Source organism: Dermacentor variabilis, chromosome 11 (genome assembly GCF_050947875.1).
Source record: "Dermacentor variabilis isolate Ectoservices chromosome 11, ASM5094787v1, whole genome shotgun sequence".
In the NCBI taxonomy this organism is placed as follows: domain Eukaryota; kingdom Metazoa; phylum Arthropoda; class Arachnida; order Ixodida; family Ixodidae; genus Dermacentor; species Dermacentor variabilis.
Window position 1 is genome coordinate 36,641,150 of NC_134578.1, and position 144,179 is coordinate 36,785,328.

At 48.1% G+C, this 144,179-nt stretch overlaps 1 protein-coding gene across 3 annotated transcripts; it reads right to left on the bottom strand.

Annotated features, from left to right (window-relative positions):
* Positions 1 to 7,551: 7,551 nt before the first annotated feature.
* On the bottom strand, positions 7,552 to 62,102 carry LOC142564970 (transcriptional enhancer factor TEF-1-like). 3 transcript variants are annotated; one of them, XM_075676198.1, is made up of 11 exons: positions 61,973 to 62,102; positions 38,210 to 38,337; positions 31,265 to 31,342; positions 28,545 to 28,585; positions 26,988 to 27,186; positions 25,196 to 25,234; positions 23,918 to 23,980; positions 20,488 to 20,654; positions 20,070 to 20,151; positions 16,937 to 17,089; positions 7,552 to 16,031 (listed from the first exon to the last, which is right to left on the bottom strand). In XM_075676198.1, the coding sequence occupies exons 1-11, from the start codon at positions 61,977 to 61,979 to the stop codon at positions 15,918 to 15,920; spliced, it is 1,071 nt and encodes a 356-aa protein (XP_075532313.1). In that variant the 5' UTR covers positions 61,980 to 62,102; the 3' UTR covers positions 7,552 to 15,917. The 3 variants fall into 3 exon arrangements, with proteins under 3 accessions (XP_075532313.1, XP_075532311.1, XP_075532312.1); XM_075676196.1 differs by having other exon boundaries at positions 31,265 to 31,399; XM_075676197.1 differs by lacking the exon at positions 25,196 to 25,234 and having other exon boundaries at positions 31,265 to 31,399.
* Between the last annotated feature and the right edge of the window lie 82,077 nt (positions 62,103 to 144,179).

The following is a 144,179-nucleotide window of genomic DNA, read 5'->3' on the forward strand; positions in this document are numbered from 1 at the left end:
GTGCTTTGGAGACGAGTTATTTTTACTTAGCTGAGAGGACATTTTCATGTGTTCACTGCGTGAGGTATCCGACTTCACTGGCCGCTGCCTGGCACGTTGGAAGTGTCGGTCTCGTCGACCAATCAGTCAACTATCGCCATCTTTTGTAAATGATGATAAGTAGCTGAGCTATGGTGCCTTTCTAGCCACCATAGCTGAGCGTTGGCACGGCCGGACTAGAGTGTTTCGGTGCTAAGCGTGCGTAAACTCACAATGAGACAGGCAACACTGTGGCCGTGATGATACGTGATAAAGCTTGGGCCATTTCGCTCTGGTGTCATTGCGTTCCTGCACGGCTTGCCGCCGCATCTACACCTTGGGCGCTGCGTCGGGTGCTCCTTCGTGACAAATACAGCATGCGGTTCCTGCTCGTTTGTGACGTTGTGTCAGAAAGGATTTGTCCTCTACATCGACGCCTCCGATGTAGAGACGCACGAAATGTCTTGAAGGTGAGGCACTACCGGAAACGAAGACAACTTAAGTTTGAACGTTACCTTTGGTTTTCATGCGCCATTGTGGCGTGTAGTACTTACAATCGCCCCGAGAAAGCGTTTGTCATGCAGGTGTTGATGGGCAAGTGGCTGTGCTGTTGAAGTGTTGCTTGGGCAGATTCGTCGACTGCAGTTGACGCGCGTTGGCTGGTTCACGTCGCACTTACCTTTTGCGCCGCGGTGCACGCTTTTAGTGAAAGCGGGGGACAGGGAAGATGTGTTCGGCCTTCCTCTATTCAGTGTTGTGTACTGTACAGTCATTGCTCGTGCTCGAGTACGTATTCGAGCATGCATTCTTGCAACGGCTCAAATCTCTAGCGCAACGGGTTAATCGCACGCCGAGATGCTCGTGAGGTTGCAAATGATGAGCAAGCAATGCGCCTGGCTGCCTAGGCGCAATATTCGCCATATCCGCATCTCCACTGCTTTGGCCGCCAGGTGCACCCGTCGTCTGCACAGGCGATATTTAATAGCTGGTAATAACATAATTAGGCGATCACCAGCACGCCGGCTTTGTCAAGGTTACTTCAGAGCATACGTTATTTAAAATCACAATTGAGACCTCTGGCGCATCCGCACGAGGGCGTGCATGCATGCACGTGGTACTTTTCGTACATCGGGCGCTACGAGTAAAGCGCGAGAATGAGAATTATCTAATACCTATAGCGCAGGGAATATAAATAAGTAGGACATTCCAGGGAAGCTGTAAATGCTTGCTCATCAATGTCACGCGCTTAATTGAAAACGTAAGTACGTGTTTAAATTATATTCGCTAGTTGGCCAGTTAATTACATCACAAAAGAAAACTCGGCACGATCCGTTTCGCGATGAATGCCGACAGTAATACGATAACATTGAAGGAAAGCAGCGGTACGTCGTATTGCCAACACCGAAACGTGTATGCAGGCATGCTCCACATTTCGCTTATATAGCTACCCAGTGACTGTACCTCCTGTTTAAAACCCCTTAAACTTCGTAAAGTAGCGGCACGCTTCGAAGAATGCCGGCTCCTCCTCGCGCGCTCTGGCCGAGGCCGACGCCGCGTCGCTATTGGCCTAATAGCATCACATGGGCCCTCGCGCCGTGCATCAGCGCCATTTTTTGCTCGAGAAGCGTCTACGGAGTGGCGAGAAGCGCATGTTGGCGCCTTTACTACGCTCGAGCAGTGTAGGCGGCGCCACGTTCGAGGGGGGAGCGTGAAAGAGAGGAGAAATGAGGAGGAGTGAATGCGGAGGAGGAGAGTGTCGCTACTTTACGAAGTTTAAAGGGGTTTATTCCTGCTAGACCCGCTGCGCCATCTTGCGGTGCCGTTGTGAAGTCCGCGAGTGGCGTGGGTTCAGTCCTGCCGAGCATCGGAGAAATTTAAAGCGTCATTTTTGTCACTCTAGAATGGCACATAACAAGTTCGCACAAGTTCCGGTTAGGTGTTCCTTGAAGGGCACCGCACTCGTTTGCTGGCACACGCCCAGTGACTAAAGTTGGGATCAAAGAGGTTAATTGAAAAGCAGCCACAGACCGAGTGGCACACTCTCAGCTCTACAAATCGGCGTCAGAAAGGTTCATTGAAAAGCGGGTCCATGCCCAGTGTCACATGGTTAGTGCCGCATCCTGTTGTGCCAGGTTGTTGTGCCAACAAAGGAGGCTTCACCGGCAGGAGAGCAGCTGGCGCGGATGCCACTCACGCTTCGTCGTTTACTCAGGGCGACCAAAATCAGCGTCACCCGAGTCTTACGGATAAGCAATTAGGTTCCGTACCATCAGCTTTTCGACCACCTAGATACGGCGATACAGGTGATACGAGTGCCCGCCCGGACCCCGACTGGACCTGGCACCGTTGGCGACGTTTAAACAATGACGGCTCACTTCAACACGACAACGCCGCCCTCCCGACTACCGCGAAGGCCAGTTTCCCGATTCTGACAGATTGCATATCGCATATCATATGGACCTCTAATAAAGAGGAGGACAGGGGAAGAGAACACAAAACGACCGACACGGGTAGTAACTTTCAGCTGATTTATTCACAGCAACACGTGATAATATATAGTCAAATACAACACGCGCATAACGCAGCAACGAGACCACTCATCCACCTAGTGGGGCAACCACTTAGCAAAAGCATCTCCGATTGAAACAGCCTAATGGAAGTATCACTAACACAGTCTTGGCCCTTCTTTCTTGTATGATATGCCTCCATCACTTTGCGTGCAATCTGGACGTGGCTTCACCACAGAATCTTAAACGTCTTGAAATGTGGTTTACAGGGACAGGCATTGCAGTGCGCAGGCAAGTTCGTCTGTAGTTAACTTTGTTCATGCTCCGCTGCTTGATCACTCAGGCACCGTCCCGTCTGCCCTATGTAAGGCTTGCCACACGCCAGGAGAATTTCATACACAACTCCTACATTGCATTTGGCATACGGCTTGACATGCTCCTTGCCACAGCCTTGCCTTCCTTTAGAATGACCAGAGGTGCGAGGGCAGAGCCGCACCAGCTGAAAAGGGTCTGAAAAGACAAGGGGGACTCCAAACCTGCCAGACACCTTCCTCAGGCTGTGAGTGACCCTCTGAACACACGAAGTGACTGTCACGAAGAAGCCACTAATTGTTGACAGTACCATTGTAGAGGACTGCCGGGGAACGGCGTCGAAGACAGATTCACAGTTTGCCACGTGGTTGCCTCTTACTGTGCAACGTCGGAGACAAGAGAACCGGCAAAAGAGTGGGAGTTCGGCAAAAAGGCCGGACGTTGATGCCGTTGGTGTGAACGGTTCGGCGTACGTGATTGGCCAGTGAATTCCCTCGACGAGAGAAAAAGGAAAATCAATGGCACAATAAGTGGATCTGGATTGCTGTGAAAAAAGGAGAGGCTCGGACATGCGAAGACTGGCACGTAGTGTGCTCCGAGAGATGGAGCCGTTTTTGTAAAACTCAATCATGTACCTTTGAATACGGACCTTTTCTGTATGAATGAAAGTACATGTAAGGCTTCAACATTACTTCACCAACGTGATTTTCTGAAAGTAAGGCTGAAAAAAACATCAAGGAGGAGTGCGACTAGATTCCTCGTAGCGTTGCTATAAACAAGCAAGTCCTGGCTGTCCGGCTTGCCCCCATGTCGCTCGGGAGCTTTCTTCCTCCCGGCACCTTTCTTGCAGCAGCGCATGAAGCGACATCTTTCAATGTGCCTTCGTGCGCAGCGGAGCAGTTTGAGCATTTAACAGGAGCAGCACCGTCGCAGTCGTCCATTTTGTGAGGTCCGCCATACCGCTGGCAAGTTATTCAACTTTTGCACACTGCGCTGACGGGCCTCAGCTTGCAGCACTTGTAACATTGCAAAAGCCGTGGCACGTAAGGACGCACAGGGTGTCTGACATGTAGAACCTTTACGTTAGCTGGCAGATTCTCAGAATCAATTACTAGCTTAGTACATTGAGACTGTCCGAAGCAGTGAGTGGTCACGATTCACACTGCTGACGTTAAAAGCTCCTCTAGGTCGGCGTCATTACATTACGAGGGTCCCGAATCCGGCAACACTGATGCCTTCAGGCAGCACGTGTGGGTGTATTGACCAGCTGCCGTCACCCAAATCGATCACGTTCTCGTCACATTTGCGGCAAAAAGGACGTTGCACATCCGTCCCCAATGCTTGTGAGTGGTGGCGCTGGCTAACACTCTCAGGGTTTGTTCTAGTAGTAAAACATAAATACCCCAGAAAGTGGAGGGTGAATCTGCGCCGCGGTAGCTCAATTGGTAAGAGCATCGCACGCGTAACGCGAAGACGTGGACTTGTATCCCACCTGCGGCCTGTTGTTTTTTCATCCACTTTCATTTCCATGGATTTATCATTTCTTTAATACAATTAGCGTGTACAAGTAATTTCCCCCATGTTGTCCTTGGCACCATTATCTGTTTGCTTTATATATATATATATATATATGCGCGCGCTATATGTGCGCCGAATGAAGAAACTGATTCGTGCCTCTAGTCTGCGTAGCGAAAGAAAAAAAAAACTTCCTACATTAAACCGGCACATATAATGCGGACTCTAAGGCATCTCTATAAAGCACGCCACTCTGTTAACAGAACGGCACATTATATGTAAGAGGTTCTTCGATTTACTGTATTTGCTTTGATTTTGCCACTCCGTGCGTGCCATTGAGTGTGCCCGTTCTAAGCCAATCCTCCAGAACGGGCATGTCCCACTGCTACACAAGAGGAACAGAATCCCTAAATGCTGCTTCTCACCATCATACCCTTGTGAGCGTACACCCGAGATTGCACGTTGCATATTAAAGTAAACAAAATAGTACGCATCGCCGTCAATTGTAAAGCATTAACCGCCTCACAAACATTAAAACATGTGTGTTGTATCTGCATATTCCTTGTGATATTCTGACATATGCCAATGTTGGCAAACTATTTATTCCATATCTTTAACTTAGTTAGCTTGTATAGTTTCTTTTACATAGGCGTATACCTGCATACATCTTCAATATATATCTCTTGCCTTTTTCGTGACTTCGTACCAGACACGCTACGTAACATGTTACGGAAAAGTAACCGATTACAAATACTTCACTCAAAAATGTAATTGATTACAATTGCCGATTACTTCTCCGCGAAAATGAGTGAGGAATTATTGATATGCAATCGAATAATCCTACAAAGGTTTCCTATAAAATTTTAATAACACAGATACGTTAAACCGACTAAGCTCGAGGTCGCGGCATGAAATTTCGGCCATGGCGACCGAATTTCGATAGGAGGTGAAATGAAGGACACTCTTGTACTTAGATTTAGGCGAGGTTGTCCAAATTAATCCGGAGTCACCTACTACGGCATGCCTTATAATCACATCGTTGTTTTGGCACGTAAAGCCCCATAATTGTCATTGAAACACCGAACGAGCTGTCCCGGCACATTCAGTACGTCATCTGCAGCGCTTCGTACATTGCTTATCTTTACAAACAACCACTTTTTAAAAAATTCCATGGCTATCTTCTCGTTTCTGTCGTGAAGTCACCAGCAGCGGCAATGAAGTTTTCTTAAGCTTGCTCTATACGCGGGCTGGGAAACGGGGCGGTGTTTTAACGTACAGACTACTTGTGCACACAATTGTCGTTACTCAGCATCTAGGGCCGAATTCTCAAAGCCTTTTGTTCGTAAGTGCTCTTTTCCATTGGCGCATCACCTTCGCTAATAATGTGGCCTACACCAGTACCGGTTGACACGAACGCTTTAAGCGCAAGGACGCTTTGTGAATACGCTTGGGACTTCAAGAAGACGCTCCCAATCGGGCCAATGAAAAGGTGCAAAAATCGTCCGTAGGTGACAGCCTGGCATTTACGTTCTAAGTGGCCTGCTCTATCGAGACATACAAGCACCTGTTTTGTTCGTCAACATGGCGAAACGAATATTAAGCTCCCGGTCTTACCCGTCTGAGCATGTGCATTGACAAGGTTGGCGCATATGGCACGATTTCGGGCGTTCTGCTGCAGTTCCGGTCAAATTCAGGTTCGCAAAGTTGCGTCACCTACCGTTTAATGGTCTGAACGATGAAGTGTAGTTACATGTAATTGGTTTCTGAAAAATGCAATTACAGTGAGCGTTAGCGAGTAAGAAATGTAATGGTTAAATTACACTCCCGAAAACTGTAATATATTACTAGAAATTATTTAAAATTCGTTACTTACATGTCTGATTTTTACACGTCTAAGTTTCATACAGTTGTACGTCGGAGGAAATGCTGTTCAAAAGCAACAAATTCTGCAGTGTAGTGGCGCGCGCGTGGCAGCATAATCTCACGTCAAGACTGTGAAGTTCATTCAGCCTTTTCGTTGCTCTCCAATTACACGTGAAGATACTTCCAAGTGTGAAAAAAAAGTTGCAGTTCTACCCGATAGGCGAAGCATCGATTGCGATAGCAAATTAGTAGAGAGCTATACCAATTCAGGATATAGTTTTATCGGCCGTATAAACGTTTAATTATTCACTGACGAACTAGCAAGCATATATAGTGTCACGCGCGCACAAGCGCTTCTTACTCGATGACCGCGCACACTCGCTGTCAAAACGGTAAAAGGAGAAAGCGCGGCAGGAGCAGCGAGCGAATTGACCTTCGTGCTGCCTCTAGCTTCAACGCGGGCTCAGCGGCGGGAAGAGCCAACGCGAAGGCTATTAGCCCTCGGTACAAGTAGGCTTTGCACTAGTCGCAGATCGCTTTCAAGATAGGGCCCGGGCGGCCGCGCGATACGCAGCGGCAGCAGGAAATCGCGCCCCCCCCTCCACTCCCCCCCCCCCCGTGTACCAAGCGCGCGACAGAAGACGGCGTTTCTTCAGCGCTTTCCTCCCTGGAGCGCGCGAGGTTGAGCCACCGTCGTCGGCTCTCCCCTACACGCTTTCACTGGAACAAACATCATACGTCGCGCGGTGACGATGTTATCGCCCTTGCACTTTATACGGTACACCACGGCGACAGCAAAAATGCCTGGAATGTCCATGTAATTGCTATCTCAATTAAAGAGAATTTGCTTACTAACCTGTTCTGCTGCAGGGTAAACATGTTGCGCTGAGAATTCATTTGGGCTATATTCTTCGGCGGCTGAGGACTAAGACTATTAAAGAATTTTGAATACTTGCACATCAGCAACGATTCAGGGAATGTTGCATGCCCGGGTGGTGTCTCGCCATTTTGCATCCCACATTGCTTACTGACACATACTTCTTTCTTTTATATGTGCAACTAATTTTTGGTCGCAAATGCAAGCTGCGAGAATTCTCCATAGTCCTTGTATCCTTACCTGCTATGTATGAAACGGTGTGTGAAACATCTCTGGCAACTTCACTGTCTTGTTTCCATTTTTAGCTTGGTACTCAATTCACTCCGAGGCTCTTAAGCATCTTACCAGAGCATATGCCATTCTACATAGTTGGTTCAGCAATAACCATCCCACTTCCTCTTGGAACCATGCTGCTACCACGGCCCAGTTCCAAGCAGGTAAACAGACAATGCCAAGACATGCAGGGTTCCTTTTATTCGCCCTACGCAGTCATACATATATATAAATCTATATACAACCGTATATATATTTATATATATGTACATATAAAACACAATTGGCAAATACTTTGCTTCATCACAAATGTGCCACATGTTCATCGCCTCTAATTAATATTAAATAAGCACTCCACGAAAAAATGCACGTCATATAATGAGGCAAACATATGCATAGAAATGCAACTCAGCAGGGAAAAAAAGAGGATTGGCAAGCATACATAATATGTTTCATTGACGCAAGACACGCGACACTTCTATCTACACACCAGCATTCGAAAGGTCTCATGTTCTGCCCTTTGCCTGTTCTATTTGGCATGAAACTTTAAAAAAAGAAAGCTCTTTGGGTGATGAAGTTTCAGCCTTGTAGAGGAGTTTATTGCTCGTCGAAAACCATGTGGCGATACCAGGCACCTCGCTCTAGTCTATGTCCAAGAAATGTTTGCAAAGTCAAATGGTTTGATTACATCGGACAAAGTCTTCAGCAACTGGCTCATAAAAAGGGCTTTGTGTCGTCCAAATACTGGCAGAAATGAACAGCATTTAAAGCAATAGCTAGCACACAGATAGACAAACACTGCCAAGTCAGTATTTCTCACTCTAATGCTAACGAGATACCTGGCACAAAAAGAAGCAAATAAAACTTTTCTGATTCCTTTGCACAATGCGCACAATGCCATCTTTTTTTTTCAAAATATGGTAATGAGAGACCACTGTGAAATATGAAGCGACTTTCAGGCATGCGTATAAAAAGGACTACAATAAAAAGTTTGGGAAGGATCACGATGAGCTGTGCCTAACTTGAATCAAGCATATGGCCGTACAATACCTGCCATGCACCAAACAAAACTTGAGCACTTGAGCAGCTAGCGTATGTAGGCAAGTGACAGCTTAATTTTTGAAACTTGGAACCCACTAACCACATACTGTCAAAGCACCATTACATAGCTCAAGCCACACCCTGCAGCTAATACAGCTAAGCACACCGAGTTGCAGCTACCATGAGAGCTGAAGCTTGATACAATCAAATTAGCTGCCTAATATACCTAAGTTAAATGCAACATTATGTGGTTCTTCAACAGGCTGTGAAGCTGATTGCCATGAGGACATCAGAAAAGAAGGATGACTGTCACTCAGAAGGATCGGAAGGGCTCCTATGCTTAAGAAAAAAACAACAGGATATGCTCCTTGGACGGTGTTTAGTATAGGGAGCTTATTAACATCAGTGAGGCCGAAGAAAACTGCTTTGCCAGTAGCATACCTGAAGTGCTATGAATTAGTTAAGCTCACTTACTACCATGTTTCGGATGCTCCCGAGGCAACTCAACACTGTACAATAACGTATATATACACAAAAAAAAGAAGAGGAAGGAAGTACAGCATTAAGTATAAGTACGCTTAAACTCACAACCTGATCCAACTATCCTCAGCAACTAAGGCTTCTCAATGTGAAATCGCATAGAAGACAATCTTTAGAATAATTAAATTTTGCCTGATGATTTCATGCTTGCACAAAGTCTTGTAGGCATGCAAATTTAGTAGTTCTTGTTGAAAGTCAATTGACAGTTTAAATTTCACACACCTAGAAGCTTTTTGTATGTGAAGCTGTTGCAGATGACAAGTGCTCAAGATCCAGGCAATGTTCTGTGCACGTTCTCTGCACTTGCACTGCTTTGCCAATGCAGCGAACACTTGGTCCTGAACACTGCCCATTTCAGCCCATCTGGGCTACTGCACAGAACTAGTTTCGTAAATTGTTCCGCGAACTGGCTATCACTAAGCCACAACTTTGCAATTTTGGTTGGACCGTTAGTGTCATACGCAGTACACCGCATGAGCTTAACGTACGACTTCGGGAAATTGTTCAACATGCACGAGTGCCCCACAGTGGTCAGAACACACAGAAACATGCGACAGGAGTTTGGAAAATATTGCCATAAGGAATTCCATTAACGGCTAACTAAATGAGTTGTTGGGGTTTTGCATGTGGTGCAGCGCTTTTCTTTTGGCATACTCAAAGCCCACACGTGTGAAATTAAAACTGCCCAGTGAAATGATGGCCTAGTTTCTGATTATCAAGAATTAACTGCTATCCTGGCTGTTCTGAGGTATCCTGTGGTCCACTGCTAAAGGGCACATTTCATTAGAACTGCAGCACCAACTTATCACTACGACAAGGTGGTATCCACTCTGTCGAATTTTCCATTGCTGTCTTTCTAATGCAACATACAAGCTGCGATATTCTTAGTACGAATATGTCTTCACGTTGCGTAAGATTGAATACTAAGCTGGTGCACTCTGTTCAGAGTATTGTGCCCTGGCAAGTGAATACTGCACGCACGCACAAGTGAAATGGAGTGCCGAGAAGTACAACGTTGGTGCATAACACACCACTAACTGATGGCTGGAACTTATTCCATTACTCAATAGTCAATGTACTGCTTCTTAGTCAAGGTGAGAAAGACGAAACCCTTAGACATATGTGGTTCCAATTGTGCAAACAAGGTTGGACAGGGACTGTTAAAATGCCAGGGATATTAGTCAATACTCCTCCAGTCTACCTCATACTCTATACGACCTCATTGCTGAGAGTCATTACAAAATTATTTGCTTTACTTGAGTGGTCACATACTGTGTGCAATATACACCTATGACTCTCGCATTCAGTTCATTCTTGGCCATAATTTTTAGGTGCAGTAAATTTCAATACGAAAATATGCATCTTTCAACCATGGGAAATTAGATGTCTCTTTGTTTCAAAAAAGTTTACACAGAAAGAACAAGGAGTATCTCCTATTGTGTCGCATTATGTGCCATGGCCAGACTTGTCCAGAATGTGCATAGCTTATACAAGCTTCCACTAGATAAAAAAACGTGTAAAATTTCTGCAAAGCATTTAATTAGGCTAGATTATTGGGAGCACACTGCAGTTATCCACAGTATTAGTTCATAGGTGCCGATGACGGCAGATAGAAAACAAAGATGTATCTATAAAATCCGGCAAGTACTATCATCTACATTTAAAACATGAATATAAGCTGCAAAGTTGTTTGTCGAAAAGCACCACACAGAAATCACAAGAGTTGGCTTCAGTTTTCTGTGCACGATGGAAAAATGTGCAGATCAATGGTCCAGAACAAGAGTAACGAGTTTGTGGTTTCTTTCTGCAGAAATGGCACTGAAGTACATTGCGCAACTTTAAGAAACAAAAGAAAGAAGTGATGGAAGCTACCTCTGGGAGCACCCCTTTGGCATATGGTGTGCGCGCCCCAAGAAAAAGACAAATGCGTTGAAACAACACACTCTCAAAGTGTTACTGATGATTGCGAGCGTTCCTTTACAAGGTGCCCGTGTCACCATAAATGGCGTTTATCACGAAGATGCACTGAGACAAGCCGGCAGTGGCGGACGCGGCAAGCCATCTGAGCTTTCGGGCACCCATTTGGCAACGTAACAAGCTATAACACCGAAAAAAAATGACTTGAGATCATACAATGTTACACATCAAAATCTGCTCCTCTATGTCAACTACATAAACACATCAAGCTGCTTCTCTACTTTCGGTAGTGCAGCATTATCATTATGATGCAGCAACTCACTGCAGTCATACCTTGATGGAATAAAGCCCTTATTTTTGGAGTTTCTTAGTACAATGAATGGAACTGTTGTGCAGCCTTCTCATTTCAGCGAAATTCATATTCGAGTCACGTTAAGTTGTGTAGTGAAGTAGCTGACTGCAGCAAAAGCCTTCCATCACATAGTGCCTCCCTGTCAAATCAAAGTAAGCATCTAAAGCTCATACATTCTGGTCGTAACATCACACAACTTAATAAGTACAAACACAGAGATTACTGTAATATTATAACAATAGTTCCTGTTGGTAAACCAACTTAGCAATTTATTGTTAACATTATGATGGATTTTCTGCTATATCAAGTGGGTATTCAGTTTAGCAGCAGAAGTGCGCATTTAGCAGATACTTCTTGTATTTTGTCTCAAATTAGCAAATTTGGAAAAATGCTTGGCAGATTTCAATGCACTGCAAATGTCTCAGTGAACTTTACATCAGAAAAAAAGAATGACAACGTCGATTGGGTGCCTCAATTTCTTAATTTAAAGGCTACAATGAAATGCATGTTTACACATTTCTTTCAGCACACTCTAACATTGTGGAAGAATCCCTGGAAAAGCAGTTAGCAATTGCTCTTAGCATCGAAAAATAGTTGCACACTATTAGATGTGCCTTTCTAGTATTAGTGGTATCATTCATTAGAAATTAATGCTAGTCCAATATTTTAATTTGTTTATTTAGTGTCACCTTGTTTGCTATGTAAAATGCTTATGGCAGGTTCGAGGCTAAAATCTTTGTCCATGGAGTACATGGGGATGTACCTAGGCCATTCGCATGATTACCTGCAGATTATGGCAGATCCCCCCAATGCTGGTTCAGCAAAATCTAATAGGCTGCCAATACTGCTTGCAGTTTTACCAGTGAGCTGCGAAAGTCCACCCAAGAAAAGTCTCATGTGCTGGCATTACCGGGTGATCATATTACCACAAGTCCTTATGTAATCTTGTCATGCATTATCTTGCAACGCAACAGCTTCATAGAACAAAATAGCAGCGAGTGACCTTGCTGCATCAAATAATGCTGCACTACACTAAGGACAAAGGGAACAACAAATATATAAACGATGAGCACAAATATCAACACGTTGCTTTAAAAAAATAATAAAATGCACTCGTAGTGAAAATGAATATACTGCAGAGAGAGTAGAGCCAGACCACGAAAAAAAATCCCAAGTGCAAAGTCTGCAAGGATGTATTGCCACTACAAATAAAAAGTAGTAATAAAAAGTGCCACTGCAAACACACATGTATATGTTGAACCACTCGCACACAAACTTCTATTCCACATTTCAGCATGGATTATGCTAGGAGTAACGCTTAGGCCATTTTTTACACGAAAAAGTATAAATAAAAATTGTTTCATTACAATGAAGTGAAGATATCTTTGAAAAAAGGACAACTGTAGGTGCCACGTATTGGAAGGAAATGGTTACAGCAGTCTTACATGCAAATGCAACCTTACATCACGACTGCTGTTCAGAAAGAAAATCTCCCATAAAAGATAAGACATATATTATTGCTTGTCTCCAGTATTTATTTTTTATTACTGACAACAGAAACCTGATAGAAAATAATGTTGCCACAAAGGTGCAACCACCTTATCTATTTTGTTTCCTCTCATTTGTAAAGCACAGCCTTATGTGAAAACTGACTACTGTCGTGTCCTTAGCTCGCAAATGCCAACGCGAAACTAGTGAAGCATTAGTACAACAAAAGTTTTCGCCATTCACTGCCAATTTAGTCGGTTCAGCATCAACTTTGCTGTCCCTATTACAGTGGTGGAACAGCCATTTCACCTTTGGAGCAGATCTTGGTGCAGCAAAAACTGTAAGGATGCGATAGTACACTTAGAATGTTAAGATTGTGACACCTTACAGCTGTGCGCTTGTGCATAACGGGGAACCACAGACTATTAGCTATTAAAGTGACGTTTTTATACCTCGTATCTCTTACAAACTTTTAATTTTGTGCCAATGTGATGCCCTCGCACACACTCAACACACCTCGAGTTTTTATTTTAGGTGGATCCAAAGCGGAGGAAGTCCACCTATAATGCTATGACCGATGGCGAGATCAAACCTGTCTTCCACTACAGCAGTCTAGTGTTCCAATTATAAGGCCATGACTGCGTGTGCGCTTCTTTCGTGCAAAAGCTGCTCTTTGAAATGTCTGGACTGTGCGCTTGAGCCAGTTACTCACATTCTTCCCTCATGACAGCTGGTACTTTGAGATGCTGTGTTAGACTGCAATGCCTTCATGATCGGCTCATATTTTTTCCCAATGGAATGTGACGTCTCCAACATGGCTGAAATCTGCCTTCAATGCTACTGCATTAAAACCTGATTTTGGTTCAGTGTCCAACGTCCACATATATATGAGGTACAGTCTCTAGTTTACTTAAAATAATACGCTATATAGTGAAGCCAGCTTCATGTGCATCAGTAGGTCATTCAGGATAAAAGTTACCCAATTAGTTTCACGAATGTTTAATAGAATGGCTTTCCTTGCCTGCATATCGCAGTATAAAGCTCCTTCTGACATTTAGACTTGGAAGATATGTTGCAAGTTCGGTGCATTTAGAAAGAGCAAGAAAAAAAAGTCCTTTACAGATGTGTGCCATTCTGATGACTGATACATCAATGACAGCGAAACTGCAGAATCGAGTTCACCTGCACTTTGGAAATACGAGGGGTCTGTTTGCCTTGCCCAAACACAGTAGCAGCTGCTTCATTTGAGTGCAACAGTGGTTGGCTATTTAGTGATGGCTTCCACGCAGGCTGTGTTGCAGCCCCAAAGTATCAGCAGTATCAAGTATCAAAGTATCACTGCAGCCATACAAACTCCTAGCTGACTTCTAAAGTGGAGCTGGCATAATGTGACATGAGAAGCAAGAAGTGCAGATTAACTATTTTTTTTAAAAATGCGCATTGAAGTTGTCTATTCAAATGAGATATGCACAAGGAAACTTTTATAATCACTGATCATCAGGCTGCAAGGCAAATTCAGGGTTCCAATACCCATTGCTTTACACTAACATTTGATATTTATTATGCAGTCGCACACCGGTCCTTGCACCATGAAAATTATTACAGAACTTGCCTTTACATCGTTTCTGTAAATAATGTGCACGCAACTAGAGCATTTCAAGAGGTACATTACTTAGGACGTACGTGACAACAATGAAGTTAGTGAAGTCATCCACAGGTTCTTTCTAACGTGCAGAATTTATCCAGCATAACTATGCAGGGTTTCAAGGAAGGTTCCTACTCATGTGTGACGTATATGTCAGTAGTTGAATAGATGACTTGGAACCCAAGCAGCGCTAAAACAGGACAAAACAAGAAGACGCAAGTCGGTGTACTGGGCACTGTCTTGGGTCTTGTTTTGTCCCATTTTGATGCTGATTGTTTTACAACTCAGTACTAGCTCGTCAACACATGTGGTTGAATAGTACATATATCAAGATATTATTTAAGTGGAACCACGAACAACTATGCTAGACAGTGTGCGACCAGATAGTATCTGAAGCTCGTTTTTTATCCAACATCTGCTCTGTACTGAACTGGTGCAAGGAATATCAAACTGCAGCGCAAACAGTGCGAACAAAAAGACCTCACAGTACCAGCACATCGGAACATCCACTTGTAATAAATGCAACAAATGCATGAAAGCAGTATACGAACCAACGACTTCGGCTATATTTGTGGCTATGGCAGCTTTCTTGACTTTCAGAATTTAAAAAAATCTAAATTATGGGGTTTTACGTGCCAAAACCACTTTCTGATTATGAGGCATGCCGTAGTGGAGGACTCCGGAAACTCTGACCACCTGGGGTTCTTTAACGTACACCTACATATAAATAAACGGGTATTTTCGCATTTCACACCCATCAAAATGCAGCCACCGTGGCAGGGATTTGATCCCGCGACCTCGTGCTCAGCAGCCCAACACCACGACTTTCAGAAGGATGACAGCGATGCGCTTTAGGTTTTGCTACAGAGCCAGCATAACCGGATGGAGCCCTTTGTTCTTGTGCTTCATTTTTTGCTCAGACTTGTTGCAATTTTATTGCTAAAACCTCACTTAGGAGCAGGATGGTGCAAAGAACTGCTCCTTGTGCAACTGACATGGCTGTTCCACCACTTATTGTATAGAGGTTGGCAATCTTTCTTGTACGTTTCATGTTTTCACTGGCTGCATGATCTCCGCATTCAAATGTTTCAAAAAGACACGGACTTTCCTGCACATTAACCATGGTACAAAAAACACACTTAGGAAAACATTCGCCCAGAAAGTTGTCATATTGTGTCACATCGTAATGCAATGCTATACAAAACTTAGCAAAAATGCGGAAGGATAAGAAAAACGATCGAGCAGCAGTTGTGCTCATAACTCAGAGTGGCAAGCAAAAGAAAAAGCAGTCGAAAGCCGAGGAACGGAAGGGTTGCAAAGGCCCGACACGAGCACAGAGATAAAGAAAGAGGTAAGAAGCACCAGCGGGGATTGCAGAAGGCAGAACCGAGGACGAATCATCACGGTGGCACTGCTATTTACAGATGATGCACTTTTTTTTCTTCTTCTTTCTTTTCTTCGTGTCCCGTCCGCACAGGCACCTTTCTTTCTCTTTTGCGGCATCTGTGTGTGGGAGGCTGTGGTGGATGAGAGGCACTGAGAAACTGGCGAAGTCGTGCGGTGAGGCACTCAGTCTTTGACGAGACGATAGATGTGATGCTGGGCTCCGTGAACACTCGTGGAGACTTCAAACACGTATGCAATGCAGAGAAGGGTCTCCTGGGTGTCTCGATTGGTCACGACCTGTACGCAGATTGCAGTAGCCAAACTTAAGTGCCAAGTCAAAGTGAAGGTTGTATTCAACGTCAACTCAGAGGTCTCTAGGTGCAAGCATGTTGCACACATCTTGGCAGTGCCTAGAGACCTCTACAGTCAGCACTGGCTCCTAGCTTGAATTTGTGCTTAGCTTGACATTTGAAAATAAATGCAAGGTAATACAATCCGACATACACAAAGGCAATAAAAATTAAATTATGATGCCGACATCGAAATGTGGCTGCCATGGCTGGGATTCAATCCCGTGACCTTGTGCTTAGCAGGCCAACACCACAGCCACTAAGCAGGAGTCGCAGGTAATACGAAGAAGGTATCAAAAACGTGAATGAAATACAATAAGTGAAGCAGCAAAAGAAATGAAAAGAAACATGATGAATATAAAGCTGCACAAAATGCATGTACAACAGTGTAGTTACAGAACATGTGCTTATAAATAAGCCCATTTAAAACATACGAGACTCACTGACAAATATTTATCTGCAAAAGCAAGACATTTGGCAGGCAAGAGCACCATAAACAATGACAGCACTGAAGCTGGGACAATATTTCAGAGGAAGGCAGCAGACTTTGGAATAAAATTGTGCTACACAGGATGCCCCAGTTGCTTCCCCAGTTGCCAGTCCAGGTATTGATGCAGCCACCAATGCCAATGTAGATCGATGCTGTCCACATTATCACTTTTCAGTGTCCAGTAATATGGCTATTGTAACAAGCTGTTAACTGTGTAAGGGTGCCCACAACGAACCTAAATGTAAAACTTGCCCTGAATATGCCATATCCAACTAATAAGTCACCGTTGTAAGAAAAAAAGTAATCATAAAGTTCTGCACAACGAAGGTAGTTTAGTCATGTGCAGTTTCGTCATTTCTCACCTGTAGGATTGTGAAGTTCTCGAGCACACTGTTCATCATGTACTTCTCAGGCAAATGCTTCAACTTGTGAATGAAGTTGATCATGTATTCACACATTGGTGATCGATGAATTCTATACACGAAACGGCCATTCTCAAACCTTGCATACTCAGTCTGAAAAAAAGGATGAAGGAAAATTGGAGACAGTTCCATGAAAATTGTTGCCTTCAACATTGAAATGTTCTTTTGCATGCAACTTTTATTTTACTTATGCGCAGAGTTGCGAAGGAACACAGAAATGAAATGTCACTGTTTGTGCCATAGTTCCTACATGACTTCAGCTAAGTGCTAATCTTTAGCGTTTTACTACTACAATCTGATACACTATATATTTGCACATTTACCTTGCGCCTGTACAGAGTCTGAATCACCAATTAAGGTGTGTCAAAACATAAGTGTGACCAACAGGGAATTCAATGCAACCATACTCATATTACTCAATTAAGCAGAAACAAATATACACAAGGAGTAACCTGCGGAACCATTTTTCTTTTTGTTTTCTTTTGTTCTAATCAGCCTGCCTTACAAAATGTGGTTTGGCTTTGCAGCAGTTCACAGTGCATTCATTATGCAATTGTTGCCCATGGAAGTGGCTTCACGGTAGAGTCAATGTATTGCCCTGGAGCCAAAATTGCTGATGAGCTTTATAAACATTTTTTACTCCAGCTTTGCAGCTCAATTTATCAAATTTGTGGTCTGGGCTATATGTGAGGAAAGGCTGCTTAAAAAACTAGATTTTTGTTGCAGCTTGATAAAACTGTCCACATTAAATACAAAGCAATCACATTATAGCGAATAAGAAAAACCATTGTACACTTGAAACTCGTTAGATCGAAGTTGAAGGGGGAGCTGAAATTACTTCATATCAGTGAAACCCCACTAATTCGACCTTTGTAATACGGAAAATTGGCTAATTCAGACTTGTCCTGCGGTCCCGGTAGGCATATGTAATATTTAATGCAATCAAGCTCTCATTAATTCGCTGCACATCGGTTAACTAGGACAACTCTTAGAGCTAGTCGAGTGCAGAACGCAGCAAATAAGCGACGCATATAATCATCATAAGCATAAGTTAACTCATACACGAAAGACCACAACACTGGAGCACTTCGTCCCTGTATGTGTCTTTAAAGACTTTATTCTTGTGTCTAACCCGCCCATAACACGGTGTCGACCACGTGCTTTCAGAACTGCGTAGTCACCATCCATGATCGCGTCCATGGTGATCGCGGTTTCATCCGCAGCGGGTGTGGCGAAAAGTAATTCCGTTTTAACTAGTGCAAAGCTGTCAAGGATGAAGAGCACCTGCTACATCGCGATAAACAGACAACTTATTGGCGACCACCTCACTGGCGAAAGTGATGGGAGGTGCGTATGGTAGTAAAAAACATGTCTCAGATGATGGCGTGCGCTGTGGTCATGCTGCAAAGGAAGTCGCGAGGCCTTCGACGTTGCGAGCGCTAATCAGACACGAGATGACGAGATCTGCAGCTTTCGCACTGCCTTTGTACAAAATAGAAGCAGTATTTGCTCATTGATTCAGTAAATAAAAGTGTGTTGACGTAGTAAGCATTTGTTCATTGTTTTCTTGATACTCTCGGTAATTCGACGTTTGGTTAATTCGGACATCTTTTTCAGTCCCCTGTAATCCGAATTAATGCAGTCTTACTACTACTTCGTTACATCGACTATTGAATTTTACTGAAGTTTATGCCCAATGGTGTGCACAAGCCTTAAACAGGCAAAAATGACCATGGCTCCATGACCCACTGAATCACTATGCATCCGCGTATGCGATGAAGTTATAAAACAACAGCAAAAGGCTCTCTTGCATGTACAACAAGTGACATTTTAGCAACTGACATGACGGGTTTCATGATAGCCTCCCCTGTTCCAACGTGATGATCTTTTGCTTCCGCTTTTCACTTGGCTCGCTCATATTGTCATGAAACCGGCGAAACAGTGAAGCGGTCGAAGGGCTAGCATGCTGCAACACGAGCGAAGTTTGTTTATATTCAAGCAGCTGGGGCAGTATTGGGTGAGTTTCACTTTTGTGAGATTACACGAACCCGTTGAAGCATATGGCTGACAGAGCATGGCATAGCGCCAGAGACACGTGCTCGCCCCGTGAAAGCGAAACGATCTGATCCGCTGCTCGTAGCCCTGCCACTGCCCTGCCATATGAGTGCACCGGCTTGGCTCGGCTGCCTTACGCCAGCTTCACGCAATCTTGGAGAACATGCCTAGCTGCGCCAGCCAGCACGGCACGCCGCAGTGAGAGAGAGAGAGAGAGAGAGAAATGGAGGCACTGCGTTTCAGCACACTGCTCATAAACATTGTCACCGATACGCGGCAGAGTGCAGCTAGACGTGGCCTCTGGGATTGCGATCTCGGAGGGTGCGCCTAGCTTCACCAGCTATATGCAGCATCGAGAGAGGTGCGATAAGAGAGAGTGCTGCTTTATGCAGCTATGCATGGCGGTGAGAAAGACGAGTGCTGATCAATGTGGGAATTTTGAACTGCCGCGCCAAACCACTGTGCAACCCGGCGGAAAACGCTATGCTCGGCGCACAAGAGTCAGTATTTTCAGTTTCGGAGATGAACCTAGTTAGTTAGATCCATTTGCAGAACAATTATGTTTTGTTTTAACAAAGATTTATATACATGGATTTCTCAGAGATTTCAAGGGGAATTGAATTTACTTCGTTATCTCCATTATTTCGCTATATAGTGTCTCATTATAACGGGGATCAATGTATTCACAATAGCCGCATGTTAATTTGGCCTGGTTGGAATATCTTGTCAAACAGCAGATTTCTTGCACAGCACGACACAGGACAAAGAAGGCACAGAACTGCGCTCTGTCCTCTGCCTCTTTTTTTCCTCCTGCATTGCACTCTTCAAAATATCAGCTGTTTGACTATACCTACAAGTTGTCAATCATTGGCCTAAAATGTCATTAATTAGAACACTAAAGATTCTAATAATCATGCTGTACAAGAGGAACTAATCAGATTTACCCCGCAATCACTTGCATGCCCAGACCCACTGAACGAATTAATAAAAGCGTAAGAGTTGCAATAACTATACATACCTCAACTTTCTCAACAACCTGTTTCCCAAAGGAGCAGACCTTTGTGGAGCAAGTTATTGTCATGTTGTCATTACTTTCATATCTGTGAAAAAAATGAAATAAATGTTATCAATATTGTTACATGGAAAGGTAAGACTACAAACAAGGCTAGATAAAACATATTTGTATATTTGTACTCAAATGTAATTGAGTCAACCTGCTGACAAAAACCCTCGAAGCATGACAGAACTGACGTATTTGCTATTTCATGCGCATATTGATGTACCATGATGAATACCTTGCTTCATTGCCCTTTCAGTGTTAATCAATTATAAACAAATACAGCAGATGAATGAAGGCATTCCTGGCAACACTCGCATCTTTCAGGTGATTCCATCCACGCAAATCCTGGCAAATCCAAGCAACGTGTGGTACTCACTGACTAGTGACGCCATAGAAGACGCCAGCTTCGTCCTGAATGCTTGTGTTGAGATCGGCCCAGAACTTGACCAAAAAGAAGGCATCCTGAGGACCCTTGTCATACAGTTCCTTAAGGCCCCCCTTCTTCTCGGGAAACTTGTCATAAATTTGCCGGATGTCCACCGCCTTTGGGAGTCAATGAAAGAACCATCAACAACAGAATAAATGACAGATAAAGGGAAAAAGATCAATGTCAATGGAGGGGCCTTCCTCCTGTATCTTTTATGTTACTTAGTTAAAGCTCGCCACAACAGTTGAAGGTATTTTTGTCTAGTGCAGAAATACCTTCATTATATCAAATGCAGTAGTACCTCATTGATACGTTTCCATTGTGTACATTTTCCCGGCACCAATGTTCGCAATTGAGAGCACAAAAAATGGCCCAGTAGAGTTACGCTCAATTTTTACTGGTTCGTAGGTTCCCGGAAAACATGATTTTTGACACCAACGTTCAGTATGTCGTCAAACTGCGATCGTGTGATACGCAAGATCATACGATCGCATGGAACGATGCAACAGGCAGGTGTATCAATGACAGGACAAGAGAGCATGCAGAATCTTTGGAAGGAATCTCCGCTGGGCATCTCGCTTTTCATTATCGCCAGCACCATTACACCGTTCAATTTCACAACAAAGTTTTAGGAAACAGTAAAGACAAGCTGACGCGCGAGATTTTAGAAGCCATGGCAATTGACAGAAGCGGGAAATCTTGCATCAGCACACCATCAATATTACTAACAGAAAAAGAAAGGGGCGCGAAGACGATATTTCAACCTAAGGAGTGGGATAATCGGCATAACACACACACACGCAAAAAGAGGCATTGGCTATCTTGTGCTATAAAAAGTGTAGGAAATCAATAATAAACATTGAGTTGATAGTCCAGCATGTGTCGTCGTCTCTTCCTGTCCATGTCAGAAGGCTGTGCTGGAAACAAATCGTGCTATGTAAAGCAACGAGTTTAGGCAAGATTATTCTGTAGAAAACCGGCTGCTATTGCGCAACAATTTTTCTTGGTAAAAAATTTGTGTGCGCCTTAGATTTCTACTTTGTTTAGGAGATTTAATGTCACTTCTATGTTAGCTTACTGCTTTAACACAGAAAATGGGCTAGTGTTTGATTTGAGCGCGTGTTGGAATTGGGCAAATACAGCCAAATGAACCAGCAGTGTTTTTTGACGTTTGTATGGCATCTTGCTTAATGCGACCCGCCGAATAATTTTATCAATTTAGTTGGCCCCGTCAAGGTCGAATTAACGAAAGTCGACCGTATATGACATTTTCGCTCCCAGAATACATATCTTGAGCTGCTGAATGAACAAATGTTCCCTTTACTGTAATCGATATTGCCTTGTACCTTGCATTTTGAGCTTTTTTATAGCTTCACAGTATTCATTTATATGAAGTGTGGCCAATCAAATTTTAGATTTAGTTCATATATTCATGTTTACAATAGTGAGGTTGAATATATGATACCAAGATAAAATATTATTGCTTAAAAAATTAAACTGTTGGGTTTAATGTCCAGTGGGCATGGTGGACTTTGAGGGATCACGTAGTGGAGTGCTCCCAATTATTTTGGATTAATTTGGCATTCTTTAACATAACTTTAACTTGACCCTGAGGCGAGTGAATGTTATAACTGATTTTAACGATTCTACATGGGCAACATTTGTCACTAGTGTCTAGATTTAATGTAAAATTCCACTTTCCGATTCAGAGCAATCAATGAACCTACAGGGGCCCATTAACATCTGGTACAGAGAAACTGCTCCAAATCAGAGATAGTAAAACAAGGCTTCACTTGATCAAAGGAAGCAAGAGAGCCCATATGCTAAACTAGTTTTAGTGTTACTGTGCTCCTCGAGTTCGTCCACATGACCAATTATAGAAGAGCAGTCAGTTTGAAGTGAATGACAGGTTTTTCTGATCTAACGTTGAAACAGGAAGCCAGCACATTTTCGTTGAGTCAGTATGGCTCTAAAAACAGATTTATACAGTGGAAGTGCTTGGAGTTGCTACTAGAATTTGCTATAACATAACTACGTTTCAAGAAGATGCAAGAATAAAAGTGAGAATTGCTCCTTAAAGATTTCCCGTAAACATCCCTCATTCTAGCACTAAAATTGAACCAACGAAATAGGCAAGACCGAGCACAACAGAAATTCGTAAACTTTGCGATATCTGCATCAGTATGGTGTCTGTTTCACCGTAAAAAAAGGGAATTTACATTCCTAAGTCTCTGTCATCTATGCTATAAAGTTCAATGCACCAATGGTGTCCTTTCATATACAGTGCCATGTCCTCTCTGATTATGGTCTACAGTATATCTTCTGGAGCATCAAACAATAAATACTTGGTAACAACAGCACCCTAATTTGTATATTCAGTTCGCCTGTCTTTGAGCTGGAAACAGCCTTATGTACAGCGTGGTCCATTGTTAAAGAGAACATATCAGTGTGATGCTCTCACTTTGCTGGCATTATTAGTGCTGAAGTTCCAGCTTCAACTGGTGAAACAGCCTGGTTAGGAGAGGAACTTTTTATTTTGCATCCAATCTTGGTGACATTATGCATACTTTTTTAGCTCTTTATGATTATTTCAAATACTTTGTATCTAGCCCTGGTCAATTATTTCATGCATTAAATAAACTTAATTACCAATCACATACTATTTTTCAGGCCTGTATTTTGACAAAATGGCAAAATAAGAATTTAATTTTAATGCATGGGTCTAAAGCTCAGAAGGTGACGAACGCAAAAGTGCAAGCGTTTTCAAGAAGTGATAAATACAGGTGCTATTAAAATGCATTGAATTCCACTTTTTGCAAAAAGGAAACAATGTTACAAAAAATAGAGCAAAATAATTTCATTTTGAAGGTAAGATCTGCTTGTATCCAAACACTTCTCTTAGATGCAACTTTCTACTGCAAAGGAAATCGATTTTACTTGCTCTGGGTGCTGGGATATCAATGCTGGCAGATTGCAAGGAGTAAAAAAATTATTTGCGAGAAAACTGAAAGAAATAACTCAAGATAGGAGAGTCATGGTTTTATTGAGTTATTTTTGCTATCCCCAGATGAAAATATTCACCCATTAAGCGAGATACTTCGCAGATTAATTCAGAGCGAGTTATAGACTTTGAAAATGTCAGTTTTAAAACGCAATTTTTCCATGATTTTCGGCCTTTTGGACCAGGCTGTTCCCAGCTGCATATGTAATGCAGTGCAAATGGGTGTAGAAAGTAGGCAATGAGACCAACAAGAAGTAATTTTCTGCAAGCCGGTACACTTCCACACTTTCCAAAGGAAAAAGTTTTGCGCACATTTTACACTCACTGTACAATTAATCTCCCAACTAAATTCTGGCAAGCAACTACCAAGTGACTTACCTCTAGAAGTGGATCTGTGTAGGTAGGTGGGCCACCAATGTGTACAAAAAGATGTTTGTTGCACTGCAAGAGAAAGAATGATTAACTCCCAAATGTGCACGCAGAAGCTGCACACGTTTCCCCTAAATACTAAAGAAAGAGTAAACAGAGACACTATATTCTGACTCTATTCAGATAGAAGTCTATTCAGTTATTCGACTGAAGATTATTGATTATTAGTATCGCAAACTAAGGTAGAGCTTCCTTCGCTTCTTTTTTAATTTTGGATACTAGCACCCGTGTCATCACTGTGATGCTGCTTGTCTGTTGCTTGCTCGAGCTGCGTTTCAAAATTTCTAAAATACTCGCCCAGAGTATCAGCTAACTCCGTTGGAATCGTTACCTCCCGTGTCCAGATATATAGTATAGTATAGTATAGTATAGTATAGTATAGTATAGTATATATAGTATAGTATAGTATATAGATATCCAGTATAGGGCACCCTGTCATGAATTTTGCAGTCTTTGTATCTTTGGCCCTTTCAGCGATTAAAAAGTTGGCCACATTTGCCTCACTGAATGCTTACTTGTCTTCAGAGGTGGCACAATCATTTTATAATTTTTAAAAATTAACTATCCCTGAGCAAATATGACTGAAATGTACAATGCTTCAGTCAGCACTTATGAAATCTTTCATTCTTGCGAGATTTCATTCTTGCACCCTATTTGGCATACCAATCCTCTGCACACTACAAGACTACTTGCAAACAGGTGTGCAAGCTACGGATTTACTTTGAAATTTCTTTTTTGTGCCTTTATAAATTAGTTCAAAGTTCTATTTACTATTTACCAAGGCTATTATTCTATTGGACAATGAGCCACAATATTCACATATCTTGAAAGGGCAAGATTATAGATGGCACAAAACATTCAATGGAACCATTTCATCATGCTCGCACATTAAATGAGATCTTCAGCCAGTGTGTCAATGTTTTCAGTGAAGACCATTGTGAATGGTCGCCACTATAAACAACAAACATTGGCTGTGTTATTTTGTAGCACAGCTAAGCCATTCAGCTAATACTTCCGCTCTTTGTAAAGCTTTTCCTAATGACGAACTCATGATAAGAAAGCACTTAATTTTCTCTTTATCCTTCATGTAGAATTAAAACAGAAGCTGATGTCAATGTGCCTTGATGACATGTTAAAGAATGGCAAAGTGTTACAAAATGAAAAGGCTTAAAAGGACCAACACCGAATTTTTGTGGTACGCATTTGTTAGTGAAGTAAGAAGCATACCGATAAGTGCCCAATCCTCCGGAGGTAATGTGGAAAACACTGAAAAATATTTTCATCAGAATTTTTCTCTCTGCAGTTGCGATTGTGAAGTCTTATGCTGGAAACAGTGATAGGTGAGGGTGATTAGTCTATAGCATCTTGCATTTCACAGGGATAGCATAGAACTTAGAGTAAGTGTAATGAAAGTAGAAGTAAGAACCCATCTGAAGCAAAGTCACTAAATTCACTCAACCGCTGCTGTCTGCAAGCCTTTTCATGCGATTATCTGGCAATGCAACCAGCCCAGGAGAATGGTGCTGTCTCCTTATATAGTCCACCAGTTTGGTGGCCCACAAGCCAGTATACAGCCCAGTGTTGATCAATCGACCTTAAAGGGTGAAGAGCCCATGTTCCAGATTTTCCAGTACTGTCTAAAGCGAAAGAGCACATATACATTTTCGTGTTCTTTGTGCATGACAGATGCTACCTTGTACCCCTGACTGATGTGCTGCAACTGCCTTGTGACATCATGCCCTTATCCCCCACCCCTGTCGATCACTCTAGGTTCATCAGGTTGAAAAGCATAAGATGTCATAAGCAAGACAACACGACATGGCAAGACGACAGCAGCAACCATGGTTAGGAAAGTGAGGGAGAGTTTGCTAAACAAGCTTTACTTTAACACAACATATGCGGCTGCCATGCCGAAGGACTATCTTTTCTTTTCAATCTGAGCCTTCTTTTCAATGCAAGGTGCTTACAAGTGCTAATGTGTGGGTCTGCAATTTCTAAAAAGTTCTGGTCAATGGGGAAGCCAAATGGTGCCCAATGTGTAAGCTATCCTGTGACCTGATCATCCATTCGCTATCACATTACATGCACACAAGTGCAACCTGACCGGCATGCATGCATCGGCACACTCCAGAAAACATATTGCAATCCCCGCAGGACTTTCTCTTTCTTTTATAACACAATATGGTACGCATTCCCAATACTGCAATGCTCATGCAAGGATGTAATGACATTGTGCCAAATGGTCTACTTCAAGCCCACGCTATGTTAAAGGGTGCCTCACTGAGCTCGGGACTTACAAATAGGCAAGTGCAGTGTGTAGACCACATGATGATAATCATGCCTGCTAAATACTATCACACGACATACACTACGAGAACCACTGAAAATGCAAAAACCCTGAGAGCACTCATTCTTGAAGTAGACTCTCTTCCCACTAGCGATATGACATCACACGCAGGTAAAGCCTACAATGTAAGAACAGCATGCATCAGCACAAACTGCTTCAAAATTCACATGAAATGCTGTGGGCAAAACTACATAAGGAAACATGTCTTGCAGCCATCAAAGAAGGTAGACACAAACAAAATGGAGCCAGAAGGTCGTCACATCACTGTCACATAGGCACTCTGCTTTGATGTGTGAAAAAGGCAAGAAAACTAAGTTTGTGAGCAGTGGTCAAGCCACTGAGAGAGGGCCTCGGCTATGTAGAGGGTACATCTACTCCTCGCACTGCGACCCCACAAAATTTCATTTGCATCTGTCTCAGATACTACAAAGCCATTCTTAATGTTCTTGCAGAACACTCCCCAGTGGGCACTTTACACATACTACCCTGTATAAACAAAATTGTTTACATGGCCTTTAGGAGACCTTTGAGTGCTACTAGTTTTCTATTTACTGTGTTGTCGATTGGAGCTCTGGGCCACGTTACACTGGGATGGACAACGCTATTTACTGTGAAACTGTGTATTCCTTGCGGTCTAGCAAAAAAAGAACACGAAAGGGGCACAGTGCTTACCGTATCCGTGTCCTGCTGCAGTTCCATGAAGGCGGAGAACTCGACCAGGCGCAATTTGTGGGTGGCGATGGAGCGGCCCTCCCATGAGGGCGTCATGCCGCCGTGCGGGGGAGGCAGCAGGTCAACACCCGCGCCGGCGCTGACGGGGGGAACCTTGGGGCTCTGCAGAGCATAGGGCTGCGACGCGAACGGCTTGACGCTGCGACGATGACAGAGAGAATGTGCATTAAGGACGCTGGTGTAAATGCACGGGGTTTATTTCAGTGTGTGCACTTGTTATTTATTTCTTAGTTGAACAGATTAATAAATATTGCTTAAAGCGTGGAGCTTTTCAGCATGTTCAAGCGAAATACTTGAAGAGGCACAGACAAATCGTGATGTACAGGTAGCTAAGCAGAAAGATTCACTCTTCAGCTTCCAAATTATTTATTTCTTGAAATTGTGAAATCAAAATTGAGCAATAGTGAAGTCATCTGCTTATAATTAACCATAAACATGGCACCACTTTAGAGATCTGGGTCTTTAATATGTACAATAATATGCAATGACCTTCCAGTTAACTGTTATTCAAAGGCTCCCTCTAGCAGATGTAAATTATTTTAACTGCAATAACAGTGCAGTCTTCACCAGATTTCGGAGGTTCATATCTTATACATGGCGTTAGCCAAAGGATTTCTGCTAAGCAGACACGGGTTCTCTGCTGCTTGGCATAATTTATACAATTCAACTGGATCCATAAATATCTAAGGAAAAAGTCAATTAGTGAACCTTTCTTGCCTAAGGGTACAATGTTACTCCTCATGCACATAAACTCCGATTCTTCTCCAAATCCACCTGAAAAGCAGGAATGCTGCTATGTTTCACAGGTGACTATCAAAAATCATTTCAAAGCAGAAAGAAGTTAAGTTTGCAAAGTGATAGCAGTGCATTGTATCATCTCAATCTGTTAGCACCTCGCATTGACATTAAATTGCTTATAATGCAATGGGAAGGTGTAGTGTCTCAATGCACCAGACAAGGATAAAAAAAGAGAGACGTCATCTTCGGCCAGTTTGCACAAAGTATTATTGTGTTGCATCAAGAAGAGAGAGTGAGAGGTCTGTTAGTTATTCACCGCCAATTTCAAGCGAGACGCACTCGCTAAATGGGAGCTGAAGGCTAGAGCTTGTTGGACACTGTCGCATGAGGTCAAAAAATATATGCGTTGTCCTTGAACATAGTGCTGCATGTAGTGCTGCTACTTCATGGGAAAGTGAGCTTCACTCGAATACAAAACTAACACATGCTTAACTGTTGTCTATGTAGAACTGTATAAGACCCCTTAAACAGCACCTAATTTAAAATTGTGTGAACATAGAACAATGCGGCAGCTTTGACTATAAGAAGATGCTCAGAAGTCTGAGGCTCTAGAAAAGTTTCTAGGTATAAGTTGACCAGGTAGATTTTCTATGAAATTCTAGCAACTCTTGATGCCAGTTCCTATTATAATGCTATCATGCGTACCTCCTCTCTCTCTATTTTAAGTTATAATAACCAAGAAAAAGTAAAAATTCTTACTCTTCAGAGGTTCCAGGCTGGCCGATTGGTGGCTGCCAAAACTGAAAAGAAAATTGGCGGTTGTTAACAGCGGATTGCTGCATCACATAACGGTGTCCACTTGCTCTTTAGAATGAAATTTTGGCATTTTAGCCAACAAATGCAATTAAAAGCAAGTTCGATACTATAGCAATTGGCAATTCCCTTTCATTGAACACAGAAAATGAGTTCCAAGCATGTAATTTCCGCCCCAATAGTAATCATAGAATTGTAGACAGGCTAGCGAATCGATGCTGAGTACAGCCTGAAGCTGAATACCGATAAAATGATCGGTTACCCTAACAATAAGCATATATTGCAACCAAAGCACAGTGAGAAACAGCTGGTTTCTATTGCAACACATGCACATGCCCCAACTTACACGCAACACATGGGAGAGTGATGAGGAGCACCACAAACCACTACGAGAGCACTATTTTATTGCACTATTCCACTATCGCTACAATTATTACATTTGTCTTGCACCATGTACATTCCACATGAAGCATGTATATTTCTGTGGCAACTAACTAGCAGCGCATAGGTCCTGCCAAGATACTGATTTGTTCTAATTCTATCCACAGATACAATCAGGCAACATGGAAACAAAACAATGTGCACATGTGGTAGCTACTACTGTCAAGGCTCTGCAAGCATACATTTATATTTCTCTTGAAGAGATTCTTCCCTGCAGATACCATCTACCTAATCTTTTGAGCTTCTTTTTGGCAAAATTGGCAAAAGGTCACTGCAGTAGACAGCCACACAGTTGCTGTCAGCACTGATACAAGAAACGTATTCATTTGATTGCCATAATTCTTCGCATTCCGCATGCAAGTGCAGGTTGTGTTGGTTTCTGGCATTGAACAAGCCTTCCCACTTCCCTTGTAGTGAAGGTGTCAAACAAAAATGCGAGATACATTTACCAGTAAGTCCAAGCCACACAGGTATATTCGTACACTCAGGTGGACAGGTACATTGACACATTTTCTTTTTTGCATGTGTTTGTCAGCATTACATGGAAGCCCTCATGGGAAATGATTTTTATCATTTTAAATGACTATTTTTTTTCGATTTATGGTTGCCCAATTCAGAATGCTTTAGAGTTATATACATGGCTGGCCTTTTTGGGTCTTTGATTCCTCCTCGAGAGGAACATTTTGAATCGTTTTAGCTAGCTTACTTGTAAGCAGTGTGTTCATGTGTCAACTATAGTTTAATGCAGGCTTTAGAGGTCTATGCTCACATTCATAGTTTTTTGTTTTGCTTTCATGAGCGGCAGCAATTTTTCTCCCCCCAATGCCTGCGCCATAACTGTGCAATTACCATGAACCTATCTCTATTGTTTGCACTGTCTATACTAGTAACAGCTTTACTCATTTCTGAATGCACTTTTTTCAGTCAACTGCACAGGACCGTGCAGCCAGCATAATCTGCTTCCGCAGGCACTATTCGGTTTGGAGCCACTTGTGGTTAGTAAATGAGTTAATGAAATTTTGAAAAATTTTGAAAAATCTAGGCAGATTGAAAGTTATCCACTTGAGGAACATGTTTACGATCTTTCCAATGGAGGCTCTACACATGCATAACAGTAGCGAACATCTCGAGGTTTTCCTGCTGGATGCTGTGTGATGAAGCTGCAGTGTTATTATAGCCTGCAAAATGCCTACAAACATGTTTCACTAAATGTACAGCTTAACTTTCATGCAGCCAATGCAGCCCACTTTCGCACCAAATATGTTAATCTATATTTCTTTTAGGCACCCTCAGAGCCACTGATATTGTGTGCAGGCATATCACATTATACTCTCAGCATTTCAAGACAACATTGACTCTAGCTTGTTTTTGGCACTCCTTATTCACGTAAAACTTTATTGTTATGATCATACACAGTAGAGTGGAGAACTAAGCTAAGCTAATCTATATCACCTTGTTGCAACTTTCTTTCTCGATGACGTCTGCACAGTGTTGTCCTGTGAAAAATGCACCTCAAGGTATCCCATGGTATTAATTTATATTTCACATTCTTTGGTGCACAAGTATGCCCTAAAAGGTGCAGAACTGTCAAGTGTACATGGAACTCTTTGTAGGAAGGCGCCGGTCGTCCTATAATTTCTCAAATGTTCTACAAGCCACAAGTGCACGCTCTTGAATGACTCTCCTAAAGCTAACATTAGCTATCTACCTCAGAAGATCCTCAACAGCACGGTGCTTTTTCGTCAGAAAAGCTATATGGTCATTTATGGATTCTATGGTTCTCGTGCATATTTCAAGACCTTTGGTGCAAATATGTGCCCCAAAAGGTAGATAACTCTTAAAAATATAGATAACCCTTAGATATAATTTAAATGTGTATCTAACCCTCCCTAGGTTGTCGCTGGTTCTCTAGACTACCAAATGCGGTGCAAGTCACGTGTTCACGCCCTCGAGCGACTCTCCTGAAGTCAGCCTTAGGTGCTTACGTCAAAAGGGCCTTACTTGCACGGCGCTCAGAAAAAAGAAACTATGCACTCATCTAAGCGTTACATGGTGTTCCTTTACACCTTACACCTTTCAGCGCCGAACCACGTGCCAGAAGGTGCAAGATGTTTAAAAATTATCCCCAAGGCTTTTCCCGAATGCCTCGTGGGCCCCGCCGCGCCCGCGGGCTCGCCTCAATTGGGTCTCGGCACCACGAAGAGAGAGAAGACCCGCGAACTCACCGGCGCCCCTGTGTAGCTGACGGGCGGCACTAGGGAGGCCAGTCCGGCCTTGTTCTGCATGGCCGTGGCCGACACAATCTGCGCCGAAGACAGCGACGTCAGAGACTGAAGCGCTTTCTCCTTCGCCGCCGTGTCCTGAAACACCGCAAGACAGAAAATAAAAAAGAACGCCGCCGCACAGAGCGCGCGGCGAAGATACCTTTGAAATAAAGGACGGCTCCCGAGATAGGGGCTGCGCGAAAGGTACCTGCGCGTGCTGATGCATGGGAGACAACGCAAGCGCTTGTTTCGTTTTTCCGCAGCGAAGAACAGCAGTTATCTACCCGCAGATAGGTTTGCCACGAAGGGGCTGTATATAGAATCTGCATCTGTACGGTCTTTCGCCGATCGACGCGCGAGTCAACAGATGATTGAGAAAGCTTTAGGTTAGGGGACGCATGGGGTTTGCGTACGCAAAGAACTAGGGGCGACGATTCTGCGCATGCGCAGGAGCGTCGCCCCTAGTTCTTGCGCAAGCAAGCCGTTTGCGTCCCCTAATCTTTTATAAAACTCTCTGACTTTTTTTAGCCCGTCCGTAAACGAATGATGGCTCACGGAGTACAGGAACACGAGAAACATCGACGTCAGCGCTAGTAGCGCCATCTTGTGATGTTTTCTTCAATCACGGCGCGTTAAAAAACCACTTCTTTTTTGTTGCGTCATTGTTCTCGGTGAGGGGAAGAATAAACCAAATTCACCATGCGCTAATGACTGTTACTGCTAAACAGCCTAGTGTCAACAGGTAGGCAAAACATGGTCGTTGAAGCTATGCCGTATAAACCTGTGTAAAGGCCGCACCTCCCGCTTGGCAGTCCACATTCTTAGGGAAAAAAGAAGAATTTTCCAATACAATCGAGAGACAATCGCGTTCGGTGCGCTGATGCCGTGCGCCCGCATCACCGAATTGTCGTGCGCCGCTACTAGATGGCGCGAGAAGGCGATCACAGAGTATTACGGCGGATTTCAGACCGAATAGCCCGGTTCCGTGTAAGGGCAGCACCACGTCAAAAATCGCAAAAAGAAATTGTGGCCGTTACACAAGTCTACCGGCAATTTTGTGACAGCGCCACGAGATGGAGCCACCATCGCTGCTGTTCGAGTCTGTACCTCCTGGGGTGCGTTCTAGTATTTCGTATATCTAATACATTTTAAGGGGTCAATGCTTCAATAGACTTTTTCACTTGTTTGTATCCACACTGCCATTTACGGAACCCTAGCTGAATACCGGAGAGGAAGGCACAAGCAAAAGCGCTGGTGGCGCCACCTTGCAAGCGCTAAGTTTGAACTACAATTAGAGTGCGCAGAACTGAGCGTGACGACCATATTCTACGTATCTACAGGTGTACAACTTCGACAATAGAAATCAGCCAATAACGAAGTTGCTCGTTTTTTTGCCTCTTCTGCCCATAGGCAAGGAATACAACACAGAAACTGTCTCATCCGCTTATTTTCAACCAATCTCCACTGATACTGCGGACGCGGTCAACAGACATGTTTTATGGCATCCGTGATGCCAACTGATTACCCCCTATACAACATTCTTCTCCAAATAGTTTGCTGTGGGTATAAGCTTACATTGTTGGGATCGGCAGTATGTGCTGTCGTGTCATCGCCGATCTCGACAGTAGCGCGTATTTATGTATTTGAAGGGAATGACAACCAATTTTCATGGTACCTATTCTTCAATGCAATGGCAAACTTACCGGTCAGATTGTTTAATTATGAACGCGCAAAACACCGTGGAATATTTTTTTATCAAATTTTTTCGATCCGCAGTTAGGATGTAGTCGTTTAGTGGAAGCATGCTGAAAACGGTGATAGGTGAGCGCGATTACGATTATACGCCGACATTAAAGGGAGGCAGACGACAGGTGCGGCCGTAACTGTGAGAAATTATTATTTTGTTTATCAAGTCGATGTTCCTGCGATTCATGTTTTGCGAAGTGTCAAAGTACTTCTGTGATAGCAGCTCGGTCTTTTCGTGGCTTCCCGTCCAACTGCTTTAGTATTTAGCCAGTAAAAATGAAACCAACCGGATCGAAAACGAAACGACGCTTTTACACGTGATACGCAGTTCAGCTGGTTGCGGTAGCCATGCATGCGCTTTTGATTTCAGAAGCATAGAATTAAGCGGAAGTGTCTAATATTATAGCAACTGCAATTTTAAGCAATAACTATGTTGTACTTAATAACAGCCGACTTACGTTCAGTAATCTCGTAGACTACATCCGAAATACCAAGATTTCTCCGCCAGGCCTTGCCACTTACTGGTTTTTGAATGTTTCTTTGTCAATTTGAAATTATAATTCCTACTTAAATCGCGGACAGCGTGCTGGATTCTATCACTACAAATCAGGGTCATTTCATTTCCACCAACGTCTCGCAACACCTTGTGGCCAGCTGTCATTCATTTTAATTTGTGTACGTGTGCGGCGAGGAAGTAAGCACCAACAAACTGGCATATTGTGCGAAATAAACAAGCTTTTTTTACAGGCTGCACGAAACTAACGAAACTTCGAGTGGCGATGTGGACGAAGCACCGCCACAAAATAAATGTTTTCTTCTTCGTAGTGTTGGATCTTGCCGTTGGGTGCGGGAGTTGGCCGAGGTTGAGGAGGACTTTGCGATGAAAACTGGCGGTTTATTTACATTATTTACAGTGAGAGTACAAAGAAATTAACAGTCATAAAGTCATCACGGGCCGGCAGCAACTCGGACGCTGCGGCCCGTGGCAAGAAGCTCGAAAGAGATCAATGAAGGAATGCTCTATGAATGCTCCCGGTCTCTGGCTTTTAACCCATTCGGTGTCTCGAAGTCACGTCACGTTCGGCCAATCGGCGAGTCCGCTCAGGTGACGCCATTTTCGGCCAATAGGCGAGCCCGCTCAGGTGTCATTTTCGGCCAATGGTAGGCGCCCGTGCGATTGTGTCACACCCGGCGCAGAGGGTCGCTCCTTGGGCTCCAATTGTCCGAGGAATTACTTCTCTCTGCGGTATTGCCTTGCTGGCTTGCAAGCGCCGTCACAATAGGCGGAAGGGGGCGACGTTTCAGTGCTGCAAAGCAGCTTTGCTCGGGACCTGCGTTACCTGGAAACGTGCCAGGCTCCCGCTACAATTTCGGGAAGAATCAAGCAGTGAATAGCTCCACTTGCGGCGCACGAGGTGGGGGACGCCAACTACTTTGCACGTGCCGCGCCTCGGGAACGGGGTAGACGTGCTTCTGTGCTCCTTAATTAGCTGTGGCGCGATTCGATGTGGTCTGGTGAACTCGAAGCAGGCTCAGGAAAAGGTCCCGTATCTAACAGTAGCCACTTGTTTGGCTAAGCGCGCACGAAACAACGGCAACGCTCCCTAACTTCGTTTCGAGCTCGCTGTTGTAATATTGTAATATATACACGTTTGTGGGGTACACGATAAGCTCATTTGGGCCGGCGGTGTACTAATCAAATGCATCGCGACGCCTTGAAGCCAGAAAACGATGGGCCACGAAGTACGACCTGTCAGCGAGAACGATCACGTGCACTGCTATAGCTACGACACGCCTGGGCGTCGATAACACGCGTGCTTCTGCAACGTCGTTCCCTTATTGTGCCCCCCGTTCCTCGGCTGTTTTTCATCGAACGACTTGAATGAGTACAGCCTTCGACAGGTGGCGTTAGGCCTAAAGTGCCCGCCGCTCCTCAAACAAGAGACGCTCAGAAAACGAAACCAAAACAAAATGACGGGAAAACCAATACGATCGCAAGCGCAGTGTCCACGTGCATGCAGACGGGAGAATATTTACAACTGACAAAAGGGTTTCGTTGTAAGGCCAATCCATTCGTTGCTTTTGTCATCTATTGAGTACACGTGCCTTGCACAATACATCGCGAACGCATACCGACAGATAAGCTACTGGAAGTGGCTGTAAATTACGCCTGCGATAGGCTGCCATCAGATACCCACACTTCTTGTTTACCTTTTTTGCTGCTTCCTATTTAAGCGACGGTCTGCTTCAAGAAAGAAAGGGAAAAGGTAAAACAATAAAAGACACGATGACAGGCGGTGACATGTGCGTTTAGCCTTGAGTCCGTATGAATGATGTCGACCGTGCCAGAGGGGTCGTGTAGTAAAAGCACCCACCTAGAACGAGGCGGCGCAAGAACAAAAAACAAAAAAAAAGGCGTAAGAGCGGCAACGCGCGTGATCAGCCCGGGCGAGTCGGGCTGTTCGTTGAGAGAACGCACTGAGTTTGTCACGGCACGACGCCAACTGGCAAACGTGTGAAAGCTGCTCTCGAAAGAAAGCAAAACAAAAATGTGGAGGGCGGGGGAGGGCGAGTCTTTCTTAACGTCTTAAATCAAGGCGTAAAAACTTCCGCGTCAACTCAACCAGCAGCTCAAACAACAAAGACGCTAGGCCTAACAAGAATGTAAAAAGAAAAAAATAACATGCGCAGTTTTGTTTCTACGATCGTGGAGAAAGGTGCGCGTCTTTTCGGGGCTCCTTGAACTGCATGAACGAGCGCAAAAAATGAAATATATATACTGCTCCTGCATCAGTGTCGTCAGGAACTGCGCATCGCAAGTAAACAAGAAACTGTTCTTCTTTCTTATTCTACTTCTTCTTCAAGGGAGCTTAAAAGCTGGATCACCAATATCTCATTTTTCCTTTTTTTTTCTACTTCACGCAAACGACGAAGAGACGCAGGGAAAGATGATATCATCGTTAAAAACTAATGTTTCGAGTATGAAGACAACGACGCAAGCGTGCAATCGAAGAGTGGTTACGAAAACGTGCTACCGCTCCCGTCTTTCTACCTTCAGGCTTAGCTTCGTGCCTGCAATATTTATAGAAAACTAATGGTTTGCCAGACTGAGACACTTGTTTAGCGCGGATGATTGACTGCCCCGTAGCCCAAACGCAGCTGTATGGAAAAAAAATAGCGAGCGCGCCACGGATGCGGGCGAGCCAAAACGTTCTTTTACGCAGAACCTTTCTCGAAACCGTAAACAAAAGGAGCTTCGTTCGCGAGCTTCGCTGGAGAAGGTTAAACCAACCCTCAGGTTTAAGCGGGTGAACAAAGCCAATTGCTTAACCGCGGCGACTACACGTGTCGTTTTAAAGAAGCCTTGAAACGGGTTGGAAATTCGCTCGCGACTCGTTCCACGACTGCGGAATTGGTGTGCGCCGATTCGAGCACGGGTCCAGCCAGTTTCCGTGGTCAAAAGCCAACAAGCCACCTCTAACAACGCAAGAATACAAATCTGAAAAAAAAAAATATTAAGAGGGGAAGTACAGAAGTTTTCTTTCTTTGTGTTCATTTAGCAAATGACTTTTCCTGTTTAACCTGAATGAAACAAAATGCTTTCTTCGTAGCGACAGATTTGGTCCCTGCGGGATGAAGCGACAATTTCCTCGCTGTGATCGAAATTACTCTTGTTCGCTTCTTTGCTACCGTCAATCCCCACTTGTGCGCAGTTTCGCCACACATGCTGGTGTAGGCGCACCGATATTGTATGCGCGAGCGGAATTAGGCCTAATTTCCGAGAAAAAAGTAATACAACCGCTCGCCTGGCCAGTCATACCAATCGCAACATGGCTCCATATGCTGAGACGCTTGACCCTTGCATTTGTCGCGCCGTGCCGGACGTCTCTTGTCGCATGTTCCGTTGTGTTTGTCGATACCAGAGCGTTAATAAGTTTTCGTAGTTTTTCTGTTCGTTTGACATTTTTACCGTGTGCACGTGAAAGTTTGCCGCTTATAGTGGCGCGTGGGTTTCCGCCACGGCTGGTACGGCGATACACGGCGCTTTCTCGACACTATAGCCCCGGTTCTTGACGGAGCAATCTGCAGTCGGTTTTAGAGTGTGGTTAATTTTTTTTTTGCCCTCGGGAACCATTATTTGAGTGTAACGAGGATACGAAGAAATGAGGAACCGACGGAGTTCTATAGAATTGTTAGGACTACAAAAATATTTTCCGCCTACTGGTTTTTACGGGTTTACTTATCCAGACTTGAAACCTCACAGCTTTTCGGAAAGTTAGTTTTTATGAATACGCGCACATCTCTCGCATCTTTTTGTGCGTGTACTAGTGATTAGCCATTAATGGCGTAAACATTGCACGAATAATGAAATACTAAATGCAAGACGCATTTAGTATTTGCTGTTTTGCTGTTTTATTTATTGTACTGTACTATACCATCCTGGCTTTAGATTATTTAGAAGGTATAAAGTTCACCCTGCAATCTGAAGCTGTGTAAACACAGCCTACGGTGACGTAGGTTTCGTTTTTTTTTTTTCAGAGGAACTGCGCATGCCCCAATGATGCATGAACACCAACCTGCCAATCACGCACTAGACTTGCGGCCAGACGCTGGGAAGCGTTGTTTAAGTGTACCGCAATTTCCACGTCACACTGCGTCTCGAGCGACGCCGCAGCTGGCTCTGTCGAAAGCAGCAGCTATACGAACAGTTTCTGGCAGTTTACTGAATTTTTGTACACCTGTTACAAGCACAGTTGGCCTCCTTACAGACTATTGCTTGCTTTTTTTTCGTCTATATAATGTAGCCTACCGACATCCCACAAGTTGGTCAAAAGGCGTCAAAGGTCAAAAGCCCCAACCTCGTAGAGTATGTACGTTCGTTGCATTTACTTATGACCTGACAAAGGTTACTCACAGACTTTCCACATTCTGTCTATGTCGAGTATATCTACAGAAAATACTAGTTTGTTCCAGCCTATCAAACACACACACGTAGGCTCTCTGTAGAACGAAGAAATAACTTATTGCGTTGTAATGCAGGCCACTGTAATACTCAATCGGCTATTGCTTCGTCATTGAAGCAAGCCGCACGGGCTTATAGCTCCCGAAGCCAGCACTGCACCATCTCCGATGCAAGCAGGTCACATTGTTCGGACTCACCTTTAACTTGGACTGTATCTCCCGTGCTTTCCTCCTGGCCAGGACCTGAATGTGGCTGGACACCTGCTTCCGCGTTCGCGTCTTGCCCGTCCGGAGCTTGATGTACCTGGCGATGAGCTCGTTGCGCCCTGCGGCAAGCGTATAAACGCCGTTAGTGCCAGCATTCGAGGTTTTCCAACGACTCCTGGTAACACTATAACAATATCGGGGGTTAGTCGGCAGGCCTAATTGCTGCTCCATCGATAGCTGACACGGCCCGAGCTTGCTAAAACAAAAGAAAACGAAACAAAATTATGAAGTCCCCTTCTTCATTCAGTACTCGTATCCTACATGGTGTTAAGCTAAAGAAGTCACAGAAACACGAAGACTTGTAATCTACCGTGGGCGAACATGTGAAGCTTATGCCTGGACCCAACATACCGACATCTTGACACGTCTTGATTCGCCTGACTTCTCGTCAAAGCGCCCCCAAGAGAACAAGGTAGCCTTTCGGGAATAGTGGGTCCAGGCTGAGAGCTTATATTGTTCGCGAACTGTAGATGCCTTACTTAAGAACAATATTATAGCTTTTCAACTATATGAGCTGCTATGAAGTTTCAAGGCTCAATAATGTTCGAATATGTATTAAGTGAAACAGAGCAAATAAGGGTAGGTTGATAGAATATGCATAGCAATATTAAGCACATAGTTTTGTGTGTGTGTGTGTGTGTGTGTGTGTGTGTGTGTGTGTGTGTGTGTGTGTGTGTGTGTGTGTGTGTGTGTGTGTGTGTGTGTGTGTTTTCACGTAAAGTGCAGGCCTGGCAAACCTGAAAATGCGGGGAATCGGGAAAGTGCCCCTAGGGCCGTTGAAAAACCACTGTAGAAAGCCACAAAGTATAGCGCCATCTAAAGTTATTCAATGGTCATCAAGCCCAGCGATCGCTTTTAACTGCAGGGGAGGAACCAAACATCATGCAAGGCGCCAGTTACCGACTGTCGAATGATCCGGTTCTCTAGCTATCGGTCGCCATTGGCCTCGTCGACAAAGGCGAGTCGATAGGGCGAACTGCGTACGCATTCTTTCCTTCGCAGTCCCTCTTTTTTTTCTTTCTTTCATTCAATAAAGGACGACCTCCTTCGTAGCTCGAGCGGTTCGCGCCTCTCTCTGCAACCGTCAACCGGCTTCTGTTTCTTCCGAGACACCCTCAACCTTCAACGCGGCTTGAAGTTCTCTTTTTTTTTATTCAATTCTGTGTTTCTTATACTCCTTGCTTTTTGGAGTCACACTCTCTGCCTCCTTTGTTCCTACTGCTACACTTTACATTTCCTCTTCGAGGACGCGAGCGTCTGTCCCTTCCACTCCCTTCTCCCTGCTTCCGAGGCTGCTGTCTTTTCCGGAGGGTGGTGACGCCAGCCGCTTTGATCCGCATCCTCACTTCTCCTGTCTCCCTTGGCTGAGCGGCGTCGCGGTCCCTTTCTATAGTCGGCTTCGCAGCAGCATCCGTTTCCAAGGGATCCCCGCGTTCCGCGCATTCCACAGCCGGTCGTCTCCGCGAAAGCGTATCCAACTCGCGACATGCGACGCTTCTTCTTTTTTTGTTTTGTTTTTGCTTTCCGCCAAGGAAAAGGGACTCTGCGACACCACTCTCCCGTCTCTTGCTCCCTGCACCTCCCTCCCTCTCTCCCTCCCCCTTTCTAAGCCTCTTTGTCTGTCGATCTATTTGCGCCTTGCGCGTATCCGTCGTCTTAAGACTCGTGTACGGAGAGAGACTCGGCTTCGACGCGCAGACGTCGGACCGCTAGGCTGCAACCACACGACGCGTATTTCTGGCGTTTCTTCGGCGTTCGCGCGTCCAGCGACTAGTCGACCCGAAATGTCTTTATGCGACTAATACGCACTTCGAGAAGCACCACACGGCGGCATAAATCCATTAGGGGACGCAATATAAACAACCACACGGGAGACGGCCGCAGCACACAAAATGTGCCGCACGTGCGATGCATGTGGTTGTTCATACGTGTCATACCGTAAGCAACCACATGTGCGCGCACTTCCGACGCATTTTCGGCTCTGCGTTACATGGGCATCCCCACGGGGTATACTTACGCTGTTATCATGGCAGGCGTCCGAGCCATTATAAGTGCGGGTCTACCACACGGCAGCGCTGATTTTACGCGACGCCGGAAATGCGTCGAAAATACGCGCCCATGTGGTTGCTTATACGGTCCTTGATTTTGATGACTTTCTTGGAGCGCCGCTTGTGCCTTCATAACCAGCTGCCTGTTTGCACATTCTAGCTTTCGTTTACGACACGCAAACTTAAGAGACCTTCTGCTGCTCGTTTAGGGCGATTGTCCACATTCCACCCCATTATCGCTATTAAGACGCGCAAAACTCACGGCCGGCTCCCCGCCGGTCTGTGCTTGTTAAGCCAAATACGGAGTGTCGCAGCTCGCCCGCTCACTTTTCTCCCTTGCCATTTTCTCACTCTAAGTGACGCGCAGGGATTTGCATAATGCCTGTTGACAACCACTCCCAAGTGCGAGGACGAACAAAACAGCTGCGTACTAGGTTTGTGCACAGCGGAGACTGCACACGTTTTACATATTCTGTTATCGCACTTCGTCATTGGCAATGTCGAGGAGAGCGCAAACAACGTAACAAGAAAACAAAGCGCATTTGAATTACCGACCGCTAGGTGCGCGGGAAATGGCTGCGCCACCCAGTGAGAGCCGCAGGGAATGTTCACCTTTAAAAAAATTATGGCGTTTTACGTGCCAAAACCACTTTCTAATTATGAGTCACGCCGTAGTGGAGAACTCCGGAAATTTCGACCACCTGGGGTTCTTTAACGTGCACTTAAATCTAAGTACACGGGTGTTTTCGCATTTCGCCTCCATCGAAATGCGACCGCCGTGGCCGGGTGTGATCCCGCGGCCTCGTGCTCACCAGCCCAACACCATAGCCACTGAGCAACCACGGCCGGTCACCTTCCAAAAGCCTTGAGGTTCAAAGAAGGTGGAAGGATTAAGTGGTTAGCAGTCGAGATAAGTAAGAGACGTTCGGAGTATTGGTGAAAAAAAAATGAGGTATACGAAACGGTACCGGTACAATACAGCGACAGAGGTGTTAAACACCAAAGTTACGATCGAGATCGGAGAGGCACAAGGATAGATAGCGATAGATGTAGTGAAACCTGATTAAGAGCACAGGGTACGCCCTGTACCTCCCATGTATTTTGAGCCTTATTTAAGACCCATTTTCTCAGTAACTACTCCGCGTAGCGCATTCGGGTTTGTTTCATTTTATTCATGATTGTATCTTCTTCTTGCACTGGGACTAGAACTGAGATTATTTTTCAAAGATTAGAAGTTTCACGATTTTCCGCAAACACAGCAAGCTTTTGTTGTTGTTTTTTAAGAAAAAGTAACAATTAGGTATAGGTGTACCATTCTGGTTCAGCAGCTGTGCATTGCTGTTTACTTTATGCTGCCTAAGTATCAGCCGTCTCTCATTTCAAGCTGCTAAATTAATGGGGCAAATGTAACAAAAACAGTAATTTCGAGATATTCAGGGTCAAAAGGAAAAAAGAACAAGTTGACTTAATTTGTTTTCAAAACCAAGATGCCCGGAACCATTTGCCTAATAGCCACCAGCCATAGACAGTCCTCGCCAGAGTCAGCTTTTCGCTTCTTCGCTTGTCTTCTTTCCCTGGCTTCTTTTGTCATGTCTTCTGCCTCTCTTGGCAAAATACAGTAGGCGACGGTCCATCTCACCCAACCACATCACAGCGTTGCACCCTGGCGAGATGCCATGTGCCTTCAGGACGTTAACTTGGGCCATGCAGCCTTTGTTGAACGTGAGCACAGCACCGAAGGTGGCAGTTTTGAGCATCTCCGTTACGAGAAGCACACTTTCTGTGTGTTCCAAACATCTGCGTTCATTCAATAAAGCGCACCCTGTGTCTTTAGGTTGCCAGACTGCTCTTTAAAAACCCGCTAAGATCGGAGAAATTGTTAGTTTCTGCCTTGAAAAAAAAATTACGCGCGGAAGAAATATGAGCGACTGTCAGGTTGTGCAAGGTCGAAAGAAGGGGGCGTGGCCGCTTGTCACTTGGTTCCGGAAAACGGCTCCTTTTGACTCAACGGAAACGTGGAAAAAAAATTTGCGGCGCTGAATATTGTTAAGGAAGACGTGAGCATTCAAAAATGGCGAAAAACAAAAAAGAAACGATTTTTTTTATTTTACCCCACCCTGGTGTCCTTTAATCAAGCAGGCTTGGTGAACGCTTGTCACCGCCCCGCGTAAAAGTGGATCCCCCAATAAACATCCTGATTATCAGGTTGCATCATCCAGCTCTGGAGGCATTTCGAATTGGCAGAGAAAGCAGACGAGAGAACGTTCTTTCCTCGATACACGTTGTGCTTATTAAATACAATCATTGAAAGGAGTGCCAGATCCATTATCAGTGTTTCTTCCAATACGTATTTTTTTCAATGTTTCCTTTGACGACTTGTTCTAAGCTGCTCGTTTGTTGGGCGAGTGTCTCTACGCCTCCCCCCCAACTTAACACTGATTCCATCCTCTTTTTGCAAACATATACCCCCCCCCCCTTTTTTTCTTTATTTACTTGTAGTTCGCCAGCTCTGCAGTTACGTGAACGATGCACTGGTTGTCTCAACGCTTTCACTGCATTTGTCATCGATTCAAGCGGGTCAACGCTAAAATGCTCGTAATTGTGTTCGTATTTTTTTGTACATGTTTTGCTGGCTTCTTTATTTCTGCATATTCATAAGATGATGAAATGTCGTCGCGAAAGCCGGCGGCAAAAGCTGCCAACATTTCCGATATCATCGGGTAAACAATTCACCTGACTCAACGCAGTACAGGCAGTAAGAAGACAGAACTGTCAATAAACTTCCGCTGATTCACTGGCATGCTGAAGGCTGACAGATGTGGGTACTACATATACGTACAGAGGAACGGTTGCCTGCAAAACGTGACGGGAAAGGTTCCTTCAACAAGTGCGAGTTTATGCTCTGCTAAGACATGACGCTTCTCATTTCTTAGGTCACTATGCGGGTCACCGTGTCGGCAAATGAACAAGAATTCGTGATCGCCACTCAGCGTCTAGAGTCTGCACAGGATTACACTTATCTGGCTCCATTAGTCACAGGGAACCCTGATTATGAGAAGAAATTTACGGAATAAAAATGGGTTGGAGTGCACACCGTAGGCCCCACCAAATCACGACTGGGAGCGTACCACTGTCGTTGAAAAGTGTACGATCATTGCATTTTACCTGTGCTAACATATGGGACGGAAACTTGAAGGCTAACAAGGAAGCTCGAGAACAAGTTAAGGACCGCGCAAAAAGCAATAGAACGAAAATTGTTAGACGTAACGTCAAGGCACAGGAAGAGAGCGGTGTGGAACGGAGACCAAACGGGGATAGACGATAGTCTAGCTGACATTAAGGGAAGGGGTGCGGGGAATGGAGCTGGGCAGGACATGCAATGCGTAGGCAAGATAACCAGTGGAATATTAGAGTTATTAGAGCCAAGGGAAGGGAAGCGGAGTCGAGGACGGCAGAAAATTAGGTGGGGTCTTAAGATTTCAAGATTTCAATTTCAAGATTTCTTCAGCTGCAAGCTGGAATCAGTTAGCACAACACAGGGGTAATTGCAGATCGCCTTCGTCCTGCAGTGGACATAAGAAAAGCTGATAAAAATGGTGTAGGCCGGAAGCGCGGCTACAGATTGAAACTTCTAATTCCAGGTTATGTGCTCAAGTTTCATTTTTTTTCGAAAATCTCACGTCCCGTAAGCTACTGTGGCCGTCAGTACATAAGATGCCGGGGCAAATATTTTAGCATCGCCACCTGGTCTTACATTTCTCATCTCGAAATTAACGGGGATTTGTATCAAGTTCATCTCAAGAACAGAGTGTCAGTAGCCACCTTTTGCTGGAGTTAAAAGGAATAATAACCTGTATGATGTTTCATCTGTGTCTCGCGCACTATGGCCTAAGCTTCCCCTGCATCACTGATCCACCTCCACTACGACCGCTACTAGTACTACTAGTCTCCCCCCCCCCATATTTAGCTCCCTTTACAACACCTACACTCCCTCTACAAGATCGTTCGTTCTGGTTACTCGGGCACAGGCTGAATGAGCTCTCACTCCGATGAGGAGCACGACAAACCTAAGAGAACTTAAGCAAAACACCTTTTTGGGAACCACAACTTGCTTTTATTGAGGGGGAAAAATCCGAATCTACTGCCTGGTATAGTTACACCGTGAGTCACACCAACTAGTATTGAAGAAAGGAAAGGTTTATTACTGTCAACAACAAGCATATTCTGGGGATACCGAGTTGTCGAATGTCCAACACAGAACTGGTGTACGGAATTGCGGACTAGCAGCTCTAATCGTAACCGAAAACTGTAATCCTAGCATGAGAAGCACACTGTTTCACATAATCATAATAAATCAAGTTAGCCTGAGCTGCCATCTGTTTTAGTTAATCAGCTCACACCGAACGCTGTGACCACAAAATGACCATTACGAAAACAATTTAGTTCAGACTACACGTGACTTGTCCTTCGGTCACGTAGCTACCCACTGAGGTTCGCTGTGAGATGATCTTATCTGTTTATTTTTTTTAATCCCCCTCCCCCTTTTTTTTCTTCGCGCCGGCCGCAATGAGAAATTGCTGATAGTGCCTAGAAGACATGGCGCAGTTTCAATTAAAATTCCTCATCTGTCCTGGCATAGATATGAAGCTCAGATATAGCTTCGAGAGCAAAAAGTAATAAAAATGGCAACAAGTTCTACTGCGCAAAAGGGAGCCCAGCTGTTGAGCACGATGAAATGGGTTCGAGGAATAAGAATCCCGACGTTCCAACATCGGTAACTAAAAAAAAGGAAACAATAGTATAAAATCGTATCTCTGTACTTCATCTCTAATCTCATCTCTGTACAATATTTAGTTTGTTCCTTAGAACAAAACACTCCGAATATCATCAAGTATTACACCAGGTAGCGTAAGTAAAATCAGCCGTTATAGCTGTTTCCTTACACTTAAATATACCATCTGACTACAATTTCCAAGCAGATACCTTTTTAAAAATTTTATTAAACAGGCTTATCCAGTACGTCGCAAGGCATTAGGGAACATGACGCAACACATAATATGGTGGATTGCTCGTTCAGTGCAGCTACGACTATAGATTACGGTACCGAAAAAAAATCTAATCATACAATGGAGTTTCAAGGTCCAATGCATCACATAGGACATACGAGGCACGTCGTAGACTGGCGCGGAGCACGAGCGTTTTGCATGCCGCCCCTATCGGAATGCAGCCGCCGCGGTCAGGATTCGAACCCGCTACCTCGTGCTCAGAAGCAAAATGCCACAGCCATTGAGCACATCCTAAAGGGAGTCAATCTTAGCACGCCCAAGCTAGCGAGAACATACTGCACAGGAGAGGGCGAGAAACCTCGAATAAGCTGAGCGAAACACAAAATCGATTACCATTATGTCTGCGTGATCAAAATGCGCCCGAAATAGCGTACAATCTAAAAATGCGTACGCCCAAGTAGAGCGATCGTACTCAAATGTCCGAAAAACTCGAATAAATGCAGTAATATATAGCTGACCAGCAGTTACTCCCGTCAGGAGAATGACTATTGCACAGGTAGTTGAACGGAATAACTTTTTTTTTACTCGGAATGGTCGACTCCTCGTGCGAAAGCAAAAAAAAAAAAATTTTGCACGATGGTTTGAGGAAACCTAAATAAACTCGTGCTCCGTTTGCCAGTGAAGCAATTTGTGCATAATACGCAACACAACTAGCCGGCCTTCTCACAAAAACACCGCAATCAAAAAAAAAACACCACAAACGCGCAAAGTTGGTTGTTCGCCTGCTTCTCGTACCTAACCAAATAGAGGGCGCTCGTGACAACCGCGTTCGCGCATGCGCATCAGTATTTTTGCAAACCGTCCATTGACACGATGAAATAAAGCCCGACGAGCAGCTCGTCAAAAAAAAAAGAACAGATCTCCAAAGAGAGACAACGCCCTTGCTGCAAGCAGCACGTGTTTCGCATCAACTCAGTACACGCCACCGAACGGACAGGCACAGATACGCGCACACACACACGCAACAAGAAAGGGTGGGGGGTGGGGGGAAGAAAGACAAGTCGAGACAGGCGCTAGCGCACAGTTCTCGCATTCAGGCGTGTATACGCGCCTCGCGAGAGACGCGGGCCACATGTTCCTCAAAACGACGAGCGTTGTTGAGACTACGCGTACATAACGGCGAGTCCCAGCACAGCAACGGAATGCCGCCCGCAGAAACCCCCTCCTCCTCTTTTCCGAGCATATCGCGTGTCGTTGTTCGAAGGCCGCGTGACACACACGCCGCAAGGAGACGCGAATAAAAAGGAAAATAAGCTAGAGGGCGCGCAGAGCGTTTGCACGGCGGAGAAATCCAATGGCCGCCGCCTGCTGCGACAAAGCGCAGCTCGCCCGTCCAACCGAAGAGGACTTGAGGACTTGACTGGCTGCGCGAAGGATATTTAGTGGCGGTTCCGCCCGCCGCTCCCGCGGCGGAATTTGCACGCTCTGTACGCACGAGATGGTACCGGGAATTGAGGAAGTCAAAAGGCATTTCGTTGTGAGCACCACAGAGCTTTCCGTTGATTTTCTTTCTTTCTCGGTTAATGGAGGCGGCCGCTGTACGACAAGGGCGTGCTAGACGGAGAAAGTGCGGTGTTGCGTGTTTGGTGTGTCTATATTCATTTATTTATTTTTGTTGTCTCTGACTACGATGTCAGTGGAAGAGCTCGAATCTGAATACCCGTCCGTCCGTCTTTCCAGTTACACGTCGTCGCTCTTAGGCCACCTTTCTCTGTCTCGGCTTTACGTTGGCCTTCTACGAAGAACACGAAACGAACAATCTAACTGTGCCAACCACCGCTTGTGTGGACCGTACTCGCGCGCCTGCGGCAACGTGCCGTTGAGAACCGGAGGCGCGAACAACTGAGATATTGCACAAACGTGTCCGCTTGCCAATTTGCGCGCAAAAAGCACGCAGGTAAGAGTGGTGGCAGCAGTGCATGTATTTCGGAGGGCACGGCGTGCAATACTGGTTACGTTTACACGAACAGTATATAGGCGGGTCGACTTTGTTTGTCGGGCCGAAATCCGGCACGACTCTGGTTCACGTAAACGCTATCAGAATAGGCCGAGCCAGCGTTCAAATTCGGTCGACCCGCCTGCAAGGGATGGGTCGACTTGGCCACACCGTTCATCAAGATGCACGTAAGCGCAGTCGGGTCGGGCAGGGTCAGCTCGACTTTTGACTCGACACGCTCGCGTGCAGTGTGTGCATACAAAGCTGTCGATGCAACTATTTGTACATTGCGCAGTAAGACCGCGATGAGCGCATGTCCCTGCAGCGGATAGAGCCTCAGGTGCCTGTACATAGTATATCAGCTTGTTTAGCGCAGTTCGACGCCTTTTGAAATGGCACCCATTCTCAGTTGCTGACGTCTCGCCATTTCCGGACTCCCGCCTCCGAGTAATTTACAAATTAGCTTTTTTCCGATCGAATTCATCCCTTGGCAGTTGAGCTCACCGCGTTTCGAAGTGCGAGACAAGTGAGCCGAGTCTCGCGTCATGTTCCGAATAACAGAAAAAAAAGGTCGCGTTGCAATCTTGCAAATGGGACATATCCCGTGTCAGCATGGGTGCAGTATAAAGCTTGTACTTTTATAAAGCAGCGCTGCAAATTTGAAACAAACACAGGGACGAAAACAGCACAGACAATGAGCATTTATTAATCGTCGATTAAAACAAACAGGGGGTGTGCAATTCTGGACAACAACGCCATGTGCAAAGAGTAACGCGCAAACTGGGTTTGACAGATGTGCTTCGTCTAAGCTGTTTTCGTCCCTGTGCACGTTCCAGCTTTGTAGTACTGCTTTATAAGTACAAGTATGATATTCCCACTAGCCCCAACGCAAGCCTACAGTATAAAAGCATGTGTGCCAAGCCGCTACACTCTAAAACAACTTCAGCATTCGAAATATCCTATTCGGAAAGAAGCAAACATGTAACAAAGAGCAGTCATTGCGTTTTACTATCTTAATTTGTAGTGTTCTCCTACTTTCAGCGTTCATGCACACCCGTTTCCTATGAAGATGACGCCTGAATTTGCCTCCCTCCTATGAACGAGCCAGGATGGCGCTGCGGCACATGGCTACTGAACTTATCGTCCGTATTGTCATTACACAGGCTTCAAGCGTCCGCGCTAGCATCGCAGTCTCCTAAAGTGCACAAGCGAAGTGAATGGGCATCCGGTTTGGACGTCCGCTCAATGTGGAGCGATGTCCAGACGAAAAAAATAAAATGTACCGACGTCCATCCACGTCTTGGCTAATAAACACGTATGCTATTGGCGAATGGGAGCGGCAACATTCCAAAGGCCATGAGGGAAATTTCGAGGAGCAGACATGATGACGCGGTGACAGCGCGGTCACGCTTAAACCGGCTGAAGATGTCCCGCAGTCGTCTACTGTCACCGCGTTCGCACTGCGGCTTTGCGCAGATATTCCTCGCCGATGGAGATAACGCAGTCAGATATGTGTACCATCTCGCAAAGGACTCGCAAATGTCTCATCATGATTAAGCATACGATGTACGAACTCTTGAAGACAGAAGAAGCAGCCCTATAACAGCGACGCACTGCAGGTGGCCTGCTGTAAGGTGCGCAGACCTGGGGACGCATTCTCGGAAGACCACTTTCGGCGACACTATCTCGACACCAGCTAATCGGCCCATCCGGTTTTGCTCAACCTGCCAAAACGCGCGCACTGAAAGTGATATCGCCCAAAGTGAGCGTCCGAGAATACGTCCCCAAGTCCAACAGTAGCTAGCACATCATCACAAGAACCGCTCGACGGTCTCCCAAATGCTTGGGCAAGACTGGGAACAGAGTTGTTGGCCCTCCGATGACGAAAGTCGGAAGAAGAGCCATCAGGGACCGAAGAATAGAGTGACTCCCCTCTACAGCGCACACTGTGTGCGAAAAGGGAACGGTCCAAGCCCCGCGACAAAGGTGGGAAGAGACCGGGAGCGCGCCGCTCCCGGCCTTCCCCACCAAGCGCAGCGCTCGAGTCCCAACCCGAGCTCACGCCGGGTGCAGCTAAGGAAAAAATGAGGAAAGAAGTTAGAGAAAGGGAAAATAGGCAAGGAAGCACAGCTCTCTCCTTTTCCTCAGCTCAGTCCGGCTTCCCGGTGCCTCTTTTCCTAACGGTACCCATCTCCCCCGCCACCGTGACGATCCCTCACATTCTCTCTCTCACCACACCCCTCTCTTCCTTCCTTAACGGTACCCTCCCCGGCAGACAGGGGTTCGAAGCTGGAGCTGCTCGAAGCCGCTCGCGACCAGGCAGAGCGCGTCACGTAGTCACCGCGGATCCTTTCTCCGCGCTTCCCGCTCATGACGTCGTAGTCGCCGCCGCCGCCGTTGAAGCTGAAGAGGAGGAGGAGAGGAGCTGGGAGGGGGGGAATCGTACGTATACGACGCGCGCGGCGCTGGCGCGATGCGTCCGGAACAGCGTGGAATGCGAGGAATGTGCAATTACGCTCCGGGGCCTGCTTGCCGGGACGGGCGGTGGCGCTCGCGCTAGTCCCGGGCTCCGGGTCTGCGCTCATCAAGGGCTCGCTCGCTTTGCCGGTTGCCGCGCGCGCGCGCGCTATAGCTCTGGGACCAGGAATGCGTGGAATGCCCGCTCGGCTCGATCGCCCGGCCGCTTCGCTCGCGCCGCCGAATATACGCAGCCTGCGGGCGGAGGGGGTTTCGAAGGAAGGGGATGGAAACGGCCCCGCGAACGGTACTAGGCGCGCTATAGACGCCGGACGCGAGCGTTATACGAGAAGACGACGAAGGCCGGTGATGAAAGTTTGCCTTCCTCCTGTATTTTGTTCATTTCTTGCTCGACGACCATATCGTTTGTCTCGCTTTTGTTTCTGCTTCTTTTATTTCCTTGGTCTATGGTAGCGTTTTCGTTCCGGGGGGGCGAAGCTTTCTGATTTGCTTAGCTTCTTTCTTTTCTGAGCAAATCGCTTTCTTTTCCGCGCCGTGAATGTTTTCACCCAGACTATCTCTATTTATCTCTCGCGCTTTTTTTTTGTATTGTTGCGAATACCGTTTTCGTCTCTCGAACGACTTCGTCCGCTCCGGTTTTTTCTTTTCATCGTCTTTTTATGCCTGGTGCGTCTTCGGCGCGCAGACAGCCACCGCCGTCTGGCGGCACCTCTGACTTCACTCGGTATTGTTTCCATCTGTTCTCTCTCCCTCTCGTTTTGTGTATATTTGACGTAGCCCACGTTCGAATATGTTATCTCCTATTTTTATTATTCATTGTCCTTCCATCCTTCTCTGCCTCCTCTCACTCACTCTCGGCGTTTGGCGTAGCTCGCTTATACACCTCTGTCATCACTTTTTTTTTCTTTTGGTGCTACGTACGTTCCTCTTTCACTGCCAGCGATGTCTTCTTTTCGGTGTAGCTTGTTTACAATACAACGCTTTATTCATCCCCTTTGTTGTTTCATTCATTCCCGGCCTCCATTCGGTCTTCCAGTTCGCTGTGGTAGCGCCGTGAACGTGGCCTTTATTTCGTGCATACCGCTAGCTTAAAAGTTCCTTTTCTTTTTTTTTTCTCTCTCTCTCTTCATTGACTACAGCCTCTGACTACCCCCTCACCCCCGTCCTCCCTACCTTGCACCGCTCCTTTCTTTTTCTCTTCGTGTAGGCTAGGCTCCCCGAGTCCTGCTGGCTGCGTCTACGGCTTTGTGCTCGGCTTGTCTCCTTTTCAGGCATCGTCCTGTCGCAGTTCTCTCGTCCCATCTGATCGTCCGGCTTTTTCTTTCTCTTTAACGCATCCTCTCGGAGACAGAAGCGCGACTGTGCGTTTTCTTTTGTAAGGTGCTAACGTCCCAAGTTTTTTCCCTAGTCGAGCCGGGCAACTGATGGTCGTGTCGCCGTTAGGCCGCACGCACACGGAACCGTTTTTTATGCCTGGCTTAATTTACGAAAAGGGAACGAAAATTCGAAAGATTTAGGAAGGGAGGAGGGGAGGGGGCAGGGCTTGTATTGCGCAGACGGGAGTGTGAAATTGATGGGACGATGAAACAAGAACTACGTACGTGAATAGTAGGGAGCGGTTAGGCGAGAGGGGCATTACATAAAACAATGGAAATTAGACATTCTTAAAATAGTTATAATTACTAGCTACCGCAATGGAGTGAGCATGCGCAAGACGCTGCGATCGCCGAAGTTCAGGTAATACGTAAAGCTGAGGCCAGTAGAAATTAGCAATACGGTCGAATGGCTCTACAACGAAGTGACCTGTATATCGAAGGATTTTGTACGTGCCAGCCGAATTCATATCTGCCGTACATATTGACAGCGCATCTACATCGAAGACTTCTTTATAACGAATTTATCTGTGCAACGAAGGAATATAGGCAACTGCGAAGGCTGATTTGCTGCTTTACAAGGAACGCACGTAGCGGCGCCGCCATTACCTTGCGTAGCCGCCACACAGCGACTGATGATGATTTATTGGGATCTCCTTTTAAACGGGCCGTGACAAATAGTCACCTAGCGTGCTTGACTTTATGAGAGATACTGTGCATGTTTTCCATTCTAGCATCTCTGTATACATTTCCATAATCTTCTTTTCCCCAAAACTTCTCTGTCTGCCTCGTATCGCTATCTCTGCCCGAAATGGATCCGGTCGTAACAATTTCGTCCCTAGTTTTTTTCCCCAGAAATACTCTAAACGCCTCTTGCTTGTCTCGACTGCTGACCGGTTAAAGCTTACGTCCACTTTAAATACAAGCGCTTCTTCAAGGTATACGTTAACGCCGGCGTCTCACTGGGTAAATCCCTTCGCATTCCATAAGGATGCGCTCATTGGTCTCCGGATTTTAGCTGCAGCATGCACCTACCTCATCTTGTTGCGAACATTTGTTCCGGTATGTTTTTTGTCCTTAGACAACCAGCTCAAACCTCAAATGGCAAGGCACTGTCCTTCGCGTTGTTGTGCCGAGTTTCCCTTCGAATTTCACCGTCCGGGAGGGTTCGGACCCCACAGTGGAGCAATGGTTAGGTCCCGAATTGAGTAAACTTGCAGCGTACAGACTAAAAGCAAGGGGGGAAGGCTGCAACGTATGGCGGTCACTGTAGGAAGACGAAATCGCACCAGCGCGTGCTCCTAGGAAGCGACATGCAGATGCTTTTGCAGAAGCCGGTCAGGTCACTGTGCAGATGTATAGGATACGTCAGCTGTTATAATTACTGCACGTTCTTGGTATAGTACAAGAATACTCCTGCCCCCAATGACATTTCGTGACTATTACTACAATAGTAAATACTACTAACAGCTGCTACGGCTACTGCTACTGTTCCTACTATACTGCAGAAGATACTACTGCACTACTACTACTACTACTACTGCTAATAATAATAATAATACGTTGCTTATACCTTTACTGCAACTCGTGCTACCACCGCTAGGACATTGGCGCGACTCGCTAGAGCTAACAGCGTTAAACGACGCGAACAAATACAAAGAAGAGTTAAAAAGCACAAAAAAAAACATATTTTCGGCGCAGGCGTCGCGAGAAAAACCACCTACAGCCTGCAGCGAAGTTATAGTGGAGATGTAGATCGAGGCAACGCGTAAACGCAAAAGCGAAGGCGTCAAAGAAGGGCAGCAGCGCCGGGCTGCATACGCAACGGCGTAGGAGCACGAAAGGGAGAGCGAAAGACACGCGGGGGAGGGTAGAAGGGGAAAGAGGTGCAACGCACGCATGCTCGCCGGCACACGCAAATCAGAAGGGAACGGGATTAAGAGCCTCGCAAAGCCGGCGCGGGCGTGTTGCGATAACCTCCGATCCTCGGGAAGCGACGGCGAAAGACCCGGTCAGCGGAAACCGGCGCAAAAAAAAAAAAATACCTCGCAGCGCGCGCACGCGAGCGAGGCCTAGCTGTTCCGCGTATTTTTTTTTTTTTTTACCCGAGGGAGCGCCTGCATAGTTTCGTATCGCATCGCGCCATCGGCACGCGCCGCGTTCTCGTGAGGCCGTTATAAGGAAAGCACGGTGCCTTGAGTGCACCACGGAAGCAACGCCCCGCAAACTAGATCGGGACAATAGACTTTGTGTAAAGCGTGCTGGTGCCGACGGTGCCGCGCGCGCAGGCTGTCTGCACGAGAGCTGCGCGCGCGCTCTACAGGCCAGCATATACTCTCATTTCGCGATGGCAACGCCTTTACACATGTCGTTTCAGAAAGCACGGTTATCTTTCTGCTCTGGTTATAGATGGGCTGCTGCGGAAAGACTTGAGGATAGAATGCCTCGGCAGGCACAACAGTTCGCGATGCGAAAAGAATAAATAGTAATAAAACAAATAGAAAAATAGAGAGGCGAATAAAGATGTGCCGCGACGCAGTGTTCAAAGCATCTGTCCATATATACGCCGCTAAAAGAACTATACATACGCTTGAAAGTCCTCATCTATCGCTGAAAGAGCCCTCTTAGGAACAATAAAATGTACGGTAGGTCCTATAGCACCCAGCTGATGTTCAAGTTGCGTCCACAGTTTGCAGTATGCGTGCACAATTTCGTACTTAACTGTATACATGACTACTCTGTGTCCACTAAAACATTTTTTTTAAATATGGTCGCCTTTTGCTGCATATCACTAGCTGACCACCTTTTTGTTGTCTTTCTGATGTATTTCCCTACAACGAAGCATCTCGCGTGCGGAATTCTTCCATGCCGTAGAACTGCCACACCAAATATCAAGTGGGCACTGATACCATTGCTTAAAGTAAGGGGGGGGGGTGAACTCAGCCTAACCCCTCAGGCCCTGGTGGTACATATTCAAGTGTAGCACTGCGGCACCCATTGAACAAGCTCTGGAGATGATTTGGTCACCAGCAGTTCCCCTTGCGGTGCAATCCTAACTTCCCAGTTTGTCGAATAATGGTTTAATCGCGATTAATCCATTCATATGGCATGAACAAAAACAGGAAAGCAGGTTTATTTATTTTTTACTGCTGCATGTGTTTCCCCCGAAGCAGTGCACATGACGGTCACCACTCTTGTCAGACTAACGTTCTTGACACATCATCTGTTTCATGAGCCACCTACGCGTGAAGCCATACCTGCCCGTGAACTAGTGAAGGTTCACATTGGTTTCTTTAGTTTACCCGTTCGTTTTCATTCGTTTAGTTGCGCACTCTGAGTGCTGCTTTATACAAAAGACGCTCCAAGCGAGAGGGGGTGATCCCTCGTAAGATGTGGGAGACATCATCATAAAAACTCCTTATTATAGAGACTGAGGAGTTAGGAGCGCGGAGGCTCCCGGGACCTCGTACGATCCCGCTGCACTCAAAGCGTTTATGTTCCTTCGGTCCGTAACGCTGGCAGCCCGGTCAGCATTGCGGGAGACCGGTGAGCTGCGTCTCCAACTCCAGCTCGTGCGCGTGGGGCCTTTGAGGCGCGGCAGCACGCGCACTATCGTGGCGTTGATCCCGGGTTCGAGCCCCGGACCAGGACGAATTTTTTTTTTTCAACAGGGAGGTTTTTCTTTCGAGAAACCCGTACGGGGTCCCCTTTGTAACAATCGCTTCGATTGGGCGGACGTCAAATTTTCTCTTTATCAATTACTTCTTTCCACCTTGCGGGTTTCCGCAGAACAATAACGTCAATTGCTTGAATTGAAAAGGCGGAGGAGGAGGAGGAAAAAGAGAGAAGGCAGAGATGTTAACCAGAAATGCGTCTGGTTGGCTACCCTACTCTGGGGGAAGGCAATAGAGAATAAGGAATAGAGAGACAAGATGGAGAGAGAGAGGGGGGAGCGGGAGGCAATATTTTTCCTGCGTGCTACTTGCCCTTGTTGCCTTCTCTTGATCGTATATATATATACGATTAGTAGTACAATTTGTAGTGCAGCGCTCGCGTATTGCAGATGTTCTAGGCTCGTATCCCACCGCGGGCATGTTATCTTTTTGTCCATTCATATCCATTTCCTTGTTCCTTTTTAGATTTAATTTTCAACTACAGCAGCTGATTTCATCTGTGCTTTCCTTGGCTTCATTGTCTGTCGGCTTTTTGTGGTCGTGATTAGCAAGATGCGAGCCGCTTGGTTTTCCTTCTTCTCGTGCATGTACGTCACGTCAAAACAGTGAAAACGTCGTGCGTGGAAACACGTTGTTCACCGTCTAACGTTTTGGCTGGTCCGCCAGCCGAAACATAAGACAGTAAAGAACGTGCTTTCGCCTACGCGGTTTTTATTTTTTTGTCGCTACACCAACGGAGCCAAGCCTGCATTTGATGTCCACACACACACACACACACACACACACACACATACACACACACACACACTATATATATATATATATATATATATATATATATATATATATATATATATATATATATATATATATATGAGTGTGCGTGCGCTCTACTGCTCGCCGCCCTTTGTGTGTCGCCCCCCACCCCCCCCTTGCATTGAAGGAGACTAAGCCTTGACTGATACGCAGCGCAAGTTCGCGCGGCATGGTTGTCAAGCCTGCTCGACTTGTTGATGGAGTGGATCTTATATTACAGAAGCGCGTGTCTGCCGGTGGAACGTGGCCAATGATTTAAAAAATTCCGAGGACACCTAAGCACTTCCTGCGAGTGTAAAAAACGCATTAATGTCCAATCGAAAGCTGCTGAAGCGGTCGTTCGAGTTGTGAACTGCCCGAGGGTAAGCGAGCGCATTGAGACGCTTTGCCAACGCCTCCTAGATAGCGCACGGCCAGTGCGCTTCGGTCCGTGACGCTAGCATTTCGAGCCGGGCAAAGAGCAGCGCCTCCTAGGTAGCAGCTGCCTGTGCACTCTGCTTTGTGACGTCATGCTAACTGGACCAAGATTTGCACTGTCAAGCCAAGCGCGACGAAAGTGGAGACGTCTAAATCACCGCGGTTTACTCAGGGGCGACTCCATTAGATTCTATGGGATTCTTTGCAACTCGGGCAAGGTAGCGTGACGTCATGGATCGAACTGCAGAGGCAGTATGCTATCCAGAAGGCGTTGGTCCAGCCCAGAGGGTAAGACACTCGGCTTCTGCGCGTGGGATCGCACGTTCGAAATTTATTACCGCCAACGTTTTTCCTTTCGAATTTATTTTTTTATACATTAATTTTTGATAGCGATCACCGAGGCGACGTTAGAACGCAGACGAGAACTTGCGCGAGCGAGGACAGCGCGGATAACGCAGACTATAGCGAGCGTGGCGATGCCCTCTCCCCTCACGCAGCACTTCGGGCGCCGTCCCGAGCGAAGGTGCACCCTCTCACCCGCTCTGCTTCCTCGAGGTGCGCACGTGACATGACGTCGCAACCAATGGGAATTTAAGCGCCGTTTCGCGGCTACAGACGCCGGCTTTCTCGCTCTATGGGCCATTCGATGCTTTCGCATGAAAATAGCGCAAAAAAGGCAGCACGGAGATTTTAAAAAAATTCCGGGGTTTTACGTGCCAAAACCAAGATATGATTATGAGGCACGCCGTAGTGGGGGGGGGGGGGGTAGGGAGGTACTCTGCAAATTTGGACCACCCGGGGTTTTGTAACGTGCATCGGCGCGCAGATAATTAAAATTGTATTAAAACGTAATGTACTTTCTTTAAGGATAAAATATCTAGGACTGTTTCCCGACAGACAAATCCATGGCATTGCCATTCAGAATGTTCAAAAGTGGCCCTCGATCCCGAGTTGTCAAGGAATTCAAAGAGCGTGCGCGGGAAAGTCCGGATAGCCGGACAAGGGAAGCACCTACGCCGCCGTCCCACCACAAAAGGCTGTCGAGGGGTCCGGGCACGCCCCTTTGTTTCGGTCTCAGCGAGCGCGAAGCCATCGAAGCATGCGGCTCCCAAAACGACAATAAACCCCGCAGCGACCCGCTGCGACGGGGAGGGGAGCAACCGAAGCTATATGTACGGCATATATCGGTCCCTCGAGCGCGCAAAATCATACGCCGACGCCAAACCCCGGCTCACCCCGCGTGCGGGCCACTATATTAAAGAAACGGCCGTGTACCCACAAACGCAAATCAGCACAAAAGGCCAGCAGGCCCGTCACGCAAGAGGGCGCGACATATACACGGGGGCACTACTACTTAGGCAGCTCGCCACCCGAGACGCACGCTCCTCTCCCCGGCTCGAAAATGACGTCACGCGTCGCCCTCGTAGCCACGTGACCATGCACCCACCGCCACGCCGAACGGTGTCGGGTGTCGGGTGTCCCTCGTGTGATATGTGTCCTTATATACATACACCACGGCGTTTTCGTGGTTGGCAAGAAGACGTAAAAAAAAGGAACTGGGATCTCTCGTAATTGGCATTCTGCTTACACACGGCAGTGTCACTGGGCGCGGCGGGACACCGACGTCGAAGCGCGTCGCTTTTTTTGTTGCTGTTGTTTATGGTTTACTTCGCGCTGTTCACGTTGCATGGAACGTGCCTAAATACTCGTGTTGTTCACCGGCTGAGCCCTACCTGTGCCGCGTTGACTCGTACGCAGAGGTGCCTGTTAAAGCCGCGTCAGTTTTAGGCATGAAAAACACCCTCTTCAGGTCGTGGCGTTTCTGCGTCCTCCAATTCTAGATTCAATCGCCTGCGTCTTGCCCGACAGATTGTCCGGACCGTTACAAATTACTGTTATTATTTACGGAAAAAAACACGAAAGAGAAGCTAACAGACTGGCAGTCAAGTACCTCCGGAAAAGTCAGGTTTAAATGTGCACCCCGTTCCCAGGTAAGAAGACAGAAAGAAAGTTTAGGGAAGGAGGAAGCCGAAAGTTACAAAAAATTGAAAAACACGGAAGGCGAGGATGCCTACAAGGTCCACCAGAGGTGTTGGAAATGTACCCGACATATCAGTTAAAGCAAAATAACAATTTTAACATATCCCCTAGAGCGATGCCAAGATACCTAAATCCCAGCACTAGAACAAAGCCTACTAACTACTCTTTGGTGAAGTGCGAGCGCCTATGCACTTTTGCGACTGTGATTAGGACATCACGAAAAAATAATTTAACCGGCCCTGACACTACAGTCAGAAACGCTCATCAGTGGTAGTGAAGTCTTGGTTGTTTCCTCCTTGCGCTGAAACCTATATTAATGTAGATCTTCACTGTTATCACAGACCATTAACGTACTGTATTTATCCTTAAATTTTGTTAGCGCTATTGCATAGTGATTAAGTGATGATTCTTCAGCATTACGTTGTTTAATAGCCATTTTGCTACTTTTGTTTTGACGCGATCACCTGTATTGGCGTCAAGTCTGTGTGGTGCTATCCATCTAGCGTTCTCACATAATGGGGGCTCCTGGCTAATAATCTGTCTGTTCGTTGAAATAGACAGACATAAAATAAGACTGAAATTTAATTGAATTTCCTGATGATACCACACAAGAAGCGAGTGATGCGCCCCTAAAGCAGCAAGCACTGTACTGCAACCCAAATTAACATCGAGCACCCCGGTTGACATGCGCACATGACGTGTACACGTAATGACGTGCCCGGCACATGTCCCGAGTAAAGTACGTTAATAATCGCTATTATGAATACTGTATATACACCGAATATATACTCTAATCGCTATTAATACTGTACTGTATTAATAATCGCTATTATGAATACTGTATATATATATACCGAATATATACTCTTTCCTTTTTTAATGCACTCGCCTTATTGGCCGCGTTGTTAGAATAACAGCCGTTGCAGATGCGGCCAGCAGAATTCTCCTGGTCCTTTCTTTCTTTCTTCCTAGACCCACAAATAGTAGACGCCTTTTCCCCACTCGAACGCCAGGTTACACCTACGCCGTACGTGCGGTGGAGCTTTACACATTACACAACTTGGCCTGTTCACTCCTTCAGGTAGTGAAGAAGCGCTCGAACTGCTTTCTGAGCTAATGCACTGCGAGGCCAGGGCCGGTATTTTGTACCGATGCCTTTTCCGATTGTATGCTTTTTCAGGCTTTTCGCGCTTGGCCAGTGGTCAGAGCGACGGTCCGCCCACATTATCAGCGGGATCAGGCCACCGTGTGTGGTGGATGATAAAGAGTAGCATAGAATAAGGCATAAGGCATCGCTACAAAATAGCGGCCTGGGCTCCAAAGATCTTTGTTTCTGTAAATGGCTTGTCGTCCAGTCTATTCAAGGCACACTGGAGAGTCTGACGTTGGTTATCAAAGCGAGAACAGTGGCACAGAAGATGACTGATGGTCTCTTCACACTTGCACATTGGTGAGTGCACGATTATAGACATCCTGCGCCTAACTTAGTGCATGTGAAAGTGCGGTATAGACTCGTGTTGTCTCCCTCTCTCTCTCTTTCACTCCCCGTTCCCTTCCCCACGTGTAGGGTAGCAAACTGGGCTCAGTCTGGTCAACCTCCCTGCATCTACTTCTTCCCTGCTCTCTCATTGTATCACTCGTAGGGCATCCACCATTTGCTAGGCGATCAATATTGCCGTCTCTTAAACCTTCCGCATGGAGCACAGCGAGCCCACGCAATCTTATCCTGAGCATTATTCAAATTTTCGACGAACAACCGACCGCGCAATGCAGTCAAAAACCCTCGAAACCAGCGACTGAAGACGCACAAGGTCGGGGAGCGAGCATGCGTTCACGAGTCGCGAAGCGCGACAATCCGCGACTATAGTGTACGCGACGACCTCTTTAGCGAGGAACCACAAATATTCCGAGACCGCAGGGAGCGGGGTCGCCGGCGGTTGACTGTCGTCGGCCCGTTGGCGAAATCTCGAACAGCAAGAAGGAGGGGGACCTGCATACTATAGAACACCCGACGCACGTTGACACAAACACACACACATTCAATCGCACAAGCATACCACCGCCCAGCGATCCGGCTCCTGCGATCACGCTACTGAAGTGCGTCCAACATAAGGGAAGTTGAGCGAGGGAAAGAATTCCCGATTTGCTCGCTCGGAACGCGAGCGGGTGCCGAAGACTTACGTATACATGCACACCGGAACATACGCGCCCGGATGTTTCTGTTCCCTCTTTAGGGAGCGGGGCCGCGGGAAAACGGGAGAGGGCGAGCTCCGCAGTCACGTTGGCTCGCGTTCCTCGATTTTGTTTCTGGGAGAACGGAAGAGATTGGGTACAGAGGAGGGGTGCGGGAAAAGGGGGAGGGGGGCTTCTATACGCGCGTTTCGGCCTTACGTAGGTGTGCGTGCGTAATATATATACACATATATATTGTATCCAGAGACGTTCTCGTTGCGTAGTATCGATTCGGTCGTTGGAACTCACCGCCGGTCTGGTCGGCCAATCCCAGGCGCGCCCGCCTCTCCGGTTCGATTGAGGTGTGCGGCTCCGATTGGCCGACGATTCCCGACCGACTCTCCAATCGGGAGACCGCGAGGGAGGAGCTCTCAGGAATGCGTTAGGTAAATTTGTCTTGTTTCACTTTTTTTCATTTTTATTTGTTGCCGGACACGTCTCTTGTTCTTGCTTCAACGTCGCCTTGTGCTAGCATTGTTTGAGTTGGGAAACGATGTTCCAATGCGTTATGTTACTGTTGGCTCTGATGTCAATTTTTTATTTATTTGTTGCCTTGTTTATGGTTTCAGTCGACACACGCCGTTTTGTACCAGGCATTCTCAAGCCATACCAGCCAAGCGTAAACTCGCGTTGAGCAGGCGTTTGTTGGGCCAGACCATTCCACCTGTCGCATTTCGGAAAGGTAAGCGAGCCTTTCGTGGAAAGTGGCGAGAGAGTGTAAATACTGAACTAAAAAATGAACATCATCTGTCCACATTCACGAGTTGCCTGATCGTAGTAGTCGATGCTTGCAACCGTGGTATCCTTAACAGCCTCGTCAACAATATTCCGAGACCGTACGGACGTTCCGCCTCAACATTTTATCAGTGTGAGTACAGCTATTCAAGATAGTGCACTCACAGTGCACTCAGAGTTGACGGCTGACTCTTTTCCAGCATTTATCAATTGGCTTTTAGTGTATTTATTCCTTTCTTTTCTAGTTCTGGACCAACCCGCAGATTACACGATAGGCGCTACTGATATTTCGCTTACAGCTCTAAGAGGGAGAGAGAGACGCAATCACTAACTTGAAACTTCAGTGCCTTCAGTGTCCGCCACTGCTGTGTTTCACGCTTGTATCGGTGTGCGTTTGCCGTTCGCTTCAACGCCTAGGTATTCTTCAGGCGGTCGGCTTTGCCGCTCTACATGGGGAGGCCTCCTTCCTTCCTCTTCTTGTTTCCCTCACCCCTGCCTTATGCAGTGTTGTTGAGGTGTCCTTACACAGTGAGACAGTTAAGGCGCTGCGCTTTTCTCTTCAATTAAATGTCACATACTAATTCCACGCCTACACGCCGGGCGTTTACGCGTCCCAGGAGCCGTGAGACGGCAAACGTTCGAAGCCCCCAAGAGCAATCGCCGAGATTTAACGAAACGCCATTTCCGTCCACGGGTTAGTTAGCACTCACTCGACTATCTATTTACCCCCCATCTTTGCCGTCCGTACGACATGAACGGGCATTGTGGACCGGGTATGACCCCCCTATGTAATACCCTCATGTGAGGGCCCTTAGGGGTAATGTAAATAAATAAAATAAATAAATATACAACAAACGTAGTGAAGCACGAGCCACTCACCGTACATCTTGCCTTCGTCCGAGAGGATGATCTTGCGCCTTCCGCATGGCGGATAAATTGCGAGCGCCTCCTGGAAGCTCTGTTCTATGTCGGGGCTCCAGACGCCCTCGGCGTCCGAGTTGGAGACGTCGTTGGCCCCGCGGCCCCCGCCGGACGACGGGCCATCCTTGGAGTTAGAGTCGTCCGATCCGGCGTCCGACAGGGGCGCCTGGGGCGGAGGGGCGCCCCCGCCCGTCAGGCCGGGCCCGGAGTTCCAGGGGGACGAAATCTTGAACACAGATATGGGCGCCACACTGCGGCAGAGAGGAGAAACACGAAGGTGAGTGGACGACACGTCTACCTTGCCCGTAGCACACAATATGACTCTCTTTTACTATAGAATGTCTGACACGCGAACCGTGAACTTGGTTTCCGACACCTCTCATCTTTCGTCCTCGCCACACCTGTATATTGGTGGTTGGATATTACGAGCCTCCCCTTGGAAACGGGGTTGTACGTGGCATGTGCCACCGAGCTACTCACTCTTGCCATTCTACTGCGTTTATGTTCAATCCGTGGGACCTACAGTTTGTGCCAACAAACCCTTGATCCCGAAAGAGACCCGTTGTTTTAAGATATATTCCTTATGTTCCCTATTTTCGCGCCCCGATTCTCCAATCGTCCTTTACTATAACATATATAACCCCACTACACGTGCATAGTCACTACCGAGTCATGTATTTAAGAGGCAAAATCTTGCAGAAATTGGTAAGTTTGCAAAAAGCTACAACACCGGAAGGACCAAATTTGGGGAAATACACGTACTAACCGCCCTTCCCATGCTGACTGATAGGCTGAACCACCGCCACGGTTGCAGTTCCTGTAGACACAGGCGCTAGCTCCCTCGTCCTCAGTCTCCATTGCGCTATTGATGTACGACCACGTGGATCGTGGATCAACGACAGCTTCCGATATCAGCGTCATTGTCGAAAAGGGGGCAACATTATAAGGGCCCTTAAACTACTTTTTTACGACAATTTTTTTTTCTACGCATTTGAAATGAGCACGAGGAATCGCGTACGGCGCACTGTTATCTTCATCGTCCGTGAACATGTGGTGACAGGGCATGGCAGCGCTACGCGACACGTGGTCTGTGCTGACGTCACTGTGCTGACGTCACTGTGCTAGAAGCCGTGGGACGGGTGCGCCAGCGTGGCGAGGGTCGGTTGCCCGTTCCGAGTACTGAGAAGGAGGGAGAAGGGAGCCTTGCCCATTGTCCCCATTGTGCACCGCTGATCCTTTCGTGAAGCTTCCATTTGGCCGGCGTCGCGCGGAAAGCGATTAGTGGCGGACGATGGGGGAGACGGGTCTGCGAGAGGGCTTGAGCGTGTGCCACATTCCTCACGTTTTGTTGTACAGAGAGTTTACGTCCTGTTCAAATGATTGAGGAATAGTCCATTGCATTTCTTTTCTTGGATACGGGATGTAATGCAGTCTTTTCGCGACGCTAAATAACCAGCGACCAGGTGTCGAGTTATCTGCAATCTACGACCGTGACTGTGCGTCAGGCGCATATTCTTGCCGGAGAGGGTGCAGAAAAAAGAAAAAATAACGCCAACCAACCCTGCTACTGCCACGGCGACATCTTCTCTCATATCACCTTCTCGTTCAGTCTCGCTCCCTGCTGGCGCTGAGCCGCGCTCCCTCAAGAGTTTCAAAAGATAGCTTCAACCTTTTCTTCCTCACAACGAAGCACTTATCTGCACTTTTTTCTGCGTCTTTTGAAACGGACGGAGTGGTTCAGAAGTACAGGCGAATCGTACAGAAAGCGTGCCATCTATGAATACTGGCGCTTACATAGTGAAGGCATAGCATACCAAAGCCCCTATTAACATCGTTGAAAATCACTACTTATGTGTGTGTTGCCGGGCGAGAAATTTAGAATTCTCCTAGGGAAAAAAAACTTCTTTTTTCTGGTCAACAACAATAGTTATATGAGAGGAGAGCAGCGTATTGTAGCGAGTGGAGGGCCTCTGAAACACACGCACGTTCGCTTCCTAACGAGTAGCAGGCGCGGTGTGCGCAAGATGAAAACGCCACAGTGCGTTCATTTATAAGGTAACATAGCCATTTGATGAATATAGGAAAGCAGTACGCATCTGTCGCGCGAGATTCCCTGCATGCGAACTGCCCTGACATACCTGTCGCACGAGAACTTCGGGCGTGCTGGCTGAAAATGCAGGGCCAAATTGGTACGTGCCACCCTGGCGCTCGTTTGACTTTGATGCCGCTTTAATCGCCTTTTAGTCGTGCGCAACAAGACCGATGCTAATCGACTTGAACGGGCGCAGAAGCTGTCGGTGTGATAGAAGTGTTGGTTTCGGAGAGTAGCTACTGTGAGGCCCCGGCCACAATTCCTGTTTTTTCTGGTTCTGAAGTATTACGGCAGGTTCGCCATGCGCACCAGCTTTCTTGTGCAAGATGATTTAACCAGCGCATGAGGGGACACAGAACACAAGAAAGTCACACTTGGAAAGCAAATAAAAAAGAGGTAACTGGGTAGGGCAATATTTAGCCCATTTCGAAAAGTACTTCGCCAAAAGTTAAATCGTAACTTTAAGTACTTGCAAGGTACTTTCCAGTTACTGGCAAGTCACATGTTTCTATAGAGAACGATAATCAAATCCAACACCACAAAAATGTTTATTTTCAAAATTTGAATGGCACAGCTTGGTCTAGTTTATCATGGACAAACCTCCACTACGGCGTACCTCCTAATCCACTGTCCAGTGACGAAGTTCAACACGCTCGCTGCTGCTGCGGCGCTTCCTCACTGCTGGGTTTTCACCACGAGTTTCCGCGGTCATCGAGTGAGATATGTTCGTGTTCGCTTCTGCACGTGTGACATCGTGCTTGTTAATTTAGTTAATATGCCTATGTCTGCAAGCTTATACGGCCGACAAAACTACTATCCTTTCTTCGAACAGCTGTCCACCGATCTGCAACCGCAATCAATGCTTCGCCTTTCGGACGGAACGGCGACTTTCTTATTAGGCCCGCAATGCAGCAGTCCTGCCAGGAAATCCTTGGTTGCTCGGACGGCTACATCCTCGATATCCCTTGGTGCAAAACAAACATTGCGTCACCTCGCGCAGAGCGACCGCCGAGCGTGTGACTGCGTGTGCTACCTGTTCGGCGCGCCGGTAACGGCGACGAACCAGATCGCTCTCGGAGATTGGGGCGCGCGAGGCGCCGTAGGCGGCGGTGGGCGAGAAGAGAGGCCCGCTGGTCAACCGAACAGAGCCGACCCCCCCACTCCCCTTCCAGGTCTCGACGCGGCAGCAAGCGGCGACGTCACGGGAAATAAAATAAAAAAAAACAATAACGAGGAGACGGCGATGAGTCACGCGAGAAGCACAAACTGGTTTTGTTTCTTTCCCCCGCGCTGCCGCCGTTCGTCGTCGTTGCGCGTTCGAGAAGCCCGACGGTTGCCGCTGCGGGGGGAGGTGCCGCTCCGCCAAGCGGCGTTGCCGTCCTCCGGCATAGTTGCGTGCAGTGGGGCGGAAAAGCCTTGTCTTTTTTTTTTACTTGCCGCGTAATCTAATCGCAGTAGCGTTGTTGTTGTCAGAGGCATCCTGAGGCCTCAGTTAACCCCTTCCGCTGATAAGATTGCACGCGACGTTCCGTTTCCCAACTCAGGCGATCGTTGTCGCTTGCTTCGCTCGCGTCCTCCCAACACCTCCTAGTCCGGTGTTGGTCCTCCTTACTGTTTGAAATTTAAAAAAATATTAAATTATGCGGTTTTACGTGCCAAAACAACTTTCTGATTATGAGGCACGCCGTAGTGGAGGACTCCGGAAATTCTGGCCACCTGGGGTTCTTTAACGTGCGCCTAAATCTAAGTGCACGGGTGTTTTCGCATTTCGCCGTTTGAAATAAAGAGCTGGCACGTACAGTGGAAAATGATTTTGCGCGTAGAGGTGCGAGTTATATACCGATTTACATCCTTATTCACATTTAAGGGCGTCAATTATGTTACGCTGCATGTCGCGCTTCGGGTCTGGCCGTGATGGGTATGGCCGCGATGCTGAGGCTCATAATTCCGGCCGAAATGCGCTGGATATTATTACGAGCCATTAGCGCGGACGCATCAAGGGTATGCATGTCCGCTGCCACAAGGTCTTGGGTTTGTCTCCCAGTGTGGAACGGACGCGCTGACGCGTAAACGCCCAAAAATATACGTTGGGAATACGTCCTATGTAGTTACCGCTTTTGGTAACAGATCTCTTCCTCTTCGCAGTACTCAACATCTCGCGGAAGTGAGTACACTGGCTATACTATGGGCGTCATTGCGGCTGTTGGGCTTGAATTGGGTTGGAAATCCAAAAACGCTCTTGTATCGCACACCGGGTGAACGTTGAGGAACACCAAGAGGTGAAAATTAATCTACAGTCTGCCCACTACGGCGGCGTTCCTCACTATCTCATCGTGGTTTCGGCGCGCAAAACCCACGGAGTTTAATAATTAATCTAAGAGTCGTGCGGGGGCACCAGAAAGGCAGGCAGCGGAGTTTCAACAGAAAGCCCACAAAGCAAATTACGCGGCGACGTTGACATTCTACTTTAGTGCCGGCGTAAAACATTGGCATAGACATACGTAATCGTTAGCACGAAGCGCTGCTACGATTTTGCATTAGTGAGAGCACTCGGGCAATATAAAGATGTTTCAAGCGCAATGTAGTTGGACACAGCGCCGCAAGATGTCGTCACTGCCTTCCGTAACTCCGGTAACTCGCTAATACGTCAACAGTAATAATTTTACGCGCAAGCCAAATCTAGTTTCATACTGCTGCAGTGACACACACACACACATTATATATATATATATATATATATATATATATATATATATATATATATATATATATATATATATATGTATATATATATATAACGAACTTAACCGGCTGGTGTAAAGCGTTGTTAGCGTCCATTACTTTTATGATTCTTCACTCGACGATAACACTTACGGGACACACACACACACAAAATTAAAACGCATTCTAGTGGACTCAAATATTCACAAGATCAAGAAGTCGCTACCAACTTTGCCGCCGTCCGCGGTTCCGGCAATCCGTCAACGGTAGCGATAAAGTCTGGGGTGACAAGCTCAAGTTATCCGCTGCCCGCAATCGCTGCGCGGAAGCGAAGCTGCGTGGTACGGCACGGCGGTCAGAGTTTCGCGCGCTGCACGCAACTTCCCAGAGAAGACGCGCGCGGCGTGCGTGGAAGGCGCACGCCCTCTCCCGCCATCACGATGGTCCCGTCCCGGCGCCGACCCGCTGACCTCTGGAGCGGAGGCGAGAGTAGAAGACAGCGCCAGGCCGCCGCACCCATAGCGACCGGCTCTTTTTGTTACGCGCTTGAACAGTACTACTAGAGCTGCTGCTGCTGCTGCCGCTGCCTAGGGAGCCACCCACCCTCAGGTTGCGCGATCAGCGCTGAAGTGGTCCGGTGCTCCGGTCCGCGTGATGTGGGAGGAATGACTGCGTCTCACCAATACCGTGCAGCGCGTCGAAGGCTTGGGACTCTTGTCACTCCAATCGGCAACGATAGCCGGCTGTGTGTCTCCCGAGGGGGGCTGATTGAGAGTCTAAGCTTATTCGTGAAACGTATTTCAGCGCGGAGACGTGTTCCAGCAGTATTAACGCTGAGAGGGACATCTTGTGACACGGATTGAGAGCAACACAAAGTAACGCTGCAATGCCCTGTCTTTCTACTTAACTGCTGTTGTAAAGCGTTGGTAGCTTACATAACGGTTAAGGTGCAGTAATTTTACTATTTTCCTTCGACGGGGAGCGCTCACGAGACGTAGACGATTCAAGCCCACTGCATTTGGAGAAAGCCTCACAATATGTCACTACAAGCTTTGCTACTGTGTACAGTCACTCTGCTACTGGCCTGCCATATAGCTCCGGTAACGCAACAATCCGGAAACGATAAGAAGATTACGGACAAGCTAGAAGCAAACTCTGGAATGCCTCGCCCGTTGTGCGCCACTAATGTTCACGTGAAGCTTCAGTTCAGTTGGAGTCGCGCAGAAGTCCAACAAAGGCGCACAACGTAGGGTACCTTATCCTGGTTCTCTATTCAGACCTGCTGACGCGAATCCGCAGCCTAAGCTGCACTGCATGGAATTGGTGAGGCGAAGTGTAAGAGCGTAGGCACCCACCCTCCCGGTCCAGGAAAGGAGGTCCGCGGCAAGAGTGACGCGATGAATAAATACCTCGGAGAACAGATGCGGGCGGCAGATGCGTCTTGGGACCGGCCGAAACGCCGGACGGAGGTCGCTAAGCCTGCTACTGGGGGTCAATAACAACTGCCGGGGTGGCGCGATGACCCTTGCGGATATCAGGTCGCCGTGCATCGTACACTAGATGGACAGTAACAGTGCACTAACGTTCTGCAGCCCCTGTTCAGTGACGAGAGAGCGCCCGTGGCCCCCTCGCGTGAATTTTCCACATTTTTCGCTGTAGCGCATGATAGACTCTCAAGAGGCACGAATTTGGTGACACTATTACTATATTCAACCAAGTTTGCTGTTGACATAGTTTATACATGGTATTCAGTAGTAATTGCAGCAGCACCAGTAGTAGTACTAGCAGCTCGAAATAGTAGTAGTTGTATGGGTGCAGCAAGGTTAACAGTAGTAGTTGTAGTAAGAGCTGCAGAAGCAGCAGCAGAAACTAGTAGTAGTAGTAGTAGTAGTAGTAGTAGTAGTAGCAGTAGTAGTAGTAGTAGTAGTAGTAGTAGTAGTAGTAGTAGTAGTACAAGCATCAGCAGCGGGCGTCAAAGGTCGGCGACCTTGCTTAAGCAAAGTCACCTGGGTAATAAGAGCGGCGCCCTGTAGAGTCGTGCACAGTCTTGAGGGGAAATACCTCATCAGCATGGAGAGTCTCGCAGCAGCTTAAATTGGGGCGAAAGCCTGCAGGTAGTTTGATTCATGCATGCATATGTCTGCGCTAGGCGTCGTATTGGCTGCTTTTTCTTTTCCGCTAAAGACGAAATGGCTTGGGGAGCCACTGGAGATCGTTGTTCGAAACGCGCGTTCAGTTTGCGTTCAGTTTTCAACTCACGCGATTGGCCCAGGCCGCGCTGACGGCTGACGACGACGGCGCGGCCTCGGCCAATTGCGTGAGGCGAGTCTGAACGCAAACTGAACGCTCGTTTCGAACAGCGATCTCCCGTCGCGCTGTTAAATACTATAGGGGTATCTTAAAAGCATGCCTTGCTGATGCGCAATGAAAGACGAGGCACAAAAACAAAATTTTGAGATTTTACGTGTCAAAACCAGGATATGATTATGAGGCACGCCGTAGTAGTGGACTCCTGGTTAAATTAGCCACTGATGTTCTTTAACGTGCATACAATGCGCGGTACACGGACGTCTTTACATTTCGCCCCCCATCGGACGATGCACCAACAAAATAAAATAGAAGCGTATATCGACCTCAACTCTCTCTCTCTCTCTCTTCTTTTCATATCTGCACCAACATCTAAGTGCGTATATTCTTATGTCGTCCCGATTTAGTGCACTCTTTTTCCCAGCAGCGCGAGACGGACTTCCGCTAAAAGCGTGATTACGTGCTGCCGGTTAAGCCTTCCCCGTCTTCCTCGCAAATTCTTTCGGGCACGATTATGCGCACACGAAGCACGCGTACAGTGTAAAGCGTAGCAAGCAAGAAAGAAATGATCACTCTGAAGGTGAAGAAATAAAAAAAAATACGGCAAAAAGAAAAATCGCCAGCGCAGTGGAGACTGGTGCATTGTGGCCGAGACTCCCTTTCTCGCTCCAAGTTCCACGCGCGGTTGCTTCGCATGCGCCAGAGGCCCTCTAACGCGTCTTCACGCGAACGCAAGCGCTGCTAGAGAAAGATGGAGGGTAAAAGCCAACCGCGGACAAAACACTCCATCACAATCCAGCCCTTCCAGGGCGGCCACACCGATGACGCTCCCGATGCTGGTGCAACAACGCTAACGGCACGGTCTGTTGCCTCGACGAGGCACGGGTGTGTGGGTGAGTTCGGAGAAAAGAGGGTGAGGGAACCAAGAGGAGAGAGAAACCGCAAACCGTCAGCAACAGCGAGATGAAAAGGAAAGGAGGTGGCCGAGAATTGATAGAGAGGAATAGAGAGAGAGAGAGAGAGAGAGAGAGAGAGAAGGTGACGGAGGGAGGTCCTTCGCCCACGCGGTGTACGGGGCTCTTGCGATGAAAACCGCAGTCGTTGGAAATCAACCAACCAGATCCGGATGGGTTCACGGCGGGGTGTCTTCTTGAGCCCGTTGTACACTCTGGGCCTATACCCGAACGCCTCTTGTGAAGGGTGACACGCCTTGCCCTTGCGGGCCATCATTCGCGTCATGTGCAACTTCCGATAGGCTGTTCACCTCTTGAGTAGGGTCTCTCTTTGAACTGTTCTATACTGTGTACTTCTCCGTGGGCTTAGTAAGCACATAGGACCTGATAGCGAGAAAGACAGCCTAGGACAGAAACTCTGGAGTTATAAATAACAGTAGCTTATACCATCGGACTTGAAAACAAAATAGTAAGGCACAGTGCATCATGTCAATGTACTCACCTACGCAGCTGAAAATTGGAGGCTAGCAAAGAAACTTTGGAAGAAACATGGGCCACGCTACTAGCGATGCGAATTAGGAGCCTGATGACTTGGGCTAGGTCGTGACATTCCCAACTACATTGGAGCGAAGAAACGGAAAGCGGTAGTGGTAAGAGGACGAAGTGGAGTCGGCAGGTCACGTAAAGCGTAAAGGAGATAACCACTAATGGTTTGTGGCTGTGGTACCTAGGCAAACCGAAGCCTAGGAGGAATCAGCTGCCTAAGAAAATGGTTAGCAAAGATAGGTATAGAGACATCTTCGTACAGCAGTAGAGAGGACAGGAGATCCCAAAAGTACGGATGTCATCTACGCATGCGTTCGAATAGCTGTCAAAGTCGTATTTAGCTTCGTTCGACGTGCGTCGTTATGTGCAACACGCCTTCAGACAACGTAAGTGGATGCCCTGACAAAGTTTAACGATGGCGACGAAGTCATCGGGACAAAGGGAGCCTTTTAGGCACCAGGGGACTTTAATTAAACTTAACCCATAATTGAGGTCAGAGCTCTCCCAGTCTCTCTCTGCGACCTACAATTTATTCTAGAAGACAAAAAATAAAGAACTTGCACTGTGTGCGGATTTTTTCAAGTAACAGACGTTCTTATTTCCTGTCCAAACCAGTTTAGTAAGAACAGGACGAGATGGTCGGTTTATGCTTACATTTAAAAAAAACAAAAAGGAAATCTCGATAACTCCTTAAATTTATGTGCTTAGAAATATCAATTCATTTTACGTTCACATTATGCAACCAAATTACACAGGAAGAAAACATGAACTGACAACTGCACTGCCATTTTTCTCAAGGAAAGGCAATCAATGCCGAAAGAGAAAACAAGGCGGAGTATGAAGGGGGGGTCGTTACTCGTCCAGAGTCGTTACTCGTGCAGACCACGAGAGACGCGCCTTCCGACAATACACTGACCAGGAAACGCGAAGGGCGGAACTGAGTTAACCGCAAGTGGCATTCCATCCAGGGCAAGACACTAAACCACGGGGAGCCGCTACAGTTGAAGTCAAAGAAGAAGCATTCAGAAGAGAGAGAGAAAGAGCATGCAGCCTGCAAATATGGGCACAAGATGAACAGGTACACCAAGCCTCATTCAGAGAACGCAGGATCTAAAAAAATAATGGAACCTCGAGTTCTTCCTGGGGTATCAAAGAAAACCACAGCAGTGCATATATACAAGGTACCACATGTGTTGCCACAACGAACAGTCGAAACCACCGGCGACCGCTAAAGGGAGGCAAGGGTGTACCTAGAATCTAGGGCACGTTCAAAAGAGTGGTGGAGTAAGTTCGAAGGAGAAAGATCTCCACGAGTTGTGTAGAAAGAAGGCTATAGAACGAACGTTTGAAGAAATCACAACAGGCAGGAACAAAAAGCATGCTAGGAGGTTCAGCCGCCCGCCCGGCCAACCTTAAGATGGAGGTGTGTCTCCTCAAAAAAGAAAAAAAAGGAAGGAAAGCAAGGGTTCCGGAACATAAACGGCAAACAAAAGAGCGTGCCTACTACGCTGCCCGCCGACCAAGCAACGGCGGAAGCCAGCCAGTCGGCTAGCCAAGTCCCTCCACCATCCCAACGCTCGAGCGGGCCAAGCCATGCCGCCAAGCCGCACGACGCGCGAGGGAAGCCTGTCCGTTGTGGCTGCCGTCCGCCCCGATGTGACCCCCAGTTCAGGGACCTTCGAGACCTGCCCGCCCGCCGCCGCCGGCTTGGCGCTGAGGAACTGGAAGCGGCGGACGAAGTTGAGGGGGAGGGAAAGCGAGGACAAGAAAAAGGTAAAGAAAGAAGGCGGGAGTCCGCCGCAAAACCAGAAGAGAACCGACGCGCCCGCCCGGCCGCCTGCTTGCCTGCCGAGTCGACGCCAAGCCTAGGCGGCTTGGCTTGGCGTCGAGCTGAGCTCACCGAGGCAGTGGATTGCCCCGCGGTCTCCTCGACCTCCTCCCCTTTCTTTCTCCTCCTCTTATCCTAGAGCTCCCCCTCTATTTTGGCCCAGGCCTCTTCTGCAGGGCCTGTAGGCTCACGCACAACACTACTCCACGCTTTAACCCTCAACTCTCTGTCACTTCTCTCTTCCCTCTCTCTGGACGCGGGCAGGCGGAGGAGCCGAAACTGGTTTTTATGGCAGTGATTTATCTCTGCGAGGGGCGAAAGAACACGATAGGAAGAGCAAGGAGGGAAGTGAGAGACGATAGAAGAACAAGGGGGGACGCCGAGACATGATAGAAGAACAAGCGGAATGGAGAGATGATAGGACACGGAAAGAAAGAGGGGAATAAAGGGGGAGAGAAAGATAGAGAGGCAGTGAAGAAGACGCAGAGCGGCAGAGGGTTACGCTATGCCTCCTTCCTTTGCCTTTTTAAGTGTGGCGTCTGTCTAGCTCTGTACCCGATCGTGTATACGAGCGCGGACAATGGAGCGAGGGCGAGGGTGTTGCCGTCGAAAAGGCGGTGAGGGACGCCGCGAGACAGAACGAAGCAAAGCGAGACAGATAGACAGACAACACGTGGCTCGCACTTGATGAGTACTACCGAGTGAGTCAGAGAGAGAGAGGGGAGAGAGAGAAAGGAGGACACGAATGTGGCGGTAAACCGCCAACTACCAGAAAAGGATGCCGTACAGCAGAGTCGGCACTGTGTCAACACTCCGCTAGAAACCCTTGCCGTGCAATAACTGACGGGCTCGTGACCAGGTTTCGGTGTGTCAGGTCATCGGAATAGTGGCCTCCAATTCGAAGAGTATTCACTGTCATAACGCAGTGCACACAACTCAGAGTGAGGTCATAGATCTTTTCTGGAACGTCGGTCGAAACTACTGGACACTGTCGACTTATGATGACGGCAAAGACAACGCCTGCCGGAGTTTGGTCCTAGATTTGCCGCAGAACCCGAGAAGGTTGAAGAAGACAGTCACCTCAGTCCTGAACGCGGCTGACCTCAAGAGCACAAGAAGATGGCGCCTCGGGGACATTTACTGACTGGTGTCCCAGGACACTATTAGTGATGACAGTGTCCAATGCCTTATCCAGCGCCAGAGAGTAGTAGGCGATGCTGTTAATCCACGATTGACTAGCAAGGACCTAAAGCTGCGAACAGCGACAGCTTTGACATCTTCTTTGTGATTTATGCGCAATTAGTTTCCTCTCCCGGTCGCATAAATGGCTTGCTTCGAATCAACCAGCTCAAGCCTGCACTATTCTTCAGAATGTGCATATGACAAGACTGCTGTACCTTGTTGCCTTCCATTTGCATGAAGGAGACTTCACGCTAGGGAGCATTCATTCGATCGTTTGAGGTGAATGGGACTACCCAAGCCGTAACCATAATGAAAACATGCGAATTCAACTTCGATTTCACATTCTTCTAAAGTTGAAATCGAACAGGTGATATCACGTGACTTAAGCGCGAACCTTGAGCTTACAGGATGGTTGCTGTCTCGCTGCGGCTGGAGAATGTTTGAGAGAGAAGGTTTCACTAATTACGCAAAGCCAGCACCAGAATTCGTACCGTTTATTTCGAAAAGGATTCAAGGGTTTTAAGGAGTTTCGAGGCCCTCGTGAAACAGAGGATTTTTGAGAATCTGAATGTCTGTATCTCCGTACTACAAAGATGCTAATCGGATTGGATCGGCTTGACTCTTGCGTCGCATAAAAACCTTGCGCAGTCATATACACAAATATAGTCCACTAAGCTTAGCCGGAAGCAAAATTTCGATTGCATTTAAGCGCCCCGTGAACTTTAGGACCGTTCAAGGAATTGAAAATGACAGTTTAACAATCAAGGGTTTTACAAGGTTTCAGAGACCACTAAGAGCCTTCGTGCTGAACACAACGAATGCGCACACAGAAGGTGCTAAAAGGACAGCCCACAACATGCAGCTGTTCCGTGCATTCGGTGTGAAAAGGCCCGAGCTAACGCTGTTAACAAAATAACAATACTAAAACTGTTTGGCGCGCGCAAACCGGATGCAAGTGCCGCGGCGGCGACCTCCGCCTCGGAATTTCCCGCTTCGTTGGAGACGAAACCAAGAGTCAGCAGCCGGTGGTGCAGGTGGCTTTGCGGAAGACGCAGGTGTCTGGCAGAGAAGCGCACCTTCTTTTCTTTCATTGCCTCTGCGTGTGTGGTTCCTGCTAGTGCTCAGCAGAGCGCGATGGCGCAGCGGTCGCTAAGCAACGAATGCGGGCGATGCGCACGCACTTCACGCACTAGAGACGTCCCATGTGCAGGCACGCGTTTTCACTAAAGAGCGATGGACCTCGAACTCAGCGCTATAAGAAACGACGCTGCGTGGACGTTCATTATGCTGCGGTGGCGCCACAGAAAGAAAGACACAAGGACAACAGGACAAGCAGGACACAATGCACTTGTGTCCTGCGAGGCACCAATACGAAAGAGTGAACCCATAGCACCTGGCCCAACTTTCAGGGCTCCTGTATGCTGACTTTTCATTGACATGTCTGGGAACTTCCTGAAATATAATTTGTCGCACTGCGAGCTTCTCTTCGTAACCTCCAGGCATGGTGAATTGTTGTAAGCGTTAATGACAAAGATGACGCGCTTGAGAGAATGAATTAATTCATGAGAAATTAAGAAAGAGAATGAGAAACGAAGTAGCAACAGTCCATCTTTTCCCATGCGTCGTTCCATGAACGGCAGGGTTTTGACGCTGCATGTATTTCCCTCATAAATCTGACTCAGCGCTATTGTTTAGCCAGTACTTTCCAGCCGTTCCAACTTGCCCGCTATGATTCATCCCACTGAACGCCTACGGTTAACTTCGCTCACGGCGCAGAGGTTCAAGCTCCCCGCGTTCCAGTGACGTCACGGTGAACGGGAAGCACCACGTGATGCCGCACTGTGTACATTAGTGTAGTGTGTACATTAGTGTACATAATAGGTGTAGTAGGTTGTTTAGACCGCACTACCTTTCGGAATCGGCCCACGTGTTCCGATGGCACACTATCTCTCGGATCGGCACGATTTTTCGTTTCGCCACATTTCCGGTTCTGGCCTTAGGCGCGCGCAGTTCGAGAGAGCGCAACTGGGTCTAATTTCGTCCTTCTTGCGTTCACTACGCCTTATTTTTACTGTTGTTACGTGCCTAGCTGGACGATAACTTGGTGCATCTTTTTTCTCGTTTCAAGCTTCGTTCTTACTCATTCAGTGAATGGGGGGCCAGGTACCCAGGTCACACGAGCCCCCAAATCGGCCTGAACTCGCCAACGCAGAGCTCGTCGTCTTCAAAAAAAAAAAACGAATAGAAGAGCTTCAGGGAGACGTTTAGCGCCGCGAAGCCTGGCTGTGTGACGTCACGCTCCCCCCTCCGTGGTTGCTTTCCTTCCTCCGTCTCTCTTAGGTCATCGGTTCCGAGAAGCGCAAAGACTAGAAGGCGACGGGCAGATGCACATCATCGCCCGTACTGCAGAACACCTAAAGGGGGGGGGGGGGGTGAGTAGACCCCTGCGGCTAAAAGAAGCAAGCAACAAACGTACGCAGGCAGTAGCGGGGAAGAAAAGAACGCCGCGGCGGCGGTGGTCACGGAAAAGTGGCCACCGCCGCACCACTTACGCTCTTCCCCCGTCGCCGCCTGGGGCGCCGCCAGCGGCAGAAACCCTCCCACACAACTGGAAGGGCCGAGGCACACAACGCTTCGCTGTCGGGCGCACTCTCTTCCAGGGGAGGGGGGGGGGTTGCCTCATACGCTGCTTCCGTCAGTTCCGTGCAGCGCCATCGAAGCAACGCGTACGCGAAGCACGAGGCGGAGAGGTATAGACAAGTTGGTCGCGAGTGACGCTGGCTAACGCTCCCCTTGCCAGATGTAGTATACATACACGCCAATACCCATGAAAGTGTTGGGGAGGACAGCCGCTCGGCCGTAGCTCAATTGGTAGAGCGTGCGAGTTCGGCTGCCACAGGCGGAAAGTCGTCTCCTCGTCCGCTTTCATTTTCCTATGCATCATTATTTCCACATTTTAATTACAACCGCCTTTAATTCCGCGCGTGCTTTCCTTGGCTTCGCTTTCTGTTCGCTTCATTTGGATGCGGCAAAAAAAAGAAAAACACAAGCGCTTCGGTTCGTCTTCTCGGTTATGTTTGAATGACTCGCGTAAACTCAACGGGATTTGACTGCGAATCCGGCAGAGCATAATAATACAATGCAATATGTTGAGTACGAAACTACTCCTATATTGACATGAAGACATGTTGACATGTCTTCATTGCCCCGTCAACATGAACAACAACGCATGTCAACATGAAGACATGTTGTATCGGTATATTGCTTTGTGTTTTCACCTTCGCCCCTAACCTATATGCATAGTTGATATTAGGCTGGCTACTAGCTTTCAAGTCATCGGTCGAAACAACGTTACGCACATCTTTCTTTGTTTCTTGAATAAGGTGCGTACTCCTGTTAACGTACCATAATTTTGGAATTTTTCCTCGACGAGAACACATCAACATCTTTCAAACGAATTGTAGTCGGTCAAAGCGTCACAGCATGTCACTATAGCGGCTTCGCTACAGCTGTCCTCGGCTTCGGTTACCTAATTGCTGAACAAAAATAGTTAAAATGTTAACAGATGCTCTGATTGCCAGCGACTGACGGGTCCCGGAAGTAATTTCTTACCAGCTTCCACCACGGGTGCGTGATGTTTAAATGTGGACGCCGGCCTTCTCTTGCCCTTACGCGAGTTACCGGCGTGATATTCCGTGCATTCGCACGGGCCAGAACGTGATATGAACAAGTAACGCCGAATAATATTCCACCAAGAAAAAAAAAGCCTTTGGATATGTAGGCAAATCCGAGTAGCTCACACGTCAAAGATTGTGAACGCTTAATAAAGTTCGCACAACCTTAGGAAGTCCGTATATGTAACCGTTGGATGCTAACGGTTGAACGTGTAACCTTTGAACGTGTAACCTTTGAACGTGTAACCTTTGAACGTGTAACCGTTGAACGTGTAACCGTTGAACGTGTAACCGTTGAACGTGTAACCGTTCATTCCACCTGTGCATTGCTTTTCTATAGCCTCGCTGAAAAAAAATATGCAACACACAGGCAGCCAAGGATACGAGCGCAAACACGAGGCGCAGAAAATAATTTTTTCCAACGGACAGGACAGCGTTGGCTGGCAGCTCCGCCGGCAGGACAAAGTCGAGCTCCGCTAGGCAAGACAGGACAAGACGGCCACCGGTGAGTGGACCTCAAGAGCGACGGACGGACAGGTCTTTTTTTTTCCTGCTTCCAAGACGCTGTCACGGCGGGACGCTCCTGGAAAGTCACCCGCGTGGGTAGTTACGCGTCCAGAGGGCGGACAACCACCAGCGTTTACATTTCTGTTTTCTTTTTTCAAGAGTCGCCGAACGCGTACGCATAATAGTTTCTTCCCGATAACTTGAAGGTGTCTTTTTTTGTTTTCTTCTTGATGTCTTCACGTGGCACAGCTGACAAAAACCCGCCTCCCTTCTTTCTCATCGGGGTCACGCCTGTCGGCGGTTGACACATGAGATCACCGAGGGACATGGCGAGGATGGAGCAGTTGGTCCGCACGGGGCTATACGCACCGTCAGCCGCACGCCCTCTCGCCGCTACAAAATGAGTGCAAAACGGAAGCCAAGGCTGCACCAATAGGGCACCAAATAATAAAAAAAAGCTTTCAGGGCGTGCAATCTGACCAATGGTCAATGACTTCGCCACTGTCCCGACTCGGGCATACGAATGACCGGCCTTGTGCGAGCCAGCCACAGTTTAAACAATCTAACCACCTAACCTAACCTAACAACCTAACCTAAGGTAACCTAAACGAACCGGTCTTAGTCCCACCTAACTCCTGAAGTCCCCGATCGAATAAACAATTTATTTGACCACTCCGCCGGAAGCCTGCGAACATTAACACTTAATGACCACGGATGATCTGTAGAAGCTTTTCTAAAGATCGTCGAAGTGCAGTGAAAGTGTATGGATTGTATCGACAGCAAAATATTTTTCCCAGTCTATAGAAACAATGTACATTACTCTAAAAATTCGGTTTTGCATAAGTCAGGTATTACCGCTGTCCATATGCAGCGAATAAACTTGCACTTCTACACTTACAATCGCGTTTGATGTATGTAATGTGCACGCAAAATTAGAGAGCTATAAAGGCCAAAGTCAGCTAGACCTTTTTTTCTCTACGAAGAACATCAGTCTATTTTTTTTTACGAGAAGTCTGCACAATGTCCATAACATGCCTTCCGCAAAACCTATTTTCTTATTGTCTTTCAATGTCGATGTCTGAAGGGCAACGTATGCGCGAGGAAAAGCAAAACTATCTGGAGAAAGGCTGTCTAAGCCTATAAGATGTGCACAGGATGTTTGTAGACTGCCGATGGATGCGAGCTGTAGCTTCCACGGCGTTGCACGCTTTTTTCTAACAAAACAGAGCGCATAAAGGAAGAGCGTTCGCGATTGCTCCCCAGCCGTTTGAAGCCGCGATAGAAGAAAAAAAAGAAGGCTAACCACTGAGCAGCGGGGTCACGTGTGGAAACTGGATTACACAGCGGTGGTGCCGGGAACGGGGGTAAAAAGACCAAGGAAGAACGAAAAAGTGAAGCAGGGGAGTTTTTAAGTGTGCGCGGCTCTGGACCGTCGGCGAAACACCTGTTGCCTCTCTGCATCTCCGCGAAGTTCCGGGCCTCTTTCGACGCCGCGTCCGCACGAAGTTGAAACGCGCGCTACGGCGCCCGCCTTTCCTTCCGCGATACGAAGTAGTTCCGGACCTAGCTGCGCAGTTATACGATACCGCTACTCCAAGCCAAGTTGCACGAGGTTCTCGAATTTGAGGAAAAGGGAGAATAAGGAAAATAGGGAGCTTAAGCTAGCTGGTTGAGTACTTTTTATGCAGGACTTGTTTGCGTTTCACTGGAGAGAAATAGTAAAAAAAGTTGGCTGTCGGTGAAGCGAACATTTTTTCGCATAACCCGAATATAAACATTGATTGATCTAAAGTTAGTTTATGTAATGTTTATATTTAGTCTACTGAATTTCTCGTCAAAAAGCAAAGTGCCGGAAGGTCAGCCTGATGTCGCGATTTCTAAAGCAGAGTTCGTATGTTAGCGCCGTTTTTGTGCACAAAAGTGTTTTTAAAGCTGATCACGTTGACTCTTCAGCTGAAGGCGACGAAGGGACTTCTTCGGTTTATGAAGGAGACGGACTCGGACAAGCGGCTGTGACAGTGATGTCACTTACCGCGCAAGAGTGACAGACTGTAACTAACAAACAATGTGTGTGCCGTGTTATGTGCTCTCTCTATCTCTTCTCCCCATCTTTAATCCCCCCATCCCGCTCCCATGTGTAGGGTAGCAAACCGGTTAAGCTTAACTGGTTAACCTCCCTGCCGTTCCTTCTCCACTTTTTCCTTCCTTCCTTACAATGCGAGAAAACACCTGCTTATCGATGAACTCCTATGTAGTTCCGAGCAGACACTACACACACCTCACGACGCCTGAGGGAGCTAGCGCGGGATTAAGCCCGTCCTTCGGTTAAGCCCGTAGTTCGCGTATTTTTCTTGCTATATTGCCAGGCCTCCGCTCCCGATAAGATTGAAGCTTATGGCATTTCAGAAGTATCACTTACAAAACTAGGAAACTAGAAATTGAAGCAAATACCTTACTCAATGTATGTAGTTTAACGTTCAGCTCAGTTTAATGCTGCTTTTAGCTGTCCTTTCAGGCGTTTGCACAAAGACAGAATGACTAAGAACTTTGACAACGCAAGGTCGTATCCGAAGTCGTAGCATGTAAGTATCAAGTCAATCCCCTCACCATATCAACCGCTGAAGAGTTCCAAGCGTGTTATTCATGATGTTACTCATCCCACACGTCGCCATACGTACGCGTACGCGCCAATATATCCTGCAGATTAGACTGATGCAGAAAGTGCATCAAAGTTAGCGGACCCTAACTTCAGTCCCCTACTTCTGATTTACTGAACGTCTTTACATGTACCAGACGAAACGCTACCTCACCTGTCGTTACAACTTTGTGAGTCGTTATAACTTATGTGATCTGTGCGATTTTATTCCCGGCTGCGGCTGAAGTTTGGAATACCTGCAACCACGAAAAGGTCATTTGACACGGAAGTGACCGGAAGTCGCAGCGTCTCATCTGCCAACAACGCCACCGACAAACTTTGAAACTGCGGCCCACGGTGCACGCAACTCAACGGGCAGGGCCAAGCGGGAGGCTTGCCCCAAGACGTTACCCCCCATGCTGGGGGCCGCCGTTACGACGTAGTCAGCTTCCAAGCGCACGACCGAGGCCCACTGTTCCTCATCGCCGTACTGGAGCACTTTAGCCAAGCGAGCGGAGTGTGAGTGAGGTGGAGAGTGGGAAAGAGAGAAAGACGCTCTAGTGATTGGCGTGGTAGCGTCCGAGCACCGCAGAGGACTCAAAAAGCACGAATTACGCGAGCGAACAAAACCGCGAAGCGGCAAAGCAGGGAGAAAGAGCGACTGAACCCTTATCCTGTTTTTCCTTGCCCAATCGTTGACGTCTGTCTCCTTAAATCCGAGCAGTATTACGGAAGTCATGGCTCGGGTTGACCAATCAGCACGAGTCAAGTGTATCCGCAGATTGCGTTCGTTCGAGCTGCACGCACTTCGATGCCCTCATCCCCCCCCCCCCCCCCTCGCCGACCCGCGTTGCTTTCGTAAACAGCCAAGCAGACGACGCTACGAGAACCGCAGAGTTAATAATTGAGTTACCTTGACGAACGTAAGTGTTAGTAACGAGAATCAAAGCGCGGTTCAAATGCTGCTGTAATTCCTCGGCATGGACCGCAAAACTCAGTTGAATGAAACGACGTCCGCAATAAAAGGATCAATGTATTTTCTTTTTCGGTTTCCCTGCGCACGCTTCGTAATACTGTTAGACACCTGCCGAGCTCGAGCACTCCAATGACTGTGCTGTTCTTGTGCACGTAAGCACGCCTCTTCCTTACATCCTCGTTTTGACATGGTCTCCGTGTACGACGGCTTATCCTCGTACGTATTGCAGCCTCGGAGAGGCTGCAATATATCATGCTGCTCGTGCGAATATCGACGCATTAATCCGTCTGGTCACTTTCTGTTAAGACAGCTCGTGTTAAGTGCCCCAATGTTGTTCCAACCCACCCAATTAAGTAGATCGATTTGCCGCCGAAGGCTTCACAGAGTCTGCCCTATACCGGCCATGAAACCTCATTCATCGGCACCCTCCTGCAGCTTCCGCCCCGCTGCACTATTCTAATAAAACAGATTCGCTCTTTCCCTTTCCACTTCGTAGTCGGCGACGATGGTGCTGCCGCCATGCGCGGGGCGTCGTAACTGCGGCGGCCCTGATTGTTCTTCTCCTTCCTCCTTTAAGAAATATCGAAGCCGATCGTCGCAAACTGGTTTCCTCTGCTCCCCCCCACCTCCCTGTATCTCCACCACTTTATTCCGAGCAGGACCGGCCGGCCGGTCTCCTTGTTGTTGCCGCTAGTGGCGCTGATTCACACGCACGAGAGTGTGTGTACTCCACGGCGCAGGGGCACACGACCAGTTTGACGTGCGAATCTGAAGACAAAGGCAGCCGCTATGGTGATTGCACTGTGTAACCACGATAGCATAGTGATAGCAGGATGCACTGCAGCACTACATATAGTAGCAGTCTTAATCACAGGTGTAGTAGTAGGTAGTGCTGGCAGTAGTAGTAGTAGTAGTAGTAGTAGTAGTAGTAGTAGTAGTAGTAGTAGTAGTAGCAGCAGCAGCAGCAGCAGCAGCAGCAGCAGCAGCAGCAGCAGCAGCGGTGGTACTGCTATTGTTTTGTGTTATTGTTGCTGTCGCTGTTGGGCATTAGTTTTGCTGTTCTGTTTTTGCAGTATCAATACCATCGAGAACAGAAGGAATAACAAGTGAAGCGCAGCACACGTATAGCACGTTGCGGATACTACTCGTAATGGATCACCGTCAAGCCCAAACCGTCACCGTATAGGCGTGAAGCACCCTTGCCTTTGTGTATGTGTTATTGTGTAGCATGTTTCTTAATTAGTGTACATGCGTGTATGTGTGTGTGTGGGGGGGGGGTGTAAATATGTCTTATACTTGTCTTAACGTTCACAAAGACAAGTTCTCACCTTACCTTTGGGATTAAATTAACCTCCAAGTTTGCGCCGCCGTCTCTGCGCGTCTGTATACCTCGCGAATGTTCTTTTGTTCTAAGATAGTAAGATAGCACCGGTGTTAATAATGGCAGAAACGCCAACTACGATAGCACTTATCGCTGCCGCTGAGTGCTATTGGCAACTAATGCTTAGGTAGCAACGCAATCAGCAACGCTAAAATCCGAAAACCAGCACTGATAGTCGTAGTTGCTACTGACACTTCTCGAGTAGCTAATACAATGGCGACAAGGACCATTTTCGATTTCAGAGCAAGAACGATAACAGACGATCTTGCACCCCGCTCGAGTGTTCTCCTTAACAGTTTATATTCTCTCATCTCCACGTACGCGATCAGTGGAAACTAAAGAGTTCGCGGAGATAAGCTGCGCTACTTCATAGACTTAAGCCTTTGCTATGAAATTATCCACGAGGCGACTGCACAGTTCCGGTCTAATTCGTAAGGCGTTCGTGAACTAAGCGAGGCAGCTGTCTCGTATACATAAAAAAATAAAGAAAACGTCTGAGGTGTTTGCATTCGCGAATTTTCCAAGCGGTTGCTATACGGTTCTACGCTGCTCGACTTAAAGGGCTCTACGCCGTATTCTGCAAAGCCAACGCCGTAATCAGACCGTTGCACTTGTGTTTGCACAGACAAAGAAACAAATGAGGTCGCGATTGAAGTACCTGCGGTCAAGAAAAAAAAAGCCTGGCCTTCTGCGAGTCATTGCTCCGAAACACAATGAAACGGCTAGCGGTTTCGACAGTATACGCCTTGGGCGCTTTCGCTCGTTCCCGCGATACATGCGGCGAAGGCAACTTTAATTGCGAGGTGGGCAGACTGAGTAGCCCGAGGGAAGGCTGCCGCCTAACTTGAGCGTGCAGGCTAAGTGATCTGCACGAGCAGTAATAGTTATACCGACGGACCGAGCAATAAACGAGAACTTCCGCTTGTGCCACTTCGTACGGTTCACTGAACTGCGGCTGCTCATCCGGCGTTGTCATTGCCCCCTCTGTGCTGCCATCAGGGCCCGAATTCATAAAAAAAACGCCCTTACGCTAGAATTGATCGTAAGAGAAAATTCCAGCCAATCCTAACTTTCACCATCATCATCATCAGCAGCAGCAGCCTGGTTACTTCTCCAACAACCCCGGTCATGTACTAATTGTGGCCATGTCGTCCCTGCAAACTTAATCTCATCCGCCCACCTAACTTTCTGCCGCCCCCTGCTACGCTTCCCTTCCCTTGGAATCCAGTCCGTAACCCTTAATGACCGTCGGTTATCTTCCCTCCTCATTACATGTCCTGTCCATGCCCTGTTGACGGTACTGTAAACGAAGGAAGCCAGCCAGTGGCAAACAGAGCTTACGAACAAGGAGCTTTGTGATTTGAGCCCAGCGCAGGCAGCGAACGCCAGCACTTATTCAATACGTAGCCCAGAGCTGACAAAAAAAGGGTGCGTCAGTACTGGCGTAATATTGGCAACGATCCAAAGAGCAACGCCACAAGATGTAGGCCCGTTGTAGCAGCCAACAACGGGCCGATGTATTGCCAATATCTCTGTCGACGGCAAAAATAAACTACGGAGACAGAATGCGCGTTCCTTTTGTCGCTTATTTTCTAAGCCAGACGTGTTTTTGGAGCCGGAAACATTGAACGGCAATGTTACAAGCACTGCCCGCTTCATTTTGGAAGGACAGCGCGGGAGCACGCAAGGACGAAGAATATCACGAGCGAGAGTTGAGCCATTGCTGGCGAGTTTGTTGCTGAGTTAAGCAAACGTGTATATGCATAAAAAAAAACTAAAAAAGCAAGAAAACAGAAAGACTGATAAGGAGAGCAAAATATATATATAAAACATGTGCGCGACAGAGCTCCTGCCCTTTGCAACATATGAACGTCCACCAACTAGCCTACGCTTCGCTGCTGCTGCCAATATTGCCAAGGTATTACTGTTAGTGTGACCATACACGCCGCGAATGATATCGAATGGTGTATATAACGACGAAGCACTGTCGTTTGTGTACTTGTGTACGTGAGCGCCGGGTTACGTTTGTTGTTGCCCAAGGTGCGGCTTATCGTCTGATCCCCCTATTGAAGCTTCTTCGGCCGCGTAGCGCAAATAGAAGCTACTGAAGCAAACAAAACTGAACAAGGCGTGCCGCCGAAAAAAAAAACAAGACAGGGAGTCACCGGATATCGGTGCGCGTTCCACAGCACACCACTTCCCGTCGCATTCAATATTCCGCCAGGGGACAGCCGGGGTTGTCCGCAAGATCCGTGAGAAAACGGCCGCTCCTGACCCGTCCGCCGAGAGATTAAAGAGCCGAAGCTGTTAAGAAGAGGAGAGGACAGAGAAAGAAAATTACCGAAACCGGGTAGCGAGTGTAGCGACAAAACTGGACACACACGAACACACACACAGGGGCAGACGAGTACAAGCGCCCAGTTTTGTTTTTTTCTTTACACTTCTTCCTCTCTAACGTCCAACCGCAGAAGCCCCCTTGAGACACCCCTGCGCACGCCTGGGGCAATTTTCGGCCGCCGAATCCTTCGCCCACCCTGGCGGACGCTAACGACACAGAATCGTTGAACGTAGTACTACAACACATCGCCGTTGCCGCCGCCAGTCGTATATAGGAATACCTCCGTAGTTTCCGCACGCAGAGCACGCTTCGGCCGTCCACAACACCCCCTCCTCCTCCTCCTCTCTTACCCCCTTACCACCCATTTCGAGCTTCCTACTCAAGTCCTCGTTAAAGCGTGTGACGCATCGACTGAGATGTAAGGTTAGATTTCCAGGACGCCGTGTACAGAATCGCCTCCATCCTTCTTTTCTCTTCCCCCTCTTTCTCTCTCCACGCCACCAAACACGAAACGCCTTCTTTCAAGTCAAGCAGCACAGTCATCGCGGCTTTCAAACAAGCGGACGACAAAGGACACGCGAAGCAGCGACTACTGCGCCGCTACAAAACACACCGAAGACCGAGCGAACCAAAAAAAGCCAAGAGAAACTCAAAAGAGAGGCCGCCGGACTTCCTAGTGCGATTCTGGGGCCCGTTCCCACACCGCCAACGAGCGTGCTCGATCGCGCCGCGGGCGACGCCGAAGATGCGCTACCCCCCATCCCCCCCACTTCAGCTCCGCCTGCTCCGCCAATGTCCTCCTCTGCCAAATTTCACTTCTTGCCGGCGAAGACGCCTTCCTCCTCTCTGCTTCCTCCGGTGCGCCCCCCGTCTCCGCCGAATGCCCCCGTCGCGTAATCACGTTTCAAATTACCGCCCCTTCTCCCCGCAAGGCACGGCAGTAGTGCAATGCGGGCCGCCCGGCAGGTCCGTGATTGCGATGGGAGGACCACGCTTGTCCTGCCCTGGCGACGGTCCTGGAGCCGATGGAAACCGACGTGTATGTGGGTGCGGTGCCCTAGCGGAGACGTCGCCGTCACTTCTTGGCGACACGAGAAGAGTCTCAGTTTGTGCGTGAACTTCTTATGGTTTACGGTGTGCTGGAACTGTGGGAGGCAGTAGCAAAGCTGGTAGAGACATCTTCTGACTTTTCGTTTCCGACTAAAACGAGCTTAAAAATATTTTTTTTAATGCTGCGTGAATGTGGATGGATGGTTTCTGGGGTTTTACGTGCCAAAACCACGATTAGATTATGAGGCACGCCATAGTGGGGAACTCTGGAATAATTCTGACAACCAAGGGTTCTTTAACGTGCCCCCCACTGCACGGAGCACGGGCGTCTTTGCATTTCGCCCCCATCAAAATGCGGCCGCAGTGTTCGGGATTCGATTCCGCGACCCCGTGCTTAGCAGCGCAATGCCAAAGTCACTTTGTCACCACGGCGGGTACCAAGTGAATGTCGTCGTCAAGGAAAAAAAATCGCAAAAGGACTGCGCGATAACGCTTATATCGCTGCCATCACGGATAAAAGTCACGGATATAAACGTTATAAGGTCAGTTTACTATCTTTGCTGCTTTAAGGACAATTCGTAAATCGCAATACAACCGGCATTAAATTACAACCGGCATTTCCGGCTTCACCGGGGGGGGGGGGCTCCTCCGATGACAGCAACCCCCCCCCCGTCCCCCTCGCAGAATAACTGCCGTTACGTCGTTCGACCTACTCAGCCCATCAGGGCGCCGCTGTCAGCCGTGGGAAGCCGGGCGATGAGGCGTCCGAGGTGCGTCTATGCGAAGACGATCTGAAAACAGCGTGAGCGCGTGGCCAAATAGTAGGTTCACTTCGGTGACCCGTCGGGGGGTTTTTTCTTAGCGCGAGCACCCCGGCAATAGCGATTGCACATTGTATCGAGCGCCGCCGAAGCCGTCAGCAGACGCTGACGTTGATGGAGCGACGCGGGCGTCGCAGAGCGCCGCAAACTGGAACTACCGAGAGTTCATTCCTCGAGCCCCCGTTTGGCAGTCGAAATGGCATTGAGCATCAGCGCTCGGAAAAACAGCGGCCGCGTGGGTAGCTAGCCCAGAGACGTCTCGTGTCCGTTGCCACGCGAAAAGCCTGGCTGGGCCCCTCCATTGTAACGATCCGTTTCATTTCGCGTTATTACGAACCGTGGTGCCGAGTGGACTGTCGCTACCGTAACGGCGGGTCTGCCATCGTCCGAGAGAATGACAAAGGGGGGGGGGGGGAAAGAAGGAAATTCACTGAATCGTTACAAAATATGGCCCCGGATTAGAGCAAAGCTCGTACACGTAGCACAAGCGAGCACCACCGATTCGAACGCTCGGACACAAAACGCGCAACAAAACTTCGCCCGGGTACAAAGTTTAAGGATTTCGGCATGCAAAGAACGCTGTGACGTCGACCCCATCATAATGCGGCCGAGACAGCCGGGCTTGACACCCGCGACCTCGTCCTCGCAGCAGGATGTCAGCCTCTGAGTCCCGAGGGTATACAGACTGCGTACAGTTTTCTTGGTACATACAGCGCGTCCTTCCGCAGCTGTCTCGGAAGTGCACGAGCCAAAACCACTCGAGAGATGCCCTATGTCGATTGCTTTATACTTTCGCCTAAGCAAGAGCGACCAACTCTCTCATCTGCAAAAGCGCGACAGCTTTCTCGCATCATTCGATCTGCACGAGCATCCGCCTCGCGTTCTAAGTAGCGCAGCGACTTGATCGCCGGGGTAACGCGCCTGCGGCAGCCAACAGAATAAAATGCGCGAGTACAGCAGGGCGCACGCAGACCCCGCGCGACCGCCGCGATACCAAGGCCGATAGGGAGAAAGCGTGCCTGATCACTTTCCGAAGCTAAGCCCTTTCGTTCGAGATGCTGACTGCGAGCCTGGCGTAGACGCCGCCTCACTAATACTGCGCAGCAAAGCGGCAGCTATAGGGGTCGTCCTGAGTCATTCCAGAAGTCTGCTGCGAAAGTACAACCAACTTTCTGTGACGGAGAACGGAAAGCTGCACAGGCGGAGCTTGTGCAGGTGTGTTACTCCGCCAAGTAGTCCGGCAGGATCGTCTGAGAGCGCCTTCTGCTTGGGCTTCCCAGGGCAGATATTGAAGGGCACCACACTAAACACTGTTAAATTCTGTCAGATTGTCGAATTCGCCATCTCGTCGGATCTGATTGGCTCACGGGGCTGCTAGGTCCTCTCTAATTGGTTGAAAATTCCAACATGGAGGTAGCTTACGGTGTCCGAAATCGCGAGTACAGTTTCAGACTGCAGGAGAGCGGTCCTCCAATTAATGATCCCAGCTCAGCGTCGCAAAACCGATGTTTCAAGAGTAAACAATTTGTCGCTTGAACTAGGCGGGAATATATTTCCGCTACTACCTTATTGATGCTTCCATGCGGCATCGTTTATCATCCTTTTATTAAAAATGAGGTGTAAGTGAAAATTTAAGTCACTGGCTGTCTCCTTTTGTCGCGCATATTACTTCGATATAACTGAGAATTCTCAAACATCAGCCCATGATCACTCAGAACACGAAACACGACTTGTTACTGTGTCGCACTTATGAAAACTTCGACTAGTGGTTCCAGTGCTTCCGGTAGCGCTGAAACCGTCGCCTAAGCTTTACCGAGTACAAGGGGAGCTCGAACAGCGATAACGAAGCCAAATTAACGCTACCTGATCCACTTATTCCCGTAACAAAGCTTTAGGGTTGTCTAGCGTGACTTTGGTAGCACTTCCAGAGCGCTGCGCTTAGGATACCGGTCGAACGTGTCATTAAAAAGGTCACGAGGGCGATCGTCCTCCGAATGCGATTGTCCACCGACCTCGACTTGTGCATCTACGGGAGAGTACAAACGCTTTCAACAAATCCTTCCTTCCCGTTGCAATAGAACAATGGAACTCGCTCCCGGAATCCGTTGTTGTAAAGCGAAACCCTTCGAAATTTCGAGAGTTACTAACCACTCATATTTGCAACTATAATTACGCGAGAACCTGCTTTTTTAGTGTCTTATCAGTTGCTTTTTGTTGTTCTGTACAACACCATTCCTTCGATGTTTGTATTATTGCTTTGCGCCCCCCCCCATGTAATACCCCACATGGGGCCCTTAAGGGAATAAATGATGATGATGATGATGAGTACATGCAGAGGAGATACACCAAAAGCGACGGACTTTATACGCTCGCTCGCTTGATAGACGCGAGTTTCACTAACTCTCACGGCGCTGTACCGATTTAACGAGACGGAAAGTGGCCCCGAAGTGGCTGTCGATGTTATCGCTGCGCCTCAGAAGGCCTCCGCAAGCACGGCGTCTAGCCTGGTGGCCAACAACCGCGCAAATCCGCTTATCTTCTTTTTTCTTATTCTTCTTTGACGCGGCGATGCGGTAACGCGCCGAAGGCCAGCCGAGCGATTGTTCATGACGTCGTTATCCTTGGAAACACCGGTAATAGCTCCGCCGCTTCCACTATGCGGTGTACGCGCCGCCTATATCACGGCCCCCTTCGTTCGTGATTGAAGCCTGAAAACCAGCGAAAAACGCATCGTAGATAAGCACGACGGCAGCTACACGAGACTGGACTGATAGTAAATCGGGTGATTTGTTTCTTGATTGCGTTAACAGATTAACCGCTCAGTTGCCGCCTACAAAGACAAGAAAGGCAACAGGACGGGCGATCACCTCGAACTGCTTAATTTTCTGTTATCGATCAATAATTCTAGGTTGAACTTTTTTAATATGTCTTACCAGCTTGCCTAAACCAACACGCTCCTCGGTAAGGTCATTTCCGTTGGTTTTGGGACGGCTTTCCCGCATACGCCGGATAAATGCCGGAGGTTACATATTTGCAATTTCGAATACTAAAAATTCGCTCGTCAGTTCTAACCTCGTCCGTTTGTCTTCTTGCTTGTAGGTTGTGCGTTTCGCTGGTTTTCTTCAACCACGTATACCAACTGGCCGAGCTCGCGACCTCGTTTCTCCTGCGTTCAGTAGGAGCTGCTTTGATGAAGTTGGTCGCGCTAGTCTTGCATCGTATCCAACAGTGGTATCTAACCATGGTACCACCAAGGTCGATTCAAATAGGTCGCGAAGCTTCGGGCGAAAAGCGGTTCAGTACAGATTGTCACCGACATCAGCATGGGGGGTTATGGGAGCAGCGATTGAAGCGCGACTATGTTTGGAGGGAACAAACATTGGGAAAGAAAAACGCGTTTTTTAATTCAAACGAGACACAGTTAGATTCATTCAACGAAAATAAAATTCCGTCATTTTTATATATTCGTGACGAGTTAAGAAAATACAAGTTTAATTTTAATATTCTTAATAAATGCATTTCTTTTCAGCGCCCATCGCTACAGGGGGCGTTGACGCCACTATCACTCGCAATGCAATGCACGTCTTGAAATGGGCAGAAAGGCGCACTCGTAAAGTTCACCTGTTGAAATACGCCCCCCTCACAGTTTGTGCTTTCTTGCTTGTCGAAGTTTGTCTGAATTTGGTGACGCGGGTAGCTTCATCGGTTCTTAATCTGTTCAGTTAAAAGGAGTGGGTTACGACCGCCAGATAATTGTGTAGTTTTCGTGAGACTGCGCTGGCCGACGGGCTTAGCAACCGACAATAGGATCAGCACTCTACACCTAAATCTTTCGTCGGCCTCCAAAGAAAGTATGTTCTGTGCAGGGATGCGATTTCGACAACCGTGCGGCTGGCCTCTTCCTGCATCGCTTTCCACGCTGAAAGCTCGGAACGCCCATCAAGTCGAATGGCGGGGCATTTGAATATATAGCTCCAAAGCAAGGACAACAAAACAAATTTCGCGCCTTCGACAACAAAATTACGTCACTTCTGCTTTTAACGGACATGGCGTCACATTATTTTTTCTTCCGCCGGAAGTGTTCCCACCACATACAGATGGCGCTAAGCCCCATGAACCGCCGATGGACCGCCATGTTTTGAACGTATGGGCTCCCATGGAAGCTTCGCTACCAGGTATATTTACCTTGGTACCACGCCTGTACTACCCCCCCCCCCCAAAAAAAAATAAAGAAAACTGTGGCAACCACCGCAGCGTAATAGCATCCATGCTTGATCATCGGACTGCAGTATAGCTTGAACAAAAATAATGAATCACGTATGGGGTCGCGCAAGATACTTTACACTGATTTATAAGAAATACTGATGGCCGAAGTTAAATTTCCTAATTTTCGCGACGAAGCTGCGGCGCCAGTATACGTCAGTGTGACGTCATGAATTTCTAAGCGTGTTCTCGTGTTTCGCCTGTTGTGGTGCAGCGGAAGTTCTCGAATACAGCGCAGCCCATGTATACGGACAGAAAAATGTTAATTGCAGGCGCGAGCACCCGCCGTGAAAATTAGTGACGTCACGGCGATTAGTGCGGGTATTTCAAGACGGCGTCGACACCCGCATTTCGCTTGCTTGTCTTTTCCGTCTTATCAAGACTCGTGTTAAATGCGGCAGTAGTGGTTTCTACGGTATTACAGACGCGTAATGTACTAATACAACCGAACGTATTTTGCAAAATCTCCTGCGAATAATAGCGGGAGTGGGGCGGGGGGTGGCCTCGCGCGCCATCGCGTGCGATGACGTGTCCCCACCGTTGTCCCCACGAAGTGTCCCCACCATCGGCGGGGTCAACCTTGACCACCAACGGGCGAAGACGAAGCCTTCGCCCGTCGATGCGGCGGCAGTGGCGCGCGCGCGCAAAGGCACACCAAGCCAGCGACGATTGCAAATGAGCCCGCTGCAAATGGCGGAGCGTTAGCGACGCTCGTAGGGCAACGGAGCCCTCCTCCTCCTCTGCCCGACACACCAAGGGCGATTACAGCGAGCGAACACTCGTGTCTGCGCCGCAGAGCTGACGGCATCGCCGGCTCAGCGGTGGCTCAGCTTAGGCGACGGAAGTGGGTCAGGGGCGACGACGTTTGGAAGAGAGCAAGAAAGAAAAGAAAAGGAAAAACCGGTAGCCCAGCCGATTGTCTATGCACCCCCCACCCCCAGCCGTGCGCGCTTATAGCATGCGGGCTCGCCACCACCGGTTTTTTTGCTGACAGTGGAGGCTGCAGAATCGAGGCTCCTTCGGAGAACGATGATGAGGATAGCGCGACGCACTGCGATGGGTCGCGGGGTCGAATGGGCGACGAATAAAATTGTAGAGAACTACTCGGGGGCAATCTCATTTGTTTCAGCCGACCGAAAGCGTCGAATGGGCGACGAATAAAATCGTAGAGAAGCACTCGAGGGCAATCTCTTTCGAATGTCAGCCGACCGAAAGCGATAGGTGACGCGACGGCAAGGAACAGCGTCCGAAACAAGGCACGCATCGGGCTCGAGAGCGCGTGACGTCCCTCCGACCGCCATTCTTCCCGAGAACCTCGGTGCAGGCGATGGAGAGGAAAAACACAACTGCGAGGCGACCGAGGCGATCGCAAGCAAGCTTTATTATAGCGTTGTGGAAAACGCAGCACTCTTCCTTTTTTTTTCCTGGTGATTTGTCCAGCCCAGAGCCCGGTTAGCACCTATGCCAGAGCTCTTTATTGTTATTCATCACTGCGCCTTAGTTTTCCACATGACAGGGCCCAAGCACCGGGACTCTCGAGACGCATCGCGGAAGCTGCAACAAAACACGACGGACGAGCGCGCAATGCGAGTGCGCTATCGGAGAACCGCGCTTACATGGCGGGCGCACGTGAAAAAAACAAGAGGTCAGCGTCTACTACCACGCGCCACGCATGTGTCCGGAGCGCGGGGGCGGACGTGCAGCAAGGTCAGCCCTTCTTCCGTCCAGTCGCGTTTGCTGCGCGCTGCTATGCAGATCACCTCAGGTGTGCCGTGTGTGTGTGTGTGTGTGTGTGTGTGTGATAGAGAGAGAGAAAGAGAGATTGCGTTTAAGTGTGACGGTGTTCAGTGCACGTGTTTGTGACTGTGATTGCACAAATGTATGTTCGCCAGTGTTTGCGTGGAGTTCATGCCTGTCTGTGTTATTTAGTGTGCGTTTTTGACTGCGCATGTATGTATTTGTGACTAGAGAGTTTTAGTTTAGGGGGCGCAAGTGGCTTGCGTACGCAAGAACTAGGGGCGACGGCACTGCGCATGCGCAGACGGTTCTGCGCATGCGCAGCGCTGTCGCCCCTAGTTCTTGCGTACGCAAGTCTCTTGCGTCCCCTAACCTAAAACTACTGTATCTGCGTTTGCGTGTTGTATGTTCTGGTGTGTTCGTATTTTAATACGCGCGTATGTACGTGTGTGCGTGTGTTCTTTTCCGCGAGTATTGATGTGTATGTGTTTGTGCATGTCTTGCGCGTGCGCGTAAGTGCCCGCAGACCGGGTAATGGGAATAGTTAGACAAGGCGACTGCAAGCAGACAATGCGTCCTGCACGCTTGGCTGTGCATCTCAGCTTAAAAAAAAAGAAACGAAGAAATACGAGGGTAAGCGCGCTGTCACAAATCATGCAGCGGAAGACGAATCACGGAATACGAGGCAACATTGCTTCGAAAAACGAGCGATCGAGACAGCTCATGTAGCAACGCCGGAACTGAGCGGAACCCGCTGCCTCTGTAAACAAATACGAGTGTTTGCAAAATAAACGCGCTTGCGCGCTGGGAAAGCGGTGTGGGCAGAACTCGGAAAGGATAGTGGGGATGACGAGGTGCATATACTATGGACCGAAACCTATGCCCCCTTTATCAACTACCATGCTGATAAAGGGGGCAGGACCTCTGTCCAGTTTGCGAGCTTTTAGTGATGTCTCCTTCTCTGTCTAAGAGAAAATAAAGACGGAATCGAATAGAATTGAAAGCAAACAGGAAACTTGGTGGCGCTTTTGAACACCCCTTCAAGACCCGGACGAACTTCGGCGAAAGAGCCAATGAAGTCGCAATTGCTCGAGCGACACTAGATAGCTTGTCCACAAACGCCTTGCCGTTTGCGGCTTACCGTAGCCGTGGACGCCAGTAGAAACACTGGTAGACACACCTTGCGACACCTCGATCAACTACAATGTATTCGGAAAAAAAATTGTGTCACGTGAGTGTTATCGAGGAAGCAAATTCATAAATGACTGCATGTTAACAATCACGTCGCTTCCAACGCATTAATTACACCAGTGGTTAAGTAGTCAATGATACGTCCTTGCAGTATTTATTACCCGCCTGTGCTCTCTGGTTAAATTCGGTGCCGGAACATGTCGCTACCAAGGTTTCTGCCGTGCAACTCTCCGGTAGCCCGGTGAACCGCAAACGGTAAGACGCCTGCGGACAAGCGGTAAAACTTTCTATTGGTACGAACGCCGCATAAGACTGGAGTTAAGAATGTAGATAGATATAATGGTGAGCCTATGGGTGGGTGCGTAATCGCGTGTGTGCGTAGATAAAACTATCTATAAAACCAGCTTGTGTTGATCCACAATAGATATTTTAGCGTGTCCGCTATTCCGGCAAACGGGGGCGGCTTGGGCGGATTGCCGGATGGTCGGGAGCGTAAACATGAGCCGCCGGAGTGGTGCAGCCGCATGGTGGCGTAGAGCTCAACAAGACAAACAGAGCGAAGGCTGCAGTAACCTACTAGATTCTGCTTCGCTGCTGGTGCAAATTTTCGGCAGCGGAGAATTGTGAACACAAAAAATTGTACTCGAGCTAAGAAGAATAGAGTAATTGGCTCTCTGTTTATGTGCTGGAGCTTTGCACCACAAGCTGGCGCCACTAATCTGGCCACTCACGTTTACGCCCCGCTCATCCGGCAAACCACCCGCGCTTGCCGGTTTACCGGACGCCATAAAATTCTCTAATAGTAGGTTTTGTAGCAGCCTCTGAGGGGAAAAAATCAAGCTTTCGTGAATTTTCAAGGCCCTGATGAAGTGTTTTTAGGTTAAAACACTGTAATGCCTGGCACCTACTATAAAATTACAAAAGAACGAGCAAAAATGTTTTTATTGCACACTGAGCAAAAATGGGCTCTCGAAGACTTTTTTCCGCATGCCACCTGCCACCGAAAACGACATGGCGTCCAACCGCAAAAATGCTCATCGAATAGAATTGCCTTGACTCTTGGCTTGCGTTAAACATTGTGATCTTCCGGGCTTTCAATGCCCTTAACAGTAGATTCACATAAAAAATCAAAGGTTTGAAGGATCACTCCAAACCCTGCTATAACGAATATAATAGAATATCGATAGCGACCTACTTATTTCTCATAAATGTGACAAATAATAAAACGCTGATTCACTTTCACCGGTTGCTTGACGGCACTCTGACGTCACTTGCTGGAAAATTTACGTCGGTCAACGCCGAAGGATGAATGTATGGCGTCCAGTCGTGCCCCAACATTAATTCATAACATTCTGAGAACAAGACACTAGAATCACGCCACACAGAAATACGTTACGTTACGTTTTGTGCTACCAGTGCATTTGTTTCCGTTATGCAAAAAACATTCCAGATTTTTTAGAGCGAGAGCTTTATTTGGCTCTCATCAAGCCAAACCATTCTTTATATATACAGGCATCATGAATAAACAAAGCTTCACTTCACACTGATTCCAACCTGCGCGTTGGATCTCCATGCAATACCAAGAGGGGCAAGCGGTATCAGAAGAAAATCAGACGGAAAGAAGGAGTAGGCACGGACATTTAATGAGAACTATTGTGAAAAACAATAAATATGTACTTATGTATGTAACACGTACGTACAGTAGAGCGCAAAATTTTAAGGACCAGAGTTGCCGCTAAATTTCCTTCTTCGTCTCAGCCTAGCCAATCAAGTCTACCGGCCATGTGCGCCTGTTTGACCAGCGCCATGCTTTTATACAATTTCATGTCGCACGGCTGTGGCTAGAAGAAATTTTTTGCATATGCCGTGGTCTCTACACATTTGCACTCGACTGTATGCCGCTATCTAACAAGTACGTACGTACGTACGCACCTGTGTGTATTCGTGCGTTACCTCATATCATGATATGCCGAGGGACCCTAACAAACATTTCAAGCCACCCCTATCGGGCAGCTGCAAGGGGTTTTACCAAGCGCACCGCGTACCAACAGACGATCGCTGCAAGCAGACTGAGCTTGCGTAACGTTCGGTCAGCACGTGCGTGACAGGGCTATGTTTTCCCGAGTGGCGCTGGGATAAATACGTGCGGTCGCACAATTGGCGCTGAGAATGTCGAGTCCAGGTCGCGGCATTACCTGATGTAGGGGGCGCAAATCGAGGCATTCCTCGTCCGACGCCAGCTGTCCAACCCAAGCGTATGCGTGCGCGTTCGCGGAACTTCGTGTGTGTGAAGTTGGTCGAGCGCATATAATTACCCACGGGGGAATTCCTTAAAACGCTGTCGTGAATCATTTTGCCAGCAGCAACTCCACCCCCCCCCCCCCGCCCCCCTACCATTCCCGCATTTTGAATGTTATTGTCGGGCAGCCAACAAGGCCTCCAAACGTCTTTTTCGCGGGAAGCGAAGTCCACTCTACATATAGCTTTCTTTTTTTGCTTTTGCGTTTGGGGGCTTCCCGGCTTTATCTTAATACGAGATCGCCAGCACCGCTGCTTGAAAAAATAGCCAAATAATTTATTTGTCCAAGGTGTTCACAGCCTTAGAGGTGAAGTATTGCGTGAGGGAGATTCGGAAATTTTAAACATATTGAAAAGGAGTGGAAGTCAACTCGTTACATAAAATTTTGCAGTATGAAAGCGAAGGTTATACGATAGTTGGCGGTACAAGGCACAATTGTTGGTGCAACTCAGCTCGAAGCACAGCCGAATTATTTTCGGTAGTCAAGTTTATAGTTGCAATAACACGACCGTGATAGGCCTGAGCGCTGTAAAAGTATCAGGATCCTTCCAACTATTCAATACTTTATAAGCATCCAGTGGACGCAGTGGTCATTTCCAGCAACCTTTTAATGCTAAATGGAATATTATTTGAGCCTATATGCTCTTTTCATTTGGTTGGTCAACGCAAAATTCAACGCGACATATTCAGACCACTATGTGGCATTGCTATATGCTGCTTCTCAAACATATCGTGACAGTTCACATCACCTGTAACTTTCTCTCCTATTCTATTGCTTCCACTTCCCCCGTGCAGGGTAGCCAACCGGGCTCAGCCCTGGTTAACCTCAGTGCCATTAGGTTTTTTTCTTTCTCTCGCTCTCAAGAGAGAGAAAGGATGCATAGAAAGACGAGGAGGTTAATCAGAGGTAGTTCCGGTTGGTTACCCTGCACGGAGATGAGCAGTGGGATAAAAAAGAAAAAAGAGAGCAGAAGTGAGAGAGAGAGGGAGACGAGCACATACAAACCGCGCACACTACAGAGCGGTAGAGGACGGCGCTTTCGAAGTCTCTCACTTCTCAAACATCTCCAACAACCCTACGGTAGAGACAGTTCGCGCTCGCTCGGAATGCGAACCTTGACCAATGATTCCTCTATAAAGCCAGATTTCTGCTCCGCCTGTCAACGTAACTCGAAACTGAGGACGGCACTCTAAAAGTGTCATTTCGGACTTTCCAGTTCACTCGTCAATTTCATTTTGTGCCCCTTAATCACAAAGGACATAACTTTTCTTTTTTTCAGCGAAACTCTGGTCCTCTACGTTTGCTCGCGGGTGTAGTCTAGGAAGTTTGGAGGCTTACGGCGAAGAGCTAACATCTTCGAAGCTAGATCGATCACAAGTGCGCACGTACTGCGGACACGATTCATCCATCCATACGAGTCACCCATTCCCCCTCCATCCTCCCACCCCCTTAAACGGAGAGCTGATGACGATAATTTAGTTTTGCGCAATCCCGCAAGGTGTAGAATGGTTCATGTGAAAGAGAAAAAATTTAATCTGCCTGAATATTTCTGAGAAATCCGTATGGTTTGATAAGTAGCTTAGTCCTACCTTCGGGTGAATTAAAAGCTTTCCTTACAAGAACTGTTGATAACAGACAAATTATATATCTGTACTCTGATGATAGAGAACAAGAGCGTGAGAAGCGATAAGCTACTCATTAGCTGGCTTGTCAAAGCATCTCACCCCGCCCAATCCGCGATATTCGATTTGGTGAGTCTCCATTCCTTTTCATAAACATTCTTAAATGTTCCTATACAAAACATATTGAGTTTACAAGTACAATTTTGTGATGCTTTTCGGCTAAGCCGTAAAAGGAGCGAATGCCGGCAAGACGGAAGACATTAAACAATCGCTGCGAAATTCTTTTCTTCAAGTCCACCCACCCCCCTCCTCCTCGCCACCAGCAATCCAACCGTTCCTTTCTTCCTACTAGGCTTATTTACCGCCTACTGCCAGAATTCTTTTTCATTTCTTTCATCCTTTTCTCTCTCCCACCTATCGCATACCTCTGCCTGCCCCTCCCCCTGTACAGGGTAGCCAACCGGAGATAATCTCTGGTTAACCTCCCTGTCTTTCCTCTCACTTCTCTCTCTCTCTCTCTACTTCCAGAAAGCGCACGTAGCCAAATCTTGCAATGAACGACCGCCGCACTGTTCGCGGTGACCCCGGTCAAAGAAACAAAAAAAAAAACTTGCTGCGAGCGCAGAGATTACCCGTCAATGCGCGTCACAGCGCGATACAACACAGTGTAGCCAGGCGGTCTCACACACAACCTTACATGCCCTGCGTCGACGAAGGAACAGCGTTCTCGAAGTCACGGCCCTCGCCGCTTTCCTCTATTTTTCTCTCTCTCTCTCTTTCTTCGCAAAACAAGCGCGCAATACTTTGCGTCGGACCGACCAAGTGTCGAGGCGCAACCCCAAAGGAACTCGCGCGCAGCTCGCTCGAGCTTGAAAGTACGGGAGATGGCGTGTCGGCTTATCGCTGCGCGGGTCAGCGAGTTGCTACGTATCTTTTTTTCTTTCCCGCGCGCTACTTTTGTTTCGTTTGTTTTCCGTTTGTTATCGCTGATGCGCGCGCAAGCTTCCAACCCTCGCCGCGTAGTCAGCGGATTTGGCGAGGGCCAGCAGCAGCAGGGCCAAGGAGCGGGCGTGCGTTCAATGCGCCGCGCCGTTGAGGTCAAAACAAGCGCCTGCCTTTATGGACGGCAAAAGCTGCCCGCCGCTTAGAAGGCCCGATGCCTCTCTCTACGCGAAATGCGCGCGCTAGGACCTTCCGGAAAGGTCCTTGGCAGTCAATAGCCCCCTCCTACGGAAATGACGCTGTCCTGGCAAAAAAGTAATACGCGATATTCAACTGCGTCTCGACGCACACACACACACACAAAAAAAAACAGAAACACCGCGGTACATCGTAAGAACTTTCGTAAGGTCGAAAGCTACGGAAAGTGAAGAGACAAGTCATTCGAAAGTAATGAACACTTCTGCCGTTGAGAGAGAGCGAGAGAGAAAAGGAGAATGAGGGGAATGCGAGGACGATCGCAGCTGGCTACCCCATAGTGGGGGAGGGGAAAAGGAAATGTAGAACATGGAAAAGCTTTCTCTGTAATTGGTGGCCCAAGGCAGCAGAAAGTGAACACTGGCATTTATTGTTGAGCAAATTGCGCATGAGCAGTGGAGAGAAAAAATATGGCGAGAAAAAGGAGGTTAGTCAGGACTACGCGACGCTGGCTGCACTACACTGGGAAAAGTGAAAAGGACATGAAGGAAAATTCCACGTTCGTTGCTTCACTATTTTACTTACAAAGAACGCGCGTATAGATGCATCGAAGCACAGAGCATGGAGTAGCTCCATAGAGGAAGCAAAAACGTTTTCTAGGGAAACGCACGATTACGTAAACGATGTGTACGTAGTATAGAAAAACAGAGACATCGAAAAAAGTTTATTGCGAAATGCATCCGGTTAGCTATTCTTCGCTGACTTAATGGAAAAGGGACCCAGACGAAAGCATAGAAAAAAGAATAGCCAGTTTTTCTACGAAAATAGCGCCGAAGGAAACTGAGCGAATATACATTCCATAGAACATAAATAACATGTGTTTCCTAGATAAAAAACAGGTAGAGAACGGAAGACAATGAGGATAACAAGGCAGGCACACAGATGGTTAGCATACGTCGGGGAAAACGGAAAATGAAAAAAGGAAAAACACAGAAGAGGGAAAGATGTAGGTGCACACTTTTTGCGCGCGCCTGAGCGTTGGCACACAGCCATATTGGTGGAAAAGTCATGTAGAATTTTGCACGCGCAGCAGGGAACTGCCAACTTTGTTTACAAGTTAAAAGTGTTAAATTAAATTATGGGGTTTTACGTGCCAAAACGACGCTCTGATTACGAGGCACGCCTAGTTGGGGACTCCGGAAATTTGGATCTCCTGGGGTTCTTTAACGCGCACCTAAATCTCTTTGTTTACAAGTCTTCCCTAGACAAGGCGCAAAGGTCTTAAAAGAACATAACGTTTACAACTACCCACTTCTCATTTTCTTGAACTTAAGGTACGCGACCATAAAACTCAACCAAATGTACTAGCAAGCCACGCGGCGCCACAAAATAATTTACTATAGCAGCTTTTCTACGAACCGGATTCACGGTTTCGTTTACCGGTAGGAGTAGCAATCGAGACTAGACAAACGCTCGAATAAATCGTCTAACCTTTGCAGCGCCGCACATTAAAAGTTGTGCAGTGGAAGAAAAATCGCGCGCACTTCAACGTGCGTGCAGCGTGTCGAGCTATGCGCTGCCTAATTTCAAGACGACTTCACAGCTCCGGCTATGAAACGAGTGGGAACCGTAACTACCGATATTAGAGAGTCTTGGTCTGTGCGGTGTGCCGGTAAGGGCAGGTGGACTGGGCGTTTTGCCGGAGGGGCGGAGGCGCAAACGCGAGCTACCTGCACGGTGCGGCCGCCTGGTGGTGCAGAGCTGAACCAGACACACACAGATAACATTGCAGTAACCAAGTGCATTTTACTTTGCTGCTATGTAAATTTTCGGCAGCAACGCGATTGGGTCATTGCCGAAAATTTACACCAGCAGCGAAGTAGAATGCACTTGGTTACTGCAATATTAGTTAGCTCTGCGTCTGTTTGAGCTCTGCACCACCAGGTGGCCGCAGCGTGTCGGAAGCTCACGATTACGCCTCCGCCTCTCCGGTAAAACGCCCAGTCCGCCTGCTTTTACTTGAACACCGGACACGCCGAAAATCTCTAGTAACCGTTACTAAACCGCGCGTGGGAACCGTTACTAAACACACACACACACACATAACACACACACACACACTTATACACATTGTAAAATCCATTAAAAACGCTCGCCCAAACATTATTTCCTTCGGTGCGTCTTTTAAACTGCGCAGGACAGCGCGCGTTTTGTTTCCACAGTCTGTTTGTTTGACCTCTTGCGGGCTTCGGCCCAGTCGCCTGCCTGTTTGCTCTTCCCCGCAGCTTTCCTGCCTCCCGTGCGAACGTTTGTGCTCCAGCGCTCCGCGTTTCCGGGGCTGTTTGTTTTATCGCCTAGGGACCCCAGCAAACCCGCCCGGCGAGCCTGCAGAGGCGGCGGCGTCCTCGCAGCGAGTGACGTATACGCACGTGATGCACGACCGCGAGCCGCCGAGCCGTCTGGTCATCACGCAAACCGCCCCCACTCTCTCGGAAAGACAGACTCTCTCGATAAAACCGCCCAGCGACTGTCCAATGTACACTCATGGCGCGCCAATGAGGGCATTGGTGGTTAAGTAGATGGCTGGGGAGAGAGAGAGAGAGAGATCGTTGGGCATTTACCTAAGGTACAAAGCGTGACGTCAAGAAACAGTACGGCCGCGTTTCCGTCCGTTCCAAGCGCAGAAAATAACAGATGACTGTCCGCAATGGAGGTGGGGGGGGGGGGGGGGGTATACGCCCAAGTAGTTTTGGTAAAATTAACACGATTGTCGGGGGCCACGCTGACGTAACATTGCTCGAAGCGCAAGATCAATACTTAGCCGATAAGCTGAAGGGTGTCCGAAGCTCTTCAGCTGAAGATATGTAACACTTCAAAAAAGGAAGTCAACCAGGAAGCAGCGTAGTGTCAGTTGTCAGTTTTTTTTACTATATACATAGTTGCCAAGCTTACGTAGAGGCTTCTTGTGAAAGGGCTATGAATTGCCGTGTGGTTAATCGAGATTTAGCGTGTCCGTAAAAGTGTAAACTTCGATGAAATACCGGATTACAGGGGACGTGCGCGGATGTAACAACTCCGGTAGCGAAATATTCTGACGTTATGTCCAACTACGACGCATTGGAAAAGCTTCCGTGTGGCATGGGCGTTAAATTTCATTGTATATTACACTTGAACGATGCGGTACTAGCCTACGCATATGCAACCTGTTAGCTGTGTAGTGCGTATGAACATTTCCATAAAGCTGAAGGAAACAACAACGAAGAAGTAGGAACTTTTAAATGAAACTTTTTTTCAGTAGCAGCATATGCGAACAGACTGGCGTCTATTTAGGTCACAGGGGTTATCGTTATTTGCATCTTTCTCTACAGGGCGTCCAAGATAACTTTAGCCAGAGTTTAAAAATATGCCGATGCACTCTAAGAGGACGCGACCAAAATGCACATGTAGCTGACTATTGTATGGAGTAAGTGGCACTATATTTTTGTATTCTGCTTAATTGCATAATTAAGCAACGAAGTAAGGCAAAAAAAATCCAATTAGAAAGTTGTAGAACTGTTAGCAAAACTTCCGATTAAACAGTTTCAAACTTTGTATATATCAGGCATTAGCGTTTTTCCGGATACTGCAGATGCCCGCGAAATACAGACAAAAAAAAAGACAGCACGTGACATGCCCGCTTGCGCGCCGCGAGAGCAGCGCTCCCAATCGTTCCGCGTGCAAACGAACATACCATCTAGAGCAGGGTGCGCTGCCGCTTAGGCGACGGGGCAGTGACGCAGGCGTTGGCCGTGCGATTTACAGCGGCGACGTGCTTCCCTCGCGGCGGTTCGTGACAGCGTTAAGCAGACGCAGCGGCTATCGCCTATTTTTACGCAGTCGGTAAACAACGACGACCACAACGCTGGTCCACCTCGCAGCTTCCACAACACTGCACGGTATTAACGAGTCGCGAGGGACAAGTCTGCCGTCCCAGGTGCAGCGACGCGCGCACACGCGTTTGCTTCGGCCGCGTGCCGAGGCTTCCTGTATATTTTCGGCACCGCTCTCGGCGAGGACGCCGGAACCCCCGGCGCGTTAGGTCCCGTACACCAAAGCGCGACGCACAGCAAACGCGCAGACGTTGATCCGTTGCCGACCGTGCAGCCGCTGTAGACCAGCGGCAGGCAGTCCAGGCTATAGAGTTTTCTACAGTAAAATTTATAGAACGAGATCTCGCGCTATATAGTGTAAGCGAAAGTCAGAAGTATGGCGGTCGAAGTAACATGACGGCCGTGGGCAGCATATGCCTCAGATTCGTCCATATTCGGTTTCGACACCGTCGATATTCGGCTTCGACACGACTTTGTAACTTTGCCGATTAGCGACCTCCAACCGTGGAGGAAAGAAACGAAACAGATGAGGCCTTGACGTAACGTTTTTTGAAGCCGGAAGTGACGCCATCTTGGCGTGATATCTCTGTGCGTCTCCAATGAGCTCGCCGGAAGAGAGGGGCGGAAGCTTCGAACTTTCATTGAGACGAGCCGAAGCCCGCGTGCGCTGCTGCCGCTCATTCGAACGAAACCTAAAAAAATCCTGTAACTATTTTAGTAGAAGCAGACGCACCCCTGTCCTTTTTCTCTGGCACGTTGAAGTGGAAAGAGACCCTCCTCGTCGTGATTGTGTGAGAAAGTGTGTTGCTGACTGACACTCACAGCGTCGGTGATTCGAAGCACAATTTTCAAGCTCACACACCACCCTCAAAACACAGCTCGTTTCGGGTACGGGAACGTGCTTCGAGAAAGGTCCGTGCGGGAAACTTATCTTAGTTTTCGGAGGCCGTCGAGAGCAGCCAGAGCTTCACGGGCGCCGTTTCTATGGAAACACGGATGCTCGGACCACCAATCACCGTGCTCCTTTGCGAAAGATAGCACGTGAGTTCCGTCACACACTCTCCAACACTGCCGGAAGGGCCAACGCCAAGGATAGGAGGCCTTTGCACTCTTGCTTTATGACGTCATGCATCTATTTCGACCGAAATTTCCATTGCCGAGCCCAGTGTGACAAAAGCGGCGACGTCAAAATCACCGCGGATTACTCGGGAGCATTTTCATTAGATTCTATGTTAGTCGGGCAACGTAGCATGACATCATGGATCCAAGTGCACTGGCCTTGTGCTATCTGCGATGACTGGCCGGGGCCTCTCCAAAGGTTTCCTTCCTCCGCGTATTCAACGAAGTGTCGCGTTGCAAGTTCGACAATTCGCAGTTATTGCGTATGTGGGGGCAGATACTAATTACAGTGCCGTGCTAAGAAAATTAAGGAGTGCTGGAAATTTAGAACGACAATTACCCTTGAACAACAAGATCGTTTTAAGCAACAAGCATAAAGATTACTAGATTAGACAGACCCACGCCCTCACTATTATTCCCATGGTAGCGGATCTATTGCGGCGCCATAGTTCCCTTTAGTAGCTTTTCTATGAAACTATATGGTCTAGGCACGGAATCCAAGATTGCGGGCAATCTCAGAGGCCACGTTTTGGGGGAGTGAAAATGAATACAGGCGCCTGCCAAAGACGGTGCCGTTATGCATTAGTAAGGACGGCATAGGTCGTACTTTCCAGGAAAATCCGCGTCATAAATACGGAGCCTCTTGGCCGCGGGAATGACCGCATCTACAAAAAATATTTGATACATATTGAGAGCATAGGAAAAGAAAGAGAAGGAACACCTTAGCGGAAGGCATGATAGACGACAGGATAGGAAAGACGGTGGTGTCCTTAGTACGTGTCATGTCTTTTCTGTATTCTCCTAAGGTGCTTCTTTTTAAAACGCCGTCCAATGTCATGCCAGCGGTTAACGTTGCGAAGCAACGCAAGAGCGGCTGAATAAGCAAACGAAAAGTAAGAGAACAGGAACGAGGCAAGACAGGACATCAGATAAACGGAGCACGATCAACGCTCGACCTTTCCACGCAGTGATATGGCAAGCTATAAGACAGAAAAGAAAAGAAGGCGTCTTAAACGTGGAAAACGACAGTACGCTCCATCCTCTCTGTCCGGTCACCAAAGCCGGCGAAGAATGCCGCGGCATCGGCCAGCAGATGGCGCCGCGTGCCACTCCTGCCGCTGCCGCAATATACGAGACGCGTGGAGGGGGGACCGACGACAGCCCCACTGGGAGCCGCCCTCATATATATTTTTTTTGCTCCCGCCGCAGCAGCAGCAGCAACCAGCTGGAGCGATGCCACGACCCGATAATAACGTCGTTCGCGCCCTCGTCTTGACAGATGAGTTTGCCGACTCCGGCGCTCTTGGCGGCGTACATACATCACCGCTACCAGGGGGCGCCCTCCGCCGCGACCTATGGATGTATTGGCGTCGCTAGCACAAAGTGCGTGCGACGATCGTCGGTATCGCCAGGCACAACGAAAGCGTCTCTAGATGTCTCTTCAGATTTCTTATTATTCGTTTTTTTTTTCTTCTCAGTGCGCTGAGCATTGCGATGTATGCGTCACTATTGTAGTATTACGATGCCTTGCAACACCTCAGCATCTTGCAACATGAAGTTCGAACTATCAGAAACGAGCATACCGCAAAAAGCAAAGCTCGCGAATTTACATTGGTTAGAGTCACAACAAAAAAAAATTATTTCTAGAGTTTTGCAGAATAGAACATGTGCAGTCTTCGCCTGGTTCTAACTCATTTGTGATTTCATTTGCGTTGTGGTAAACACGACGATTAGAGAAAAAAATCCGTTGAAGTCTCGCGCTAGCTTCGCTCGTTGTGCCTTCCCTTACAAAAGTATAAACTGAAATCCGGCAGCGTTCAGGAAGCTCTTCTTAACGTTTGTTGAAGGCAATAGAGAAGCCAAAAATTTGGAGGATGCTTAAGCTTCGCCTTTAAGAGTATAACGCGACAGTATTCAAAGATTCCTGAGTACCCATCTCACGCTTTCTGGCAACTGCAGTTTATCTAACCGTAATGTTTACCGGGAAACGCTGGCGGCGAATGCTACGCACGAAGGCGAGCTTTCTGGTAGAAACGCGGCCTCTGGGTGGCAAGCGCCATCTGGATGTGTTGCAAGGAACCCGGCACGCCGCCCTATGAATTGCAGAAACGCTGGAAAAAGGAGTTGTGTATGACTTTGCGCGTAACAGACTTATGCGTTTTTCCTCGTACATTCAAATTACATTCCGACGCTATCATGTCTGTAGGGTGCGTGCAAGTCATACTTTACGATTTTTCTGACGCATTTTACTTTGAGAAATTCATTTAGTTCGTTAACGTCTCTGCGCTATACACGGAGGTACCGCGTAGTTGGCTATGCCTGGTTAGGAATGATCACTTAGCGAAAGGACGGTCGCCGCGGGACGCCGACGCCATATTTCCTGCGACACGGGGCCCTTAACGCTGCAGCGTTAATAAAAAGAGAAATCTGCTTTACATGAGGGCTGCGTTACATACGTCGACGTGGATTGGCCGAATCGTAACTATTCTCACATCGGCTGTTACAGTGAATGCAGTGAAATACTTAGCTATCACCACTGATTACACGATAGCAGGTGCTTCGCAGCACTTGCTCACATAAAATATAACGTAGGTCTTCAATAAAACAGGAAGCTATGCGACAAGCTTGCATAAAAAGAAAGAAATCTGGAGTACAACTCTAAAACGATGACGTATAGTACCTTTAAAGGAGGTGGGAAGCGATGCAAGAAGCGAACAATAAAAGCTGGAGCTACGAAAAACATGCAAATGCAACGCACATGTCGGAAGCTATGTGACGCGAACATGAAGCTGCATGGGGTTTTATGGCGCAAAGGCCAAGTACGGCCAAAGAGCCACAGGTAACGCGAACCTTTCGTGATCCGGTTCAGGGTATCCCAACTAGCACGCACCTATATTTGAAAGAATGCAAATGCCACGTACCTGGACATGACCAAGATGATGTTATCGTTTGCTGCCGCTTAGAAATACTCTGATTACGTTTTGTACTCCGCCTAATTACACAATTAGTCTTCGTTAATTAATCAACTTCTCCAATATTATAATTAGATGAAAAGTGTCAATGAGAAAACTGTAGAGCAACAAGAAAATTGCCCGATATAGCTTTCTGTTGCTAGATAATACGTGCGGCATAAAAGTGTTCTTCCTAGTGTGAAGGAAGCCCGCGAATACGCGCAAAGCGCCTCGAGCGGCCAGTCGCGAGACAATTTTGTGTGTATTCGGGGGCTTCTTTCAGGCTCGGAAAAACACTTTTATGTAGCACGTACTGAGCAACAGAAAGCTGCATCGGAAGTTTTTCATGTTGCTTTACAATTTGCTCATCTACAATTTGAGAAGTTAATTAAGACTAACTACACAATTAGGAGGAATGCAAGAAATAGTATGAGTATCTCCAAGCGACGGCAAACATTACCTCGGTTCTGTCTAGCTACGTGGCATTTGCATATCCTTTAAATCTTGATGCACGATACTTAGGACACCCTGCATACTACGCAGTTAAATAAGATGCGCACAATTGTATTTATTCTCACGCAATGCAACGTGTATCTTGAATTTTTTTTTAAGATTCGCTTAAGAAGCTTCCATGTTCGTGAAGAACAAAAGTGCGTCCAAAAGTAAGAACATGAGGTAAAGCAGCAACGCCAACAGCCCACAAAAAGCTGCACGGTGGTACTCCATCTTGGACACCGTGGCTTTTCTTTTTTTAAGCACGCCGCACCGTTAAGCCTCGCATTAAAGGTAGTTGAATTAATGAAGCGGCTAAAAGAAGAAAGAAAAAAAAAGACTGAGAAAACTGCAAAGGGCGAGGGGGAAAGCGTTGAAAGCTTCGTTATTTATGGGACGGCCCATACCAAGCGTTCATAAACAAGCTGTTTCAGCGACGAGAAATGAATTGCTCGCGGAGGCAACGAACGGCACCAGCGGGAAGGGTTTGTCGCTTAATACATCATCAGCGAACACTCGCTTCAGTTAATGGAATGCGCACGCTTCTAAGCACGACGACGAGAAAGACGTTTTCAACACGGTGCGTCGAGCATGTTTTTCGGATCGTGACAACGCGAAATGAAGCCGTCGGGCAATCGCGGTATATATATATATATATATATATATATATATAATGCACACACATCACTGCACGATACTAATCGCCTAAAGTTGGTCCTGTCGTCGCAGTCTGAACGCTTTCTGCGCAAGAGCATTGAGTAAAGTTGGCCGTCGTTGTGTGGAGGGTCATACTTTATTATTATTTGAAGCGAAAGAAGCGGCAGTTAGCCTCTCTAGAGTGGCGAACGCTAGTTACGTATGCAAGAATTCTTAATGGAAAAGAGATACAGATTAATAGCCTTTATTCAATTCTTTTTTTGAAAATGCGCGCAACTTTCACCATCATCGACAGCGAACGGTCCCCGCCTGTACCGCGCAGCGTCTTCCAACTAGACACAGTTACACTGCATTACAGAGGGCACTTTGGGGCGTGACGAGATGACAACATTGCCATAAAGCAACGTTGCAACGATTCTAAAGGAACTGATAGTGCCGGTTTTAATGTTCGCAGCTGTCCGAGCTGACTTTATGCTTTCGCGACCCTCCTACGTCTGCCCCTGCCCTTTCTGAGGCCGGTCTACCCAACGACAATTCAAGATGACTCGTTCTTGGGCAAGTTGGTTGATTCTTGGTGAAGGCATGACAGAACAGATGAAACAGACAGAGGAAAGGATAAGAGCGGACAAAAACACCCAGTCTTGTCCTTCGTGTGGCTGTTCTAGGTAGTTGCGCTACGATGGCTTCGCAAAGAATGGCCCTTCCATAACAGGTTATGCGTTGTTCAGGCAAACCCAGAGGATTCCCTCCTTTCTCCAAGGAGGTGCGACGCTTTTTATTCGACGTGAAACGTCACGGTTAACCGGTTCCCCATAATTAAAGGCGCGTATGAGCGAATTATTTCCAAAATATAATTAAAACCAGCTGCAGCAGAGAGACAAAGATATGTCGCACGGTATACGCAGCCAGCTAAACAGGGCGACGCCACCTAGTGGTACGTTGCATCAAATATTGCTCGTTTACGACGGGGCTAAGTGTAGTAAACTGCACCACGGACGACAACAATCATTACGCCAGATGACGCATGCAGCGCCGCCGGACGTATAACACCCCTTGCCCACTTCCTCCTCCTCCCCCCCTCGCCCCCCCCCCCGTGGAACGCCATTATGTGACGACAGCCGAGGCGAGCCGCCCTTTCTCAAAAAGTTGTCGGAGGATTCACTAGTCGTTTGCTCGAGTATTCTGCGGTCGTGACTATGGCGACGGCCAGAAGCAGCGAAGTGACTCGTGAGCAGACAGTCGCAGCAGCAGCGGCGGGCGCCACAGGATTCATACCCACGTAAAATGACTCCCGACTTCCCTCCCTGCAACGATACACTCTTCCTGTCTCTCCCCCCTTCCGCCCCACAACCGGCACCATCGCAAGACCGTTCCCTCGCCACCGCGGCCACAAACTCTTAAATACAAATGACACGCGTCGAGCGAAAGCTTGTGCTCGTAAAATTTGTCCACCGTAGCAGCCGCAACACCTTTAACAACTCCTTCCTTTCCCCTCGCCACTACCCCTCGCCCCTTCCCTTCTGCGGCGAGGCGCATTATAACTATGCATCACCGACAACAACACAAGAGAGGCAAAAACACTCGCCGCAATGGAGAATACACGTTATAGCACCCTTTCCAGAACGCGCCCTCGAGCACGGCCCAGATTTCAACATGTCTCTTTCATACCTTCGTTTTTTTTTTCTTTTCCTACCTACTTTGGCTCCTCACGCGAGTGCGACGATATCCGGTCGACGACGCCTCCGGAGTCGTTAAATAAGAGAGAGACAGAAAGAGGGAGGAGACGTTTTTCTTTATGACGGCGACGCGTCTCTCCATCCAGCGAAGTTGCAACTCCATCCACCGCGAAAGCGTTGTATATGGGTGTTTCTTACATAGCTCTAAATCGGTCCGCGGCGATACACGGATGAGAGCGAACACGCGCCTCGGTCGTTGTTATACTGCCTCCCCGTTTCACTCGACGCGCGAATGTGGGTGCGACTTGCGCGATTCGTGCAACAAAATTTGGAGGACGCTTAAGCTTAGCCTTTAAGAGCGGAACGCCGATAGATTTCAAAGATCCCTTGCTGCTTGTCACGCTTCCCGGCAACCGCAGCTTCCTTGCGGATGCACGGAGCCAAACGCGATGGTGGTGCAAGGAATCGAACGGGGCGCAGCGCTCGGAAAAGGGGTTTGCGTTTGAGCTTCTGCCTAACACAATTATGTTTTCTTGTATATTTAAATTAAACATTGACGCTATCATGTCTGTAGGTTGTGTTTAGGTCGTACTCTACGATTTTCCTGCCGCATTTTACTTTGAGCAGTTCAATTAGTTATGTAGCGAATCTGCGCCACGCGGAGGGCCTGCGTGGTTGTTCTTCGGAATGATTTTTCGCCAAGCGACGTCCGACGCCGGCGTCGGATATTTTGCGGCATGGCGCCCTTAACGCTGCCGCGTTAAAACTGCCGACGTTGCGCGAGAGCTCCTCCTCGCCTGCACCCGCGCGTAAGGTGGTCCGGATAAATCACGCGGAGCCGGCGTATAGAGGAACGACGAATAAAGCTACGAAGGCGCATGGGACGACCGCAGTTGCGAGGGGATGCGCAGGTCGAGGGGAGTAGCGAACAAATTAAAGCCAAAGCCGGCGTTCTTCACGACTCGCCTTGCCTACATTCGGGCTTGCTTTTCCTTTCTTTTTTTACCTGCATCCTTTTGCGCTGTTTTCTAATATTACAGTTTGACTTTTCTTGCCGCTAGTTTTCATGCGACGTCCCGGGCGCAGCTTCTCGAAATGCTAGTAACTCGGAAATAGCGGCCACGGTGACGTCAGCGCATCTTGTGATCACGCATAAATCACTTTGCTTTTTTTTTTTACATTGAGCGTTTTCCCCCGCATCATCCTTATTACCGATATGTCGCTCAGTGCAAGACACGCCTTGCGTACAATCACGTTTCTTGCTTACGCAGCTTGTCGGCGTAGTACCCTAAGATGGCGACTACGATGACGTCGATCGAAAGGATGCACACACACACACACACGCGCGCGTGTGTGCGTGCGTGTGTGCGTGTACACAAACGATACAAGAAATAGATATAAATGCATAACAACATATCGAAGTCGTATACTTGTCAAGGAAAACGTACCAGCAGGGTAATTATATGCATACGTGTTCGGCAAGAAAATGGAACGTAAGAAAAAGCGTTTAGCGCATAAAATATAAAGCTTATCAAAAGCGCCTCATATTTCTACATGACACCCATGAATTCTTCCAACTCGTTTTATTCGACTACATCTGCGTCATGTTCATTCCACGATGTAGCAGCAGCACCCAGTCCGGTATAAAAAATCTGGAGCAGCGAGAGATATGATGAACACACCACGAAAGAGGAATGCCTAAATGAGGATGCGGGCACGACCACCATACACCGACAATACTTATACGGCAAGCAATAAAGGCGTGCACAGCGCGCGGCGAGAAAAGCAATTGTCAGACCAGAGAGGGAGCACGCCTCGAAGATATATAGCACCTTATTCTGCCGTACATTCTACGCCTACCCATATACAGATACCTACATGTACACACCCTACACGCATACGTCTCTATATATATATATACTCCGGCGAAGAGACAGCGGCCAGGCCTTTCGTTGAGGGCACTCGCTAGCTTTCTATACGCTCTAAGCGTCGTGAGGTCTTGGCGTGGCCTGAAATGTCGGCGCACGGTCCGAGAAAGATACGGAGTCGTTACGGAAACGCTTTGGAAAGGAACGACGGAAACAAAAAGAGGTTAAAGGAAAAGAGAAAGGACAGGGAGAAACAGGAGTGGGAGCGGGTGGATGAAGATCAGAGTGAAGACACGAAACATTACTAAAGAAAATCATACCTAATCTGATACTTTCTTTATTTTAACGAGATGTTCCGCCCATAAGTTAGAGGTAGGCTTTGATTCGAGATGGCCGTTTCAGGGCGCGGTTGTTTTAGGATTCTCAAACGTATAGGTCGCAATCATCGATGTATAACCTTAACCGTTCGATTCGATACTGGATTCCGCCTGCCCACTAAAATGCGGTCGCGTCGACGTCCCCGAGTTTCGGGAGGCCTACAGATACGAGCAAGTGCGGCGAAACAAAGGCGGACAGGCGACACGCCTGCAGGGTGAGGCCGGCCAAACCAAGCAGGCACGCGACGCCCACGTGGCAACCGAAAATTGCGGGGTTTAGGTCGCGCGAAACGACAAGCTTGCGGCGGCGAAAAGACGCCCCCCCCCTCCCCTCCACGAAAAAAAAAAGAAACGCCGGCGCTGGCTTGCCCATCAGGACGCCCACACACACTCGCGTCGACACACGCCCAAGAGCAGTCTATAGAGGCGCCCAGGCGGGCACAAGTGGACTGCTAAAGCATTACATTTCAATGACCGTCTCGGATCAGTTCTTAACTGTACGTGGGCTTATCGTGTGGTATGCTTCGCGTTGTAAAACGCCCAACTGGGCGATGTTCGTTCGTTTGCGCTTACAAAACCTTGCGAGCGAACACGTTCGTATCCTTATTCGTATCCGTAATCGTATCCGTAATCGTGTCCGTAATCGTGTCCGTATTCGCATCCGTAATCGTGTCCGTAATCGTATCGTATACGTATAAAAGCCACCGCCGTTTCGTTTCGCGACGGCGACAAAAGCAGAGCGTTTGCAGAAACGTTGGCATTTGTAAATTGCGCGCGTAATTGTCTGAGGAATAATAAAAATGTCACATGTATTGTCACGCGTTCTTATTGTTTTCTGACGTTGACCGTCTTTTCGCCGGATTGTAGCTGTTATCTAGTTATCGCTCTTCTCGAATGTTGTCCCCTGATCTTATAGTGAAATAGCATTGCGTAATCAGAGTGCATGCGCGACGCGAATACTACCGCATGTTCTAGAATGCACGCGAACGCCAGGGATTACTCCGTAACACACGTTGATACGTGCATAGACAATGGCGACTTGAACACGCGAGTTGAGATTCGACGACCTACGACTGCGCGCGCCTGCCACACTCTTAATCTCGTTCCACATAAGTTTCAGCTAGAAGTACAACATTTTGGCAAAGATGTTCCACATATTAGTGTAACTTATATGGAGCGAGATTAAAGGCGTTCCTTTCAGTGCAACTTACGCGGAACTGAATCTTAAGTATAGTACAGCAGTGGCATGCCCCACGAAAGGAAGAACGAGTCCACGCGCTCAACGTCATTCGCTTCATATAGGTTTCGCTTAGTAAGCGGAACTGTAAGGCAAATATGTTCCAGTCTTACTTAGCGTAACGTACGTGAAACGATCTTGGGTGTGCATTGTGATTGTGCGTTCAAAAAGAGCTAGATTCGTCGCCCACACCTATGCCAGCGTTTACTTCTGCACCGTCGCTACAACGCGACAAAAAAACCTCTACAGCTTCAGTCCACGCGTTTCGGTCTTCGCCAACGTTAAAAGCTTTTGCGGACACTCGGTACAAACTCAAAAGTTTTGGTGGCGCGACAGCAGCGCCGATCCCGGGGGCCACGTAATGCGCGCGTTCTCGGGGTCTCGCATCTTGGAGGGGGGGGGGGGGTTCCGCCTCTCGCTCATTTGCCGGGCAGGCACGTGATTACTACGCTATACGGAACGGAACTCGTTGCAGAAGATGGCACAGTTTTGCGAAATTTTTATAATTAACTGACACACGGAAGCTTCGCCTCGCGTAGATTGTAAAATGTGCGTTGGGTCTGCACAGTGTCTTTTTTTTCTTCTTTATCTCGCTTGACAAATGTTATCCCGCCACGCTTCTCTTCCCCTATTTCTACCCTTTCCTGCGTGCCCACGCTGACCCGAACGCGTGCTCACAACACGCATAGGTTTGCGCAGCTAGGCGCTTTGTGCGAGCACATGCGCGGATGTATAGGCGTAAAACAGAAGCCGGAGACGAGGATCGCCGCATCCGGCCATTGTGAAGAGTGGGACAGGAAAGAGAGACGGGCAAATCAATAGACACCCCTCCTCCTTCCCCCCCCCCCCCTTCCGCCCGTTTACCGCTTCCCTCCCTTTCTCCCCACACCCCCTCCTCCCTCCAGTACGGTGTCGACCGAAAAGCTCTCCTAAACCCAATACACGCCGCTAAAGAGTCAAGGCTCGTCAGTGTCTGCGCCGTGCCATTGTTTCGCTGGCGCCGCCGCCGCGCGCGTTGCTAGGGTTCGGTCATACGCATGCGACGGATGCATACAGCTTCAGACACCTCTAGAGAGACACCTCTAGAACACATCCATGGAAGAGAACACCTCTAGACACCTGTAGAACACATTCATAGAATAGAACACCTCTAGAGAGACACCTCTAGAACACATCCATGGAAGAGAACAGAGCAGATCGTGCTAAATCACAGTTAATCACAGGGTACTGCCTTCATTGTGTTTTTTTTAAGTATGCCGGCCAACTTTTTGCAACTTTATCGTAAGGTGCCCAATTTTCTGAGCTTCCTTACATGGTTGTCGCACTGGAACCAATGGCTTTACGATATGTAATCTGAGCCTAGTTCAAGGCGATACTGATTTCAAAAGAATACATCTATAGTAGAAGGGGAATAGGCGGCGCGAAATGAGCAGGACATGACGCACGTCAACTACAAACTCAAGTTTACTCACCGTAAACATTGACTTCTAAGTGCAGCCTACCATCACACGGTCAAAATATCGTACAAGGAACGACCACATTCTGCTTGAACAAATGCATGCACGCCGTCGCTGACCGATCTCTCATTGCCCGATTTTTTGGACCCGCTCGATCACTCCGATCTAGCCGCAGCTGTGCAGAGCAAATCTCCCGTCCCTGCAAAACAGTGTCTTGAATTGGCTGGAAACCATCCACACGGGTCAATTCAACACCGATCCTGTCCGGATCCAAGGCCTCGATGCTCTGACGAATAAAAGTCGCATCGTCGAAACGTTGCCTGATGAGGCATCATCAGCTACGGTGTGGTGCCAGCTAAGGTGCAGTCAGCCCATCATTGGAATAACAGCTTTCTGCACTGTGGTTAAATTCAGCGCCGCAACATGGTGCCCCCGACGTATGTACGCCTTCTCGACATATGTACGCCTCGGGTATTCATTTACTCCGGAAGTGGTATTTAGCTGCTTGCATATATGTCCATCCCTGCCGCCCGTGACACAGAACAGCCGCATACATTTCGCGCTTCTTTCAGCCTTCCATCATCGTGAAGCGTTTCCTTTCAACGGGTAGGCCTAGCGTGACGTCACGAACGTTGCTTCTCACCGTGCTGGCACCCGAACACGGCGGCCACGCGGTGACGTCGGCGTATCCAATCACCGCGCGTAACGAATTCATTCGGAGGACAACTTGTCTGCGCGCCACAGGTGCGATGCAACCTGGCACTTTATTCGCTAGCAGGCTTCCACCCTCATCTCGCATTATACCACGTGACAGGCAACCTATCGAGTGGGACGATCGTCACCTTATGCAGATTGATCACGTCTGTCCTCCTACAGGCAGCTGCCTGTGCTCGTTCCATCTACGGCTTCTAAGACACCCTTCTTCGCTACTGTTATCGCACGGCGCTTTATCGTACTACACGAGGACGTGTGCATCCTCTCTTGTAAGCTCGCGATAACAACAACGCACAAACGCGCCAAGCCGCTATAGATTCGTAATCAGTCCCAAGCCCCTCTGATCGCAAATTATGACTCCCTGCTTCATCAGGCCGGCACTGAGTGTTTGGCGCCAACACTTCCAGCGAAGCAAAACTACCACGAAGGACTAAGTGTCTGGCCCCCCAAATGAAGCCCCTTTATAAATGAGACTCAGCCACACGGACGCCTCAGTGTAACCGCGACAGGGTACGCGCGGCCGTCTAATTGAACGCGTCACACAGGGCCGCCCCGAAAGGTACGCAAGCGCCATTGCCCGTACTCTTCTTTCTTAAGCGCTGAAGCGATCGAGATGAAAAAGAAAAGGAGGAGCGAGCTCATTCTCGACACGCCACATGCAAACGCAGAGAAACGAACCGCGCAGGCGCGTAATATACATCGAAAGAGCGGTGTCGTCACCTGTCTCATCTACGGACCTGCATCAATATAGCGCGCCTTTCGGGGCGCGCGGTTATTAAGGTCGACTCATTCACGGTGGCGACGCTCGCGTTCGTCTCCACGGGCGCGCGCGGGGTCGAAAACAAGCAAAGAAGAGGTGCGCGTGAAAAAAGAAAAGAAGAGAGAGAGAGAGAGAGACTATAGAGTTTAGTCAACGGCAAGATGGCGGAAGGTACTGTCAATAGGACGACAGCGCGAGGCCGCCGCGCCTGCTGCCAAGAACGGTGCAGAGCAAAAAAAAAAATCAAAAGTCGGCCAGAGAGAAAGAAACAAAAGAGGGCTCGTTCCAATATCGCGCTTCGCATTCGCTGGCGAGATTCGACGCTCGTCCGTGCGGGCGCATGCGTGTGTGGGGGGGTGACGCGCACGTGATGTGAGGCTATATGGCGACGGTCACCGTGTGTGTGTGTGTATAAGGCGCTCCCCTTTTCGCCTGTCGAGACGAGACGCGAGCTACCGGGAACATTGCAACACGGCACCCAGCGAAGCCCACGCGGTGTCAGGGATCGTCAAACGTGGGAGGCGGTATACAGCAGCGAGAAGCAGGCCCGCGGTGCCAACAACGCCGGCGTCCATGGCGAGCTGAGGGCAGCGAAAAGAAAAATAGTTTTTTTTAGAGTACCCGAAGCTATGGTCTGCATACTAGCGTCGTTGCTGCGGGCAATAAACTTCGAGAAGTCGTGTGAAAAAGCAAAAAAAAAGAAACAGAAACAAAGAACCTGTAAATTCTGCGTTAACTGACGGGCCTCAGCCAACTGGGAGAGTACGTTCGTCATCTTATTGATGCGCGATGCTGACGAGAGAGGTGCGGTGTCCCGTGTTGATACGGGTCGTTGACCACAGAAACTACAGCAATGACCTCACCCCCGTAACGCCCGCCTAACATTTGTTTCTTTCTCATTTCTTCCGTTTCCAACGGCGTTTTCTTTTCTTCAAGTAACTTCGGGCACTCGTACCGCCTTACCCATTTCGGAGTGAAATAGAATAGCAGGAAGCAAGTTCTTCCAACCTGACCGCCTCATCCCGCAGCCAAATCTCATCTAATCTATGCTGCGGCGCCACGGGAGAGGCTATAGAAAACACTCGAGAATCGAGAAAACATGTTCTCGTTTCGAAAGTATTCGTACAGAACACGAGATCGTTTCTTTTTTTTTTTCTATTTCTTTCCCCGCGTTCGCGACTGTTTCATTTAATGTAGGTACGACGGAACACCACGAACGAGCATTTTGACGCTCACAGATGTTGAGAGAACGTTGAGTGAACAAAACGCATAGGACACGTTCAGCAACCATGCTTCAAAGGGCACGGAAATTAGCGTATGCGCGTAAGACAAACGCTGCGAGCGATTTGGTCGTCCGTACGTTACAGAGAAGTATGGGAGAGGCCTTTGCCCTGCAGTGGGAGCAACCAGGGTGATGATGGTGATGATTATTATTATGATGACGTCACAGCCGCCGTTTCGAGAAGTCGATTTCGCAAAAGCGACATTTCCCACTTTTTAACGCGACAGCGTAAGGGCCCCATGCCGCGCCAAATCCGGCTTCGGCGTCCAGCGTCGACCGCCTTTCAACAGAAAAATTATTCCGAACCACGAAGGCTCTCCTCCGTGTAGCGCAAAGAAGTTACTGAACTAAGTGAATTTGTCAAAGTAAAATGCGCCGGAAATATCGTACCAGTACGACTTACACACAATCTACAGACATGATAGCGTCGGATTGTAATTTGAATGTACGAGAAAGCATAATTTTCTTACGCAGAAACTCAAACACACACCTTTTTTCCAGCGTTTCTACCATTCATAGTGCGGCGCGCCCGGTTCCTTGCAACACCTCCAGATGGCGCACGCCTCCGCGCATCCCCAGCCCGCGCAAGAGGCCGCGTTTTTACCAGAAAGCTCGCCTTCGTGCGAAGCGTTCGCCGCCATCGTTACCCGGTAAACATTACGGTTTCATAAACTGCAGTTGCCGGGAAGCGTGAGAAGCAGTCAGGGATCTTTGAATGCTATCACGCTCCACTCTTAAAGGCCGAGTTTATGCGTCCGGCAAACTGTTTTTCCCTCGCAACACCACACGTTACGAAACTCCTGTCTCAACTGCCCACGCCCCTTAAGCAATTACGTACAGCCCAATGGTGAAAAGAAAGTTATTAAAATAAAATAAATGAAAGATAATTCGGCCGTTGCCACCAACGCCGGGAGCGGGGGCACTCTTCTGCAATGGCGTGCGCGCTACACATTGTACGAAAGCTTAGCTTCAAACTTTAATATTCCTCCTCCCACGTGAGAAAAGAGAGAGAGAGAGAGAGAAACGTCGAACCAAGGCGCACGAAGCGATTTCGCCGCCGGCAAACGCACACAAAATTACGCAACAAGCGCGCCCACGCCCCAATCCGAGAACGCTCGAACCTTATACATGAAGTTACAGTGCACCTCTTGCAATCCATGCACAGGAAAATTTGTCACAGGACGACTAATTTAACACCCTTTTCCCTCTGGCTCCTTACTTTATATTTTGGTACTTAGCTTTTTACCTTCCCTCCCCGTCCACGCAGGCTAGGCCATGACCATTCTATTTGTTTGACTTTGGTGGTATTTACCTCAAATGTATACTGTGTGCAACTTGTGACGAAGGTGACGTCTGCGGATTAAGGAGCTTGACCGGCCCCACGTCCGTGACCACACTGACAACTATCAACAAAGCAGCTTTGTCGACCACTTGGGCACAAGTACGTGGAAGCGCCATGAAAATCAAATAAAATGATGGGCATGGTTCGAAGAAACAATGAGGAACACCTAGGCACCGACGGCGCTACACATACCGAATGCTGGGCCCGTCTTTTGCATAATACGAAGGGAAGCTTCGGTTAAATTGTGTTTATTGAGTAATGTTCTCCAAAAAAAAAAAGAATTACGCCCTTGTTCAGTCTGTCTCTGTTAAAAAAAGGACCCGTTCCCATCACCATTGCAATGTTGACATTCAGTTGCATTCGACCGAAACTCTACTGCAAGCAACAAAATATAAAGAAGCACAACAAAATTTCGAAAAATTACGTAAGGGATCACGTCGGAACGTGACAGCTAATTTCGTGTGCACGCCATTAGATGAGCGAATTGGATAACGTGCACATCGAAAGAAACAATGATTTAAAGAAAAATGGGTAGAGGGTGGGGGGTGAGGGAAGTAATATAACATAGCGTCAAGAAAAAAAAACGATTTTATGAAAGAAGCGTCAGCGCTTGCTCCTTAAGGTCACAGCTCGCAGCATACTACAGCGGGAACGTTTGTACATGGTCCCGTGCTCAGGGCGAGCTGGTTGCACAGAGACCCTTTCTTTTTCATCGTCGCTATTGGCCCTCTCTCATTTTCCTCCTTTCCACCCGGCTTCAGAGCTTCTCGCCAGGGGCGCTCGCGTAGGCGAACAACGTTTTATTAGAATGTGAGGACGTCTACCCAGCGGTCGATTTAGGCACCACTGGCCTCCTTGAAGCCCTTGGGTTCAGCGGGAGCAGTGGTAAAGCAAACAGGTCCGCAATAGACATTAGTAAGAGGCGATTGGAGGATTGGTGGAAGAAAAGTAGGGAAACGACAAAAGACGGAGACATACAAAAACACAGTTCGCAATAGGGGATCAGAAAATTTGGACGTGTTAGTTCATAGTGTTTTTTTTTCTTTTCTTTTTTCATTGGTTAACCTAGGTAGGATATCAGGCAGCATAGCAGCAAGGGCTTGGTGGCGCAACCCACCGCCCCGTTCCAAAGGGGACGCTCGTAGTATCCATCCATCCATCCAACGTTGCAACGACGGGACGTCCAGCATGGTAAGACGACCTTCTTGTCTATGGTCTTTTCAGAAGCCACAGGAAAAGAACTGCTATATAGCGCGGCGTTGGTACAAAAAAAAAAGAAGAAGAAGGAGAAGGAACGTTTATCCCGCCCACACATAAGACATACAATATGGAAGTAGTGTCCACGCTATGTCGTTATAAAATTAATTGCGTCTGGCTCACGTTTCCTTAAGCGGCCCGATTGTTGCGGGTCGTTCACCGGACAAATATAGTTACGTAACTGACGTCGTTTATTTCGCGCGCCGATATTAGCACTACGTGCACATTGGGGTGGCGGAGGGGTACAACTGCGGCGCAAACTGCAACCGCACTACTTTGGTTATTGGCCCGGCACATTCTGTCTCCCTCACTTTCGAAGGCCATTGAAACGTTGCGCAACATCGAGAGTGAACGAGTTTGTTTCGGTGCCAGTTTGACAACGCTTGAGACTTCGTCGCGGGGATTCTCAGGATAAAGCTTTGCTCACAATGAGAGATTTATTTCTCTCTCTCTCTCTTTCCCTCCTTTACAATACCAGTGCATGCTGACTCAAAACGATGCGGTGTAAACTGCGGAACGTGCTTCCGGCGATATGGTAGCAGTTATTTTGAAAATTGCAGTTATTGTATGTATCTTCCTTTCCTTCTCTTGCGTTTTCGATCCACACTTGCATGTTTATTACTCGAACTGTGCGCCTACCTTTACTACTGGGTTTTAAATTACAACGCGCGTAGATTTGATGGTTCACGCGGCAACTAATGATCGTTTGCTTAGGGAACGTAGTAAAAATGCGAAGGCGGGCGCAACCATCCACTTTTCCTTGGAAAAAATCCCGCAATATATTCAGGTTTATCTCAACAAAGAGTATACTGAAGGCAACAAAAGGTAACCACAGAGGCAACAAAATTTCGATAAAAATTTTCACGCATGATACGTAACTACACCTCAGCAGAAAGTTTAGTGCAAAGTGCAACAAATAACAACAGGATTTCTACGGGGACTCTTCAAAGAACCTCGCTTCATGTATAGATATACTTGCGAACTCGAACCCGCTAGTTTGACCACGGGTCCGAACAGGTATTGCGTACTACGCCTGGATCTTCATCCGGACAACCGAAATCTAACTGAAACGGCACACCCGAACCAGCCGGCCTGTTCGCGCGCGCGGTGTCGTGGCTCAAGCACCAAAGAAAAAAAAAGAAACGTCCGGGACCGCACAAAGGTCTCGCGTCCAACCGCGCTATGCAAGGCCCTTTCGACCTCACAACGCCACCGCAACTTCTCGCCGCACGCCTCAACGCGCCGATACGCTCGCTACGCAAACGGCGTGGCCTTTTGAGAAAGCTTGTTGTTCCAGTCGACTAGTCGCATATGCATGCATACGCTCGGTCAAGTTTGTCCGCACCGCCGATGGTTCCGCTTGACGCACGCCGGCGGCTTATTGCCAATTTAAAAGGAGCGAGAAAAGAACAAAAAAGAAAGAGAAAGCGAGAGAAAGAGAAGAAAAACGTTGCCTTCTCTCGAGTCTTGCACAATGGCGCACAGGCACAGCGGGGAGTCTGTTCGTACTTCTCTCTCTTTATTTTTCTTTTCTCTTAAATTCTTTTTTTCCTACGGATCGCCCTGCCGGAACCCGTCGGGTCGATGCCACGAAAAAGAGCCAGGCCGTGGGCACCGCCACGAAGACGCTTTCAATGTGCACACTACCAATGTACGTGAGGCCGCTGCCAATATGTCTATCTCTCCGAGAGAAGTCGAAAAAAAAAAGAAAAGAAAAAGGAGATATTCGGCTGTGCTGCGGTGGCCTCTTCGAAGGGTCGACGGGAACAGACCCTTGCGTCGTTTGCAAGGGTCTGTGCGGTGGAGTGCGACCAGCTGCGCGATTGAATCAAAGGACGCGCTATAGCCGGCTACAAGAGCTTAACGTACCACGCATTTAAAACACTCACATGCACACCAGCAGCAACGCGCCGCAGAAACAAAAAGATCGTGCTGCCCGAGTAATCTGTTATCCCACAAAGGCAACGGTGTACCGCTGTGCCAGCAACGACAACCACAAGGTCTGCATTAACGGTAGCTTTCACATCTCGAATACGTGGGGAATGGGGGCGACAACTACATTCGTAAACAATAGCCTACGATAGAATATGCTTCCCTTCGTTACGCATACGCGCGAGTGGCGCCGCTGCGGCAGCAGCCACTCGTCGCAAAAGGGCTGACCGCTGACATGGAATGCAACGAATCGAAACCATCCCAGGCCCGATGCTACTGGCACGAGCTTCCCGCATGACTAGCGAGGTGTACGCACACTCCGAAGCCATTGACAGATTTGCGAGAGCTGTCTGTATAGTTATTATTTTACGGAAGCGCTTGAGCATGCCGCCATCTTGGGCTGTCATCGTTGCGGTTTTCTGTCCGTAACAACCAAATGCACGATGCTATATTGACGTGTGTACTTGTTTATCTTTATCGGGTGACCATGCACGTTAATCGCCTAACAAGTGTTAGCGCACAGCGCAGGACGCGCCTGCATGTATCGGAAGTTTCTCGAAAGTTACCGATGGTTCTATCCGCTCAGCGGTCTGTTGTCCGCGAACATTGTGTAATCTGATTTCATCGCGCGACGCGAATTGTGTAGAACTTTCTCAAAGACACGTGGGCACCGGCGACTACTCTGGAACCTTCGATGACTGATGTGTAAAAGTCGACGCGCTTGACCCTCTGGTGAGACTTTCGACGATCGCTGACTGTGTTCGCCGCCATCGCCGTTCTTTGAGTGTAACTTGCTTTCGAGGGCACAGGTTCGCCCAATAAAACGCTAGTTTCGTCATTCAAAGTTTTGCTGCCTTCGTCACCGTCACTACCACGCGACAATATATAAAGTCGGTGCGGTGTTTCACGACCGTGCTAATTTGACTTTGACGTCACTTGTAAAATGACAAAAATGGCGGCGCCCGTAAACCGAAAATAAAATCGTCAACAGCGCACGTCTGGCGAGTTCGGGAAGCTTCTGTGGCCCTTTAACAAGGTAAGGACTGACTCGATTAGACGGACACAACTGGAAATGACACTGCAGCTTTTGTGCACCATTGTCGTGCTTACACGGTTGCCAACTGAGCATACAGATTCGGTTAGACGGAGCGGGCAGCAAACTAGATTCACGCCACACAGTTTCCAACTGTCTTTAGGCAGTTGCCCACATATATAGCGAACGGAGCTAGGCCACTACGCAGCTTATTCTCACCTGCAGGTCTACAGGGAAACCGTGGAAGTTGCCGTGTCCGCCGCCCAGACCTCGACGAGGCAGCAGCCGCAGTCCTCAGGGCAAAGGCATGGACGGCCAAAGCAGCTGCCGATGCGCCCGTTGTCACAACACTGCCAGCGCTACTGGACGCTCGTGCGCCTGCGCAGAACGGGATAGGCACACGCACGTAAGGCATACACCGCGCAACGTATAGTGACAGGACAACAACACGAACAACCTTTATTCAAGATTTGGCGCTGCGCTAGAACAGATCTTAATCTTCATCATAACTTCCATATTTACCTAACCCTCAACGGCCCCCCAATGGTCATTCATATAGGAGGGGGGGGGGAGAACGCATTACGATCAAATATGGCCGCGAAGGACTCAAGAACTAGATACGCGCAAGTAAATGGTAACAGCACGCAAAACAATAGAAATGAACAACGTAATGCAGAGTATACAGATCTGGTGCATGGCGTTAGCATTTGAAGTGTTTATAATATTAAGCAAATGTTTCAAACTTTTCGGGGTTGCAGTTCATTAACAGCGCCATCGGGTTTGCTCCAGTCATCGATGGCAGCAGACAGAGAGATAAAACGCATTTGCCTTGCCACGTAGACGCCGTATATTGCAACAGAAAACCGAAACGCCCCTGGGATGTGTGCATGTTGTAGACAAGTGATCGGAATCACGCAAATGAGGCAATTTGTAATGTACACAATGAAACAAGCAAGCTCGATCAATCCTGCGATGGTGAGCCAGAAGAGCGGGAGGTCAAAGAATTATTTAATGTCAACAGCACTGCGATGATGATCGTAGTGACGTGATGAAGCGGGCGATTGGAGTCGGTATGGTTTCAAGGTAGCTAATTATGTAACCTCTACGGGCATTCCAGTTGGCCGACGCGTATTGTAGTTTCGTGCGAATGAATGTTACGCAAGCTAACTCGGGAACCACTGGGGCGCAAAGTCGGAGTGATACTAAAATACAGAGCAACAAAAAAAAAGCGGTTCAGATTAGTAGGACATTCTTTCTGAGCTACCACTTTAATACACTCAGCATCAAAAACATAACGATTCATATAAAGACAATGAAAACGTCACACGCCAGCCCTCTCCCCCTATCGCACTCAAATGGTGGAGCCTCTAATTCCATCACTCAAACATCACGCCATTATTTCTTCCACTCCAACACCATTCTCATCAGAAATATCTCAAAAGTTATCGGGTGCGACCTGTGTAGCCAATACATCAATCCACAATTTGCATCGTAGCGACATCATTTCCGCAACAAACTTGCGAGAATTTTCAAAACAGGGGCCTTTGTAACTCCGGCATCGTCCCAACGCCATTCCACGCTATTTGAGGCGTTTAAGCGTCATTCCCATTACAAGTATTCCGAAGAATTGCAACAGTAACCGTTGTAACACCAACATAATTCCAACATCGTTCCATTGTACCTTCTCCATTTTTCATTACGAGCATTCAATACGTTTCCAGCAATGTCCTTCAAAAAAGTCGGGCACGCCACTGGTAGATCACAGAGTACTCACGCCAGAAAAGCATCAAATCCGTCGGGAACAACACTTGACGGACGGCAGGATATTCGTGACCCCCGGTCGCCGTCTCCGGAGAAACGCTCTTCGAATACTCTTCGAAGCAGTACGTCACCGCGGATGGCACTTACACAAGAACGTATCAAACTTCGCTCAGTCACAGTTCGCAGAATAAGCTGACGTAAACTTCAAGGGGTGATCCCAAATCCAAAGGTACCCGCGTCCAGCACAGACAAGTCGCCAACCGACTGAACGCGCGACGAACGCGAGAAAACGAGAGAGCTCGGCGTTCGGAGAACGTCTGGAACGCCACTGTACGGCGCCCCGAGTATTTCCCATTCACCGTGACGCAGCTAGCCGCCGGTGTAACACAGAGAAGCGAAACTATTACAAAAGCAAATGAGAAAGGACGATAAGAGTGGGGGGGGGGGAGAAACGGAGGGTACCACCCCACAGCACCACTACCGCCTTCCCGACTGCATCAATGAACGCGTAGTACTCCTTCTGTAGTAAAACTCCGTAGTAGCACGCGACGCACGCACATCGTACGTGGCAGGGTCGCTCGATCACGGCCATGCGCCGTTCGGGATACGAAAGCGGGCCGGCGCGAGCGAGCGAAGGCTGTTCCACCCACCGCAGTACCCCCCCCCCCCCCAAAACACCCTTTCTCCCGTTATTCCAACTTCCTGTCTTCCCAGGATACCCCTTTTCTCACCGACGGTCCGCTAGGTGGCTGTTTCGCATCCTCCATCCACCCTTCCCTTTCCCGTTCCCTAAGGCTCGCTGAACCGGTTTCCCGCCTCAAACCTTCTTCCCACTCTAGATGTGTTTTATTCGTTTCGTATATAGAAGGCGCACTTGCGATACTCACGGCGTTTAAGGATGAAAAGGTGTGTGCGTGTGGGTTGAGTTGGGGAAGGGGGAGGGGAAGAAACAAAATATAACGTCCAAGAGTTCGGAGACGACGCCGGAAAGAATCTGTTCGGCAGGTTGTCGAATCCCGCGCGCGGGACCTGACGAAGGCTCGTGCAACCTGGCGGCCCCCCTTTCTTCCTCACTTCCGGTGGCGCCCGACCGGAAGTTGCGCCGGAACCAGCCTTGGATCGGGGTCTCCCCGTTTAGTCTTCAAGGCCTGGAGAGTACACTTCGTAATGCAATGGAAAAAACGGAAGGGAAAGAAAGAAGGGTGGGGGGGGGCGCACGGGACCAAAGATTTCTTCCCTGCACCGATCATCATGACGGGAAGCTAACTACGTGGAGAGTAGATACAGCACAAGCTGTACAGCAAAACGAGAATGGTTGGCGGCGATACGGAAGGCCATCTTCGATGCAATGAAAAAAAAATAAAAAGAATGCACGCTCTAAGAAGCTCAATGCGATTTCGCTATTGCGAGATGAGAAGTTAAAGGGTAAAAAATTCACGCGCAGTCTCTTTCTCCATCTCCTCGCTCCTACCGAGGTTCTCGCGGGAAACTTCGGGGGGTCAATTGGGAGCCCGGCACCTTGTGGGAGCTTTCAGTGGAAGGAGGAAGGACAGCTGCTGCCGAAGCCATTTCCGGTTGGGTAACGTTACGTGAACACAGCGACTCAGGCGTTCACGCCGCACTGCGCTGGCGTGCATATAGAAGAGGTTGTGTTTCGTATATATATATATATATATATATATATATATATATATATATATATATATATATATATATATATATACGTGAGTGCTCTCAGTTTGTTACGTGTAACTTCCAAACACAACCGCCGCGGAAGTCCAGCAGTCGCTATGACGTCGCGCTGCTGAGCTCCAGGACGCGGGTTCGATTCCGGCCGCGGCGGCCTCATCTCGACAGGAACGAAATGCAAAGGCACTCACGTAATTAGAGTTTGGTGCCCGGTCAAAATTAACTCGCAGACCCTCACTACGGCGTGCCCTCGTAATCATATACAAGTATAGTCGTTTAGAACACGTAAAACGCCAGAATTTAACTTTGAACAGCAGTGTCTGTCGTGTCGCTTCTCTTTGTTCTGTCCGTAAATTAAGGCTGCATACGCTACAGGAAAGCGTAACTTCTAACGATTCTGCCACTTCTCTTTCTCTCTCTCTCTCTCTCTCTCTCTCTTGTATTTTCTTTCTTTTCGTCATGGACTTGCACCAATAAACGCGTCCGCTATTCGAGGCATCAGCCCCGTCGTCGCGAAGGTTGACAAAGTTATACGGCGAAATCGTGGGTACCGAATTCGTCCTATAGCTACAGTAGCTCGAGGGTCTACTAACCGAGCGATGGCGTCTTCTCCTAAGCTCAACTACTCACACTATCCCGCACAAAATCCCATCAGTTTAAATGCCAAATATATCCTTGCTCATCAACGCGGAGTCCGCAGGAAATACCCGCCCTGGCGCCTCACCCACAACTTCGCGTGGAAGAGGCCGCCGATTGGCGCAATATACAGACAGGGGCATTCTTCTATTTAAAAATGTTAAAGGCCATGTATCCCACTCACTGGAGAGCCAACCGCTCTTGGTGCGGTTACGGAACCTACATGCAAGTGCTGTTCTAGGGTAGTGACAACAAAAGTTTGACCTTTTTTACCGCTAAATTTGGCGAGTAGCCATTTTGGACCCCGATCTCTCTAGAAGTCGCGGCGCATTCCTACTTTTTTGGGGGCGGGTCACGCTCTGATGTACCCATGCTGTCACACGATCTATTAAATTTCTTTAATTTTATACCAATACGCACACGAAACCTGCATGTATATTTATTATACTAGTTGCCTTTTCCTTATATTTTAACGCATCAAACTTTTTTTCTTCTTTTACTTGTCGTGCGACACGTACACAGTAACAAATTATAAGGCATAGTGGTGTGCTCGTTGTAGTATTATCTCACGCTAAGAATGCGAACTGCATAAAAGCATTGTCGTTGTCTTCGACTTGTGCGCAATACTTTAGGGATGTTTTCTGAAGTGCACTGTAATAAAGACTGTGCTTACTAGCCTGTCTAACTAAAACGTAGACGTGCCGTGTACTGCGCTGCTGCACGCTATATTTCTCTGGCTACTGAAGCCAAAGTTTATTTTAAGAAAGATAGTGTCACGTCACCGAGGGTCGCGGGAAACGTGGTCTGTCGGCTGGTCTTTCGCCATTTTGTCTCCCACACCTTATAATTTGTCGAAAAGTTTAACCCGCCAATTTAGCTGGCGACAGCAAGTACATTTACAAAGGCTGTCACCACCCTCGAACAGGGGTTGCATATAGGCTTCCTAGATACGGTGGCATGCTCACTTTCATACATGTAACCTCGGCGTGCACTTAGGACCCCTCATAAGCGAAATAGCCATATCACACAGGAGCAGTCGGAGCCACAGCCTGCCCGTTCCGACTTGGTAGGACAAAAGAAATAGCAGCACAGGGTCAATTATGTTTAATTTCAATGAATAAATAATAATGTTAAAGGGGAAATGAAAATGTACGGGACGATAGCTAATTTCCCTTTAACCTTCTTATTTTTTTGCAATTCAGTTAAACATAATTTACCCTCAGCTTTCTTTTGCTTTGCTGTCTGTCTCTTCGTTTGGTTGGGCTTGGGAAAGGAAGGTGGGATCGAACCTCGGTCTCCGGGCCCAACAACACACAGCTCTAACCATTAAGTCAGGGTGCTTTTTTTTTCTGGCACCCCTTCTCTTACCACCGTCTTTCGCATCGTACTTCACTCTGCGAGCACCTGTCGCCACCTTTCTTCTCACGACAAGCATCAAGCATCACCTTTGTTTCAGTGACATCGCTACATCCGACGTATCACAATGTGCATTCGTGTGAACAGCCGCATGCATTTCCGCATAGGTCGTGAAGGTTGTAGTGCATAAACATGCACGTTTCCCGAGATTACGAGTTGCAGAGGATGACAATAAAGACAACTTGTACGCATCCCTTCGAGTCATTTCGGAACCGCCTCCCAAAATTTAAAACATGAGCGTTGTACCTGTATAACTTTACGACTACTGACTCAACATTTTTCGTTAGTGTCCTTTAATAGAGGCTTCGTAGGTGTCGCAAGTGTAGCAATGCACAGTGGGGAAGCTGAGCCAAAAAAAAAAAGAAAGGGAACGCACTCTTGAATGTACGGCGATCAATGCGCCGTTACATGCCGCCCTACCGTCCCCCCACCAGGTCCTGGCATTGTTTCGACAGTGACCATCACGCGCTTTCTCTCACAAAGGGCCGTCAGCTTGCATTCTGACACTGCATGACGGCGTCGCGCCTGTTCCCTTCCTCCAACCCCTCCCCCTCTACCCCGGCGCCATTCACGAGACACAAGCACTCTTGTCTCCAGTGCAATAGCGTGCGGCCGCCACTCAACGCCACAGGCAACAATGCGCCCCGACGAGCTGGGAGCGGAACCGTGAACGGAACTGATGGCGAAGAGAGATGGGAGGACGGGACGCCGTTACAGTAAAAAAAGAAGGTCACACAAAGCGGCTGGCTTCAGACGCAACGAAGCGTTTTGATATGTTCCAACGGAGCGCACAGAGTGACGACGGAAAGTGGCGCTACTGATGTTACACTCTTCGGCAGACTGACAATGGAGAAGATATCTTTTTTTTTGCTTGTCCCTCAACGTGGTTAGCGGGTTACCGGAATGCCGGGTTACCGAAGACGCGTGCCAACGGGCGGTGGCGACATCTGTGGGCGCTTTATTCAACTTGAGAGCGTTGGACGCATTTATATCACATGCGTATTATATAGTGTCTCGGCGAGGAAAACTAAAAACAGGACTCGCATGCAAACATATGGCAAATCAGTTCCGCGGAATCCCCGCAAGGTGGATAAATGTTCATGAACGGGAAAATTGTCACCCACCCGAATGTAACACAAAGCTACCAAGGAAACCCCTACGGGTTTCTACGGAGGAAAAGCTTCACGTTGAGCAAACATTTTGCCCTGGTTCTTCGTAGCTTAGTGCTACATGCAGGTGGATGACAATTTTCCTTCTCATGAACCTCTCTACACGTGTTCTCGCGCTTCGAGTTGTCGATCTACTCTTTCCGTACCATGGAGGAAATAGGTGTTTTTGCCGGTTACGCCAATTTCTTTTTCTCTGAATGAACTACTGCACTCAGAATTTTACGTAATACATAAATATGATAAACATAAACATAAATGAGACTGAAATAATCAGAAGAATAAGAATGGGCTGGGATGCGTTTGGCAGGCATTCTCAGATCATGAACAGCAGGTTGCCATTATCCCTCAAGAGAAAAGCTTATAACCAGCTGTGTCTTACCAGTACTCACGTACGGGGCAAAAACCTGGAGGCTTACGAAAAGGGTTCTACTTAAATTGAGGACGACGCAACGAGCTATGGAAAGAAGAATGATAGGTGTAACGTTAAGGGATAAGAAAAGAGCAGATTGGGTGAGGGAACCAACGCGAGTTAATGATATCTTAGTTAAAATCAAGAAAAAGAAATAGGCATGGGCAGGACACGTAATGAGGAGGAAAGATAACCGATGGTCATTAAGAGTTACGGAATGGATTCCAAGGGAAGGGAAACGTAGCAGAGGGCGGCAGAAAGTTAGGTGGGCGGATGAGATTAAGAAGTTTGCAGGCAGAACATGGCCACAATTAGTACATGACCGGGGTAGTTGGAGGAGTATGGGAGAGGCCTTTACTCTGCAGTGGGCGTAACCAGGCTGATGATGATGATAAACAAAAAGAAGAATGAATGCACTTTCACGCATAAAAGTTTCATTAACGAGATGCATGTCACAAAATGGTATAAATTACCAGAATCAAGATTGTGGGATAAAATTGGACAAACTTTGTAAATGCAAGCTTGTATCTACTAAGAAAAAAATATGTAACAACATTTATGAGATATACAAAATATAATGACGTCTAATAGGCACTATATCCGAAAAAATAAAATATTTGATTGGACATGTATCGCAATACAACAATTTAAGTGCAGTCATTAAAGTTTGCCGTGCCGGGCTGCGGCCGCCGATGTTTCGGGCTGTTTTGCGTCGTCATCGCTCTAAGATTCAAAGCCCGACGAGAAGAACGCATCATCACACTCACTGCTGCTCGGACCATCGATAAGACTAGCTGCAAACGCAGCGGAATCTCCAGATCTGCGATCATTCGAAGCGCGCGCGCCGCTCCCAGAGGCGGCCATTCTTGCTTTCTACTACTAAATACAGAGTGCGTTAAAAAATTAACGTCTTGTAGTGGAAAAGCGAGCTGCTTAGAAGACAAAAATATGGTTGTCTTCCTTCACGTCCTATGGCGCAGTGTGTCCGTGAGCGGCGCGGAAGGTTTGGAAAGCGGCGTTTCAGACCATCGATAGCGGGCGGCCATTTTTGCTTTCTCCTTTAACGATCGCAAAAAGCTTTGGAGCACATTCAAAAATCCCCGCCTGGGGGGAAAATGCGAGCTTCTTAGAAAACAAAAGAATAGCACTCCTCTTTCACGTCCAATAGCGCAGTGTGTGTGTGGGCGGCGCGGAAAGCTTCGAAACCGGCTTTTCAAATCATCGTTAGCGGGCTAACGAGGCCCAATGGCCGCGGTACGGAAATATTTAAATCGCCCTCTCGCTGCGATCTGCTGGCCTCCTGGTATTAGCTCTCATGGCAAGGCGACCGCCCTGGAAAGGCGTTGGGTCCCGGGTTGGAATGCCGGACCAGGACGAATTTTCCCTCAACCTCGAAGCTTTTCCGCTGAGAAACCCGAATGGGTTCCCTTTGTAACTTCATGCTACATGCGGGCGGATGACAATCTTCCCTTACGTTTTAACACTCATGTCACCGCCGACGTTTTCATAGCAGCGGTCAAATATAATACCTTCTTTTCCTCTTGCACAAGTAACAACTGGAACCATCTGCCTTCCAGAGTTGTTCGATACATTGCTGACGTGAAATCATTCGCCTGTACGTGCATTGCTTGCGCTATATTAGTGGTATTTCAATTTTGTTTTTTTACATTATGCTTTATAAATTTCAGCATGTCAGTATACGCAGACCACACACAACACAGGACAGCTATACGTTAGCAGCAGCAGTCACGGCGCTGGTGGCTTAATGCGTCGACAGAAACAAAGTCATGATCGTATACTGGCTAGTTTCTTTTACTCCGACGACAACAGAATGAAACGCGAAAATTATTTTGACGCCGTGTGGTATCACAAGCCGCCACAACATGGCACTACCGGTGCTGCTGCTACCGTACGCCTTCGGCGTTCCGTTACTCGGTAAAGCTGCGACTCCTATAGTCCTATAGACCAGAACACGATATCCTCTCACCCTGACTAACCGAACGCATACTCTCGCACCCGGGTTGCCCGGTCGGCCAGCGCCATTTTGTACTCGGCTGCCAAAGTGTGTTCGTCGGCGACCAGTAGACATGGCAAGCGGCAGTTCTAGGGCTCCAAAGTGCGGAAATGTGCCCGTTCTCGCGGATTCAAAGTACAAGAAGGCATCTGGGCGGCATTGCGTCGTGTTTGGTTGCCAAAACAACCAGCGCAAAAGGAGCAGGCTACTTAGCGCTGTTTGCAAAGAGCACAACACACGTAGGGAATCGTGCCGGTGCGGTGTTTTCAGCTTGCACCGATTTCTATCCGCAACGAAGAACGCCAAGCTGCGCCACCGGTGGATAGCTGCAGTGAATAGGAAGAACTAGCAACCCAGTAAAAATGTACGAGTGAGTATCGCAGGTGATGTGATGCCTGGCAATCGCATGCTTTCAAAACATTTCAACTCAAAGGGGACCGACCGATAAAAATGCACTTGAAAAATCACGGAGAGCACAAAACGAAAAGACCGGCACGAGCGAAGATACTGTTCCAGGAGAGCAGGCCCTGTCTCTGCAACGGCCTCTACTGCTCCCCCGGGAAAATCAGTGCGGCGATTTTGAAGCTAGAGCGCCAGAAGGCGCGAGAATGGTATAATCCGGCTTGACTGATACAGTACGAGCGCCGCAGGGGCGAGAAAATGTGTCCAATGTACCGCGCCTATGCAAGAATAAATGACGCCAACGAGGAATTTACGGCATGCTTGTGAGCACTTATGGGAGAAACACCGCTTTCCGCGAAACTCTTCGCATAGCATACGCCCGGGCAAAATTTTGCCGCGTGATGCATGCTGAAAAGTAGAATTTTCATAAAGCTTTGTCGCGCAACCTTTCATAATATATGTCACCAACACAGTGCTGTATATTCCTTCACAGGTTACGTGCCAACAATACGGAGATATTACAGCTCAGACGTGTTCTAGCATATAGCACGCGGTTTGTACAAACGTAATAGCGTACTTACCCGATGTATTCGCTTCTGCAGTCTGCACGGCACTCAGTGTGGCCATTGAGGACTTGCATGAGGTCTTGAAGTTTGATTTTATCGAGACAGCAAAAATAACAGGTTAGAAAAAACGCGAAACATGCCTACCACCCAGCTAAAAAGCACAAGTTTCGCTTCTCCGCCTGGTCGCATCTCCCGGTGTGGCAGCCCAGGTCTGCTACTTCGCGGCGCTTGGGGTAGATGGCGCCACCGGCGCTCACCAATATGGCGGCGCGCTTTTGAATTCACGGTGTTCTGGTGTTATATTTTAGCAGAGTTTTTAAAGCAGCAGATGCAAGCGGCTTGGTGTGGCCTGGCATCGACGTCAGCGACAGTGGACATGCGCAAGCCCCCAACGTCTGCTCGTGTTCATTTGTAAGCGCTGCCGACAGCTTATGACACTTGTAACACTATGAAAGTACCTATATTCAAGCTAGAAGCAGAATTCGCGAAACTACGGTTCAGGCGAAGTTCAGGTGAGAACAGCGGAGATTGTTATCATTATAGCTTATCCTCTCCCCTCCCTTATCATTTCTTTTCTCGTTTCAGCGTCACTGTTTTCTGTTTATTTACTGTGTTTTTGCTATTTCTTGAAACATTTCCCAAGAAAGCTAACTCGCAATTGATAGCACGTGCTGCAGCTTTGCGCAATGTATATTGCACTGCTACCTTGCAATCTAAACTAAAATTAAGATTGAGAGGGCAGTTGGCAAAGTTGATGCGCTGCTGAGAAGCTTGAAACCGGTCAACCAACAACAGCACAAGAAAGAATGAGACACGGCCTTTTCAATTCCGAATGTTCGATCGACGGTGTGCTCAACCGCACTGCACTTATTCATCTTCTTTCTTCATTTATCTCACGCTTGGCGCCAAATATGGTAACGAACCCAAGAGGCCGGATGTCTCCATTCCTTAATGATCTTTTTTTTAAAAGCATGACGAACAGAGCGCGAACTTGCTGCCATAGCACGGTCAACAATAGAGAGCGTTGTAAATAACGTGCCCAAGAAGCTTAGCTTGCCGAAAAAGCGGCGCTGTATTGGGCACAGCCTAAGTGGCATACGTTAACTTTCGACCATTTGTGTTCTTTCGTAATCTCATTACGTTCCTTCGTACGTCCTGCGGATTGGGTACCTTAAGTTACGGTCTCCCTTACATCACATCAAAACTCCCTTACATCAAAGGCTTGCAATTAGTTCTTTCCCTGATCGGCCTCAAGTTTTTGCCACGTATCGCGATGTTCGTGCTTCATCCCCTGGCAACCATCAATCGTAGAAAAAACACATTCCTACAGTATGTTGTTTCTCGGCTGGCCTGTCACTGCAACCGCGCCTCAATGAGCTTCCTCAAAAAGTCCAAGCGCGTAGACTTATACCAAACCAAGCTTCATGTGCCTACAAAGCGTCGTTTCGAATAAAACTACAACCATGTTCCGCTATTTCGGATGTTATGTAAACCGAAAGACGCACTCGCATACAGCGGACACATAAGTCGTAAAGGTGACTCGGCACCTGGGTTCCACGCAACGTAACACAAAACTACTGGAGAAAGACTGGGGGAACGGGGAAGAGGGGAGTGTGCCGCTCTAAAAGCACCGCGGGTCCATCTCCCCCCCCTCCCAGTACGGCACAAAATCCCCACCCACAATCACCATTCCGAAAGCCCTCTCTTTCACCGAGGCGCCATTGTGCTACACAGACAAGACTGACTGACTCCGATGCCTCATGCAAAGTTTCATAAGGGGGGCGGGAAGGAGGGGTGTTGCAGAAAGGAGGGGAGAATTTCGTAGGCAAAGAATGTCCGTTCTGTGATGCTCCTTCACGTGACCTCATTGTCCAAAAGCAGACCGGCGTCGCTTGGGAGTTTCGGCGAGGGGAAGGGGGTTGACATGAACTTGTCCCCATTTTCAACCGAGCGTGCGCGCTCTCTATTTTCGTGCGCGTCGGCTCGCCTCCTCCCTCTTTTCCGGAACGTGCGAATACGCGTTTCCCCTCGCCCCTGACATCCACACCAATATAGGCTCCCTTTCCCGCCAGGTGGCGGGACTTGACATCCCGAACGGGGCCCTTCCTTCACAACCGCTGGCTGCGACGTTCAGCCTTGCGCGGGGCTTTCGTTATTCCGGACGCGGCACCACGTCGCGTGCGGACGAAAATAAAGGGCGATAAAATAGAAGACAGGAGCGAAACAACAGCGCCCCGCTGCGCTAGGGAAAGGAGACGAGGAATGTCAAGATGGGGGAGTGAGGGAGGGAAGCTCCCTAAAGTAAACATCGTCGATTCCGCCACGCGCGTTTCCGCTTGATACGGCTTACGTTACCCGGCTGAGCCGTTCAGCCCGGGTTCCTTTTTTAAAACGCGATAGTACGCGCGCATTTTCTCTATTTCGTGCGTGCGTGTGTGTTTTCAAGAAAGAAAGGTCCTTGCTATGCAAGCATACGGCGTGCATACGCGCCAGTGAGGAGGGTCGGCATTCTAACGGTTTGGGAGGGGGAAGGAAGTAGGGGTTGATTTGAGCCGCCCTGCAGAATAGCGGCGTCGGCTCCTAACGCGTCCCCTTCGCAGTGTACGTGAAAACAGCTGCTTCACATTCCACGCACTGCGACTCTTGCTGGCTTACGGTTCATGCGCAATCTCTTTGTCGTTATTTTTTTTTTCATATCTGTCACGGATGACGTCACACGTTTAGAGGAGGGGGGGTCAAAAGAGAATATATACTGAACAGCTGCTCGATAGGAGTCGGCGCCAGTGCGTAGCGTGCAGTTGTGTAGACGCTTGTGCGACGGGGGTTGGAAGCCGCGGCATATAGAGCCGCTACTAAAGCGGCGTTGTTGCTCCAACGCGATGATGTCCTACAGACTTGGTATGAGACTTCTGGAAATGGCTACGCTTGACTCTAAACAGGAAGTGTTGGGCACAGACGGGACATTCGGAAAAGAAATCCTTAATACGTTGATCATTTGCGGAGTGCCCACAGTAAAGGCATTTTTTCTCACGGGAAAACCGGTGATAGTTTTGGAATAACTGGTTTTGGTTAGTTGACGCTTGCTGCGAGGACCGATTGACGAAGAGCCTATGAAGAGTCGCTTCCTTGCAACCATTTTTCTTCTTTCATCGCAACATGAAAAACGTCGAAGAATATATTCTCAACAATTCTTTACTACATGACCAATGGATGAGTAAAAGTGCTCTGACACAGGAGCGCTCGGAGCCAAACACGAGAGCATGCTGCCGCATTACAAGTAGAACAGATGTGGATACAATTTTGACGCACAGGAGCGTGCGACTTATTGATAACGCCAGATGGCCATTGTGGCAGTCAATGTAACGCTTGCGACTGCACTTCTCTCTGTTTTTCAACTGCAACTTGCAACAAAGAGGACTTCCTAGATGCGAGACATTTGACGGACATCTCATTAAGCCAAATATAGAGGAAGCCTGACAGTGGTAGCTGTAGCGAGCACACCGAGACCCGGATCTAGAAGTTTCACAATTAACGAAAATGAAAATACGCAGCACTAACTGCAAAGCGTAGCCTGTGATATCGAAGGCCGCAGGTAGCACTTTCAGAGCGACTTGCGCTCGCGATATCTAGTGGGAGAGACAAAAGTTAAGGTAGTATCGGTGTCCACACGGAAGGATTTAACTACAGCAGCAGGGACGAACTTAGAAAACAACGCTGTCGTCAGTCTAGTTAGTTGCAAGCAATGCAGTGTAGCGAAAATAAGTTCCAAGTTATGACACATATCTTAAGGTTGCTAAATGACTAGCCCACTCCGAAACTGCCCAATCTCGAATGCTTTACACACTGAAGGAACAAATTAGACAGAGTTATCGTTCGTCTACTAGGCTGTTCCAGTATAGTTAAGAGGTGGGAGGAAGAGAGAGAGAGAGGTGCAACCGCGTTCGCTGATTCCTCAGGCAAAACCAGGAAACAGCTTCAGTGCAATGCGGAGCTTAGTGTTGCAGGAAGCCAGAAGCGCTCGACACGTCGAACGAGAGCTCCGCATTCCCGCCATAGCGCAACCAGAGTCCGAACGCCGTCACGCGTGTACACCCCATTAGCAGAGTCCGCGAACCCGACCCACTGGGAGGCAACCTTGAACCCTCGGCGACGACCCAGTTGTGCGCGACCCCGGAAAGAACACGCTGATTAAGTCCCGTGACAACGAAAAGAAAAGGAAACATTCCCGAGCGGCGCTGGCATTAACGCTAAAAACCATGGCCAGCGCAAACACAGTGCCCAAGGGAGGGGGGGGGGCGAACGATAAGAAGGACGCATCCCCACAACAGGTCGCAGCCAGCTGCCCGAGGGACACAAACAGCCGCGTGTTAAGAAATGAACTACACACGAAGCGGAGAAACGCCGAACGAGAAAAAACGAGGGCATTCAGGGAAATTCCCCGAGGGAAAAGCCCACTCCCAAGAAGAGGCACGCACGCACGGAATCGAGCCGCGGCTGGTGTACACAACAGCGCGCACACAGGACGTACGCGCCACCAGCCAGAGGCCGGCCATATGGCACGCCAGCGGTCCCGAACGCGCGCGCTCACCCGCTTCCCATTCACGGCCATTGAGGGGGGGAGGGGGCGGGGGGGAGCACGGCGCAAAATCGCGGGGCACGCCAAAAACGCGGATTCCGCGCGTCCAAAAATTCGGATATCGCGAGCGGCACGCCTTTTTTTCTCTCTCGCTCCCTCTCGTTCGAAGGGAGACAAGGGAAGCTGAGAGGGAAACGGTGGCCAGGGGTCGCACAGCGATCACCGGGCTGAAAGTGGAGAGGGAAATATGAAGAGGGGAGGGGAGCTGTGAAAGCAGATACGGTCGCTTGCGGCGATCAGAGAGGGTGCTTGAAGAGAGTAAAAGGGGGAGAAGGAGGGGGAACAGAATGGGTCGGAAGGAACAAAAGGAAATGGGGGCGGGGGGGGGGGAGACATCCAAAGCGGCGGAAGCGAGCTTCGCAACGGTTCTAGGGGAAAGGAGTATTTCGGTACGCGATTAGCTTGGGGCCCGTGTAAGGCGAGGGTGAGCGGAGACGGGACGGCAAACTACGGCACGCCGGCCAAGGCAGAGCGGCAGGGCCGCAAAGAGCAGAGAATCCGGGGCATTCGGAAACCACCTGGCGTTCCCGAAATCGGTGAAAGGAAATGCGGCGAAAGGAAGAGAGAGAAAAAAAATAAGGGGTGGCAGAAGGGGGGGGGAGTATGAGGGGAAAAGCACGGCTTTCCGGCCTGTCAAAGAGGTGCGGCATCAGGGCACTCACTCACTCACTCCACACACCGGCGGCGACGAGCAGTCGTGATCGGCGCCGAAAGCCGTGAGGGAAAGGCCCCGCAGGTTATCGCGAGGGGCAGGGAAGGTAGCAGAAAGCGGCGGTGTGCCCGCGCTGCACTCTACAGCAGAGAGCCGTGGAGAACGATTTCGGCTACGACACAGGTTTCCTTCTCCCTGCGCTTGTGAATTTTTATTTCATATTATGACAAAGAGTGCACGATATGCTTCAGTAATGCAGCGTTGGAGTCTTGCCCGTGACCCGAGGCCCATATCCGGCCACCTCTTAAGACTTCCAAGTTCCGGGAGGAGTCGGGAAATAAGGCCGACTTCCACCTGTCCATTCCTTTCTTGCAAGTCTTTCCCGTTTCGACCGCGCAGGCGACGACCTTCTCCCGCGCGCACATTGTGCCCATACAAGAATGCGCGCTTGGCTTTAGCCCGCCGACCTGAAGCGTATGTCAGATTTTCGCTTAAGGAAAAATAGCGCAACTGAAAGAAATGATAATGCTGAAGAAGAACATTTCCACTATATGTATGTCTGTGTATATGTGATTCAAGTCTTTCCTTTCTCAAATGGGAACTTGCCACTACCAGATGGAGAAGGTCGTCGGGTGCATCTGTCCGGCGCAGAGTTACTACGATCAAGTCTCCTTTTACGGGTTGCTACGTTCGAGTATTCAGTAGGTGTCCGTGCGTATGGATAAGACCGCGACATAAACAATGGTGTGCCAGACGCAGCGCACGATATGTATCTCGCAAATACCGCATAATCAGTTGCGTCTACAATCGTGCCGATGCACATCCGGGAGTTGCGTGCCAGATACAGCCGTACGCGACAGTCGCAATGGCATCGCGCCAACAGGAGAGTCGCAAGAAGACGCTAAGCTGACCGGCCACGGACGCCGGGACAAGCCGGCCCCTGGCATCCCGCGTTGGGCACCACATGTTGGGGTCACAACCATAGCATCCCAGCCAGCCGTCCCACTGTGGCTCTCGAAGACTATCACCAGAGGGTCTCAAATACCGCCATTTTGCCAGTTCTGATTGGCTGAGAAGTCGCCTACAGCTCATACGATTGGCTCAAGACGCCAAGATCGCGTGTAATGTCGCAGTGCCTAGAACAGCGCCCCACTGTAAAGAAGATAAGTAATCCTTATTGCGTCGGTGTCAGCCATCGGCCAGCGTTGGTAAGGCAGCGTGACTCCGGAGAATTCTCGCACGAGTTCAACGAAAGGAGAAATGCGACTTGCAGAGCGCCTCCCGCCCTCAACATCATCATCACATCATCGCCATCACCATATCTTTATGTCCACTGCAGGACGAAGGCCTCTCCCAGTGACCTCCAATTGTCCCTGGCTTGCGCTAGCCGATACCAACTTGAGCCAAACAAACTTCCTAATTTTATCGCCTCACCTAATTGTCTGTCGTGTTCAACGGCGCTTCCTTTCCCTCGCTTACCCATTCTGCAACTCTAATGGCCCATCGGTTATCCATGCACTCTACGCAGTACATAGCCTGCCCGGCTCCATTTTCTTTCTCTTACTGTCAACTAGAATATCGGCTATCCACGGTTGATGTCTTAACCATAACACTTCCTTCCTGTCTCTTAAAGTTACGCCTAACGTGTTTCGTTCCACCCCTCTCTGCAGGGTCATTAACTTGTTCTCAAGCTCCTTTGTTATACTCCCAAGTTTCCGGCCCATATGTCCGCAGCGACACAATACAATGATTGTACAGTTTTCTTTTCAACGACAGTGGTAAGCTCCAAGACAGGATTTCTTAATGTCTGCCGTATGCAGTCCAATCCATTTTCATTCTTCTGTAAGTTTCCTTCTCACGGTCAGGGTCCCCTGTGAGTAATTGACGTAGATAAACGTAGTCCTGTACAAACTGTAGAGGCTGACCGGCGATCGCTAATTCTTGTTTCCTTGCCAGGCTATAGAACATTACCTTTATCGTCTACATAATAATCTTCAACTCCACTCTTGCAATTTCTCAATTAAGGCCCTCATGCATTTATTGTAATTCATCTCCAGCGTTCCTGAACAGGACAATGTCCTGGTATGAAGACAACAGCACAGTGAACCAATACTTCGTTCTAGGCCTTACGGCGGGCGATGCAAGCTCAGTGCAACTGTGGGTGCAATGCCGCCTTCGAGTCATCTGTCCTTGTGCAGTTGGGCATACGAGCAGCAGCGAGCTTTGCAGTCCTTCGAACAACAGTAAGGTAAAGGTGCGCCATGAATGATCATTCGTTTAAAAGAAAGAGAATCACAGCCTCTGGGAATGTTGGAGTACATGCAACTGTGGTAACGTGGCCGTATACAATACATAAACCAAGATGTACCCGCCCCATTATATAGAAGTACAGCATTGCAGCAGATGCTAAACGCTGCCGAGCCCTCATGCAGGGAAAAAAAACGGTGCAGTGCGAAACTGCGACCAGAATGGCGACTGGTCTGCGAGGTCTTGACGCCGTTGGTCTCGTTGCTTAAGAAACCTACACGAACGGGAAGGTAGGCTAGCATTAGAGTTATAGCTACCCTTGCACATACTTAGAATTGAACTCACCGCCCCTTTCACCGTACAGCACCCCCACATGTCACTAGCACAATCATACTAAGCCCACAAAACAGCGCATATGTAATAAAAACAATTAACTAAAGCTAACCAGAAGCGTCCCACATGCACCCACATTAAGTAGCAGAAGTTCACGCCCATTGTGCATTAAAAACAGCAGCAACGTGCGTTCACCGACGAATGTCACAACGTTTTCAAATAGTCCTGAAAGCAAATGCTCAACGTAAGCAGAGTTCTCAAGATTCTGAGAACAAGTCAGGTTGCTATGCACGAGGCCATCGCTAAGGGCTCTCAAAGCACATCTCAGTGTTTCGCGGGGCACGACCGCAAAACCGAGCATTCTTGATTACGGAAAACTCGCGCCTGTCCGAGTGGCCGATCCTCATCGCGCGAACGGACTCGCTGTTGACGCATATCGCAGTTGCACCTTGCACTCGCCAAAGGAAGACAAAAAAAAGGCATATTACATCGAAAGTGGCGCAACAGTTCCCTCCGAGCCACGCGCCCAACAAAGCCGTCTACGTCACCACAGGGTTGCCAGCTCTACGACCACGCTGCCTGTTCCTGGCACGTCCGACTGGCCCTGCTCCATTCTCGCACGCCATGACGTGGGCCACGGCTCTGGCGCGCATTCTTCTTCGAAAAAGAAGCGTGCACGGGGCTGCGGCGAACGGGATTGCGTCACCGTCGAAACGGCGCACACAAAAGGACCAAGCTTTGGCTGCGATGGAGCGTGTTTGCTCAATGGGCGTGGGCGCTCGCCGCTCAATATCGGTCCCGTCAACGGTGCCGGAAATTAGCCCCGGCCGCTCGGCCGACGTGGACGCAACGGGTCTTCGGTGTGGATGTGTGAGAAGCGTATATACCGGCAAGACGCGATGGCCCGGACGCCCGTGTGACAGCGTTTCGAGCGCTGCTTTGTACGTCGATTGATCGCGGTCCATTGCGAAACCATCCGCTCATTTGCCACTTCTATAAGCTATAGTGCGAATTCAAGAAAACAAAATCAGCCATAGTGTACGTATCAAAAGAGGTGATGAACATTGGTCGAACGAGTAATGTCGTGGGGTGACCAACGGTTCGGCAAGGGGACTTGTGGCTGCTCAAGACAGTGGTTGCTTCACTGACGCAGCGAAGCCCCGCCGTCCAAACGTGGACTTTCATTGAAATTTCTTGTTCGAATGCTGTTGATCCCTCAAAGCATTCATATTCCTGTCAACATTTTCTCGTTTGGACTTAGACCACGGCTTCATACAAAAAAAAAATACTATAGGCTTACTACTGACACCAATCTCGTTCCGCTTGCAGAGGAATCGCATAGTCACACGAATTAGATTCATTTTTGTGTACGTATTGTTGCGGGTTATACTAATTTGCACTTTGCCTAAAGTTCTAAATTTACAAGCAATAGTACAGCTTTCTTTTTTAAAGCGATGCTTTCTATGTCTCACTGATTCGTCCGTGAGCGCGAAAAACGCACTGCAGGAAAGCAAACTTACACATCTGTGTAGAAAGCGACAGTTTACGTTCGCAGTACCGCGGCAGCGTCGACTGGCCGGCCGGTCAGTGCCTGATGACGGCGCGAAGCGACGAGCTCAGCAAGAGTAGCGCATGCGCACAGAGTTCACTGGAAGCGCAATTTGCGTATGCTAGGCCCGACACCACCCCTGTCGCAATGACCTGAGCCTCCCTGCTTATCGGAGACAGCAAGTGCACGTGAACACGGGTTCGTCAAAGGATCTGAAAAAAAAATATCAAAGCTCGTTTCTGAAAGAAAAATGGTTGAATGCCACGCAACCCAGACGAACTGTATATATCTGCATCGCATTACGCGCTTCACTTAATGCACTCCCAGCCGTCACCATGGGTAGGCCGCGGGTGCAGCGCAAGGCAGAAGAAGAGGCTGCCGTACGCGAACGTAAGCGCGAGCGGGAGCGTGGCCGTAAATCGTCCGTTGAAAAAAATTTAAGTAAGGTGTCTGACGTGCCAAAACCACTTTCTGATTATGAGGCACGCCGTAGTGGAGGACTCCGGAAATTTCGACCACCTGGGGTTCTTTAACGTGCACCTAAATCTAGGTACACGGGTGCTTTCACATTTCGCCCCCATCGAAATGCGGCCGCCGTGGCCGGGATTCGATCCCGCGACCTTGTGCTCAGTAGTCCAACACTATAGCCACTGAGAAACCACGGCGGGTCCGTAAATCGTCCGTGAAAGTGTGAGTGTGTGTGTGTGATCAATGGCTACATGATCTAAAATAAAGGCTATACAACTTACGAGCTGTGTCTTCATTCAACTTCAACGTTAAAAAAAATACCATCCTAAACAAGCAATTAAATCACATATGCATAGCATCGGATCACTCAGCATTTGTGGGGTTCATTGCGTGGTCGTTGGCTTTGGACTTTGATTCAGTTTGCATTGGGGGAAAGCTTCGCGTTCAACCATCTTTCTTTAAGAAAAGGGGCCCTGATTTTATTTTTTCTAAACAGGCCCGCTCCATAAGTTTCTGCGAACCCGCATAACCATTGCAAATTATGTTGCTTCTATAACGCAACATTTCGTTGAACACAATAAATATGCAAACTCACAAAACCATTTGAAGTCGGAGGGACGAGGTTTACGAAAATTTAACGTATAAACAGCATTGGTCCTTATATGTGTTAGAGGCTTCTGAAGTTGACAGTGTGTACGACACCTTGGTACATCGGCTCGTTCCTTCGCAAGAAGCGTCACTGTTGAGACATTTGTACTCACTGGTGTTCTGTTGTTGTGTGTGTCTGGTCCTTTTGTTTGTGTCGTGAATTGAGATACTCCAGATGCTCTGCCGTAGGAACGGAACGGCGCTTGCCTCCGCCGACGGCTTCCCCGTACCCCGAGATCCTCCTCAAATTTACGACTTTGGTTGGGCTTGCTGTGGGGGTACGTCT

Excerpts from the sequence above, each read along its gene's own strand:
- LOC142564970 (XM_075676196.1), bottom strand. Across the intron at positions 31,400-38,209 it reads AGATACAGTCCAAGTTAAAG|GACACGGCGGCGAAGGAGAA; the intron begins GTGAGTCCGAAC and ends GCGGTGTTTCAG. Across the intron at positions 20,655-23,917 it reads ACACAGATCCACTTCTAGAG|GCGGTGGACATCCGGCAAAT; the intron begins GTAAGTCACTTG and ends TGACTCCCAAAG.